General features: G+C 42.8%; 2 protein-coding genes across 2 annotated transcripts; one reads left to right on the top strand and one right to left on the bottom strand.

The window, feature by feature from the left end:
• Window positions 1-9,449: 9,449 nt before the first annotated feature.
• On the bottom strand, window positions 9,450-10,904 carry LOC116433078 (uncharacterized). Its single transcript, XM_031990790.2, has 4 exons — window positions 10,785-10,904; window positions 10,148-10,292; window positions 10,012-10,083; window positions 9,450-9,636 (listed from the first exon to the last, which is right to left on the bottom strand). Exons 1-4 carry the CDS (start codon window positions 10,835-10,837, stop codon window positions 9,505-9,507), a joined length of 402 nt encoding a protein of 133 aa, XP_031846650.1. The 5' UTR covers window positions 10,838-10,904; the 3' UTR covers window positions 9,450-9,504.
• A 17,545-nt stretch (window positions 10,905-28,449) lies between these two features.
• Window positions 28,450-127,010, top strand: LOC116432292 (uncharacterized). Its single transcript, XM_031988915.2, has 3 exons — window positions 28,450-29,842; window positions 110,669-110,900; window positions 120,860-127,010. The coding sequence occupies exons 1-3, from the start codon at window positions 29,714-29,716 to the stop codon at window positions 121,189-121,191; spliced, it is 693 nt and encodes a 230-aa protein (XP_031844775.1). The 5' UTR covers window positions 28,450-29,713; the 3' UTR covers window positions 121,192-127,010.
• Window positions 127,011-144,179: the final 17,169 nt, after the last annotated feature.

Raw genomic sequence — 144,179 nt, 5'->3', positions numbered from 1 at the left:
ATGATCTTAAACGTATAATGAAACTGGTGCACGCGAGTTATCCATTCCATATTAAATAAATTAGAGTTGCGATCGATACTGAAACCCCCGCGTTTTAATTTTATATTTCTAAAGTAGCGTTGCGATTAATTATACAGTTTTCGCGTTTCTTATTGAGACCTTTGCATATTTTATTAACGTGGCGAACAGTAATGCACCTCTCGCGTTTATTATTGAAATATTTGAACATTCTTTAAATTAGTGTTGCGAAAGAGATGGTCCACTCCCGCGATTTTTATAGCACGTGTAATAGAGAGTGGACAGTCCCATTTTTTAAACATCCCTCCTTATATTCATATCCCTGTAGTAGAATAAAATTTACTATCTAATAAGTGAGTTTCTGTTGCAGAGACGCTTGAGAGGAATATGAGATGCAATTGTATGGTGAAAATGGTATCTTTATTAATTTTAATTTACTTTATTTAATCCTTGGTGCTTCTGTTTCAGGGAATATTAAGGTTTTAGGATTCCGGCTAAATTTCTTAAATTATATTCAGCTACTAATCGAGCAAGACAGTTTCTGTTGCAGAGTGGACTGAGGGGATTAGAAGATTCTACTTCTATGGGGGTAGAGCATAGAAGCAACCATTTAACGTGCAATCTTGCTGCTCGAAGAATACGCTCGGTAAAAAGTTCCTTTCCTTTTTCCCTCCATTTACTTTAATATCAGTATAATTTTATTTTCAGCTTAATTTAATTGTACTTCTGATTTACATAACTTTAATCGTTTTGATGCAGACGGTAAAATGTGTTACTACACAAACGCTTCTGTATCTTGTAATTAACATCTACTTATTTATTTATTTTTAATTGTAATCTAATGTTAGTTTGTCATCGATGTATTATTCATTTTCTCTTAATACAATTTTTATTTTGTGTTACTGTGGTTAATTTACAATTCCCTTGTTGCCATTTTACAAATATTTCAGAATAGACTCAAGAAAGAAGACAGCCGCCGAGGGCTTAGTATAACATTAAGAACGATAGAATAAGTGCGTTAAACATAAGTCTTAGATTTAGAAAGGGAAGTCGGTGGAATTCAATGTCCACCCACCTCCCAGGGTCCCTCGCAGCAACCTCCACGTGGTAGACCTGGAAACTAGTAGCATCGCCGATAGAGTAGCTTCTATCGAGGGTGTTGCTAGGCCAATAGCTGCGAATTGTGTAAAATATGCCGAGTAGTTATTCTTTAGCTTCATTCTCACTCCGCTCGTTTCCATCTATCCGGTTCGCTTGACCATGTTTGCAAGTGCATCGGGCCGTGTGACGCCGGTCGGTCTGCAGTTCACGTACCTCGGTGTTCGGCCTCGCGAGTAAGATCAAGACGGCCACACCGTGGGCCGAGTGGTGCTCGCGCCGACGACCCACGGCACTGCTCTTCCTAGGATCCTACTTCTTCGTAATCCGCCCCTAGTCCTGTGGCCTAGCCACAGGGCCGGGCGTTGGGAAGTTAACGGGCGCCTAAGAAGAGCACGTCGTCGTCCGCTGATCCGAAAGAGGACGAGCATCGTAACTCGGGACTGTGGTCTGGCCGGTTGATCGCGGTTTGCTCGCGTCCCCCTCCTTTTTGAATCAGAGACTTCTTCTCTGATTTCTCCAATCGTCGAATCAAGGACTTCTTCCTTGATTCGCTCCCTTTGCTTCTTGGTCCGATAATTGCTCGGCATATCTGCGACCAGTGCGTAGTTTCATGCGGCGAAACTAAGTTAGAATTAAGATTGTATCCCCTAACTTTGCTTTGCTGAATCAGAGACTTCTTCTCTGATTCGAATGACCGAATCAAGGACTTCTTCCTTGATTCTCTCCCTACACTGCGATGATTGTACAATTAAAGCGAAGCGTTGCGACTGAACTGCGTTAGAATTAAGCGTGCGAAAGAAGACGTCGATCATCCGCCGTGGGATACTCCCTTATTTCAGACTCAAGAAAGAAGACAGCCGACGTGGGATTATTTTTAAGTGCGATACCGACGACTGCGTTTAACATAAGGTTTAGAATAAGGGGGGAGGTCGGTGGAATTATATTTTCCACCCACCTCCCAGGGTCCCTCGCAGCAACCTCCACGTGGTAGACCTGGAAACTAGTAGCATCGCCGAAGAGTAGCTTCTATCGAGGGTATTGCTAGGCCAATAGCTGCGAATTGTGTAAAATATGCCGAGTAGTTATTCTTTAGCTTCATTCTCACTCCGCTCGTTTCCATCTATCCGGTTCGCTTGACCATGTTTGCAAGTGCATCGGGCCGTGTGACGCCGGTCGGTCTGCAGTTCACGTACCTCGGTGTTCGGCCTCGCGAGTAAGATCAAGACGGCCACACCGTGGGCCGAGTGGTGCTCGCGCCGACGACCCACGGCACTGCTCTTCCTAGGATCCTACTTCTTCGTAATCCGCCCCTAGTCCTGTGGCCTAGCCACAGGGCCGGGCGTTGGGAAGTTAACGGGCGCCTAAGAAGAGCACGTCGTCGTCCGCTGATCCGAAAGAGGACGAGCATCGTAACTCGGGACTGTGGTCTGGCCGGTTGATCGCGGTTTGCTCGCGTCCCCCTCCTTTTTGAATCAGAGACTTCTTCTCTGATTTCTCCAATCGTCGAATCAAGGACTTCTTCCTTGATTCGCTCCCTTTGCTTCTTGGTCCGATAATTGCTCGGCATATCTGCGACCAGTGCGTAGTTTCATGCGGCGAAACTAAGTTAGAATTAAGATTGTATCCCCTAACTTTGCTTTGCTGAATCAGAGACTTCTTCTCTGATTCGAATGACCGAATCAAGGACTTCTTCCTTGACTCGCTCCCTACACTGCGATGATTGTACAATTAAAGCGAAGCGTTGCGACTGAACTGCGTTAGAATTAAGCGTGCGAAAGAAGACGTCGATCATCCACCGTGGGATACTCCCTTATTTCAGACTCAAGAAAGAAGACAGCCGACGTGGGATTATTTTTAAGTGCGATACCGACGACTGCGTTTAACATAAGGTTTAGAATAAGGGGGGAGGTCGGTGGAATTGTATTTTCCACCCACCTCCCAGGGTCCCTCGCAGCAACCTCCACGTGGTAGACCTGGAAACTAGTAGCATCGCCGAAGAGTAGCTTCTATCGAGGGTGTTGCTAGGCCAATAGCTGCGAATTGTGTAAAATATGCCGAGTAGTTATTCTTTAGCTTCATTCCCTGATTTCGCCTGTCTCCATCTTCTCCGGTTCACTTGGCCATGTTTGCAAGTGCATCGGGCCGTGTGACGCCAGTCAGTTCTGCAGTTCACGTATCTCGGTGCTTGGACTCGCGAGTAAGATCAAGACGGTCACACCGTGGGCCGGGTGGTGCTCGCGCCGACGACTCACGGCATTGCTCTTCCTAGGATCCTACTTCTTCGTAAACCGCCCCTAGTCCTGTGGCTCTGCCACAGGGCCGGGCGTTGGGAAGTTAACGGGCGCCGAAGAAGAGTACGTGTCCGTCCGCTGATCCGAAAGAAGAAGAGCACCGTAACTCGGGACTGTGGTTCTGACTGGTTGATCGCGGTTTGCTCGCGTCCCCCTCCTTTTTAAATCAGAGACCTCTTCTCTGATTTTCCCAGTTGTCGAATCGAGAACTTCTTCTCTGATTTTCCCAGTTGTGGAATCGAGAACTTCTTTCTTGATTCGCTCCTTTTGCTTCTTGGCCCGTTAATTGCTCGGCATACTGCGGTGCGTATGTAGATTTATAAGGCGTATCTATGTTAGAATTAAGATTGTATCTCCTCATTTTGCTCTTGTTGATTCAGAGACTTCTTTTCTGATTCGCCTCATGCTCGAATCAAGGACCTCTTCCTTGCTTCACTCCCATACACTGCGATGATTGTATAATATGAGTAATGCGTTGCGACTGAACTGCGTTAGAATTAAGCGTGCGAAAGAAGACGTCGATTATCCGCCGTGGGATGCTTCATCATTTCAGACTCAAGAAAGAAGACATCAATCGATAATTATGCTATATTAATCCCATATTATTAATGATGCTATACCAATCCAATATGTTAATTATTGCTATGTATTTTTTCGTTTCAGTACAGACTCAAGAAAAAGGACATCCGCCGTGGGATTATTTTAAGTGCGATAGCGATGAATGCGTTTAAAGTAAGGTTTAGAATTAGTGCGGGAGGTCGATGGAATTGAATTTCCATCCTCCTCCTAGGGTCTTCACTCGCAGCAACCTCCCCGCGGTGAGACCTGGGCAACTATCATTATCCTCATTACAATCTTTTCTGTAAAAGGATCATGGTAGGCTAATTGGCTGCGATAATTTTATGAGCTAAATGTAAAATATGCAATCATCAGCAGGAAAGTATTTAGATAATATTTATGTTTTTCGTGGATTATGGAGAGTTGTATAACTAGTGCAATTTTTAATATATTTACTATTCCGGTGCATAACTGAAATAAACGGAAATTTCGCTTCTAATTTATTTATTTGTATTTATTTGCAGTGAAGTAGGATCTTTAATCTACATGAAGTCTTTTAAGATATAAGATATCTACTCTATCTTATCTCTCGTTGATAAGCTAGTAATTCTGCCTATCAGCGGTGGAAAAATGCACGTTGCTTCTTTGCTGACATTTTCATCTTGCACAAATGTCAGATTTGAACAGTTCATCATAGATGGCGCTGCATGTATTTATATTGCTTTTACATTACATTTCATTCTTTCGATAAATTCAAATATTAATTAAAAACTCAGTAAATGTTTTTTATTAGTTCTTAATATAGATTCTGGGATATTCCACGGACAATCATTAACGACTGAAAACAATATTTATTCTGAACTTTCTCTGTTTACCGTACCTTTTATTATGCACAGATCCACCACTTATATACAAAATACATGGTATGCGTAATTCGATTCCGAGATGCACTCTCCAGTGCAATAATGACAGAGGGCATTAATTTAATTCATCTGTTAATTGTCCTGCGGTTTGACAATCCCGGAACGTATTCAATTAGAGTATACCCGCTCAACCTTTTCATTGCCGCACGAAACATTTTTATTCGCAGTTGTTGCACCGCTGCCATTGGACATTCTCCCGTCTGAATCTTTTCTCTAACTTTGCTTTCAAGCGACTACCTGTTCATTTATAATCCTGCATCGCTGTTGGTCCGGCACAAAGCAGAGAGCATTCGAAGTTTTCACTGTTAAGCGAGCAACTTTCACCCTCCCGCTGTTCAGAGAGCTACCTCCGGCCGCGACCATTGGTCCCGACTTTACCGAACTTGTGATTCAAGATGGTGCAATTGTTTCACAGATTTTTATTTTCCATTCTTTCTTCCCGACAAGTTCCAGAATTGTCCCTTGCAGGGCCACGAAAAGTAATTACGATTAGGAAATTGCTCGAGGAAAATGGAGCTCTGCCATCGTCGTCCGTGATAGATCGATGTTTGAGTTGAAAATAATTATACGCTGTCCCAACGACGAATAAATTCCCATCGTTCTCAAAACCATCGAATTAAGTTTTGTAACGTTGATCTATTAACTAGAGGGTGAAACTTGCAGTAAATAACCGACTTCTGTTCCTTTAAATCTAAATACATCAAAATAAAATTATTATCGATTGGACGTAGTTATATTATTTTTATATGTACAAAGCATAGCGTTTCCATAAAGTGTGCAAAAATATGCTATTTCTAATTTAATTTTCAAATATGACCACTGTTGCATCAGGGGAAGTTTTCTTCCACTAGTATCAATCCACTCCAGATAGGTTATTGACTTATTTAAATCCTCGAAAGAAGATGTTCCTTGAGAGAGATTAATATCGAAACGTCTGGGATTTTAATTAGTTGCAAGATTGACAGTTAATTACCATCGTGAAAAGGAAGATAGATGAACTATTGATTCCATTTATGCACAACTTCGACCATAATATTTCATCCCATATCGAGGATTGTATCGAACGAATGACAGCGAACCAATTCGAATTCAATTTCGGCTGTTTGGAATACCAGTTTCATAGTTGCTGCTGTTGTCCGTTATTCATGGCTAATAACATTATTGCGCTAATGGAAAATCGAAAATCGTTCTTACATCGTTTTCATCTACACAAGTCATTCCACTTGATTAATACGTGGATTCCATCAGCAATTTATCTTTATCAACGAATCTGTAGGCTCTCGGTTGAGACATCAGCGTTGCCAATACGCGTATTAATATCGCGCACGGGTCTGAGCTCCGATTACTTTCCGATAACTCTTCCGCGTGACTTCCATCATCCTTCCTTAATTTATGGACCCTATTTACCGCACTCACACCCTAGATTCTAGATACACCTCCATTCTGGTGCAGGTGGCTTCGGAAAAATCCTGACGGGACTTATTTCCATGATTATTTCGCAGCAGAGATTCTGTTTCCCTCGATCCATTTTCATCAGTTTTTCCGAGGAATTCCTTGCGCGTGCCTCTGCCGGTGACTTTGAAATAACGCCACGAAGCTGCACGTGTTTCGAGGAATAACGCCGGCAAGGATAGTCCAGGCAGCTAGACAAATGTACGGTTGGCCGGTGAAAAAAAGTCGAATTCGCAGGGCAAGTACGAGCACTGTTTATTCTAGCAATCGACTTTCCGTTAATAACCGATTAACGATTGCTCGGGGGAGCCTCCATAATTTCACGACCTCCGGAACCTAATATCCCGGTTAACGAACCAACGATGTATGCGCGTCGTAATCCCAGCGCATTGATTATCCGATCAGTGTAGAGTTATTTACGTAAACGTGGCTCGGCCGACTGTTACACCCTGGAGACCCAATCGGCCGACCATTGTTGCGATAAAGTTTATTCAATAAATCCTAATAAAAATTATTTGTTTCGATCGGGAACGCTCTACATACTCGCGAGTGTATACTATAATTGCATAAAATCCGTGTAGTCTAATTAGAAGCGATAGCACAATGGACCATTAAAGTGCGTAGTAAATCAGCGAGGGAATATTTAGCGGAACCGATATTTATGAAATTTATATGGGAGATAATTTTCGGAAAAATCTTTCACGATAAAGAGGTCTTTAAAATTGGCTGCTGGAAATACGATTTCGGAATATCTCGGACGCCGCAAGGCAACTTTTTCTTGAAATTTCGTTAACCCTTTATCTTATAATAACGCGTCAGAAGATTGTGAACGGAATATAACGAGCACAAATATTTCTTTTGAATACAAATGAAATTTCCTGTTGCAAAGTATTATATTATACTTTAAAGCAGACATCATCATAGAACGTACCTAGAATTTTCCTCCTTTTCAATAAATTATTAATGACAAACCAGTTGTACTGATCGTAGCTCAGACATAAATCATAAGACAATGGGTTAAGTAAACTTAAATCCGCGTCTGTACGTAGATCAAACACGTGTCAACACTGGAACTACCTAAATTTCATAACTTTTAATAATTCCGTTCAATCCTTTCACGAAGAACCATCCACAGGTCCCTCGTCAATAACCGCAAACGGAGAAACCAGAATTCTTCAATCTTCGACTGCGGTTTCTTTGTCGAAAAGCAAGGAGCCAACAAAATTTTCCAAAAACGAAATAAATGGCACTCGCGACGAGTCGGCGAATCGGCTGGATTTCCGGGAGAGAATTACAGGGGCCGCGCGAAAACGGGGAACTCATTAAACCGGGTCGAAGAAAGCACGACAAGACCGCGAGGAGCACAATGGCCGCCAAGGCTGTGGCAGGAGTTCGATATAGAGCCACTGCCGAGAATTCATCGCTTGGAAGTCAGGGGAACGATAACAAACCCTCTATTGAATGGCACGGCTTCTCGGCGACGAGCCTCTCGGTACACCATCGACGGAATGGAAGATATCCGAGAGTCCGTGAGCCTCACTTTGTATTCCGGTGTTACCTCGACGACCCGTGCCGAACGTAGAATCGTCTGCTAGGTGAGACGAGCGGAAACCGGTGACGTTTAATGCTTTTAAGAAGGGTAACCCGGTAGAAGAACCTTTGACGTTCGGGGCCCGATTAGATACTGGCTGGAAGATGGATCGGGTCATGTTGGTTCGGTGCCTTTGGAATTGATTTTTACATCGCAAATGCGGTCCGAATGGTGCCAGTTCGATATGCGTGCAAGTTGCTCGGACCATTTGCTTTAACCTCTTGCGTTGGAAAGACGTACGTCGAGATATTTTTGTTCCAAAATTGCCAACGGCGTCTTCTAAACGTCGACAGCCTTGTTGCATTGTGTATACCAGGTTGGTTTGAAAGGTATCACTCTACACGACATTATTAATGAACAAAACTTGTGTGCATATACGGGTGAAATAGGTAAAAGCAAAATTCTTCACGCAAGACATTGTTGAGTCTCACAATTCAATTCTAACGTAAGAGGTTAACCTCTTCAGACCTGATCTTTATACAGACTTATGTTCACTTATCTAACAACAATGGATCGCCATTCAATGCAGTATTAGTAATGACAATATTTCAAATAAAACAGTAGTACTACTATACAGCATATTTAGTTTTCTGATGGAAATAGGTTGGAAGCAAAAGTGTATGTATGGTTGCCTCTCACAGTTTTGATATAGAATTAGGTGATTTGTTCGCTATGAAATTTCTAAATGCGCAAAGAAGAAGACATAATTGATCACGGGACGTAGTTTAATGAAACTGACAAATTAACTTCTCGTTCTACTCAGTTAACAAGTGAAAAATGCGAATCTGCATAAACTTCCGTAGCCGAGTAATCTCGAAGGAGAGCGGATGCCCGGGTGTAAGGCTCTATAAGTTTATTATTAATTCACTGGGAAAGTTTACTATTACGTTACGCGATCTGGTGGCGTCGAACCTTTTCCGTCCGCGTGAAATATTAACGTCGCCGTAGCAGACGGTAATTAAATTCACTCAGCCGTGCAATTAATGCGAATTCGACCAATCTGTTTCCACCGATTCGATCCTTATTTGCGCCAGTCGCGAGCGATCGCGAGACGTTGCGACCGAATTCATCAATTGCCGATTAAACGACGAACAAATTGGAAAGCTACACGCAGACGGGAGCCTTTAGGGTGAATCCATAAAACTCTATAACTCGAACGATATCAGAATAGCATCCCGTACAGCACAATTAAAAAATTCTGCGTTATCCCCGTTTAACATTCACGATTTTCGCGTGAATTTCCAGCGACGTTGACTTTTGGACACCGTAGTCAACCACTTCCTCTGTTTATATTGTTATTTTTCATTGAATATTATTTTTCTATTTATTTTTTATAATAATATTATATATTCTTGAGTATATTATCTTTCTGTATTATCTGTTTCTGTTAATATCTATACTGTGGTTTATTCTATTCAAGGTTTCACTATGGATTCGAAATGAAAAGAAACATTCATCGGTCTTCATTCAACCTTTTATTTTACTGAATTTTAATGGACCGTATATATCGTTCGAACGTCCGAGTTTCGGTAACAACAGGAAACCCATCGAAGGAAAAAACAGGAACAGTTTAATCGACGATCGATGCAGCTAACTCTCTGCAAGGTATCGACTTCCCATCATGACAGCAAAGCGGTTCCGCGCTCCTCAGGCCGGTGAACTTCCAGGCAGTCGCGTCGCAGATCCTCGCGTAGACTTCAACCTGGAAGAAATCATGCATTTCACCGTCGTGAACCTCCTAATCTTGATTTTCCCATTACTGACCTAATCCAGATGAGTACCACTGATAACTCAAGAAACCAGATTACTCTGATCTACGATATCTGTGCGAATACAGAACGAAATGTTCAATCGCTGAACGTTTCCTTCCTAAACTAATGTAGTTAACTTCGCTGGCTCGAATTTATTCAACTGGTAAACATTTATTTTACATACACATAGGGATGCACTACTTTATCGTGGTTTATCGTGTATTATAGAGAGAGCGAAAAACTAAATTTCACTTTTTCTTAATAAATACGCAATCTAGTCTCGCAAATCGAAGAAATGAGATGGAGGATTGAGAAAGAGGACTCACCCACATATTTTCCACTTGCACGTTGAGTTTTTTGCAGATCAAATGCGGCGCCTTCTCCCGCACACTCTCCGCCTATACACAATTTCCATTTCCTCCGGTTTAATCGCTAGATACATGAGCCGGATCATTTACTTACCAAAGCGGCGCACAAGCGTAGACACTTCTCCTCCCCTTCGCTGTCACAGGTGACGTTCAACTCAAGCGACCGTTCGATGATCAACTTCGACATCTCCATTGGAAACACACCGCATTTACACGCCCCTCTCCCCGCCGTCTGTTGCCTGGAACAATTAATGAAATGGCTAATGATAAAGATAGAGTCGGTAGCACACCGCGAATCAATTGTACACGCAATTTCTATGGGCACTGTTCATTCGTATATTAATATAGATATATGTATGTAGATGCGTATGTAGATGTATATGCACAATCAATTTGGACGGGCTTTAACACTAGAATTGTCGAGGGAAATTAGAATACCTTTCGCACAAATAGATTTCTTGAAATTGCAAGCATCTTTTATTGCTGTATCAGTGAAAATACACGAATTTAGTGTATTTCAGTAATTGAGAAACAGACATTTTTTAATAGAAAATTTTGATCTGTATGGTGGTTCTGGTGTCAAAGTTGGATCTAATTGTACTGACTATTTATAGAGTAAAGAAAATAATAATAATTAGCAGCTCGATTGTTTGGCCAATAGGCAAGAAAAAAATAGTAATGACAGCTATAATGAAAATTTGATTGAACCTGCGAAAGACAATGACTCTTACATGGCAAATGGAAAAACGATGAGCAAGAGAGCGAAGCACAATAATCGATGCATGGCGAACGGACAAAATACCAATGCACAATTCAACTAGGAAACGACTTTCGACAGACGAACGATCAGGCGAGACTCTTCACTTATATAAGTGAAGTCCCCCTTCCTTTTTAACTGAATGGGAAAGATATCGTCTGACGCACCTGTAATTGTCGCGCATCGTCGTTCCGTATCAAATTTTCGATCGATAATTTGCGCCTGTGGAGGTGTCGTAACGCGAGAAAGGTATTCATCCGGTTTCGAACGAGCCTCTGTTTGCAACAGGAGCGTCTCGTTCTTAAAAAGAAATAAAAGGCAGTCGCGAATTACTTAATAGTCCAATGAAATTCATGCAACTGTAACTTCGCGGCGGTTTTGAATATTAATTCTTGAACTATGACCTTAATACAAAATAAGAATTATTTTTAAGTAGAAACTACTTTCTTCTTTCGAGAATTTTGGCACGTTAAGAAAGAAATTGCAATACTCTTAAATTCTTACGAACATTCCTCTACTTAACCCCTTTGTGGACGAATGTCGACATTTTGCTGAGATGAAATTGTTATATTTGGAATACTAAGTTGCAGACGAATGTTTTGATTACTTGAATAGCAAGAGATCAATGTATAGTTTCCTTTTCCCCATTGTTTAAGCATTCGATATACAATTCAGCTTCACACCTTGCAAGTTTTGTGCATTTTAAAGAGTGTCCGTCCGCAAAAGGTTAAAATTCTATGCGCCTGTATTTACCATAGATACATAAAATCCGCTGTCTATCAATTAACACAATATGAATGACGAGCGAACTTACGCAACAATTATTGTCCACTCAAATAACAAATCGTCGAGATCAAAATGGTTAATTTCACCGAAAACTAAGGCTCCGAGTGATCAATATCCCGGAAAATGACGACCCAATTAATCCAGGTCCTACCGTGTGTCAACTTCTAAATGAATTTCCGTCCATGATCACCGACGAGGATACACACGGGTGTCGCCGGCCAATTACCGATCGCGATATGCGTGTGTCCGCTCGCAGCAAGCCTCGGGTGTACACGAGCTGACGTGCAAACATCGTCTTAGAGCCCGTAAGCTGGGTTAATCCCGCGCGTGCCTTTCACGCCTCCTTAATGTCACTTCGATCCGTGGCCCGCGTCCGCTGGCCCATAAACGGACTCCTTCGACTCGGATCGATAGAGTATCGGAACGGGTGCATCGCATTCTCGAGGGCGGATTTTGCTCAACCAGGAACGTCCGAACAGCGTTTCAGTGTCGCTTACACAAGTTCAGTTTACTCGCTGGCCGGTGCATCAACCTACCGTCCGTTGCGAACGAGAAAAGCTCCGGGTCGTTGCAGGACAAAAGGAGTTTTCCGTCGTGCGTTTTGTTGATGACTTTATATGATTTTGTTCTGAGAAAAATCGAAGAGATGGAAGTGAATCGTTAAGTGTTTTATTTAGAGATTTGTAGTATTTTGCTCTGAGGGGAATTGAAAGAAGCAGGTGAATGTGGTGAAAAGATGGACTGGCACGAAACTTTAGAGCGTTTCGTGTAATATTACTTATTCTTTCGTGACAAAGATAAATGGCGTTGTAATTGGTTATCAATGATTCGGTTTAATAGTAGTAGGTTCATGGTTAAGTTATACTATTATTTAGTAATTTGTCTTTAATTTCTCTTTAATTACTATCTTAACTTTAGTTACTAAACATTGTGATTCGACGTCGGTCTTCTTCTCACGATTCTTTCTGAGAAACTTGATTCTAATGAAGAATAAATTTATTAAAATGAAGTAAAAGACCGTGGCAGGGATTTTCGAAAGCTTCGACGACAGCGAATAGTCGAAGATCGATCGAGCTTTACGTGTTAGAATAATAATGTAATAAGCTCGATGGAGTGGAAATCTTTAATAGGGCCATGCTACTTGGAAACAGTTGACAGAGTTCCTACCATCGGGGACATCGGCCGCCACGGAACTTTTCGGGAAGCGGATTATCGTGTTAACAGTTTCGAAAGTCTTAACGCTGTATTCTGGTCGTTGTACAATTACGCGCTTGACTTTGCAGTAAGGCGATTTTAAAATAACATACGAGGAGAGTATGCCGCGTAGTTTCTATAAAATTTCATTATTCCTGGTATCGTAGCACTTGTAACGGTATCATTTCCTTGAAATCATTCGTAACACATTTTCCGTGCCGATTTAGTGCAGTTAAATTGCAGGAGGAGGTAAAGCATTTTCACGCTATAATGGTTCTCGAATGGTAGAGATTCTCCAAGTATAGAGCTATTCGAGTTGTAAAGACTTTTGAGTTTTAAAGGTTTTCGAGTGGTACAGGATTTCGAGTTGTAGAAGATTATAGAGGCTCCCGAATTGCAGAGCTTTCCGCTTTACAGACCTTTCAAATTATAGAACTTTTCGACGTATATAGATCACCGAATTGCAGAGTTTTTCGAGTTACAGATCTTTCGAATTATAGAACTTTTCGACGTACATAGATCACCGAATTACAAAGACTTCCCAGTTACAGTGCCATCCTATTTACACAGATTTCCGAGTCATAGAGGTTCCCAAGTCACAGAGATCTCCAAATCACAGAGATTTCCAACTTACAGAGCTTCAACATACCGAAGCTTCACCGCATTACTTACATCACTCCTGCCTATAAGGAGATTCATGATCAAAGAGACCGTCGCTCGACAAGTCAATCGTCTTTCGCTAAGTCGACTCTCGTCGTATTAAAAATCAGGGTGCCGAATACGTTAGGCGATAATCATCAGGGCCTAAATCGAGCCGATGGGATGGTTTAAAGCCACGCGTTCCCTGTCGCGTCACGATACGCGGCGTTCGTGTAACGTGACGTGCAAACACCCCGTTAGCCGCCTTAAGCCGGCACGGGCTCCGCGTAAGCCTGGCCCATGGTTCCCCGACGCCGTCGCAGATCATACGTTACATGTTAGTTCGACCGGAAACCAGATTCGGTAGTACATCTACGGTTGGCAGCGCAATCGCGCGCTCCTCCCTCTATCCGCGCGGCGTATTTATGCACGTGTGTTTACCTATTAGCGACACGTTCGCCTCGGCAATCCAGGCATCGAGCGATTATTGGCAGGCAGCGATGATCACCGGAGCTCGCTCGATCTCCGTGAAATTGGAGGTTCGCGCGACTGCGAGCTCCCTTTGACATCTTTCGCGCGTTCAACATCGCCTGACATCGAACCTCGTTACATTTCCTCGCTCGAAAATCGAACGGTTAACATCACTCTCTTGTGCTGCTATTTACTTAGAATACTAACGCTTTGGATGTTACGAGAATTTTGAACTTTTTACATGACCGTAGTGAAGATAAACGGTATTAAAGATATTCATTAATAACTTGGCTACTGTTGACGCCTAAAAGCGCTTTAAACGTTTAGCTTCGGTGTACTGTTGGCGCCCATGGACGCTCGTAAAACGTTATTGACAATAATTGCAGCGAAGCTAATTTAGATCTGATGTAAATGCATTCTAATTCAACAATTGTATCTTCCGTTAGTCATATATTATATGTGATTATTTCAGCCAAAGGGTTAATGACTTGGTATCACAGTTCTCGTGTCGCAATATTATCTGGGTACTTAACTGCCTCCCTACTTAAATTTCGATACAGTAAACTTATAAATTTCAAGGTTTAATATTGAACTTTATATAACACATCGATACGTGAAATATCCGAGTAAAATCGTTTCAACAACCATCGTCTACATCTCAACAGAAAACGAATATTTCTAGCGAAAAACTTTCTCTAGCGAGAGGTTCAATATTTCTATTCAACTCCGATTATCCCATATACTATGATTATCTCCAAGCAACTTAGTCAAGTCAACCTATTAATTTCGCGAGAACGATCACAAGAAGGACTGATCAACCGCTAGCAAACGATTCTCACGTCTACCAGCCCCGGATTCTCAGGAACAAACGAAAATCGTTGACTTCACGATCGATGAAATATATTACGGCAATCCGTCATCGTCTTCGATTTATTTCCTTTTCGGAAACACTCTCGTAGTAGCTTTCCGCAGCATGGATCTGGACTTGAAGACCCCAGTGGTATATATCCACAAAAGGATTCTCAAGTTTATGGCTCCGTTGGGTTTACTGCCACGCTGCATCGTTACTTTCAAGCGCGCAGTCTCCTGGGAGATTGGGAATCTTTCGGTCGCGGTTAATTAGCGTTCGTGTACGGATAGCGAGCGTGGGAAACCGGCAAGACCGTGTCAGATCGAGCCCACCGGAACTGGACGGCCCGTGGATCAGCGGGCTGAACTTCTCGGCTGTGCTTATTAACTTATTGCATCTTCTAAGTTCCCGCTTAACTGATATTAATTACCCTGCTCCTCCGGTGCTGAAAGTTCGGCCGGCTTGTCGTCGGCCCTCGTCGCGACCCGCTTGAAAATTCCTCGCGCCTTTTATTCCGCACGCTCTTTTCTTCGAGCGCGCCTCTTTCGTTCGCGAGCATCGCTAAATTTTCTCTTGAATCGCCAACGGAAGAATACCGTTGAAAACTTTGCTTTCTTCACGTGGCGACGAGCGTGTTGTATTATCGTGGTACTCGAAAATAACGAGATTAAAATTTTGCACGTTGCAAAAACGATATTGAGAGACGGTGTGTGGTAAATAATAAAGTTTCGACCGTTTGTATTCGAGAGCCGTCTTTCATTCATTCCATGCAGGAGGATTATAAAATTTGACATTTGGTATTATATTCTGTGTAATGCTTTTATACGTAAAACATAGAAAGAAAATGGTTCTATCTCTTAGGAGGAAAGGAGATGAATGAATTTAATTTGATTCCACGAACCAATTGGCTGGCACTTTTAAGCAGAAAACCGCGATCGTGCCGCTTGTCGCTCAAACGGTTGATTTATGTAAGATATTGCTTTACGTTAGTCACAAATAATATTGTTAATATCTCATCAGAAAGTAACGAATATCTATACTGAAAAACATTGTCAACGGCGAAGGGTTGGAACTAACAAACGTTGACTACTTTCGATCAGAATCCAAAATGAATGTTTGAAATCGCATTTTCGCTCTTCTATGATAAAGAAACACTTTCAATTTCCATAGGTGTTAAACAATATCGTGTTGATATTACAACTAAACAATTAAACACAGAACCTCGTCGCCGTTTCTGAATCTTCGTAATCATTTCGAAGTTTGCGTTCAGCTAGCAGCACTCGAATTTCAACAGAAATAAAAAAGTGTAAACGGGATCGCGTTAATTACCCGTGACCCGACCGTTTGAAGCGTCCCGTGCCCCTGCGGAATTGCGCGTATAAACGGACCGCAGGCCGGGATAAAGAGAGATAGGATACCGTCGTGAAACCGCAAAACCAATAGTGGCTCGCAAGCATCTTTCAACGGAGGAAATATTTCCCACTAGACGCCGTATATACGGGATCGGGGATCCAGCAGGGTAAACATGATTCTCGTTCTCTGGCCAACATGTCCCTGGAGGTGGCACCGAAAATACGACGGATCGTTAATGTGCCGGACAAACCTGCTGAAACGATGCACGAGACCGATTGATCCTCCTTCTCGAACATGCATCCAATTTGCGAATTTTTCAGGCTGCGCGTGGAACTTTTGCCTGGCTATTTTCTTTGATATCTGGCTCTTTGCTTTCTGCTTAACTCTTCGTGAACGAGGATTCTTGTGAACATTAGAAATCTGTTTCGTACAAAGCTGAATTAAATATTGGGTCCTCGAATGCTTGGAAATAGGGAAATCATGATTTGACGATATTCTATTGTTAGTCCTTCGCGCTTGAGGAGCGACTCTCAATGACTATTTGATTTAACACAGCGAAATAGTGAAGTTTGATATTTGATATAGAACCTTGCACTAATTTAATACATCAATATATGAAATACTGAAATAACATAGCTATGCTCCTTAATTCGTGTGATTTCTCTTTAACTTGGTTCAAAACGATACCGTTTAAGAATCGTGAGATAATATTCAATATTTCTAGTGGCAAACTTCAGAGATGATTGCGGCAAGCTGTCGTGTTATAGAGTGGGACAAGTTTCTACAAGGAAACAATTTTTAACGTCGAGGTATATCGAAAGTATGTAAGAGTTCTTGAAAAAAGGAACACTTGATACTTCTTTCGAAAGTTTCGATGCTTCGATCATTCATTTCCGTGGCGTTTGTAGTACGAGCAACATAAAATTTCAAATGCCCGAAATCCAAAGGCGAAAGAAGATTTCAACGTTAATTTCGACAGCTCACCGACCAGAGATGAAACACAATTCGTTGTACGGTTCCGGCCGATGCAATTTTCATCCTCGGCGCGGCACACAGCTCCGTATGAACAAATACACGGTAAAATAAATCTCCATCCGATTTTCGCGGCGCGACTGGGCCCGCGGTTCCATTGATTCGATACTAAACTCGAGGGCATTGATAAAACTCGTCCGCCGATGATAGCCGAAATAACATCGGCGATCGTTGTTCGTCCGTCTGCGAACGAAAATCGGCATTGTAAACCTCGTACAATGCCCGGCCCCGAATGGAATGGAATCATCGTTATCGGATGAAACAAAAACAGAAAAAATAGCCGGAAAAAAGGATCCGCGTTTAATCCTGTACAATAAAAACCAGGAAATACACTCGTTTTATCTTGATGCTGCGAATACAACAGGATGGAGAAATGAAAATCTATTGAACAATCCTCTTTTTTTTTAACTCGAAAGTTTCGAGCGCAGTTGAATTCTGCGAGCGCAGCTCTTACGGATCAATGGGAAACTTTCGGGAACGATTTTCGGTAATCCTTTTGTTACCGTGTCCATCGCTCGGTGTAGTTCATTTGCGTCCGCCACTTGTATATCAGATAGCGATCGCGCTCGAGAATCTCGTGCCGAGGAATCTCGGGATACATGAGAAATCTTCGGGTCCGATCTCATTTTCCTCGGAAAGATGATCTCTTTTAACTAAACAATTCAATCCAACATTTCATAACTTTCGGAAATTTAAAGGAAGAAACTTAAGACCGGAGTCTATATAATTAAAGCTAAAGTACAGGGGAACGCAAAGTGTGTTTCTCTCATCAAAGCCGTTACGAACGCCACAATTAAAATAGATCGATCGGAAAATAAGTTAATTGTTAAAAGGAAATTCAAGAACTTCAGAATGTCGAGGGAGTGAAGTTTAAGGAAATAGAGTTAGTGAAATTAGTAACTTCAGTGTGTTACAACCGATCGCCGCCATGTTGACGGCCATGTTGTCAAAAGATTACAACAGTCGATCGTGCAAAATTTATAAAAGACGAACTCTGTATCTTGTTATAAAATATTTTCTAGAGTATTCCTGGGTGATTCGTATCGACCAAGTAAATAATTTAAATCATCGTCGAGCGAAAGTCTCTATTTTATGCACCGTCCAGCACTCTTTTTACTGCGAGCAAGCGGGCAGCGACAGTAAACTCATTGTTTCGTTGCAGATTTCAGCAATCCTCTAAAACTGTGGTTCCCAAATCGTATACCGGAAGATGTAATTAGTAGACTTCGGGTTCTTATGCAAATGAAAGTGTTTGAAACTATAATTAGCAACTGTATGAATTCGAAAATGTCATTAGAAACTAAAACAAAACTTTATTAGAACGTTTCCTGTAACGGATACCGCGAAATGCACCGCGCTCTGAATATGTTATATATTTTTCCGTACTGCGCGCAGTTCTAGCAATGCTGCACTTTGAAATATTCCGTAAATGCTTAAAAATCTGCAATCTAGTAATTATCCGTATCGCGAGAAATATTTGAAAATGCGAGAAATGACTTCGTTTATCGAATGAAGAAGTTCATACGGTTTCTCTGTGTTTTACAGCAGCCACATTTCTAGCTTTATGTAATGGCCATGCTGCCTAATACATATTAAAGCCAGATTTCAATAAGTTTCCGAATTTATGTACAAACTGCGCCAAAATATTTGCACTTCTTATAAAGTGTGCCGCGGGTAAAAAAGTTTGGGAACTGCTACTCTACAGAATGTAAATCGCACTTTTGCCGCGGAATAAATTTGACGTCGATCGACGGGGTTCGTCTGTATTCCCCTGTCGGCAACGTCGACGATATTAAATTTGATCGATTAAATAATTGATTGCCTGATTGGCTAATGTCGAATGTTAATACACAGTAATTTACAGTTGGCAAATTCGGTATCAACGTTGACCCGCGGCAAATAGATCTTCGGGGCTAACGATGAAAATGTATTTGCAAGTGTGAATATTAAATACATCAACACCGATGCAACGAATACTTCTTTTCAACACCGAAAATAGCTTGTCGGATATAGAAAGAGGGAAACAAACTTTGCTCCTAATCATATTCTATTACCGTTTTGATACTAAAACTATCGAGCATTTAATATGATTGATATGTAATCTCTATACAAATTTTATCAATAGATTATTTTCAGTTTCTTCAAACATTCGTTATAGTATTTAAGTAGAACTATTTATTTTCAAAATAATTTCTAATATTCAATGCTTTGAAGATAGCAATAATTGCGAAATAAATAAGCCAAAACCAGTCATTTTGTCTATTACGGTAGTTTCAGCGTTAAGTGGTACATAATTGAACGAAGTAACGTAAGGTGACGTTAATAAGAAATAAGTGAAATATAATGTTCATGAGATACATGAAAGCTCGTCGAATTATTTAGAATCTCTTTTAAAAAGACTACTCAATTTTTAAGCACATTTAAAAATCCTTCCAATCAACAGTAATATACATACATCGTCCGACTTCAAACGATCCAATTCTACATCCTCGACGCTGTTTTATTAACTATTTCATAATTAACCGAGGGAAGCTAAGAGGAAAGCTAACAATCTACTAAAAAGTGGAAGAAATTCAATATTAATTACAGACCTAAATAGACGTTAAAGGTTCAATAATCACGAGAGTAATATTTCCCTCCAACCGATATAAATAGAAGAATATTCATCGATTAATCGTGAACTAAATTTGTCTTAAACTATTCGTCACTCGCCCAGTTCGAGGCAACAAATTAAAACTACTGTATTAATCATTTATTTAAAAGAGGAAACAATGGAATATTTCAATAATATATATTACAATCACCGATATAGGATATAGGACGAGGGATAGAATGAAAGCATATTTCGTTTGTCCGAGTTAATTCGAACAACAAATACTCGCTCCGTTCCCCTTCCCGTTCGTTGCCGTAACGGCTGACCGGTTACCGACTCGTGCTACTGGTGAGTCTAGAGGCACGGCACGTTTCGCGACGTTTCCCAGCTCGGCTATTTTCGAGGGGAATAATTATCGTTCTTTCGCGTGTTCGCCGGGTTTTTACGTGCGCCCTGGGTGGCCTCCTCAGACGGAATTCTGGATAGAGCGTCCAGAAAATCGCTGTGATAACGACCGAAACGTTTCGCAGGAGATACGCTTCTCCGTCTTGTCTCTAATTAGGGCAAACTTGTTTTCTCTCTCTCTGTTCGATTCGAAGAGTGCGGCTCGCGTGGAATCTAGGCGGAATATAAAATCCTCGTGCCGCAGTCTGAGCAACGTCTCTCTCCGTGCAAGCTGGTAAGAAGCGAGTTACGTGTCTATGGAAATTTGCGATCGCATGGATATGTTGCGAGCGAATAATCGGTTTACGCTAATAACCACCGAATCGAAAGATCAATGTGGATATTTTGAATGTATTTATTAGATGGACTGCTGGTTGTTAACGATTCGCAATTATTGACGGTAAATGTAATTATTTTGAATATATTCCGTTCGGAGAAATACAACGTGACTGTAAATGTTGATTAAAGAACACCCAAAAATCGTGCCAACCTGTTCTTGGAAAGTAAATGAAATAAAAGCAATAAGTAAATGATTGGCAGACAATGGAAATATTTATAATAATTACGTGTCAAAAGACAATATCAATGTTTACATGTATGTTATAATAATGAATAATAAAATATAAAGTAATATAAAACAGAGTTTTATTCAATTCACCGGGCTTCACTGATAAATATTAATATTTACTGGTAAATGTAATTTTATGCGTTATTAATCGCACTGATCAACGGATGCGGTTGTTATTAATGTTGGCCGATAATTATTAATATTATCCGAATTGATTACATGAAATGTAATGTATACATACATATAATAATATGTTAGCAGAGAAAAGGAAATGAACGGAAAGAGAAAATGTTTCAATTAGCCACCAGCGAGACAGTAATCCCTCTATTACTCTAATGGTCGGCAATGTACTCGTAATCGCCACGTATACGAGTTCGTTATTCGTGAGCGCTATAAACATTAAACGTACGACGATATATATATATATATATACCTATAAATATACATACCCAGTTCTACTGTAACCAATGAAATCAGTGGTTTTGACAGGTTAAATTAAGAACAAAGGAGAACGCAGAATTTTAAATCGAATGTTAGAACCAATCATTTAACCTGTCGCGGTAGTACAGTCTTAATAATATGAATAACGATCAAATGACAGTTTCTCCGTGAAAGGATAAATTATTCCTTTACTCTGGTTCAAAGGAAGGCAAACCAGTGAGAGATTCCGAGCAGCTTTTACCGTTTTGAAGAAATGCTTTTTAATTTATCGGAAATACGCGGATTTATTAGCTCGAGGGAATGAAAACGTAACGAAGCAACCAGCCAAATGAGCAGATTTAGAAATTCTTTTAGAGACAGAATTTGTTGGAAATATTGCAAAAATAGTATGCGATTGAAGCACGCGAGATGATTTCTATCCCGTCAAAGGGCCAACGATTACGTCGATGCAACATTTCATCCGTAGTTTTCTTTCAGTTAAATCATACTGTTGAATCCTATTCTTCAACCCATTCGAGGGAAATAACAATTTATCAAATGAATTTATTAAATTTATTACACGAACGAATGAAAAATTAACATCTGCACTGGTCGCAGGCTAAGACCTAACAAGAGTACCACCAACCAAGATCTTCGGAATTACAAAAAATGAACAATCAAAATGAAGGTTTCGAGTTCCAGCTCTTGGTGTCTTCAAAAAAAACCCTGGTCCCGAGTGAATGAACCTTGTAATCGCGAAAAGGAAGTGATTACGAGAGCCTAGCGAAAGAACGTGACTACGACATGCCATGGTTATGGCAAAATCGATGATGAACCCTGCCAAAACTCGATACATTTTCGAACGACCCCGTTGCTCCCTTTTTCCAAGTGCCATCGATAATCAGGAGTGAGTGTCGCGGAAGCAGGGTCGACCGAACCGGAGGAAAAAGCGCGTTTCCGGCGTGGCAGTAACGATTCATCCAGCGCGTCGCATCGCCACGTTGGTTGGCCGAGCAGGCCGAATTAATCAGTTCTCCCGCGGCCTGGGCTTGCGGGTCACGTTTTATGAAATTCCAACGAATCGAGTGTAACCCGGGGATCTCCGCGTCGGCTGTAAATAAGCGACGGGCGGCCGGGTAATAAATTAGGGGATATAAATTCATATCGGCGCCACGTCGGCCCGCTTTCGTCGCTAAATAATCCAGATCGTAATCGTTCGCGGTGGCACGCCGCGCATTTAAATTCGCAATTAGAATGTTTGTTACCAGAGGAGCGGGACGGGGCTGGAATTTTTTCTAGGGTTGGGATCCGGTTTTTAAGAGCGAATTGCAACCCACGCGCGCGAGCGCCCCGTCCTCCTGTAAATCTCTTGGAAGCGCTTTCGAGGCCCGCTCTCTCTTTTTCGCCCTCCTTCTTCCGTTCCCGCGCCATCCACCCCTCCACTAGACTTTTTTCAACTGCTTTCATTCGTTTGTTCGTTTTAAACTGCCGTAATGGCGCCGAGCTCGCCCGCTTATATGCCCGTCCTGTCCGTAATCAAGCGTTTCAATGACACTAGTACACCCGAGCTACTGCAACCTACTTTTGACTGGACCGAGTGTGCCAATGCTGTTCTGATCGGGAGATTTTTCATTTCTCTTCTGTGATGCGTTTGTGTTAGGCGATTGTCGTTGTTTTTGTTGGATGAGCGTGTAATTCTTGTGTTTAAGGAGGGATTGAGAAATCTAGATTGTAGCGATAGGATTACCGGACCAGTCAAAAGCCCGGTCAAGCCAGTTCAGAATCATGGAGATGTTTCTATGAGAAATTGTAAAATTTCGAATTTCGGAAGTTCTGTTTTCCAATTCTGTGATATTTGCTTATTAATTCTGCAATTTATAATTTCGACTTTTGCAATCTCTAATTTACAATTCTGAAATGTCTATCTTCCAATTTTGAAATTTCTGCTCTCCAATTTTAGGGTATGTATTTTCTGATTTTGTCATTTCGCTCTTCTAATTTTGACATTGCCAATTTCTTATTTCAGAATTTCCAATTTTAAATCGCGCGGTAACTCTAACGTCGATACGTTGCTCTGTCAACGTGGAATTATCGCGGGGAAATCGAGTGGCAAATTTTATTGAAATTTGTATACCCCGTCCGCGCTGAGACAGCTGAAAATCGTCGAGATTACTCGACGCCGCGAATCACCGCACTCATCTGCATCTTCTGACACGTTCGACTCGAGAAGAAAAGCAGTTCGCGAAAGAATCCGCCGCCGTCGAACTCATTCGCCCAGTTTCCCCGAATGATCACTCTGAAGCTTTACTCGCAGCTGTCATAATCGATACCGGACTTAAACGGATATCCCGTTAAAGGGAACGCGGGCCTGGAAAAATCAGTCCGGTAGAACGCATATTTGTACGTCCCAGGTAGATCAGAATGTTGAATTTACCATTCAACTTCACGCTGTAACAGAAAAGTGCAAATTAATTCTCCATCTCAGCGGCCGCGAAGCGGAAAACTTGGAATCGTCCAGTATTAATGGAAGAACGAAGCACCGGAGAACCATTTAAATATTTGACCAATGAGAATTCCTTTAGTCGTACCCGAGGCCGGCGAGCCTCGTAATTGTCGCAGTTCTCTCTGATTTTTTCCATTTTTTCACCGGAAAAAGACACATTAACCGCCGCTCGTCAAATCTATCGAGCCAATTAGCGATTTTACAGCGGGCCGCACTGAAAGTATCCGTCGAGCCTCCACGCTCAGCGCAAAACGAATACCCTTTTTCATAGAACGAGCCATCCCTACTGTTTTTACATAATTACAGGCCTCGATAATTCGGCCGAATCGAGCCGATGGACCACCCCCGATACCACGACGCGCTCGCTTCTTTCGCACGGTGGGATAACGCGCAAGAAACTTGGATACGCTGTTTGCGGGGGCGCCGCGCGAATTCGCTGGAATTTATTGAACTACGGTCGCTTGCAATAATTATGCGGCCGCGTCCGATCGAAAAAGAGGAAAAAGCGTTATCGCCGGGGAAATTAAATTCCTCGGCACACGCAGATCTGGTCCGCGCCACGGTTATTCCGGAATTTTGAACAATACCACGGTTTTTCCTGTTCCGCGGTTTGATCGAATTAACTCCGAAATAACTATTCCCGGTGCTTGACTCAGGAGCGAATCAATCTCATGACGAAGGATCAGAACGTTATTAGACATTATTCACCTTAGGAGGTCGAACCTCGTTTTCGAGACACCAGAGTTTTATATTCGAGATTCAAAGTTAGCGACTTGTAATCGATTTATTCGAATAACAAAAGACCGATATTCAATTCCCTTTTTCTTTAATATTCAGTTCGACAGTTAATTTAGCTTCGTCTGCTCGAGGTATCGTTTGCGTAACAGTCGGATCGCCTACAATCAGGAACTTCCATTTATGCATTTATGACATACCCGAGTGCATCGGATATAAACTATAAAGTGTCCGTAAACATTTCGGAGCGCTTTACTTTCAACTCAGACGCATTCCCAACGGAAGAAGTCTTACTTCTCGCTTAACTCCTGTTTCACGAGACTACTTCAGGAAATTGTCATGTGGCAACAAAGATTTATTGCCTATTTATCGCTCTTTATCGAATCGCACAACCGCGTTGCACGGTTGGGGGTGTTTTGAACGGCAGAACGCGAATCCAGAATATTCGGAAATGCCCGTTGCAAACCTGCCCATTATTATTCCGACAAAGCGAATCTTCTCGCCGTGCAACATCGCGGCGCAAGAATTATTCTCAACCGCGCATCGACGACGGGCTATTCAAAAACGGAGGTTCGACGCGCGCCATTTCGAATCGTTTTAAAATTCATCGCCGGTCCCATTAAAAAGTTTCGAAGCCCGGACACCTTGAAAAGACCCGGCTGCTGCAGGAGCTCTCGGCGTAACCGCGCGAACGCTTCGCCGGGCGTATTGTGTACCGCGAGACAGCTGGATCCGGGAGCGCACTCTTCGAAATGAACCCGGTAAACGAGGCTTCCTTCAATTCACGCGAACCGATTAATCATCCGGCCAATTCTCTCCCCACGGAGTTCGCTCCGCGATGAAACGTCGTCGCGCGACGCGCGGTGCGTCAGCGAACATTAACCAGCCCGCAGCCAGAATCATCGGCCGGATCGAATGAACGAATTAAGTTCTCGTTGGGTCAATGCGTGACGCAGCCTCTCGTTTTCTTTGTCTACCCGGCTATTCAGCTCGTCGAGCGTATTACCTCGGAACCGACGTTCCTCGAGTTCTACGTTTCGTCTCATCACGATTTACCAGACACTGTTCAAGAAAATAGGTTTCTCGCTATGCGTTTTGTTCGTAGTTGTGATTGGTAGTGTGTAACTTTACCGATGAATAGCTAATTAATATCGATAACGAGAAGAGGGAAGACGAAGGCTGAGCAATTAGACCGTCATTCCTCCGAGAGCTCTTCTAACAAGCATCGCAGAGTACATTGCTTGCTACATTACGGCCGATTAGTTACTTATGTATAATTATTATATCGCCACAACACACAGAATTTCCTGAAGTCAATTGGCTTCTTGCCCGACCAGTGAAATGAGAACATGGAGATTTGTTAGAAATACTTTTATTTTAAATCTGATGTTGCTGATGGCTACTTGGTTGCTTGCTGTTAGACTTATTAGATTAAAATCCAGCACGCATCGATCGATTTAGACATCTACCAAGTAAGGGCAATAAAATTCAGTATGCGTGAAATTGGTGCGTTCCGTTATCCCCGTCTTAAATCCGGCTACTCCTTAAACCCACTGCGCCGCAATCCTCTGAGTTACATGAGTCTCGACGTAGGTCGATCGCGTTCCTCTCGCACAAATCTGCCGGGAAAAGGTCCCCAGACGTGAAACGGCGCGTAACCGTAGAACAATCTTGCCGGCGCCCGGGGACCCAGCGACAAAAACGGAAGTCAGGAAACGGAGCCGCGTAACCGCGGCGAAAACGCGTGGAACGGTCCCCGCGAACCATCCGGTATGTCGAAAACGTTCTAAATTCGTGTAACGACCGCGAAACTTCATTAATTAGCAGCCAGCAGAGAGCGGCCGCGGTCTCAGCTGAGAAGAGGAAGCTTAAAAGCGTAACGAAGTTCCGACAGGCAATTATATTTTCAGTTGGAAATTTTCCGCGGCGCCTCTATCGGCTAAGATATCACCTGGCAAGCCGCGCGCCGAACAATCCGTCCGCAACGAGACACTCCGGGGAGAATGCGAAATTAACTTCCGTTTTCGATTCGCGCTTTATTGGGCCGCGATAACCGTGAATTAATTAATTCGCGGACGCGCCAAGCACGAATGAACGAATGAACGATATTTTGCGCCGTGCCGCGCCGCATGGCGAGCCAATACCTGGCAGCCCGCAGGGCCCAGGAACGCGCGCGCCCTGCTCGATCGAAATTGAAAACTCATTCAGCGGGACAATCGTTTCCCCATATTCCCCGCGTTCCTCGATTCCTCCCAGTAATCCTCGATCCCGTTGCCTCGACCTATCCCTTTTCGCCTCTCCACCTTTTCTTCGGTTACCGAGGGCTTATCCGCGCGACAGACGAACGTACACTGTCGGGAAAAAGTATGTTGAAGTCGCGGTTCGAATGTAACGCTGTCTTCTGTTCTGAATTCTCAACACAGATCTGAATATAGCGGGAATCTGTGTGACAGTTTCTGTTAGAGAACATTCGTTTAACGCTCTAACAATAGAATTAATCAAATGGATTTAGATGATCGACTTGATGTAATAGTAACTAGCGGTAAGACTATCGACGATTTTATAGAATTGATATGATTACAAATTGTAATAGATTTGTTTCGGTTTTTTCGGATATTCGGTATAGTATCTAAGTGAAACCATTTACTTTTTAATTTCGAAAATTATTTAAGATATCGATGGTTGCGAGATAAAACACTGGAATCAGTCATTTTCACTGGTACGTGGTTCTGGTGATAGGTGAATAGGAGATTAATTTAAAATCAAAGTGGACTTCTTTTATTCTTAATTACATGTTTGTTAATCGTATTTGCCATGTGCTGAGATGATTTCGTTTAACGCTTTTGTCTTCCATGAAAAATATGTTGAGCTTTAATCGAGTGTCAATGTATTCGTTCGTGGTCCACTCTTCGTCGACCGAGATTTTCGTGACAACGATGTCCGTCGGTCCACGCTTGGACGGAAAATGGGATTTTCTCGGTACGAGTAATTTGTCCAGCCGGCGCTGCGCTGAAGGACAATGTTAACAGTTGTTAGAAAACGCCAGCGGTGTATGAACAGTTTTTTCGCGCGGCTGTACGCGCCGCGTCAGAGAAAACGAGCAAACTGAAGCCTTCGAGGCAACTTACGACTCCGCCTCGCGTAAAATCCGGCAAAAAACTGGGATGCGCTCTCCTGTCCGTCGCGAAAACCGACTTCCCGGAATTTTCACATTGGCTCGCGGGGCTCGCTTTCGCCTTGCTTCCCGAAAATATCGCGCGGAAAATTTAGGGACGGTGTCTGCGGATTGCTTCCTTGCAGCAATTAAACAAGAACCGCGTTTTCCATTCCGTTCGCCGATGTGACACGGGGATTCCGTATGGAATCAAAATCGCATCGATGCTCCGTCTTACGGTAGACTCGATTGAATCGTTTGAACAATCGGTAAGCTTCAGGTAATCGACAAACAATAAAGAACTCTCCGTCCGATACCATTGTTGCCTGGTCACGAATGAATTATGCCACAAATCGCTTCCAAGGAAGAAACAAAATTCCGTTGAAATACCAATTCCGCCGTTTCCTCGAGATAGTTCCATAATACAAGAACACAAAGATCCATAATTCAGCTATCATTCTGCCACATTACTCGGCAGATGCGATTGAACCGTGTACATACTTATCACCCGTCACGTCTCGATGCGCTATCGGTTCGAGGAAATATTTGGTTGTTTACAACGCACGTGTCCACACTGTGAATCACGGTCCGATATCGGTTTCATTCCGATCTTATTTACTAAAACGAAAAACAAGGAACGAATTTTCAGCGGATCGATAGCGTGTATCGGACCAGTCTCAAAATTCGGCCATCGCGTCCCCCTCGAGAAGTCGATTTCCCGTGCAGAGAAACGCGATCTGCCCCAGATTTCGTTACGGATCCGTGATCTCTTTCACGTGTTCGGGCCATTCTTAGTTCCCCTCTCCCCTCCCAATTGCGGGGGCGTCGCGGGAGGCGGACGGACCGACGGACGGACGTAGGCGAGGACCAGCGGAGCAGACTGGGAACGTCAGAGTACCCTACGACTGCGTCGCGTGCGCATCCCGCCTGCTCGATCGTGGTCTGCTCTGGATCGTCGCCGTTCGGCTCTCGTCTCCGGAGCGTGCGTCGAGAGTTCGCGATCGATCGATCGTTCGTGCGCGGATCGCCTGAGCCGTTGCCCCTCGAAACGGTGCTCGATCCGGTGTTCCCCGAAGCGGCGGATATCCTCTCGAAAAGGATCCACCGGCAAACACGGGGAACGAGATAAGGAGGGAGGAAGACGGTAAGAGAGTCGCAGGATCGAACGAGATCACCGCTCGAACGATACTTCAACGCGAGAGGAAACATCCGACGAGCGACCGTCGCTCGTTGTTTGGTGTTCGCGGTTACGCGTCTCCACGAGGTCCCGTAAAACGCTCACGGTCTGGCGAGCGACGCGTTTATCGAGAAACCGTGCAAACATCGATCGACGACTCGTTCGGGGAGACCTCTTTACGAAGCCGGCTCGCTGCCACGCTTGTTAGTCTCGGGGAAGAGGAGTGAACAAAGAAATTTGCTGGCCTTCTGCGAAGGAAAGGAGGAAACCCGCCGCTGGTCTTCCACGGAGAACAGGAAACCCGCTGGTTTCTCGCGGAGAAAAGGGGGAAGCTCGTTGTTTTCCACGGCGAAGAAAAAGAAAGCGCCGAGATTTTTGCGCCCGCGGTCCAGCGCAGCGCCGACTGGATCCAGCGTCGGAGCGATCGAGGAGAAGGAACGAGGCGGAAGAAGAGGGAGAGAAAGAGCGAGCGAGCGATGCGCTGAAGCATCGATCACGGACGAGCGCGCGGGGATGAGCGAGCCGTTCAATTAAAGCGTTCCAGAAGCGCGACAGAGAGCGAAGGAACTGGGGGAGCACGGCAGCCAGCCGCGTGACTCGCTTGGAAAATATTAGTCGAGGAGTACGCGGCTCGTGCGATGTTGCTGCCTCTTGTTAGCGTGTCCGCGGACCGACAGTCGCGCTGAGTCGATCCGATCCGTTTCGAATCGGTGCCACCACGGTGATCTAGTTCGAGGCCGCGCCGGTTCCAGCCGGAAACAGGGGTTCGCGTTGACAACTGGGGACCTGGTGTTGCCGTGCAGCCGGTTCGTTCGAAAAATTCGATCGAAAGTCCGCGGATCATGCTGAGAGGCTCCGGTTACGCGTGATCCCGATCGACGCGTGGTCGATGCGTGCCGTGAGAGACTGATCGATTCCTGGGGCTGACCGAGCGCGAGGTCTTTTCGTCTTTCTCCAAGGTTTTGTCAACTGATCGCGAACATAATGAAGTGGTGTTTAGTGTTGCTGATTCTGGCTGGTGTCTCGTGGGCCGACAACACCCTCAACACTTCGGAATACTCGATATTTACGTGCCCCAAGCTGAAATCTCAGGAGGAGATCGATCTCGACAAGGTGAGTGCTACCGAAACCTTTTCGCCCTTTCGCGCGCTGGACCGACGTTCCAGCTACGTTACGTAACCATGCTACGAAATTAACGATCCAACGCGACCAGCGATCGAGGATAGCTACCGAATAGAGCAGATGATTAATCTCGAACTTCTTCGGAAGATTAACGGCTCGTTCCTTCGAATTTACCGTGACATCGTTGTAACTTCTACGCGAGTATGTGTATTCGTTTCATCAATTCATAGATTTCACACGTTCGGATATTGTAGATATTGTGAATAGCGTAGTCTCTACCTGTTCGAATTAACGGGGAGACTGAAGTGTTTCGGCAAAGAATTTATCGAGCGATAGTATGGAAGAATGAAAATTCTATCAAACGTTTATTATTCCTTTATCCCCTTTGGTTGCTTAACCACGGAAATTTTTCGACGTATTTACGCGACAGCGTGCAGTTTCATACTAAATCGGTACGATCAGAATTCCTTTGATCGAAACATCCGTTGTTAGAACACTCTGTGTTCGAGGAAAAGAATGTTCGGAACCAGGATACACGGATATAAAAAGTTCAATTGTAATCCGTTACGCCTGTACAGATTTTGATAGCCAACGTTTCAACCCTTTGCACTTCATAAGTTTGTCACTAGAAATATTCAATGTTTTTTTTTATATATGAAATATACACAATGTTTAAAGCTATCTTAAGGAAAAGTCAATTTATGGATTAAAGAACAGTGCTATTTTTCAACATTTCCCATATGGACGTATTACACAAAGCTTATTGTTAAATATTAAATTTTACAATTGTTCTGTATCAAATCAAGTGGTGGTTAAAAGACACTTCTGGAGTGCAAAGACTTAATAAAGGTATCGATGAAAATCGTACGAATTAGTTCTTTGCTTCCTTCGAATATTCGTATATCGCGATTGAACTTTATTCGATAATTTAAAGACTAATACGATAATTATCTACGGTAATTAGCACAGTCGATAGGTATATTTAAATATTCATGCAAATTCGGATGAACGTGAATTCATTTGTGAAAGTTTAAACGAAAGAATGGTTTAGTAATTGGAAAGCATGATCACAGATGTTCGGTGCATTCGACTTGGTTTGCTTCAAATATCGAAATCGCGTTACCATTATCAAGCGATCATTTGCACAGCTTTTTCCATTGGGATTAAGAATTCGTTGGATAGGAAATTCTCCACCTCTTTTCCTCTTAGGCACGAACAGACACCATGTCCCAGGAACTTCTTAATTGCGTCATTAAATTCGTGTCACGTAGAGTAGAACGAACGATCAAGGCTTTTCCGCGATTACCGCGAGATAATTATTCGGAGTGTTTCTAAGAAATGGTTGTTTGTATCTTTAATGATAGGAATGGGGAATCTCGTTCGTCGAAAGAAGAGCAACGCGCGCCTCGACGAAAAATATATTTCTCAGGGTTTCCCTACCGTAGATCTGCGACATTGTATTTGCATAGCTTCCCTTTCGATTAACACTACGTACAACCAGATGGATCAAAATCTCTAATATCATGTTTCTTATTTTACAATTGTTCAACGAGATTCGATGCTTTTCCGACGAATTTTTAAACAAAATTGATATATCAGTGCGCATTCCGAAGTTTACCGCAATCTTAACGCATTGAACATGCGTTTCTTGCAAGCATGTAGTAACCCACAAAAATTGGAATAATGAATTATATAAAATTAATATCTGAAATTATATAAGAAATTAACTGTAAAGAAAATAAGGAAGTAATAAAATTGAAAGACGACACGTTGTCAAGAGAAATGAGAGATTACCATTGGTTAACAAAGTAGTAAGAAATGCATTCTTAATCTATATAACAGAATATTTATAAGAATTTCGGTAGCTCTATCAATAACTTTTACCCACGAATACAATTTCTATTAGGTTGATCCATAAGTTTCTCTCGAGCTCTGTCCGCGACGTTTACTTCGGCAGAACTTTGAAAAGGCGGCGTTACGTCGTTTCAGCGGGCAACTTAACAACGTAATGCAATATATAAATCATTACGCGTCTATTACGTGCTAACACTAGAACTACGTACCAGTAAGATTAATGAATTAAATAAATAGTATCATTGGAATACTACAATGAGTGTCCGAGGAAACTGAAAATAATCTATAGTTACAATTTTTATAGGGATTACATATTAATCGTATCAAAAGCTCGGTACTTCTAGTGTTAATAAAACGAAATCTAGGACACCGTAACGCATTGACAATCCAGTCCCCCGGTACGCGAACGCGCGTGTTTTAATAACGAATTTGTTATCGCTCATTCCATTTCGCTAAAAGCTGCATTTAATGCTGCAATGGAACCGAGGAACGCAGAAATTCACTGTGAGTAGCGCACGGACAATCCGCTCTTCGGGGATTGATTGACGAGGGAAGGATTTCAGGGCGCGCAGAAATGTTCAATTTTGCAACTTCCGAGAACGGCCATGAATTTCGGAACGCGCCGCTCCCACCGGAACATTCTTCCGTTGAACATTTCGTTTTCCCCACGGACAGATCGAAGGAGGTTTTAACGGACCGTTGTAACGGTGTACGCAAAATATTCCTGCCACTCCTTGCAATCCGTGCGCTTACACGATACCCCAGCCGCTGTCGAGTTCTTCCGGAAACCCTTTTCAAAGGTGGGATGAAATATCGACGTGAGGCCGTTCTCGTCTCCTTCGTTTTGTCACGGGGAAAAGGGAAAAGACGCGTGGAGCGGTCTTCGTCGTTTTTCAATGGAAAAAACCTACTGTTAGTATACATTATTAACGCGTCGAACGCCGGATGATTTCTCGGAGCGAATTACACAAAATCAAATTACTTAATAGCATTTGTGTTTCATTATTTGTGACTGAAAAGTTCTCAGATAATCGTTTAACGAAAATCAATGATTTACTCCTAGGTGACTCCTATGCTGTGTAATATGCTATTTTTCCAATATCAATTCTATGTTAGAATTCTTATGAACTATGAATTTAGTTCATTACTGTACCTAATTGTATATATTCCATATATTTCTAAAACATTCATAGGGAAATTTATCACACCGTTTATCCCATTATGGAATAATCGGTGCAACTGCCGGTCGTATATCTCCGCGATCGCTTTAAGAGTTTCGATTCCATGAAAAACACCATTCGTTATAGGATACACCAGTGTCGCTCGCGTAGCGCCAGACCGATCGCCCCCAATGAAAATGCAAAGATTCCCCTGGAAAAATGATTTATATCATCTCCCGCCGCGAAGTTTATCTTCAGAAGATACAAATCCTGCCCGCTACGCGCGTAGATTAATGCGATTCCGATAACCGAGGTTCCGTGCGAGTACGAAAGGCGCGACAGCTGCGCGTCCCTCTGTTTCCCACTCTTTTTTTTCTCCGTTTTTTTCCTGTCCTGATGGTTTTTCGCGTTTGTTCGGACGGCAGTTCGTAATAGAAAGAGATCGGCCCGATTCCCAGTGGGTCAGAATTAAAAATAAAAAAAAAACACGCACACACATATACACACACGAAAAATATAAAACGAAAAACGCAGGAAGCGGACAGGTTCCAACGCAACCAGCCTGATAAATGTAATATCGATAACAACAGGAACGTGTCCGGCCGACGCGTTTTCAGGGACGCGTTTCCAGTTTTTCGTTTCGCCGGCGATTAATTAAAAAATCATTTTACGGGAGACGAGAGAGGTATTCCTCTCTGTTAGGGGACGGGCGCAGCTTCAACTTCAACAGAGGGAAATCGGTCGCGCAGCGTGTATCGCGATTATGCCCGGGATGCAACGCTTCCGACGTCCGGTCGGATATCGATATTTTCGCGCGAGAAAGCATTCGGGTCGAAGCATCTATCGCGATAATGAAGCGCATACCCTGTAACTTATTGAACGCTCCTTTGATTAATCAATACCTTTGAATATTTTTTTCGGAATTCAAACCTTCGCGTCAAAGCCCCGCGAAACATGAATATTTGAAATTTTTGAATATCGAATGTTCGTCGGCTACGGATATTTCAATTGCTCGTACAGAATGGAAGGGAATGTATATCAATTCCATCTCGATTCTACTGGACTATTTCATTTAAATTCAGCCTCCAATCGACACTAATTAAATCTCCATAGAATAGCATAGAACATTACGCGCCTCTGAAATTAGAATGAATTTCCTTCGTTCGTTTAAATCGACGGCTGGCGGAAACTAATTGAAAATATAACGATATTACTTATACCGATCGTCGACTCCTGTCGTAATCTAATAATACAACGCGTATTCGTTATCGTTTCCCCCAAACGGACACCTCGCGACATCTTGATTCACACGTAGCTCTTGAATCTTGCACGCGCATGCATAAGAGACAGAGTCAGCCAATAAAATCTGATCGTTACTATTATGCCTTTGTATCACGGCTTACATGAAGACATAAAAAGCATCCACCTTGGTCGACTGCAGCCGTGACGGTGTCATCTTACTTTTCCTCGTTACCTATTCCGCGTTATCCGCGCGACACGCGGATCCGTGTGGCGAGCAAGGGCCGTAAAAGCATAAAAGAACAACGTTTTCCCGTGCACGCGCGTCGAAACGACGGAGGCGAGGCCGAAGTTCCGCAGAAAGAGCGCAGCTGCGTCGCGGCCACGTAACTCAGAAGTTAGAGTGACGTTGCCGGTGATCACGCGACCGAGAACGGTAACCGGGCGTGCTCGGCTCGCTCTCGCTCGTGGAAGTCGGAATAAATTGGAACGAATCAGCCGCGGCGCGGCGTCGAGACGACCTCCGATGGGGAAAAGCAAACATCCGGAACCCGGAAGTTCCACGGAAACGTAGCTTCCGATTCAGCTGGAAATGCGTTCGCCCTGGAAACGTTGGATTTCCGACTACCATACCCTTTCAGCCTTTAATTTCCAGCTCGAAATCGAGATGTGCAATGGTCTTTGCTCCAAGAAAAGGATCGTTCACTCTAATCCTTTCGCAGTGAGTCTCATATTTCCCTCGATTTCATACTTGGATCAACGATTTCAATGAATTAGGAGAAACTATGTTTGTTGGCGGAGTCCTTTCATTTCTTGAAATTCATATTTAAGAAATTTATTTGAAAACTATCGATGATAAGAAAGAACTCGAGCAGTCGAACTTATTATTCTATATCTTCTCGTAGTAATTATAAGATTCATTTATTCAAATCTCGATTCTTTTATGTTTAGCATAGTATTTATAAATTCTGCAGAAATAAGTTTGCCTTTTCAACAATGGCGAAAGAAGTAACTCGAAATCGGTCGTTCCGATCCATTCCAGCTGCAGTTGCACCGTCAAACATTTTTCTCCGTTTTACCGTGGAATCACCGGTTCCGATGAATTAGCAACGAAGCTACGTTGCTCGCAGGTGATGCGCCTCGCACGCTTTCCTCTCTCCAGCGGGCACAGCTAACAGTGGATACACCGACGATGGTAGAGGACACGCAAAACCAACACCGTCGCGTTCCACGTTAAAGCGACGTGAGCAGACGACGTCGTGTTTAGCGTCTAGGTTTCCTTGACGACGGAGACCGATTCGCTCCGCGTAGGAAAGCCTGGACAGGCCACCCGCTTAAAGTATCGTTAATTCAAAACAATTACGAGTTCCTGGCGCGCTCGCGGTCTCTCTCCGAGTCGTCGTTCTCGCTTCTGGTTATGTACGGACCGCATTAAGTGGCAGCTAGAATTTAAACGGCCCGGTCGAACGGCTCGTAATTCGCCTCCGCCCTCACCCCGTTATCGACGGAACCATTCTCCGTCTTTCCGAAGACTTTCCTCCCGTTCGCCGCGCGGCGATAAGCCACTGGAGAGAATAGAGGGCAACGGGAAATGCGATCGGAATCGTGGCAGATTGCGCGGAAAAATATTTATTGAGAATTCCCGGCCGTTTCTGTATACTGGGTGTCGTCGGATATAAGCTGTCTCGCTCTCGAGGGGGTCTACTGCGAACCTTCGACGATATTCCTAATTATAAGTAGAATCGGTAAGCAATGGACAGACGTCTAACCTAATTCTCATTTCATTATTCGTGTGTTCAGTGAATAGAAAGTGACTGTCACGAGAATTTTTAGTGTTTTATATAATGTTACCTTTGCTCTTTTGTAGCAACGATGAGTTGCAGTAGAATTAATTATTAATGATCTGGTGCCACACTTCTTACCTTACACTGTTATCTAGTTACGCTGATAAATTCTTTTATGTTATGTCGATCTTCTTATTTTGTAGAGAATGACATTTGGTATGTGAATATACAGTGTTCGTGGCTTTATTTGATTATTCATTCTTCTTTAGTTATGTCAGAATTATTCTATGCGGTTAAAATGTAATAGAATCACTGCAACTCGGTTCAATCGAAATTTTAATGAAATACTTCTGTCCCCGACTTCCTCGAAAGATTCTGTTCCGTATCGCCAATTGTTCTCTCCGTGCAGTTCCCGGCGCAGCAAATCTTTAGAAAATTTATGCATTGGATATAAAATGATGGAACGTCGGGACGAGCTGAATAACGAGGGATCCTCCGACGTGCAAGATTGAATGCAACTTCGTCATCGTGATGCATTACGACAGCCGTCTCGTTCGCAGTTGTAACCGCGGAGTGAAATTCCTAGACGCATTCTTTCCGTCATCCATGACTTTTACAACGGTCGTTCGCAATCTGCCGCGTTCCCCGACCGTTCTCGTAAATTCAGAACGGAGATCACTGTCGATGAAGCTTCGATTCGCGTCGGATGCTTCGTCAACTCTTTACCAGCCATTAATGCATTTCCCAAAAATTTATTTCAGAACCTCCGCTATCTTACTAATAGAAAAATACACGTTCTCCAATATTTAAGTAATTCATTAACTCTTCGAGAACAAATATCGTCATACTTCAAATACCAAATTTTGCTTTCAAACTAAGACATCCCAAGCAAGTAATTTAATTCAAGCACCAAAAAATCAAAGTCTAGTTTCTTGTTTTCCAACATTCAAGAGTTTAACACGTAAATTAGTTCCTTAGAGAAAAGGTTTTTAATACTTGCAAGAAATACTCGTCTACAAACGATTAACTATATTAAGTTCGCTAGTAAGCTTAAGTTATAAAAAATTCGCGAAGTAGTTAGTTACATTAGCTTGCGAACCAGCTATTTATCAAGGCTCGATAACGAATTTTCTTTACCTAAGATCGAGATATTCCACAGAAAAGTACAAATAGCATGCGATTAGCGAAGCCTTGGGAACGCGTTCACCGCGAGAAAACTCGGCGTTACGAGCAACGTGATACGAAATAGGGCAGTTACTTAAATCGTAGGCGCGCTGTCGTGACAGGAGATTGGCTGCAACCCTCCGGTGATATACTATCGCGCCACGCGAGTGCACCAGGCCCGAGTGCATCTGCAGGCGCAACCGGGTTACCGTTTAACCGTGTGTTTTCCCTTCTTGTCTCTGCGTCTGCTTTTTTCCCCTCTGTTTCCCGTCCAGAGGAACAGCCGCGGGATTCACGAGCCAGCGTTTTTCGAAAAATCCTCCATCAAAGCCTCCTCTCGCCCTCCATTCTTCCCTTTGTCGCTGTATTATATTCCCCGGCCCTTGCTGACAACGCGCGAACCCCGACCCGTTCCCGCGTCGCGTCAAGATGGCGAGTGCCGCGCCGGCTGTCCAGAAGCGACCCTCGAACTGCCAGAAGTCTGCCGACACTCGGTCGTTTGTTACTCGCGCTGAAATATTCGCAATATCCCGCGTTTCCTGCGGCGATGACATAACACTGAATCCGTGACTTTGATGCGAACTAGATCTTTAAGGAAGTGTCAATTGTTTCGGAACATGTAGACGACGCGTGATCTAGACAAATTGGATCGGCATTGATTTAACATTCTCTGCAACTTTCCTATTATACTATGAATATATGCTTATAATATTTTCTATTCTAGAAACACGAATTCTTAGTTTCCGAGTGAAATGAAATATAACTCAGGATTACCTCCCTTTCGAATGAAAGAATCGGGGACACCTCGTTGACTGGAGTCCCACGGGGAATCTCAGCTTTAGGTAAATGATCTGTAACGATTCGAAATGTCTAATCGTCCGGAAATTCTCAAGAAGCGCCTACGAGGGCGGACAGATGGTTCGCGAGGAACGAGAAAAATTTAGAGGGCGGCCTTCCGCGGTTCTACGCGACATGTAAAGGTAATGACGGCGGACGAGTTACGTGTAGCGTGTTGTTCGTAGATCGCGTCGACCGCAAACTTCCTTAAACGCCGGCAATTTTCCCGTTGGCATTGTCGGCCACGGCAAACTTTTCAATTTGTCGGCCTTATAACAACATCGATCGGTCGGGCACCGGCAATTGGGGTCCGGCATTGTGCATGTAAAGCGTCCCGCCGTCGTTTATCTAATGCTGTGTGTACGTCGGTGCGTTACATTGGCTTCAATCATAGCGACGAACTTGGGACTGTAATGGGAGTAGCATTGAGAGCCCGGCCCTGACGAGACGGCCATTTGGCCAACCTAATTTCGACGGTTTCAAGCGTGCGTTCAGTGATCTACTATCGCGTACGGGATCATGGGAATCGAACAGTGAAAAAAATCACAGTTTTCCCACGATTTGATAACAAAATACATGTTTCATTGAAATTTAAGTGACCTTTAACCCTGTTGCGCTTGTCGGTTTATCTATGCGTTGACTGTCACATGAATTTTGAACGTTTTACTAGTCAGTTAGCTAATGTAAATGATATTGGAAACAATTATTAATGACTTGGTACCATAGTTCCCGTGTTGTATTATAATGTGATTATGATTATTAATTTGTTATCTGATGTTAATTATTATTCACCTTTTAGCTATGGCGGGACTAGAATGTTCCACTGTACCATTACGTTAGATTAGACTATAATGTGCACAAGTATCGATGACAGAAAAAATTGTACCACTACAGTGGCGTACAGTAGCTAAAAGGTTAATCCTTTGTACTCGAGAAGCGATGTTAATCACCACTTGATCTGATACAGCGAAATTGTAGTCTTGCATATAATATTAAGCTTTGTATAATGCATCGATATGTGGAATATTTAAATAAAATATTTACAAAATACTTCTATTTCTGTTGGATCTATGAGATACTAGGAGGTTAAGATAACGATTACTCCGAAAAACCTGTTCAATGTCTATCTTGTTAGGAAATTCGTTTTAGTTCTGCAAGTAATTCAATAAGCGCTGCATTATCAGTCGACCTGTCAAAATGATCGCGCAGACTGACAATAACGAAGTTGCGATCAATTGGGAAAAGACAGAACGGACAGAATGATACTAAAAACGAGAAAATAATTCGATTAATAATGCCCGCAGAAGGTTGCAGGGTTAATTATACATTCCCGTGGTTCCGGCACGGTAATCGAGGGCCTAAGAATACTCCGGAGATTAAATCCCGGTTAAATTCAACGTGAAAGTAGTCGCAGGCGAGCAGACATGTTCCTAAAGACTTCGGCCGCGGTTAATTGCCGGAATCGCCATAACCGGGAACGCTGCAGAGTAGCCGAGAGTTGACTCTCAGCAACCCCTTATCGAGTTACTTAATTAGCGTGAACGATATTTCACCAACAAGCCCGCTTTGTTACGCGATCGCTAATGAATCAAAGCCGGGATCGGTCCATTAAATTACTTTCTGTCGCGGACCCCAATCAAGACACTATTATGTTTGGACGACGGGGTCGTTCTTCCCTGGAAAAACAAAGACACCGGCGTAGTTAGGGATCCGTGGACGTCTGCCAAACAGAATCAATTTTTTGATTCTTGGCCGCGAGAACCTGTCCCATTTAGAACCGTCCGGATTCTAAATTTCCCAAGGGCGAGCATTAACACTTTATCTACCGGACAACTATTAACTCTTTGAGGACGAATGTTGGCATTTCGGAGGTATAAGGTACAAAGTTACCAACGTATAATTGAATTAGTCAAATAACAGAAGATCGATACGTACTCCTCTTTTTCTCTATTCTTGAATTCGATGTAGAATTTAGGTTGAATAATAATCTGATCATGTCACTGAATATGATTTCTCGATAAAAAATTGCAACTGCCACCGCTACTGAAAGTTCAATTGATTCGTTCATTAGCAACCGTACACGGTTTGTTACGTTCTCATGAATATTTCGCAAAATTGCTCCATATTTTAATTACTTTTACGTCGACCTGTTTCGATAAACAATTTACGCGAAAACATGGCAACGCCGAAATCTGAGCGTAAACAGTTTGCTGAGACAGAGCTTAAGAAATCCTCGATCGACAAAATCACGCACGAAAGCTCGCGACTCGCGAAGCGTGGAACCAGGACGATCCAAGCGGCAAACTCCGCGTCAATGTTTTTCCCCCGTTTTCGGAGGTCCCGTCTTTGTTTAGAGTACTCCGCGTTGCAGTGCGCCGATTAGCATAAATTCCATTTAAGGTTCATGTACTGAATATATTGCGAGGCGAGCATGTTCCGTCGCGTGGAGTTATGGGCAAGCTGTTGCGGGATTGGTTCCGAACGTTGGCTGACTGCGTTCCTGCGAGCGTGTAAAAGGCAATCAGCCTGTCCTGGGAAATTTTCCGTGCCGAGTAGCAACGCTCGGTCTTCCCCTCTACGCGCCGGCGTTGTTGCATACCGGCATTTTCCTTTTATTCCGGCTATCAGACCAAAACGGCTTCGAAAACTTTTCAACGGCGCCGCGCCGCGCCGCGCCGAGCTGGTCGGCGGGAGTTTTAATTACGCTGATGATTTATGGGATCATTTGCGCTCGGCCGCGACGGATCTTCGTTAAAAAAGAGAAACGACACGCGGTCGCAGTTGGTCTCTCGTTGCGCGGAGAACTTTTTTCCGGCTCTTCTTCCGTGAATAAACGTATCGCCGCGTTGCTTTTGGCTCGCCGAGGAACAGGCAAGCCTGCAAACACACTCGGCGCGCTTGTAATTGTACCGTAATTAGCTAAGGCCCGGGGGGGAGACGGGGAAGGGATACTAATTAAAGTCATTATTTACATTAGCGAAATTGGGAAGAATGCTGTTTCCCGTAACAGTCTTCGTAACATTTCAATTTCCTTGAAGACCCGCCGCGCGGGTGGAGATATTTTGTAGAACAAACGCGGAACTTTGAGGTATTTTCGTTATTGCATGCGTTGCGACGGTGTCCCGTCTTTAGGCGCGCTAACCAACTGAAATTGAAATTCTGAGAATGTCGGCGATGGATCGTTGGGATAAATAACTTCTAATTTCTTATTCAGACTTCTTCAACGGTTAACTACCACGAAGACTCTACTACGCGATTTCACTCTATCTCTGGTTCCATACGGAGACTTAATTGAAACAATATTCCGAGTCTTATCCGAAATACTCCGCGGAGTGCGCACACAAATTAATCAAAATGCAAATTTTCATCATACGGGGAAAACACTGTCCACTCGAGCCCGGAAAGGCTAACAAAGCAGGGAATTCGCAACCCTTTGATTGCCCCAGGCATCCCGCAGAGTTAGCAAAACATTAGCTGAATGCAAATTGTTGTCAAAGGACTGATCCCGCGCGAACCCGTAGTACAATGTTGCTGCTGTCCGGTAGCACTGTAGCTCTGTGAACCTATCCCCGTCTTCTATATTGCAATCCGTATTCCTGGATTTTCGAAGCGTCAATCGAGTCGTTTTGAAGTGAACTGAATTTTCTGAATTTTTTAAAATTCTATCTAAAGCTCCGTATATTGACCGCGGTGTCGTTTAAATAGCCACATAAAACGATGACCCGTTTCAGCGAACCTATTTCATTGCTACTTTCGGTGTATACATTTGAAATATCTATTGGCAGATACATAAATATATGCACATCGACAAGCTTTATTCTCCTGTCACAGTTTTCCAATAAACTGATTTAAACGCACAGGCGTTTCTTCGTTTGTATCATTAGCGTAAGTCTCGCTAAACCCTGGCGGACACCGTTCGTTCGCGACTGCTTTATTTCTTGCTAGGGGTTTTGCACGTGTAACTCCCTGACAAGTCAAGTTAGCGTGTAGAAACCCGGTGAAGTCGACACAGGGCTTGCCCTTGGGACGGAGCAGGCGTGCACGCAGTCGATGCTTGGAAATCGAATCCGAAGTTGCCGGCTGCGAGGTAGATTCCGAACTCGGATCAATTGAATCAATCTACTGATTAGAGAAGTTACTGTAAGACCTCTAGGAAATTCAGTCGTTTGGAGAGATTTCGCCAAGAACACGGCGTTACATGCCGCTTTCATACGAGTATCGCCGCGTGAAAGCGGCTCGTTTCAGTCGAATTGAACTGGCTCTGAGAGTCGATCGGCGGGAGAACGCCGTGAGAGTATTCTCTGATCGTGGAGTCCTTTATTCAACTAATCTCATTGTTACTTAACCGTTATATCGTTAACTTGTCCTGCGTTACGTGTTGGACTCGCAGCGAAGATTTCAAATAGAAAATAGTAGCTGCAAATGTTACTCGGTTCTTTCGAACACAGATTTAGCATTGCTGTTCTATCATCAATTCTGGTAATTTAAGGTAAATCTAGATACATTCTGAGCATCGAATTCCCTTGTTCCAGTGACTTATGAAAACTTCAAACGAACGCAATTGTAAAAGAAAGTTGTAAGAATCTGTTTCTTTCTTGAACCTTGTAGAATCCTTTACATCCACCTTTTATCGTTTACGTTACGATTCACCTTAACACTGATCTACCAAACGGGTAAAAATCACCCATTTCTGATTTATCCATTTTGCAATGATTATAAAGACATTTCTCTAATGAATTATTAAAGAAGTTGATTTAGCGACACTCAGACTGAACTATAAATCAATTACAGTCTCAATAGACACTCTTAAAGTTTCCATAGAGGAATTTCAAAAATTCAATTTAACTGCTCGGTAGTTTGTGTTAGAATCGAAAATCAAAAATCCATAAGTTTTTGTTACTTTTGTCGTTTCCGCGATTGCGCTATGAAGGTTGATCGTCCACCGATTCGCGGTTATTTGTATTCGACTTAAATTGGCTATTTAACTGCTCGGTAGGTTCAGTGTTGAAATAATGCTCACAGACTACACAGCGATCATCATACGTGTATCCATCAGAACCGGCTCATCAGGATCCAGCGTAACCGCAGCCTAAAGCTGAGGAAAAGCTCTCAACCCCCTACCCCGGTGTTATGGGCAAGCTGTTGCAGTTCCTTGCCCCACGTTGCCGGGTCGCGGCAGCAGCCAGGCCGGTGTCGTCGTCGTCGCCCACGTTTTCACTCGGCAGGAAAGAATTCAATGTTTCCGCGCCGCTGCATGGAAACGGCCGCGCTTTCTTTGCAAGCACGATCGATCCGGATTACCCGGCAGATTTATTGGGGAGGGCCACGGACGAACCTTTGGTCTTCTTTCCGGACGCGTGTCCCGAACAGTCGAATAAAAAAGTCTCTCGGCCACGATGAATTGTCCATCGCGGGGGAAGAAAAGACCGATACCCCGGTATCGCTTTTCTATTGTCCTCCCTCCATCCCTCCCGGTAACCCTACCCGCCGAATATCTTCCCCTATCGAAGCTCCGCGCGCGTAAAGAGATTCTTAACCTCTCCCTAACCCCTGCACGATTCCAGGAAAAAGCTCCGCGTCGCGAACGAGACCCATCGCTGACACGCGTCGTTTGCCGCCGTTTATCACGCGGGCTCGCGATTTATAGTCGATAAATAAATATCCTTCCACGATCCTCCGTTATCTCGGTTGAGCTGGGATAAATCTGTGATCGAGTATGGCTCAACTTTCCCGTTTTCTTCGTTATTCGACTAATAATCCTTGAACTTTATCGCCGCGTAATATCTGTAGGAGCCTACGCAAAGTTATATTTACGGTTAAGACGGCGAAGTTTCGATTGTATTAATTTTATTTACCCCGGAGATCCTTTGCCGGGTAATTCCATCGGTGAACGGGTAAATCTGAAGGTAACGTCTTACGTACAGAGAGTACAAATCAATTTAAAACACGGTATGCGCTTTCTTCGGTCTCTTATCCGAGATTCATGGGGATAAAGATCGCGGAGTTCGCTTTACGACGCGTGCAGAGTAACTTTGTTTTACCGCCGAGCGATCTCGATTTAATACTCTTGCGCGGAACTTCGGTTTCAAAAATTGCACGCTCGAGCGGGACACCGATTTTATTCGGCCGTTTTCAGTTCAAGCGATACGTTCTCCGCATGTCCGTTGTGCCTGTCATCATCGAGCCGGGTACAATTACCGCGGGATCTGCTTTAAATTTCGCTTCGAAGCGGCGGGAATCCGGAAAGACGGTTTTCTTCAAGATATATGGCCGGCAGAGATTGCGAAAGATTTACGGCGCTGCAGGCGCCTTCATCGACGAGAGATTTCAGCTTTAAACGCTCCCTGTTATTCCTCGCACGCGCGCTCGGGTGGAATGATTCGTCCGCTTCTTGTGTTCTACGTTGGTTCCCTTTCTTGTTACCGTGCTCGGAACGACCAATGTGGTTCGCTGTTAACCATTTTCGACTGGCTTTCAATCGATTGCGACAACCACACGCGCCTCTTTAATTTTGCGATGCTCAATTGAGAAAAATCTTCGATATAATGTGAACTATATTCTGGTTTTCCGGTTGCAATGGTGTGACGGTAATCGCATAGAATAAAAAGAGAAATTTGCGTTTCTTTTAAACTCTAACCACTTGAAATGAAATTTAATAAACTAAGATCTGCGTACGTCTGTTTAATTCCCCAATTCTTATTTCAGAATAATTTGAGGTAATAAGTGTAATCTATTTTCGTAGCTGCAATACTATAACGATACAGAATAAAAGAGACACTAAGATATTTTCGACTGTAGCCGCTTGGACTGAAATTAAATCAAGAACCATACGCATCTGTTTAATTTTCTAGTACTCAGTTACGAACGGTCTCCGATGAAACATGAACCGCACTCTCTTCTCGCAGTCATAGTATAACAATACATTGCACGGACTGAAAGAGACGTCGAGAGGAAGATTTTGATCAAACGCACAGCCCGAGATCGCAATTCGATGCAAGAACCGTCATTCCAAGCCAAACGGTTAATTTATCACAAGTATCGTTGTCCTGATGCCAAAGATGTCGCGCGTCGATATTCTTCTATCGGCTGCCAACGCGCTCGTTGGCAACAGCGTGGCCAGGCCCCGTGTCGCATCGTTGTCCCGATAATTGACACCGATTCTATCGGTCCAGCCGCTATTCACTGAAAATCTGGGTGTGTCGGAGTCATCGATCTCTCCGCGAGTATTTGCGTAACGCGTGTCAAACGAATCAGCGGCCGTCCATCTATCGACAGAGTGGTCTGTAATTTAAACATTTTCGAATCCGTGTTCCCGGAAGTTTTTCCCCGCATTCCTCGAATGCGAGAACGTCGATTGGCGAACCGTCGGAACGGAAACGTTTCTATTCAACCGTGCCGATCGAGGAACGAAGCCGGCGGGAACATAAAAATTAAGAGAATAATTACGAATTGGATTTCGAGGGGGCGTAATGGACGGTTGCGCTGCGCGGCGACGATTTTAATTAAAACATAGAGCAGTCGTGAAACCGGCGGAGAGGATCGTGGCCCGCCGCAGGGCGGAATTTGAATATGGAAATTTTATATTGTCGCCCGTTCACATTCTCCTTCTTTTCTTTCTCTTCTTTGCATTCGCACGTAATAAGTTCCCGGCACGTACGCCTGGACACGCCACAATTCGAACGTAAATGTTGCGTACCGCCGGTTAGATAACATTCAGCTTCATATCTCCCGGCGATAAGGGCACCGCGTCTCACGAAGACGAATGGAAATGTTTCCCGAAATTACGCGGGTTTATCTCCCGGAGACAAATTTTCATTTGGCGATGTTTCAGCTCCAAGAAAATTACACTTTCCGCCGTGGAACCGTGCGCCATCATCCGGACACGCAACTAAATGAATCCTTTGCATTCGGAAGTTTTTCACTGGGAATATTCAATACTTTCCGATGAGGTATACGCGACGTGCTTTAAAGCTAATGAAAAAACATACGTAAAAGGCGATAGCCTGTAGCTTTCATCTCTGTAGGTTCTCACTAAAAATATTGGAGATTATTTCATGATATTTAGACGATACGTATTTTTAATCAAGGTAAAGAGTAATCGTACATAAATTAAGAAGCGTAGGTATTTCGTTTCGGTGGTTCACACATTGGAAAGTTAGATGAAGCTTGATATTATAAATTTTATAATTTTGTGATATCAAATCAAGTGGTAACCGAGTGTCGCCCCCGAACGCAGAGGGTTGATTGATCGATGATATAGACAGAACTGTTCTTTTCCAATAAACAACCAAATGTGAAACACGTAGAGCACGATCACACGTTATCCCCGCGAGATGAATAATGCTTGGAGTATTAGTATGCATTGCAGGTGAAATTGATTAGAGCGATGCGCGAGTGTTACAGGCGTTTACATAAATAACCTGTGTAAACAGATGCGCGTGAATGTGCGCGGCCTCATTGAAAAACTGTCTCGTCTCCTCGCGCCAGTTACAATTTGCGTTGTATTACGATCGAAAGCTGATTGGCTGGCACATAGTTATGGACGCGGCTGGTTAGCGATTGATAATGACAAACATCGGATTCTATTTATCCGAACGTTCGTACAGTCGCGAGACACTCACTCGGCCGGCCGTATCGGTTGTTTTCATCGGAGCGAATAAATTTCGCCGGATAAAACCCATAATTCGGTATCCTCATTAAATCCCGCGATTCAATTGCACACGATGTGTACACTTGCTGTTTCTTTCGATTTTTATTTTTGTTCCCTATCGGTCCCGAGCGTCGCGGAATTGCCGTGAAGCGAAGAGCACGGTGAACCGAGCGGCCGTGAGAGCACCGGAGAAAATAAAATTTCCAGGTCCCCGGAAAAAGTTTCGGATTGCCTCTTCGTTCGACGCGGAAACCCGTTTATACCGGAATCTCATTTCTCGGGAGTTCGTTCGAGTCGTCTCTCTCCCCCCTTTGTTTCTGTCTCTCTTTTTAACACGTTGACTGATACGAAAATCTTGAGCGTTTTATATATCGTTTACTTTGTCGAAGCTAAGACGAATAGAAGAAATTATTCACACTATTACACGATTATCTTATCAGACAATTGCAAAGATACATGATATTAGGAAGGACGATTAATAATTTAGCATCACGGTCCTTACGTTTCATTATTATTTACTTGCTTATGTTATTAAGATTTTTATCCGACGTCAGTGTTCTTTTAATCCGTTCCAATCGAATGTAGAAGTGCCAGTTATCGATGAGTGCCAGTTGACGCGTTGAAGAGGAAGAAGATAGAAGGAAACAGAGGGAAGGGGAGAAGAATTTATAAAATAAATCATCGAAGTTGCGGAAAACAATGTCACGATCGATGCGTATCGAGAAGGAATGAAACAAACGGAACAAGAGCACGGTAATTGTAGACGATACCGTTTGCTTCTCGATTCTTTCGCGAGGGGATTCCATAAAAACGAGGACGGCAAGTTCGTCGAGTCGCTATCCGTTGAAATAAGTATGACAAACTTCGCAGATGGATACTTGTTCGCGTAACTGAAGAAGATACGCCGGCGGAGACGCTGATAAAACGGGAACAGAAATTTCAAACTTCCCGGCAAACAACTCCCGTGACGTATTCTCTCGAAATAATACGAGATATCTACGTTTCCATTCGATTCGTAAAACTTACCTACCGTATTGTCGAGTTCCCCATTGTTTCCCCGTCGCGGGCGGAAAGAATCGAAACAAACAGAAGCGAATCTATAAACGACAAACCATTCGTTTTTTGCTTAACCCTTGCTCCGATCGAGACGAGTTAACTTTTATTGCGAGTATTTGTCAAAAGTACTGGTATCGCAGCAATATATCATCGTAGCTTTCCCCTTTCCTCCTTGCGCGATATTCTTAACCTACACTCTTCGGTTGCGAGTGCATTTCTTCTCGACAACTTCCAGTTTCCTGCTACTTGCCTTTCGAAATCGCCCCAATTTATCTTCAATCCGAAGCAGAGACGGCTGTCCAAACCTTATAATAAATGAAACGACGAAACAATTGGAAGAATAAACACGCTTTCAACTTATACCGTATTTCCTTCTTACTTCATCCTTGCCGACATTGCATTCACCGACAGCTAACTATACATCTAATGTCAACCTTCTAATATCCCGTTCATCAGAACCCGCAAAGAATATCCTCCCCATTCCTTCCCTCAGCACTGATCTAACTCACTAATCAATCCTTTTCACATTAAATCAATCGAAAACTCGCGACAAACTCGAAACACTCAAACGATTTACCATCAAACACACAGCTCCTACCGTGGCGTTTGTCTTTCGGGGCCGAACGTTTGAATAAAAAGGAGCACAGCCGGGTCGTGCGCGGAGTCGAAAATCGCATCGCCGGAATACAAGTAGAAAAAGTCGAAGGGAAGGTCGGGCGAAACGTAATGTGTGGTAATTCGAAACTTCCTTCTCGAATACAGGTTTCCCCGGGTGAAACTCATCGTATTCGTTGTTGTTACGCTCGAGTCCGCGCAGCATTCTCGACCGACCGACCCGAGAACTTTTTTCCCGGCACTCCATTTGCCATGAAACTAGCGTCCCGTGGATTTTGCCGGTCGTCAGGCAAGATTTCGGCCGTGCGGAGAGCGCGCGCCGCTTCCTATACCGCTCCGCCCTGCGCGGGGACGCGCGATCGCGATATCGCCGGATTATGATCGTGTGCGGCAAACACGATGCCCGCTGCGTACGTGCATCGGCGAGCCCAGCCGGGCGTCCCGTGATTCATTTGTATTCCGGTGCCCGTTTCACTGGGAAACGAAAAACCGGGCTGGAAAAGCGGGCCGCGGCAGAAATAACGCCGCCGGAGGAAAAAGCGAATCGAAAAGGCCGGAAAACCAGGTTTCCCTGCGCCATGAGACTTTCGGAATTTGGCTCCACACTGGTGATCCGAAGCTTTCCGAATCGCTTCGGATTTGCGAGAGGAGATTTGAATTGCTTCGAGTGCGATTTGATTCTGCGAGTATGCTGGAAGTCTGTAGTTTGAACTGTTGGAGGTTTGAATGATTCGAGGGGATTTGAAAGCCTTGAGTGATTCGAAAGGTTTTGAAAGTCTCGGAAAGTTTGATCGATTCGAAGCCTTTGAGTTGAAGGATTGATGTTGATAGACTGAAGATTGAAGACTTTTAAGACTATAGAAGAATTCAAGACTTCCAATGGAATGTTGTGGAATGGAATTATACTCGAAATAATTTGAATTTCCGCAGTATCGGAGAAATCCCAATCGTTTCGCAGCTGTATCGCGAATGTCGATGTAGCATTTTCTGGTTGATCGCCACTGTTTCTCTCAGATCTCCCGGGTTCCCTAAAAATTCTGTGGAAAACCGCCTGCCCTCCGCCACGGACACCGATTGTTCTTTCTCGAACATGCGAGGACGGTGACAATCCATCACGTTCGCGCAGTAAATATTTCACTGTACCGTCAGTCGAAAGTTTTTCCACGATACTGTCGCAACTTGTTCCCGCGTTAAGCTTCGAAATTCCCCGGAACGAACGCGATGTCCGCTACATTTTTCAAGCGTTCCGGTTCATCCGCGAGCAACGCGAGCATGATCGAAAAATTGCATCGAAACGATGCGGCTTGTTGAACTATCTTGACGAAGTCTGAGGGAGGGTACGCGTCTTCTCGAGCAACCTCGTTTCTTTTTGCCCAGTTTCATCGTTAATTAAAAACTGACCACGAACCACGCGTCGGAGGCACGGCTGGGAGATAAAAACAAAGGAGAGAAGACAGACTTTCCTGCATTTTTTCATATTTTTTAAATTGTCCAATTCATTCGCAAACGTGATGGAAAAATTGTTTCGAAACGAAGAAATAAAAGTTATTTATGGAAAACTCATTCGTGAATATCAGGATGTCGCCTTTTCAAGCGCAATAAAACGATTGAGAAGAATCCAAGAAAAGTTTCGTTGCTTCGACAGCCAAGCGTATTTTTGTATTTTTGCATATAAGTATCGACAACTGCTAATTTTGTAGCAGGTCGACGAAAGAGTCGGTTTGATGGGGCATACTTCAAAGTCCTGGTATATCATTTCTTTTCCTTTACCTTAAGTTTTACCCTCGTTACATATATAAGTCACCATTTTTCACCAAGGACTGCCTTCTTACTCACCATTAGAAAACCTACTTCCATCACATCCTAAACACGACTGTTCGCCAAACAATCTTGACAAGGTCCAAAGCAAGGAAGACGTCTTCTCGAGCTACCTCGCTTACTTTCGTTCGTTTTCGTCGATAGTTAAAAGCCGGCCAAGGCAGACACGTCAGGCGCGCGGCTCGAAAGGTAGAAACATAGGGGAAGGGACAGATTTTCCTGCCACGCGAGTAACTCTATACGAGTCGAAAGTTTCACCCGGTGAAAGCCCCTCGGCGAGCTATGAAACATTTTCCAGGCGAGCTGGGAAGCACCGGAGCTTTTAGCTTCGGGCTTCCCGTCGGTTTCGAGCTCAACTTTTCGCCACCGACGCAAATATCGGGAAGGGGATACGACAGCGAAGGGCTTCCAGTTTAGATATTACGCAAAAAAGATTGTCCCGTGTTTGGATACGTTATCGCCGTGGAAAAAGTTTCCTCGAGCCGCGAGTAACCTGAAATCCGGCGATTATTGCATTCCGCCCGTACCTCGGCGTTGCTCGAGTTTTAACGTACTCGATTTTCAAAGATTTATCAGACATTTCATCGCGCGACTGTTACCACTAGAACTATGGGATAATTAAAATGACTTCTAATTCTTCATCAAAATTGGCATTCCTTCGAATACAAGAATTTCAAAATTCTTGGAAGGAGCATCGTCAGAATATTTACAAAATAAACATTCGGAAGTTCTGACATTTTTAACGTCTGGCATTTCCATAACGTCAGCTTCGAGAGGGAAGAAGAGCTCGAATGTCTATCCCAGTGATTTCCACCGAAAAAAAGTCGCGTCCGTGCGTCCGGCGAGCTATCGAATAAATCGCAACGATGATTGCAACGGAAGCGATTCCGAGCAGGCCGTTGAATGGACGTTTAACATCGAAATGCGCGCACCGCGTGGGGAAACGTTCCGTTTAATTCGGCGTAGCAATTTTTCGACACGACAGTGCGTTTTCGCGCGTTCAGGTACGCGCGCGTCTCGTTTAACAGTCGAGAATTAATTCGTGACGCGCGAACGCTGCGCCGTGAATCGCAACGGTTCCCGGGGAGCGTTATACGGGACGGTCGGATGTGGCGTATTACGTGAAACATGACGTGGAAAAAAAACGAGGACCATTGTTGCCGTCTCTTCGACAGGATGCGCGTTTTTCAGGCAACAACGGAGGACTAATTAATCGTAAAGCGGCCGGTCGATCGACGGAAACTTCCTCGGAGCGAGGTGACTCGAACCACGTACCGTAAACACGCGAACTTAGCAATATTGCGCGCGCCGAATGTATTAACATTCATTAGTTGCCGGAGACAACCCGCCCGGAGCCGCCGATGTAAATTAATTATCGCTTGCCGGCAATGCCTAAGAGGCTGCGGCGTGCTGACAAGTGGAACCCGTCGCGTATTTGTCGACGACACTTGCAGCCGATTATTTAATGATATTTTAATAGCCGATGATCGATGCCTGAGGAATTCTTCATGCGTCGATCGTCGCAGGAGTCTCGAGTGTTTTGCGAATCACTGATTCCTTCGTTACGAAGAAAAATAAAAGGAATTACTAATTATTTGGTATCAATTATTCTTGTCACTATAATTTTCAATCGTTGACGTATTTCGAGTGTTATCATTCAATCGTTGCTTCGGCAATTAACATTTAAATGAAAATTACTAAATCTGGTACATCATCACATTGAGAAACCCATTAGTAAGCTTCCTGCGAACGCAGTGCAAATATCGCATCAGAAACACGCGAGAAAATAGAACAGAATTTTAAAACAGCGTGCGTTCGCGTAAACAGAAGCGTCAGAAAATTGAAAATACCGAGCCACGGCTCGCGGAGCCTTGTTCCTTGAATTCGCTTGCACAGTTCGCAGCTCAGTGTATCTTTCATAACATCGCGTTTTAATTGTCCTCGATTATCACTCGCCCGGCAGGCAGCGCGAAACGCGTCCACCGTTTGCACACAAAACCCGTACCCGTGAATTTCTGTATCGTAACGAGGGCACGCCGTTATAAATATTCACCCACGGAAAAATCTATTTACATAGTGGAAAGATAGAGAAGCACCCTCTTGGGAAACCCTCGTCGGGAAAACGATGGTCCTACCGCTTCTCCTTCGTCGCGGGGCGTCCTTAACGCTTGCTGCATAATTTATTTCTCAACTACGATAGATGCAACCAGTCCATAATTAATAATTCCTCGAAAAAAAGAGAAAAATTCGGGGCATATTCTATCTCCATGTTTACCCCAGAGTATAATAATTAATAACAAAAGATTAATGTTTCATTTGTACCCAAAATAATCGAGTCATATTTACGCCGGTTAACTTCAATTCCAATCACAGTGACCGACAAACATCATAATATTAACATATTGTCTGCCACGGTGGTCACCGCTGATCGCAGCCCACATTACTAGAAAATAATTATAAGAAGAAAACTAATATAAAATTCAAATGTTTGATAACACGAGTAACTAAACAACAATATAATTTAAGAATTATGATAACAAGCCATTAATAACTAATTCCATTGCCATTTACCTCTGTTATGAAATGATAAGTAATATTAAACGCTCTAAATTCTCGTGGCGGCCAACGTGATAATTTACGGGAAAATATAGCATCTCGGATTGTTTTGGATGACCAGAAAATTCCCTCATCCTTCTCTTTGTGAGACGAAAGTACCATATATTCCTTTAGAACAATCAACGCTGCTATAACTTATGCATTTGACCTTGATCGTATTACTGATTCGGAAACGCCAATAAAATTTTGCTTAGCTTATTTCCTGTCATATCGGCCGGTCGATAATACGACGATTCCGTCGACGCGCGACGTCCAATTAGGACGCAAGGGTGCCTCGCGGCATAATAAATGTTGGAGGAACAACAATCCCTGACGACCGTACGCGAAAGTTCCGCCCGTCCATTGTCTGAGGGGGCGACGTTATGAAGAAAGTTGCAGCGAATCGCCGGCCAATTCGCTGGCGATATTTTCGGTGGAACATAACCCTTCGCGCCGTTATGAAATTTCCCGGCTTTACGATCGTCTCAGCGCGAGCGTGGCTGTAGGAATCGCCGTAAATGCAAATCCTCTCCAGACTTCCCGGACACTTTATCCCGCGGAACGGTTCGTAGGATCCGTTCGGCCATCGGAGCCATCGCGGTTTTATTACCGATAATGTGTGTCGCCGAAGTTGAAATTACTCGAGCACGGGGAAACAAGTGGTCGATTGATATTCATGCGCCACGCCGCGGGATCTTCGAGCATCGATCACGCTGCGGCTAATGCCGGAGACATATTCCGATGACTTCCTTTTGATCTTCCCGTGGAATCACCTGTGGCGCGACAACTTTTCTCTGGGACCCTTCAGTCACCCTTCACAGTGACACCGTACCGCGGAATTCAAGGAGGAAGAAATTAAATTAGAGTTGGGAACGAGTCGGGAAAGTGATTACTAGACAGTGAGTCCTTATGTAAAATAAAGATTGCCTGAAGTTAGTGAAAGGAAGAAGGGTTAAGTAGAGATTAAATTTTAAAATGTCTTAAGGAGTGGAAAGAGTAGTATTTTGTAATTCTTTATGTTCTTTGTGCTCGTATTTGTTACAGATCCATGGAATGAGATTAATATTTTGCATAAGATTCATGAAGGATTAAAAGTTGGGAACAAATTCGTTAAACTGCAATATGTTTAGACGGATGAAGTAAATCTATGCGAGTGAATCTTCGTTATCGTCGCGCTGTTATTTTTCTTTCATTTTCCGCGAAGATTTCGATTGAAAAAGATTCCGACTTAATTAAATGTCTGAATTTTCAACGGATAGTGAGATGATATTCTAGAATATCAATCCTTTGACGCGAAACAATGGAACTTTTCAACGTGAAACGCGAGCAACGGTATTCCTTCGAAATCGAAACGCTCGACGATTAATTTCTCATACGTCCGGGAACGAACTTCGCCTGAATCCTCGAGCCCGCACCGATAATTATTCACGCTGATTAATTATTCCGTAATTATGCCGCGCGCGTGCTTCGACTTCGCCCGATAAAAGAAACGTTTGTCATTTCTTCTCTGGCGCGGCGGAATTAATAGGTCCACATCGTTTTGATCTCCTTGCTGCGCGATCGCATTTATTCCGCTTGAAGAGATCGATTGGTCGAACATCTGCGATTGCGTAACGTTTGAAACGAGAATCGGGGAAACTGTCGAATTCATTTCTATGTGTTCATTAATCGTTCGCAAACGACGCCTGTGAAACCTGAATTACATTATCGGCTGGATGTTCCATAATAATTGGAATTTCCAACCATTCGAAACGATCTAATATCGAAAAGGTACAGTAAACTCTGTAAGTTTACACGGGATCTCTAGCGGAGCATGTCACACCTGAGTGCAGCGCAAAATTCACTCGACGTAGCTGGAATCGTAGCAATGAAATTCCGTGTAAATCTTCTGTCGATAGAAAGATTTCTTCATGTTAGTATAAACTCTCAGCAACAGCAATCGCGAGACGAAAATTGAACGGTGATGGGTGCAATAAAAGTAAATGACTTGTTACATAACAGCGATCAAATTTATTATTCTGTTTATAGTTGTACTTGTTTTACCCAAGTTAATATAATTGAGGTATTATTTATTTATATAGTTTATTCGTACACCTTCTAGTTATCATAGTTTTCTCAATATAATCTGTTCAGATTTAGTCTACTCATCATCTCAGACGTCATTGACACATGAAAAGGTGGGTCCGTGCGAAATACGAAGCCTGAAGACTTAATTAATCCGGTGATTGCATAGAGAAGATCCTCTTTAAGGAAGCGAAACCCGGCTGTCAACGGACAACGCCCAATTACTCATCAGTCAAAGCGAACAACCGTAATTGGAGCAATCTTGGGGCCACTTCCGAACGCCGCATACTGCGGCCAGACGTCCGTTTTCTGGGCAAAACTCAATAACTTAACACTGGATTTACGGAACGAGTCAATTCGACTCATATTGAATTTTATAAACATTATTTGCTAAATGTTTGTGTCGATTTTGTTAATGCAGGTAAGCTAAGATTTCCGAAATCTAAACGAACGATTATCAAATTTCCTAAAAACAATAGAAGAAACTGTACAATAAGTGTCTGTAAATCTAGTGTTCAAAAGTATGAGTGATAGAAACAAATGCTTCAGACAAAAGTTGTAAGGCACAGAGTTAAGCATATGGTGGTTATATTTTTGTATACATTACGGGAATATTATGAAGTTTTCTAAAATAACAATGAAGATTTTGCGCTCCGATCCCAACGTTATATAAATTCAGAAACGGAATTTATTTGCAGAAAATTAGTATTTTTCAAATGAAAATCATTTCGTATAGCAGAGACTACTTAGCGACACATTAACCTTGAATTTTCTTTATCTGAATAATCCCATTTGTGCTTGCCCCGGAAATACTTCACGTAAGACGCGTGTTCCGTGTGTCCCGCGATCGTTAAACGTCGAAACGCGACGGGACGATGGGAACAGCGTCTGGCACAGGTGACGTCACGGCGAAAATGCATTTCCACCGGGTCCCGCGGCGACCCACTTCGCTCCGATACCGCCGCGCCGGCATAATATGTCAGCGTTACCATCGTCGTTCGATACGGTCCCCGTGCCATCCATTGCAAACGGGAAAACTCGTCTCTGTCAGCGTTTTAATCTCTTACGCGCCGCGGAAACCATTCCAATCAATTACCGCTAAACTCCCCGACTCTCGGAATCACTTCTTCCGGGGACGTTGCGTCTTTAGCTTCTCCTTAACCAACTCATTACTCCAGACCACGCTTGATCCGTGAACGCGCTCCGATTTATGTTATTACTATGGAATTAAATCGAAGAGCTTTCTCGCGAGTGGACGGGATAACGAACGATTGTTGAAATATTCTGATCCTTGCTGCTACTTCCGTAGCCATTACCGTTATTTTAACAGATAATCCTTTCCTCTTGTATCCGTACTATGGATTTATTCACTTTGACACTTTGTCACTGTGAGTGCACTTTTTAACCCTTGAAAGAGCAGAAGGATATGTTGAACCCATTTTGATAACATTGAAAACACAATATAATCTGTGAAAAATGTAAAACGGAGTAATGGATTAAATAAAATAATAACAAGGGAATCTGGAAACGTTTTCTTTTTCTAACCATTTGTTATACATGGATTCGATGAGTATTATCGATCATTTACGTTACTTCCCTTTATGAGCTTTTAAGCTCTTCCTTATCATCAAAATGACTCATTGATTTCTTCCTTTTGCAGTTATTAAAAAGCTAACGCATGTTTCTCCAAGAAATTATTAAACAAATTAATGTAGCAACACGCAAACTGAATTATAAATCAGTAAAAGTTTCAACAGATACTCTTAGAGATTCTATACCGAAATTAAAAAAACAGTTTAACTGCTCGGTAGTTTTAATGGTAGAATCGAGGATCAAAAATTCATAAGTCTTTGTTACTTTCGTAGTTTTTGCGATTACGCTATGAAGATTGATCATCATCGTCCATCGGTTCTCGGTTATTTGTATTGGACTCGGCTCGAGGGAAAAATCTCCATTGAGAAATTAAGAGTCTTACGGGGATGATCGAGAGGTTTGCGGGGCATTAGAATCGATTCAATTAGCTAATTAGATACGGGAGTCTGAAGCATGAATTAAATAATTCACGAGCTCCAGAAGGAAGTTGGTCCACGGCTAAGCTTCGCCGGTAACGCCGCGTCCGATGGAGTACGTGTCTGACCGCGTCCACCGCACCCTTTTGCTTCTTCGTGCTTTTACTCGCGAGTGGTTCATCTTGCGCGGAATTCCAGGGACACATAATTACCGGGACGACACGAAGATCGGGGGGTCACCAGCGGAGTATCTGGTTTCGCAATTTCTTAACACGCTCATTGGCATCGGCACGTTACTGTGACACAATGCAAACTCTACGAAAAGATAATGCAATTAATGCTGTGGACATTGCCATTTAAGGTTATAAAGTATGACGTTGTATTTGGAAAGTGGACACCTTTCTTCGGTTTCATTGTTACAATTGTTTAGTTTGAAGATTCGTTGGACTTAATAGAATATTAAATACTCTTAGTCTGAAACATTCTGAACAAAGGAGTCAAAAAGGGCATTTCTCTAGTTTAACCCTATCTGCATTTAACCCCTTTGCACTCCAAGACTTTCTTACTAAAATTACCTAACACACTTTCTGAAGAAATCTAGTCAACATTTCTTGAAACCAACATAATGAAAAATCGCACATGAACTAAATGAGGCTGTTTTATCCTAATGTTTCACATATTAACACGTTCACTGCCACGGTGGTCATCGATGACCGGAGCTTCCAAATCGCTTGAAAACAATGACAGTAAGAAAATTCATTAACATAAGTAACTAGATAATAGTGTAACATTAGTACTGTGATATCAGATTAGTAGTAATTATTTTTAGTATCATTTAACATTGTTACGATAGTGTAAGTATTAACATACAAAACGCTAAAAATTCTCGTGTTAATGCATCGTACGAAACTTAATGTTGAATATTATACTTCTTACTTTTCTGTACCGAATCGAGTGGCGGCTGACAGGCGTCTATAGAGTGCAACGGGTTAAAAATTGATATTCAACGATACTACAAGCATAACAATCAAATTGTATTCAGGAATCTGAAAGTTATAAAACAGCGAAATAAAGAGACGAGTCGAATGCGATGAAGTGTGGAAATGATTAATACATTAAATAGGGGAACGAGCAACGATAGGGGTTCAAGTTGATCACGAATGATGAGATAATCTTCCTTGGCAAGATGAAGAGCCGCGATCGTGCGATTAGTTCACATCGCCTCTGATAAACGTTAAACAAGGAAGCCTCGGTGTCGGGCGACCGTAATCGCGATTATTCGAGATCGCGTGTCGCAGGTTATCGCGTGCAGCTTAGCTCGGACTAGAGCACAGGAATTCCTCTGTCCATACAAGCGTGTGCAACTGGTTGCCGGTAAGGCATCCGCGATGCGCTTATGCGAATTGATGCACGCGAGTGTCCACACGTAACAAGGCTTCCTATCCGCGACGGAGAGGAACGTGAACATAGCAGTTGAAATACTTTCTAAGTTCTTTTAACCCTAATCGGACCACGATGTGACTTTGAGTCACATTTGAACTTTTTACTTAAACTTTTATTTATTCCTTTTTAATTATTCCTTTTATTCCTTTTATTCTCATAAGTGACTGAGAGTAACATCGTGATACGATTCGTTATAAAAACACACGGTAAGATTAGGGTTAAATATAATTCAAGCAGTTTTTGGAGCAATTCGTAAGTTCTTGTTCGGTTATGGTTCGTTAGATCGTACGCACGTTTACTTGGATAACTGTGGTAATTCTAGAGCTAATACATGCAAAACAGAGTTCCGACCAGAGATGGTAGGAACGGTTTTATTAGATCAAAATCAATCGGTGGCAGGCGTTTATATTCGTCCATCGTTTGCTTTGATGACTCTGAATAACTTTGTGCTGATCGCATGATCTTATAGCAACAGCGTCGGATCTTTCAAATGCCTCGAAATACGATCCAATCAGGTTTTTAAGAATGTGATATAAATTTGATTATAGGATTAACTCGATTCTGTTAATTCATTTGCCATTTCATTTCCGCAATTGCACCTCGCCCTTACCCAACACCGTACGATCGTCGGGTATGAATATTTATGTTCAATTCAGAGAAATTACTAACAACCCATGTATGTAGAGTATTGCAGCGCCGACTCGAGCGAAGCCAGGAACAGGTAACACCCGGAACACACAGAGTAGTAATAAATTTCTGTTAATAACTGAACTACATTTCCATAGTTCCGCTAACTCAGAGATCGAAGTTGCCGGGAACACTGTGAACACCGGAATGATACCAAAAACGAGACACACAAATATTATATGCTATTTATCACAGAAGACCTCCGAAATCAGCCGCTTATGATAACGTGTCAAGCGCAGAATATACTTAAAATCTTTCTCGTTTCCTCAATGAATTATAAATAACACTGATGATAGTTAACACATTGAATGCAGCACGATTTAAAATACAAAATATGCGAAATGAAAAAGAGTACTGAATCTCATCGTTATCATCGCAGGTTTGTTTTGATGAATGTCGCATTACTCAGCATCATTTACACTACAAAAATGTTTCCAAATAATCATCGTAATTGAGGAAGTTGCAGCAATTGAATTTGGCCATCACCGGTGACCCCCACGGCATTGAACACGTTAAGAAATGAATCACGGAACAAGGGGTAAACCATTTCAATCGATCTAATATCTGTAAAGCTCTAGCATCGAGGAAGAATCTAGTAGCATAAAATCCGCGATTTCTCAGGGAAGAACATTGCCCCAACTTCTCTCTCGTCGGCCATTTTTTACCTGTACGTAGTAGCCTCGTCGGGGCAATGTCTCGCGAGTGAATTGATCCCGTAGCGGACTCGAAACCATCTCCTTTGATTAGATCTGGTCCGAACCGCTCCTCGGCGTGTCGTTCACAGGCTAGATCCGAGCGGAGAGTATCCCAGCGTACACAATGCGATGACCGTACGCATCGGTGGCGGCGCGACCGATTGCATTTGCGGTGGGAAACGGGCCGTATGTAGGCCATGGGACACACTCAGTCCTTGTCCCTCTCTCGTTACGATACGAGAGAGCCCTTGCTTGTCGCTCCACGGTATATTAGGCTGGTCAAACTTGAACGTCCCAGCGCCGGGGTTGCGCCGGCCGCTTCTGCGTTTCGCTTTCCTCCCATCCGGTCGAATTTACGATTCAACTTCCGCGGTTTCGCGCCATTACAAGCTGCTTTCGCTGACGGGACCCGGAGATTCCAATGGCCGGGACACGATACCCAACGGATTTATAGCTGCACGGCCTTCGTATGATCTGCCCTCGTGAATTATTAAGTTGTCTGCGATACGTCTTCATTAGACGCACCTTTCGGTACAGTCAGTTACTGGGAACCTGGCACTCGTGACGTCGTAGAGGATACAGTCGCTCCGAGAAATCGAATTGCGAGGCTGGAAGCGGCTGTCCGCGCTGTTTGTCGCGCGATTTGATTGGTGTGCGTGAACGCCTCGGTCAATCATACATCAGAATTGAAAATTCGTGGGGGAAGGCGTGCGCCTTCGAATCTGAACACTTAGCCGATAGTTCCAGGTCGCTACAACTAGATATAGCTTCCATTCCTCCCTACGTTGTGCTTCTTGCATAGATCATTCACGGGTCGAAGCGGTTAACTCCAGTTCCTGAATGTTTTCAGGTTTCAGTGCTGGAATATTGATAGGAAGAATCACGATATCAAATAATTAATGAGTATTTTTTATTCCACCTTTGATATAAAAGAATTGGTAATATACAAAACTCGGAGGATTCTTGTGGTAGTGGACGCGTTAATCGTTGCCTCGTACATGTAACTTCATCAGATTTTCCTATTCCTCATTTTGCCGGGCTAATTACCGCGGCAAACGAATGTTTGATATATTATCCTGTGGTTCAACTTGGATATTAGCTTCTCTTCCCCATTTTTTTCGCTCATAAACTTGTTTGCCGTGCGTTGTGGCCTATTTTCCGGAAGAGCAGCGGACTAGAATACAAAAATCCGCTGAGATATGAAAGCGCGCCGGAAGATAGGGGCCGCGAACATCAAAAGAGGAGCGCGGCTGGCCTGCATTTTCGGAACACGGAATGCATTCGGTGTACGCGCGTTGAAACAAACGCAGGATTAAAAATATTCTTCGACTTTCCTCGTTAGCGTGAATCAGGCCGGCACCGTGGGATTAATTAGGGAGGACACGGCGGAAATGCGCGAAACACCGTGGCGAATTCGTTAAAAATTTTTAACTAGAAACGAAAATTCACTCGCCGCTGCAAATTCGCGTTTGCTATTAGCCTCCCCGCTTCGTTCCGCGCGGCCTCCCTGTCAGCGCGCGCTCGGAATATACATTAATAGGGTCGCAGACTAACGCGCGCCGATGCAATTGCCCTGGCACCCATGACCTGATTCTACGAATTAAGTAGCTTCCGATTATTAAAGCCGACGTTATGACAATTTATCGTGTTGCCGCTATTGGAAACGCATCTGCAGCTCGTTTCCAGTCTCCCGCGTCCCGATTCTCGGCGTATTTACAACTGCCACTTGTTTTCCTTTCAACTGAACTATTTCTTTCAAGGTTTCTTAAAATATGCAACTAGAGGCTGCATTACATGTCAGATGTTTAACACGTTCGATGCCACGATTGTCACCGGCAAGCCCGTTGCAAATAATAATTATGATTCAGTCAATTAAACGATGGTCATTTGCAAACATATTTATATTTCAGATCATGCTACCTCATGCTGTAATATTCTGAAAGGTAAACGTGTGATAATAATAAAACAATTGAGTGAAACAATTCGATACCATATTTGTTTCATTTTTCGTATTTTACGTAAAATCGTGTGGCACTTAAAGTGTTAAATACTAAAGAAGTATTAACGGTTAAAATTAAGCTAAAAGCACATCCGTTTCAACTAAAATACAATAAATAACTAGAATACTGTAACAATATAAAAGTAACGACTACTTAAGAATTCTTCGTTATTTAACGAAGAAAATAATGTGACAACTTTCTTCTATAAATCTGAAAATTTAATATCCTCGATATAACGGCACTTTCGTCCAAAGGGTTAAGCGCCGTCAAGCATTTCCGGTAATAATGAAAATCCTTCGTCCGCGCGAAGCCCCGCGAGTGTCATCGCTTCCTTAGCTTCGCGGGTAAACGAACACAGGCTGCGGATTACGGATTCGCGCGGTATTCATGAGCGAAAACTGTATATCTGTGTATCGGCGGATCGATGTATCGAGTTATTCATGGAATAGGGATTCTATTAAGTGTCGGCGGGTGTTCCGCGCACTCCGCGCGAAACAGGTACGATGAATTTTCCAGCTCCGACGATTTCAAAGGGCAAGCTGCGGTACAATAGTCGCTGAACAATCTGCAAAGAGCGCGAGGTATCGCCGACACCCGAATAGCGACGAACAAACGTGGCGCTCCCGTTTCCGCGGACAAACTCGTGGCCGACGTGGTTGAATTTATAATTTTAATAAACGCTCGCCGGAGTTCCGTTTGTTTCCAGCGCGAACTCCTCGAGAGTATCCTTGACAGCGTCATTCTTCCTCCTTCCCGGCAGCGTTGTAACCAGGATCCTTTGTTCCCTGTGAAAATCACGCGAGTCTCGAATGATTCTTCACACGTTCCGCGCCCAACCGATTTCTGGGTACTTTCCGTTCAAGCCACATGGGGCGTGAACATTGTTTTGCTCTTGACCTATATTTTACAGTTTTTACAGTGGTACGAAGACATTGTTTAAAGACATTAACACGTTCCGTGAACGAATGAAATTTCGGTTATACTTTACTTATAAACTGTATTGATTTCTTTAATAAAATATTAAGTTATTTTCCAGTGTTTGGTAATATTTATATATTTCCATATTGTTTCCTTATGTTCTTGCTGCTTTGTAACCTATACCGCTATTCTTGACCATGTGTCCCTTAAAAATATTTTCTCACAGAAATTGGCGTGTACCATATGTGGTACACGTGACACTGAACGTGTTAACAAGAAAGGGGTGTAGAGATTAAAATGCGTTTTATAATAAATCAATGAATTTAATTTTTAAGAAATTATTTTAACAAACACGTAGTACCTGCCATACAAAACAATTTTCATTTCAAAAATCAAAATTTGGCGTAAATAAGTTTCGTTTCTCTTTTTATATAACGTTGGAATCGAAACGCAAAATATCCATTGTCATTGAGAAAACCTCGTAATATCCTCATAATGTGAACAACAGATAACCACCGTATGTTTAGCTGTATACCTCACTTTCGTCTGAAACATTTATTTCTAACGCTCATACTTCTTATAATCGCAGGTGAAAACCTCTACGAGAAATACGTTTATGTTCACAACACATGTTTACTCGTCGTTTTTAATAAACATAAATATTTCTATAAAAATACATATTCTAACTGTGAAAAAAAAGGCGATTACTGTATCGGTTTTATACTGATAACTTCAAGACTAGTCCGCTGGTTCACATTTTACTGACATCGAAATATGTGGTTCCGAGGCAGTGCCACCGAGAACTATAGGGTTGAAAACAAATGTCGTTATTCCGTCGGAACGTGCCGCTAGCTTGAACAAGTTCCCAACGGAAATTTTCTGACCTTGTAATCTTGCTCGTCGGTATATAACTAAACCTCGACACTCTGTTTCTCCTACGGATCTCCGAGCTTAACCGTTTGGATGCTAAACAACTTTTGTGGAAATTTACCAAAAATGCGGAAGTGATTGGGTGTGTATACAAAAAAAATAATAAGAGTACTTATCTAATGAGATTACAAATATTATGTTGTTACAAAAAAATATCCAAAAATAACATTTATTCAAATAAATTTACTTTGATTTATTTCTTGAAAAACATAGTAAGAAAATTATAATTGATACTGATAAACAGAAGCGCTTCCGCGCTCTCCGCAATTTTGGCACAACACAAGAAGAGCGCTATAGCGCTCCTCAGCACTCAAACGGTTAAGACCGAGGACTTTCGATGTGCAAATCGCATCACTCGAGAGTTACATTTTTTCCATTAAATTCCCGAGCCGACGACGCTCGCGTTCTGCGGAAGACTGCGGATGGCACGACGAACCCGTCGAAAATGAAATCGCGTGGAAGGAAACACGGGCTCGAGGTTTCCCTGTTCTCTTTTTTCGCCGACGGGAATCGCGTTATTCGTTCGCGCCGCGGCGTTCCATTGAAAAAACGGTCGCGCGCTACGGAAACCGGATTTCCTTCTGGATCTTTTTGCCCCCTGAACAGGTTAAAAAGCAGGTGGCGCCGTTCTGCGGAGTCGAACGCCGGAGAAACAGAGGAAAGGGAGAATGGGACAAACGTTTCAGGTATTGTTCGGGGAAATAGGAAGGAAAGAGCTTGGAAAATGCGCGGGCATTGTTCCGAAGAACCGAGAGGAGACAATGAAAAAGCAAACAGCCGGGGGAGGACGGTGAGCACGCCGAACGCTCGGATACAACCTCTCGCGAGCGGTTGTTTCGATTAATTCCGGCGGGTCGGGCAGTCGTCTCTGCGCGGAAATGTAGTTGTCGTGTACCTTGTTTTCCACCGACTATGTTCGGTAGTTAAACTAGTACTTCGCACGCCGAATTAACTTTGTGCGAATTTTTAGGTTTGTGAAGTGGACTGTATTTACTTGTGAAAATCAGTGTAGTGACTCGAAATATGTTCGATGCTCTCTATTTGCTTGGTTGACTATTTGTTTCCAACTATGATTCTCGACTCGCTATTCTCGACTCCCTGGGCCTCCCAGAATCGTCTTCGACGACACCTCCGCAATGTCGTCTTCACGGGGGTGAAGACGTTCTGGTTGGCCCTTTTCGATCTGAAAATGGTTGTGGAAGGGAGACACAATCCCTTCCCTTCTAGTCTTCCTAGTTGCTAAAGTTAATAACTAATTCGTCCCGTTTGCAATCGCCGACCGTGGCAGGTAAAAAGCAAGAAACGCTTGGCCTTAGAAACACATGCTAACGGACGGGCAAGAGAGTTAAAAATACTGGTGACTGGACACCAGATGTAAACAATAGGCAAAGAAAATCTACAGCAATAATCGCGGGCCTTATGGGTTCAGGGATTTATGGCTGCCACGGTCCCTTCTCGTAATACCGTAAAGACGATTGCAAGTTGTGAACGGGACGAAGGCTCCTATTATTTCGAAAAAACTACCAAATGTACAATAAGCCGTAGCAAACATAAAGGGTGTATACAAACTAAAAGGTACGATGGTTCTAAGGGGTCGGAGGAAACGTTAAGGCTGTAAGTGGCCTTAACAGTAGTTTCCCCGTTAATGATGTGGGCGTCGATATTTCGAACTATGAACTGACGGCGAACTTGTAGAACCACACTCTCACCTACTTTTAGCGGTTTCAGGGAGGATAGAAGAGGCGAATAGGAACACAAAGTGAATCGGATCGGGATAAAGGTATTTTTCGCTTACTGTTTCTCGTTTTCGAAAGGGAAATGTGTAAATTCTTCTTTATTTTTATTGAGAATGTTCGAGTACCTTTATTTCCTGACTGTCAAAGAGAACGATTCGCCTGATCTGCACATGCGATAAAAATCGAGATTTTAAACAGTGTTTTTTCTTTCAAGACGGTCAACGCGTTGCGATTAACACGTGTATCGGTGATCATCGAACACCAACGATTCCAACCTGCATGAAGACAACTACAGTAAGAAGATATCGAGTAAAACTGTTTAGTAACGTAATAAACTAGACAATAATGTAATGTGATAGTTCTAATATCGATAACACTGGTCGGATTTCTGCCTCAAAAGATTCAATGGAAGTCATACCTCAAACTTTTAAGGCAATCAAGAATTTTTACTCTTATAAACTAGTATAATTAACAATTCCTTCTATTCATCTTTGCAAAGAAGGAATCAGTGCTATATGAACCGCTGAAGATTCTCGCGGCAGTGGACGCGGTGGGCCACAAGTCGACCCCGATTAATTCTGGGCAATCGAGCGGTCGCCGCTGTGGAAACACAGTTTCCTCGTTAACGATTCGGGTGTCAATATTTCGGCGCAGGAACCGGGCTCGCGGTGTGCGCGGAATTTCCGTGGAACCGTTCGAACCGGATCTGTGGGCGTTCCCGCGGAGAACGCTCGTTTATTGGTCTCTCTGGGAGCAATTACGCGGCAGTAATTTCCACGCAAACCGTCCCCCGTGACGAACCCGGTTGCCCTCAAACTTTTTAGCCTGCGCCCACGGCAGCGGGGACAATCGCGTTACACCGACCCGGCGACGACAAACGTCCCCTTTCGCGGGCTGACGGCTCGCACAAACGTCGCGACGGCTCACCATCTCCGCGCGCTTTATTCGAAACGTGAAAGGCAGCGCGCGGAGCTGGATCGCGAATCAAAAGCGTAGGTAAATGCGGCAACGTTGAACACGACGCACACCTACGGCTGTTTGTGCACCCGCGTCGTACAGAAAATCTCTAATAAATAATATAACGTGCGCGCCGTCGTTTTTGATACTTTAAATATCTATCAAGCAGTTGCCTCAAGCTTTTACTGTGCGTACACTTCAAGCAAAATTGTTTACGAATTGCAACTGTAAAGTGATGTGTTGGTATATGATGCTTCTCTGAAAGCGGAAATTAAGAATTGAAGATACTAGGTACTGTAAGAGACGACTCTTGATGGTAGCGCGGATAACTCTTCTGTTGGAGGCCGACGGGATACTCAGCGTTCGGAAAGTAAAACGCACGTGTAGATTCTTAGGTTATCGCCGTGCTCTTTTCAGAGTTAAATGCGAGGGATCAGCGCAAGGATGTTTAACACGTTCGCTACCAGCGTCGTATTTGTAACAGCCGTAATCCTATATTTTACATGATGAAAATGAAATTAATCCTATAAATATTGTTATTAGAAAAAATAAACTACGACACTATATGTAGGAACTCAATGACTCGTTTCAATTTCGTTTTTCTAATATTTTTTAGAAGATTTTCTGGATTGAAGAGAATATAATCGAGGAGACCATCACCGAAATAAGTTTTGGTAGCAAACGTGCTAAAAAGGGGAAGCTCTCCTCGATCGCGAGCACATTCGAAATCGATCATACGTCACGTCCGGTGCAAGATCAACGCGGTTGTTATCGTTAATAAGCTAAATAACTATGGCGCAAGTGTACTTTTATTCGGGACACCATACTGGTTCTTCCGACCTTTCCTTACAGTACTCTTATCTTCTATTATCTTGAAGGGGACATGTTATAGTTTATTGTCCATATACAACTTGATGGTTAAGATGAGGAATAATTGGTCAAGTTTCTTCTTTCCTCATCTCTTTCAATACTAACTTGCTATTCGATACGGTTACAAGTAAACCAAACTGCAAACAAAACACGTTGCAAGGGACCTCTCTTATCCTTGCGTCGTCGGCTAGACATGTGGTGGACGGACAAGACCGCTATGCGCCGCAGCGTGTAACTCTGGTAAAGGCTAAGGGATCAGGTCTCGGGTGTCCTGAATCCTGTCGAATCCATTAGAAAGTAGCGACTCTATGAAAACGAGGCGCTGGTCCCATCGAAGACTAGATAGTAAGGATCCTATATAGCAGACAGAACATCTGAACCGTTGACCAAGGCTGGTACCACTGGGACCGATGCCCAGCAGGCTACAGTTCGGTCCGGTCACTGGGTTTCGACTCATGGGAGCAGTGTTGTCTGCCGCCTGCTGGCTAGAGGCTCTTTTTCCGAGTAAGGACCTTCGCTTAAACTGGAAAATATCGTCGTATAACCTGAAAGGTCCGCTGATTTATGGCAGAGTTAACCCACATTGCGAGAGCGAACAATAATTCGATCCTATCATAAAACTCTTTATTATTCGGAACAAACCTTCTGCTGGCGTGTACGTACTAACACCAACGATTAACACGCAAATAATTAAACCGTACTTTTACAACGCCCAAACTGGAACGTTAAATGCTAATTTTAATCGCCCACCCTCCCCGATACGCGTCGATAACGACCAACGACGAATCGAGATTTACGTGACACGCGAAATCGCATTATAAATATTTACACAGACTATTTAATACCACGCATATGCGACTCGATTAATACTGTGTTGACGTCAACGAATTAGAATAAACGTCCATTCCCGTTTACGCGTCGAGCGGAATACGAGGAAAGGTCGCGAGATTCGGAGACGTTGAAACGGCGAGTTTCTCTCCGAGCAAAGAAGACGGAGTCGGTAAGTGAATCTTTTCCATTATGTTTCTTATTAGGCGAATGCATAACGAGTTTCAGAGACACCGTTCTCTGGAGTAAAGCGACTAGGAAGGAACTGCGAGGAAAGAAGGTTCATGGATAATTCTAGCGGGCGGGCGTGCGGCCCACGACAAGATTTGCATTGAAACTCAGCCCGCGAGCGGCCGGGCAAGTTTCCCGCGGACCAAGGCTGCGGCAACACGGTAGACGATCCCATTACTTCGCACCGGGGCGTCATTATATTTTGTATTTAGCCAAACTTAGATGCCAGTAAGTTCGCTCGAGTTACCATAACGATCCGAGAAGAAGTTCCGAACGGCGCGGCGCGACGGAAGTTTCGATTCGATAACCAACGAATTCGGGGACGCCGTCGCGTAAAACGATCTCCCTTTACTGGCAAGCTGTTCGTCATTTATCGCGGTCCCCGTACACGGATCGCGTGTCCCGATATTGTGCGAAGGTGACTCGAATATCGGGACAACTTGTATTACGGTAATTCCGGATGAGATAGCTTTGCGGGCATGGTCCGATTTTATTTAGATCGTCGATCTATATTTTCGATTGTTTTTAATAGGATGTTGAACTTTGCATAGAGATGTATTTTACTATTCTTCTTGTACGCATTTGCTTTGATATGTTCCTTTTTGTTAGGTGTCAATGATTATTCTGATAACATATTGTTAATATTATATTGTTAACGGATAGTTGTAATTAATATTCATATTATTAACAGACGCGAAAGTAATAGGATTTTTAGTTTTCGCCTCGAGTTACTAAATTCACCTCAAACGAAAATTCTAGCGAGAGTATTTCTGGTCTAAGTAGTCAACTCTCATATATTTTAATCTCACTTTCGATACCGACGTACTATTAACAGTCCGTACCACTGGAAATTTCGGTTATACCTTGCTTGTAAAGTGCACTGAATTTTTAAATGATAGATTAAGTTACATTCAAGCTTTAGCTGAGTTTTCATGCATTTTCATATTATTTCTTTACGTTTTTGTTGTTACCCGACGTGTACCATTATTCTTTGACAAAAAATGTTTCTTTACATAAATTCCGCGTGTACGATAAATTTATAACCAATCAAAACTATAGACACAACACCGCGACAAACATCTCCATTAGACATCGACGCATCACCCAACAAGCTTAACACGTTAAACGTCACGCCGGTCCCTAGGAACCGGCGTCAGACTTTCCGTTCAGGCAGGGACCGGCCGCGGACTTTAGGTTCGTATTACACGACCGCGCGTGTCGATCCTTACGCACTAATGTGAGACTATATATTTTGCTTAGGCGACATCGGTTTTTGTTCAGTCAAGGCTTGAAAAAAAAGAATATATTATTTAAAAAAGTTAATGTAGTTTATTAAAACAGGGTAAACAGAAGTGTGGTTTGCTTTTACATTCATTGCAGAAGGTGCTAACTTTTTGCGTTAAATTCTTTGCCATCTTTGAACCTAATATTCGGGAATTATTATTATAACATTGAGAAAACTCCGGTCCTCAAGCCGATATTTCGGCTCGTCCGTCAGCGGTGACGGCCGCATCTGGGCCTGAACGGATCGCCAAGCAAATTAAGCTGGGCACTTAACGTGTTAACTACTCCCCGAAATATTTCGATGAACACATCGCAGAAATCGATACTCCGAGCGACTTTACTTCTCACAAAAGTGTCGGACTCTTTTAGCGTCGGGTTCGAAGGATTTCAATATTCCATTCCTTCGGATTATTTCGGCGCCGTTCGAGCGGAGACTTTTCGAAACGACCGAGCTCGCCGTAACCGGGATCATTGAAACGAAACGGTCGACCGATCCGAAATTCATCGTCTCTCCCGAGCCGTTACCGTGAATCAGAAATTAGGATCGTTCGCGAAATCAAAGTGCCGTTGTACACGCGTCGCTCTGCGCGGATAAAAAAGGAAGACATCGGAGCAGTGCTCGTTTGAAACCGGCGAATCCGGGCTGGCCTGGAATAAAGAAACGGCGACGCGCACGTTGTCGATTCCCCCGCCGGCGGATTTCAGAATCCAATCTAAACGGGACTGACAGTCACCGACAGATCCTCTCTGCAATTTTTTGCGCCGTGGAAATGCGCGCGGTATGATCGAAAAAAGGAAAGACAGGGGGTAGAACGGGAAATAAAACGGCCACGGGAGGGAGGCAAAAGTTGCGCGGGATAGCCTGCCGCAATTTCAAAATATTTTACCGGCGCAGTCTATCGGAACGGATTTCCCGCGGATTAACGAGCATATGTTTTCGCGGAAGCTCGAAACGTGACGAGAAACGCTCCGGATCGATTCCTGCTGCCGGCTGGGAGCGCGGCAACGCTCGCAAACTGTTAGAGAAATTCCATCGCGTGACGAATTTGCTTTGAATTCGAAGCTAATATTTGCGGAAGCGGCTCTGTTGAAGTTCTTGGTTCTTAGCTTTTATAAACATGCAACTGCTATGGAATTCCTCAAGTTTGTGGAACGAATAAAAACTCGGGACAATTGAAGTTGTCATCGGAAGATTGTTAAATTCCATTAGCGCGGAATCCTCTAATGTGTAACGTTTTCATTAACGTGTCAACTATTAAGTTGGCATTTATCGAATTATCCTTGTGAAAATGAAACATTTTTCTCAGCGGAACAAAATGAAATATCAAATTTCTTTACAACTCTTGCTCTCTCAAGCTTCTCCAAATATTTTTTCGTTATTTTATTCGTGAATAAGAACTCTGGACAATTGAAGTTTTCATCGGAAGATTATTAAACTCCACTAGCGCGGAATCCTCTAATGTGTAACGTTTTCATTAACACATCAACTATCAAGTTGACATTTGTTGAATTATTCTTGTGAGATTGAAGCATTTTTCTTAGCGAAACAAAATGAAATGCTAAATTTTTTACGATTGTTTCCTCAAGCTTCTCTGAATATTTTTTCGATGTCTTATACACGACACCAACATGGTACCAACGTACGCCATATTAATATTCTATGAAAGCATTTCGCGTGCAATTTCCAATCAGGCAGCCTATGCAATGGCATGATCGCAACAAAACACAGTTTATTGAGACGGCTAGTCATGGACAATGGAGAAAGTGTCCACCCTCGAGCGAGAGGATTTACTGAATAACGCGCGAGGTTTTCATTCGTGCAAGCGGAATATCCCGTATTTGGTCAGACAATGTGTCTACAGCGTCCCCGGTGAACGCGGTTCCCTTAAATTGAATAGGTTTCTACGTAATACCCGGCGACCACGTTCTCCAACAGGCAAACGTTGCCGATATTCGCACGGCCGTTATTCGTGCTGCATGTTCTGCCAGGGTAAAAGGTGCGGAGTAATTTATACTTGGAAGTCGGTACAATTAGTAGAGACATAAATGTAATTAACACGTTGATTGCCATGGTGACTACCGATTACCGGAGCTTTCGAAGTGCTTAAAAGTCATTGAACTGAAAACAACATATATAAAATACTCCGTGACGGAAATAATTACGTAATAATATAATTGCTTTTACAATTTAATCTAGTTCATGTTTATTTTAACTTTGTATTTATCATTTCATTTATTTTAATTCTGTTTCACATAATTTTATTTATTTTCGTTCTATTTCTATAATTTCATGTACTTTCATTCTATTTGTATAATTTCATTTATTTTCATTTCTACTCCTATAGGTTTTCCATAATTCCTTATACCTGTCATTGCCACGGTAGAACAAAGCGATATTCTATAAAACGCTGAAAATTCTAAAGGCAGCCGACGCGTTAACCGAAGGTCAGAGCGCGCGGATGCTTGTTTCATTCCGGCGTCGTTTCCGAGTCTTCGATAATAAAACTTTTCACGCTTCCCTTCGCCGGAAACGCGCGAAATTATATTTCATCTCGGCGGGTCTCGCGTCGAATTTCACGGCGGAGCCACGGTCCTCGTTTGTCTTGGGGGTGGCGTGGCTGCACTTCGGTTCCATTAATCGTTGCTTAGCTTCGAGCCTGGCAATTCAATCAAGCGAGCCTTCGTTCCGGAACCGGCGGTGCTCGTTTTCGTCTTTCTTCCAGCACTTTCCTCGGCACTGCCGGCCAGTTAGTCTTGCCAGGTGAAATGAAACGCTGGAAATACGATCGTGCAATCCCGTCGAACTCTCGCCGGAACGGATCGAACTTTCGGATGGCCGCTTCAATTTCCCTTTGTTCCACTGCGCCGCGCCACTGCGGACGGTTGAACGCGTAACAGGTAATATTTATTTTTCATCGGATAATATTTACCCGACCCCCTCGCGGGCTCTATAAATTTTTCGCTGGAAATTTACTCGATTGAACTGGTACCACTCGTAATTCTATCAATTCATCCGGCAATACTGGTAGCACTGCAACCTCTTAGCTTGTTTGGTACCACATCGAGAGAAGAAATAATTTTCTTCGACCGCATCTAACGTTTCAGGACTTTGCACAATCTTTTACTTTCGTTGGTCAAATCTGCGAGATTATATGTAGTACTGCGACCGAATGCCTTATTCGCGATAGTAATACTCTATAATCCTGCGGAACACGTTGCTCACCTGCTCTAGAGCTTAACGCTAGAATTACCAGATGGGCCAAAGTGATCGATTCCTGGTTTCATCTTTTAGAATTATTGAAGAGATGACAGATGCTTTTCTGAGAAAGCTAATGATAATTACAATATATATACTCTTAGAGTTTTCATAGAGAAAATTATAAAACAATCTAATTACTCGGTAGTGCAAATGTTAACCTCTTGCCCCATGATCTCTTTCTCAACTTTGAACGATAAATAATTTATATCTATTCTCTGGAAACAGAGAAAAACTGTAGGTATATTCTATATTTATGTTCGCTCTTAAGTATAACAATTGATTACAGAAGAATAAAGTCTACTTTGAATTCGAATGAATTGAATAATGTTCATGTTTGTCAAATCATGTTGAAAATCTTCACCACAAGTCTGACACGTTGTCATAAGGCAACGGGTTGAGAATCTCGAGGCAGTATACATGTAACTATTTTACAACCAACGGGACGTTTGAAAACGATTTCCAGGAAGATCGGAAAGCTGTTATTAACTACATTGATTAAATATTAACCAGACTATTCATTAAAGAACACTTCACTGTTATAAACATTTAGACCCCGAAATAAGATCCGAACGTACAACGCGAAGCTTCTCCAGCATCCGGGAAATTCGAGAAGTAACGCAACCGTGTCGAGCGTGGTCGAAAAGAAATCGCAAAGCAACGGGCTAAATCGACATAAAATGTCGGCGAGCAGTCGTAAGCGGGTATGGCGGGAGCAGATGCCGAACGAAAGCAACCGAAACGAGCTTAATGGCCGGGAGAGGTCGATATGGTTTAAAAGAAACGTTTCGGTGACGTACATTGTTAACCCTGCGGCAACGACGAAATTCTCGAGCTTCGGTAATGGCCGCCGCAGCGAGAGAACGGCGGACGTTGTTTACAGGAAGCACCGTAACATGTCGGCACGGTTCGCTGCTCGCGGAGGGTTCTCTTACGGCGCGCTCACGCGTTTGCGGTAAATTTCGCGCGGTGAAAGGATCCTGGCACCGAGTGCGACCCGCTCGCGCCGGGCAAGACCCGCCGAAGATGTTGCACCGGCATTCTGCTTCGGTTTTTCCGGTCGTGGAAAATTCCGCAGACTTGAACGGCGACTATAATGTAGAGATTATTTTAAGGAAAATGTAAAGTGGTTCCGTGGCGAACGGGGTAATGGAATCATGGTGCTCAGAGCTTTAATAGTAACAAGAGTTTATTGGAGAAACTAGTTAAAAGTGAACACTGCAGCTATGAACGTATAAAAACTGCAACAACACGACACTCCCAGACTGCTAGACTCTCCTAGAACGCAACTCGCAGAATAAACTCTCTCAATTTTATTATCTACTTTTGTAGACCTCCGCCTCTTTTTCACTCTCGTCTTTTCTTTCTTTTTTTCCTTCCTTCTTTATCTTCTTTTTCTTTCCTTCTTTTCATCTTTCTTTTCTTTTTTCTGTCTCTCTCCCTATCTTTCTTTTTTTCTTTCCTTCTTTGCATCTTTCTTTTTTTTCTGTCTGTCTCCCTATCTTTCTTTTTTTCTTTCCTTCTTTGCATCTTTCTGTCCTTTTCCCCTCAGCCACCCAAAATCCCGCGGAAACTTAGCGATGCACACAGACCCGCGTATCCAGAACCGTCTACTCTTTCCCAAATGCTCTTCATTCAAGCCCAAGGTTTTACAAGCAGCAACATCCACTCGTTCCTTTATGCCCATGCTAAGAATGCGCTCTGGAAAAGCGACAATAATATCTTCGTTTAACGGCGTCCGAATCGATACTCGTTGCCACTGGTTAGAATGAAGCCGCGTAAATGACCATTCCTGCGGTCCCTGGAAAATATTCAGCGGCGCGAGTAGCGTAGATCGATATTCTCTGGGTTCGAAGATGGGCCAGCGGCACGGGTCAACGATTCCAAACGCGAGGCGCTAACGAATGCGGTGTTTCGCAGCCGGTTTCATCGTGTGAGTTCAATTCAGCCGTGTCCCGACCCAGGCGAGACAATAATTTCTTCGTTTGACAGCGGTTAGAGTCAATATTTACCGTCTTCGCGGCGAAACAAGTGGAGCGAGTCAATGTTATCGCGTCCCGCGGAATATGTTCAGCGGCGCGAGTCAATATTGTCGCACCCGGCACGCTCGCGAGTGATGTAAATCAATATACCCGCCGCCGGGAGACAGACAAGTGGCGCGGGTCAATAATTTCGAGCCTGTGGAACCAGTTTCCGAGACTGTCGTGTCAATAATCTGTCAACAAAGAAGGATCCCGCGTTTCTTTGTATCCGCGTTCGCTTCGAGGGATATCAATCGACACCGATCAAACAATATTCGATTATAAAATTGATTTTCGTCGACTTCGTTTCAAATCCCCCTCACATGTCTGCCACGATACAGCAGGAGGTTAACATTAAAACTACCCGTCGAGTCAAAATGACCCATTCCTGACTTCTTCACATTGCAATGATTAACCGTTTGGGTTCCTCGCGCCGCTCGCACTCTTCAGATTTCATGTCGAAAAAAACCCAGCGTATTCGAACGATACGGACAACTGACGGCGCACTCACAATCTGACGAAACGCGCTCAAATTTTCAGACGCATGTACGTCGCATCGTTACTTGTTTTGCATAAGTAGTCCAAGTAATATATTTTATATTTCATTGTTACCTATTATAAATTAATATATTGTAGTATCTAGAATTATTTAGCGTAGGTTAAAGTATTGTAGGATGAATGGTTTGTTGTGCGTGCGTAAGGGCGACCAGGTCGTATTGCGACGGACCGGCGACGGGATGTTTGGAAAATAGTGTGACTGCGTTTAAAAAATGTCGAGTAGCTGAAAGAATACGAGGAAGAGTGTCTGGAACTGAGCGACTGGACCGTGAGAAAAGCGTGTACGTGACTGCGTGAGTTTTGACTATGGACGAAAGATGCGAGTGAGAAGGGTGCTAGGGTAAGAAAGACAGAACGAATGGGAGTGTGTGTTAAAAGCAAGTGGGAATGCGTGCGTGGAGAACATTTTGGTGAGAGACAGCGGAGAGGAACATTTTGTGCGTGATAGCGGATAGAGAGTCGTGTGTTGGCCTTTGTGGCATTAAGTTGTATTTTTACGTGTTGTCCATATTGTTTCCTTATCTCATTAAATTCATACATTTATTCCTAATTCTCTTTTTACTGAAAATCCATCTTTTCAATGTCTAATAATAATAGTAGCCCCACTATAAACTTGGGGGTTGGCCGGGATCACTATAATATGTATATAATAGTATTAACATAGATTAAGTAATAAAAGGAGCGCTATCGCGCCGCTTGGATCTTTTCGCGACCCTGTTTTTTGAAAAACCTCTGGTAGTCAAACGGTTAAAAAGATAACACATGTTTCTCTGAGAAATTATTAAAGCAATTGATTTATCAATACGCAAAATGAATTATAAACCAATTAAAGTCTCGAGAGGCTTTTGAAGTTTCGATAGAGAAATTTCAAAATGTCAATTTAACCGTTCGGTAGTGTCAGTGTTAATGATCCGGACCACTCGAACAACAACGTTTCAAGTTTGCCGGGAGACGGACCGGCAGCGCGAGTCAATAATTTCGCGTGTCGAAACTAATAATCGCGAAATTCGGCGCAGCGAGCGGAAGGCTTCGCGCGGGGATGTTGCCAAAAATGAATTCCAAATCGAACGGTGCCTCCCGATGAACCCGACGACTCGAGTAATAATGTTTCAAGTTTGCTCCCGGCGTAATGCTGGCGTTCCGGATGCGCATCGTTAATTTTGTAAGTTCCCGCTATGCCCGAAAGTACTTAGCGCCCCTCCTTCCGCGCCGGGAGCACTCTTTCACCTAGGCAGCGTTTCGGAATGTCGTCCGGGAAGTTTCGCAATATCTGGCGCCGCTTAATTCTAGCCGTCGATTCGACGAGTATCTCGAGGGTTTCTCGTCGTTCGACTAAAGAAGATTAGACGTTTCCGGGCGGCTCTATCGGCCTGTTGCCCGAGAAAACGATCGAGTAAAAGCGCGTCCTTTGAAGCCCCTCGATCACAGAGCAATGCAAATTTTCCGTATCGAGGATACGAGTCTACCGCGGAACCGTTTCAATCGCGCGATCGTGACCGTTCGATCCCGCAGTATCTCCTCCGGAATAACGCCATCGAATTTTCTGTTCCGTTCCGCCGTAGATTCCAGTGGCCGACGTTTCGCGGGGCCCGCCGCGTATATTTCCCCTTTTGCAATTACTGCCTCGCGCAACGCTGTCGACCCGAAATCGCTCTGTTTCCGTTCCATTTTTGCAGCGTAACGGCCACGGCGGAATATTAGCCGTGAAATCGCGATTGTTTACGATTATAGAAGGCTGATCCGCTGGGAGCAATCCCTTGGACCGAATATTCCTTCGTTTCTCTGCTATCACAGCATTCCGTAGTTTAACGCGCCACTAGCCGAATAAAAAGGTTTCACGTTTCACTTCTCAAGCATTTGTACATTGTTTTTCGAGATTTTTACTGACAAAGTAAGTTCTTTATTGAAAATGGAAGAATCGTAGCTATTAGATCATTGTTTATTCGAATCGTCCTCTATCCTTCGAGCATACTTTAAGACAGTAATGTAGTATCTAGAATTCTTAGGTTAAGGTATTTTTAAGAAGAGTGAATGTAAGAATGAGTGTGAGTGAAGGACAGGTTGTAAACCGGTCGAGGGAAAGTGGCCTGCACAACGTCACGGTCCCAAGATTGCAGGGCCAGCTTCCTAGGGGTGCGTTCGAGTGTTTGTGATGACTGCGAGTGAGAAGAATGCTTGTGGAGGAGAGAATGGTTTTTGAGAGAGAATGCCAGTAAGAAAGTTGCAGGAGGAGAGTCGTGTATTGGCCTTCGTGGCATTGAGTTGTAACTTTCACGCGTTGACCGTGTTGTTTCCATATTTTATATTTTGAGCATAGTTTTAGCTTTATTTTATTAAATACATATATTTATTCCTAGCTCTCGATTTCTCAAAATCCACCCTTTCATTATTTATATTATAGTAACACTATAGTAGCTTTACAGAACGCGTGCTATAGTCAATCGGAGTTGAAATATATTTCAATCGTCCAAGAGCTAATGAGATTTTCACCCGATATATTACATCTTAAACCGTCCCATGTCATAACATTATTATTCGCAGTCGCGGTGAGCTCGATCGAATAAACACGCGTAATGAAAATTCAACACCTCGATGAACAATTGCCAGAGCGAATCTCGACGGCAGCATTATAAAGAGACGTCGAGGGTCGAAATTTCCTGGAGTTAATTGAAACCAAAGGGCCGGTCGAATATTAAAGAAGGGTGGAAGTTTGACGAGACCAGCGATAAGCCGGGCGCGGAGTTCATTGAAACGAAAGGGCGATGAAGTTTTACGCGTTTACGGCTTCCGTGCTCGGGCAGCGTTTCGAGAGGGTCGTACGACGCCTATGGGGGTTTTACGCTTGTCCGTTGGTGTCTGTGACCAGCTATAAGATTTCGCGAAGTTGTACGATCGCAATCCGTTCGCCTCCAGCCGGTTTCGTTCGAACGAGCTCTTCGCACTAGGCTGCGCACGCTGATTGGATTGTTGGGTTAAGCTTGCCCCCCTCTGTTCCTCTCTTTCGCTATCCTCTCTTTCCCGCCCGCCCTTCCACATCTCGCGATCGTTCTTGAAAACTTCGCGCACGACGCGTTCGCCGGGCACCAGGGATCTGGGATTAAATAAATGGAACTGCGGCCAATGTGTCGCTCCCACGCAGCGACCCATTCAAGATTTTGATTGTTTCTCCGAGCTCGAAAACGATTCGTGTATCGACAACGGCATTTACTTCGCAAGAACGCCGATTATCCGGAACGAAGCGGAGACGAATTCGCTCCGATAATCGACTTTCCGGGTAATTGGCCGAGGAGAAACGAATGCGCAAACGTACGGTGAAATAAACGTGTTTGGAAATATTCTAATCAAGAAGGGAGTAACTCGAATAATCAATGTAAGGTGTGACTGAGGAATTGTAACAACTTACGTGTTTTAATATTAGATTTACGGAACGAATCAATTTTACCTGTATTGAATTTTGTAAACATTATTTGGTAACTGTTTGGGGCAATTTTGATTGATTAAATTACGTTATACTGTAATGAATGTCTGAAGAAACCGAAAATAATCTATTGCTACAATTTTAATAGGGATTACATATCAATCGTATTACATCTTCGGTAGTTCTAGTGTTAAGATAACCGGTGTCAATGCATAATCGACGTTCCATTGAATCCGCGTTCCTCTAATTACTGATATCTCGGAGGTTATTGTTTCGTTTCCGTGGAATCGGCTTTCCCGGTCGCGTGATTGATTCGCAGAGCCGAAGCAGAGACGAGCAGCAGTGCCGCGGCGAAATTATACGAAAGTTTACAAGCACCGCTTCAAAGCGCCTTATGTAGACGAGATGTAAAGCACGAGGCAGCGCGCAGATCTTAATAAGCTCTTAACGAAGAACTTGGGTCACTGTGCGGGGCTGTATCAAGGGTTACGAGTAAAGGGGAGTTCGGCGAACGAGTTTCCGCCGCGCAATAAGGGAAAAATTCAATTTTCATCGTCTAAGGTACTTAATACCTTCATACTTGCCACTTCGGCAGTTGCACAACACGATTCGACATATATTACCATACGATGCAAACACCATCGATCGATAAATCTTATATCTAAACTGCGGCTTCCTTTACATTGAGAAATTTGATAACTCAAAACTGCAGAGAATGCACGAGAAAATATATAAAATATCCAAAGCCCAGTGTTTTCTTACTTTCTTCTAATATTCATTAAGAAACACGTTTCCCTATCGTAATTCTATTTTTCCAATGCCGTTCCGAAGAATTCGAAATCCCATAGAGACCCGCAGTCTACTAATGGCGTCGTTTCGATCGAGCTATCGTTTCTTCGTCGCTTTCTTCGAGCGAGACAATTTATCCAGTGCCTGCATCCGAAAATTCCAGGAGCCATTCAAGATAAGTAAAGAACGAAAGAAGGACACCGCGAAGATTGCGGCTCAAGGCAAATAAAGCTGCCGAGATGCCCGATTCGACGATCTGACGGGAAAGCCGCATCGTTTCGAGGAAAGTTTCTCCGTTGCCGTCCGGCGAACGCAGCGAACTTTCGCAATTAAGATTCTTTAATATTAACGACGGCATTTTATTTGCCACTGAGCACGGGGCCCGCGATCGTTCCGCGGTGTCGCGCCGCCGTGGCACGCTGTCTGGCGATATTACAGGGATAAACGCGAAGCGTAACGGCCGCCGCTTCGCGTGGTGTGAAATTCCACCGATATTGCCTCAATATGTTGCCGGCAGAGTGCGTTTTATGGACGCGCGACCGGGTCAACGCTTAAAAACACCGACCGGAAAATTGCTGCTCGTCCGGCTTCCCTGATTTCTTTCCACGTTCGCCCTTTTTCCCGCTGTACCGTATACAATCCACGCGTTTTTTAACAAACTGGAAACCTGTTTCGATACCCCCGCTTTTTCACCCTTTCGGGTTTCGTGACGGAAGCTCTTCGCTCCTCACGCGACCCGGCTCTCTCGGCGAAGTGCGCTCGCCCCTCGCAGTACACGTTTGACACACGTTCTGTCATCCGAAAATAAAGATACACCTCGGCTGGAAAATGTTTCGGCGGTCGTGGCACAGCCACTTCGGGGAACTGAATGGGATGAAATGTAACGCGAATTACTAGTGGCTCGCGACTTCTGCTTTTTCGTTGCTTCCCGACGACGAACGGGTAACCGAGCAACGCGGCAAACACCGTGAAAGTTAAGATGGCGTGAGCTATTTTCGAGCGCTGTTTCAGATTGACAAGCGCACTGCGGGGTTTTATTCGACATTCGAAAATGATCGATTTCGGGAGATATATGAAATACTCGAAACGTAGTGTCTTTCATAGTGTTCATCGGGGGAAATCATTTTCAATGTTATTCCGTTTTCTGAATTGTATTCGTGCAAACCATTATGATTTCCATTGATCTAGATTACAGTCTCGATATTATTAGATCAACTTTTTTTAAAAAGACACTCAAAAGAGCGTCTATAGCTTTTTGGTAAATGTAAAGAAAGAAATCAAGAATAGGTGATAGTTGCAGTTTTAACACTAGAAGTACCAAGCAGTCAAGTTAACTTTTCAAAATTTTTCTATAGAAACCTCAAGAATGCATCTATAAAGACTTCGATCACTCAAGACTTAGTTTGCGTGTTACTAAAACAATTTCTTTAGAAATGTCTTACACAAGGATCTATTGTTTTTCAATAATTGTAAAAGAAGAATTTAGGAATTGGTTACTTTGAGCCATCTGGTAGTTCCAGTTTTAAACTCCTCTTTTATCACTTCGTATACCAATGGAAAACTGATTAATCCTCGACAGACGTCCCGAATATCCCAGTGTCAATCAATTTTCCACGAAGGCAACCAAACAATCCTCCAGTATAGTTCTCTCTTCGTACATAAACGACTACGTTTCCAAGACATATATATATATATATATATGTACGTCTTTCAGAGTGAAACGGTTATTCTCATAGAAGACGAAGGTGGATGTCGCATCACGAAACGAGTATATTTCTGTCTCGTGTAATTTGTCTTATCGGCAGCACTCGTCTTGTCTGTAATTCACTCGCATATTACACGCCGAGAACTTTCCCCAGTTTTACTGTTTCCTATCGCTAGCGCTCATCTTTCATTCCGCGGGAGACGTAAGTCGGAGAGGATCGTCTCTCGGTTAGTCAGGCAACGAGGAATAGTTTTTCCGTCTGCCACGGTAAAATCCAAAGAACAAATATAATACGTTCCGCGTGTTTGTCGATGAGCCAAGCTCCGGGCGAACAGCGCCGAATTTCATTTTCTAAAATTGGGCTTGAGAAACAGGGCTTGAGAAGACGAACATTGAGGCGCGTTATTTGGTAGCTTTACATTGTTTCATGCAGAATCGATCGCCTGAGTAACTTTCTAAAATATAACCTGTAGCGTTCATAATGTTAACCCTTTGCATCCTGAATTTCTTTTGCATTTTTTCCTTGATAACTCTGTCTTATTACGAGATTTTATTTGAAATGCATTTGAAGAATACATAGTTTGCAGAGAGCAGTGTAAACGATTCTTCTTACTAATAGTATTAAAAATAACAATAATATAATCTATTTTAGATTTCGTCTCGACTTCCAAATTGCTTGAAAACAATTACAATTAGAAAATTGCTATTACATCAAAATATTCAGTAACATGAGACGCTAGATAATGTGTAGTGTAATCTGAGCACTATAATACCAAAACATTAATAATTATTTCTAATACTATTTTCCCGCATTATAAAATTATCACGTTAACACGTTCCATGCCACGGAAATTTCAGTTATATTTTACTTATGAACTGTATTGATTTTTTAAATAAAATTTTAAGTTATATTCAAGTTTTTGGTAATTCTTATATATTTTGATATTGTTGCTTTATAAGAAACTTTAAAAATCACTAAAAATAGTGGCACTGAACCTGTTAAAGAAACGCAAGAAGTTAAAGAAGCATTCTGGAAAAGGTCCAAAAAATTTGACGAATAACGATCTGTAGAGACTACATAATTGACGTTCGTCGTAACATCCGTCGTCTCGACGTTCCTCTGACCCCAGTCTACCAGCCAACGAGCATGTAACCGAGCCCGCCTCCGAATCCCAGGTTACCGCTGGAATTGTCTCGCGTTTCGGTGCCTTTCGCGCCGGATTTCCCGGCCGCGTTCGCAAAGATATAATTTATTCGCGGCAGCGGACGGCGATAACAATAACGGGGCAACGGGAACTGTGCGTCGCGAAATCTGCTCGGCTGTATCGTGCGCCGCGGTGTCTTTAATATCAAATCCCCTCGAAGAAGCAAGCGGAGATAGGAGAGAGACGGCGCGTTTGGAACGAAAATCGGGCGGGATCTCAACGTCGAGCGTGTATGCAAATCGAATCGCATAAGTTAGCATAAATAAAGGGCGGGTCTTGTGTACGCGGGCCCCGGAGTTCAGACAACTGATTCCGCGTTGAATAGGAGCAACTTTTCGCCAGGGGATGAGGCGGATATCACGCTACGAAGACCGTCGTATCGCGAGCAGCGATTGAAACGCGAAATAATAACCTTTCTGTCTCTCCGGTGTACGAGTTTTCTGTGAAGTTGTACAGTTTCTTATTTGATATTCGCGGCGAAGTTGCGAACTTAGGTCGGGAACATCGTTGTTGGACAACGGACTGTTAACCACTGTCTCTAACCGCGTGAACTTAATCTGAGCGTACTTCATTTGGCGTAATACGTTTTGTTTATGGGAATAACGTTAAGAGATTATTTGAAACTTTTGGATTGAGATTCGATCGCGTGTGAGAGACCGATAATTATATTCTTATGTTATACTTCAAAGTATACGAATATAGAACGATTGTATTAATAAATGACTATGCAAGTAACATCTTCCATTGGTAAGTGAACGTGGAAGCCTTGGAATAAGCGAGAGAGGATCGCGAAATTTCGAACGAAAATAGTTCCCGTGTGCAGTGAAGGGTTCTATTTCGAAAATCCGTTTTGCTCGAAGTCGATATCTCGGTCGGTTTCCAAGATACAGGATATTCAACCTCGACATTCGGTGTGCACACAGCGAAGAAAGGAATTCAAGAAGAATCGTGACCTACATAACTGTCTTCCAGAATCTGCGTACACATTTGTGGTAACAGTAAAAAAGGACACGGAGCGAGGGTTTCTTATGGGGTAGGTCAGGGATGAGCTTCAGCGAGAGGTCCGATCGATCGAGCCAGACAAACGATGGAAATTAGACGAAACTCTGTCTTACCTTCAATCGTCAATATCTCGGGAACAGATCACTTCATTGAGACGAATTAGGGCTCGTTTTATAGGAGAATCATTATACATTTATGACAATGTAAAGAACAAGATCGTATGATTCTTAATATCCGCGGCACAAAAGTTTGAAGATCAAGCCCTGAAACGTTGAAAAATTCAGCCCTTATTCACGTGGATTTCATTTTCATCGCACAGATACCATTCCATTCTAAGCGCGGATTTCCACATTCGAATACATAAATTCTTTCGGTTCGCAGCATCAGCAAGATATGCCCCTGCCATTTTCACCCGATTCAGCGGGAGTTACCTGGAACTCCGGTGCACTTTAACGCGCAGGGTTTCCCGGTGAATTCAGTGACGTTGCCCCGGAGGGTAGTGTAATCGAATTACCAGCAACTTTGTTAACCCTCTGAATTTGGTTTCGAGGAAAATAGTGTGTAATAGTAAACCCAGTTAAACAAGCCCACGGACCGGCGTACAGGAACGAGCTCAAAGTTGCTGGAAAATTAACGTTGTTTTCGCGGATCTTTGATCTAGCTCGAGCACTGCTTCTCATCCGATTCGCCGTGTCGCGTTAACAAATGAGACCATCGAGCTCATGGAACTTTTAAACGTAGACAGAGAGTTGTTTCTAATTCTAGCTCAATTATATAGAACTTCGGATAGCTGGAATACACGAAAATTAAAGAAAATAGAGAAGAATGAAAACGGTTATTAACTCGTTTAAAGCAGTATAATGTCCTCACGCGTGATCATTGGGCTTCCAAACCGAACGAGAAAGAAATGGAAAGGTTAATTCACCGGCGGATAATCGAGTAGTAGTTAACACGAATTATAAAACGGCGAAAGAGCTGTTCCCGCTGGAATCGCGTCGTTCCGCGTCTAAATTAATGCGGGACGGCCACGTTTGACTGTTGTTCTGCGGGAACCTTCGGCGGATTCATTAATTCGCGGACATTAAAATTCCCGCGAGCGGCCCGCTCGTGAAAGGGCCAATTGAAGCCGCCTAATCGCTCGGAAAATATCGGGAGCGCGGCCCCGGCCTCCAGATTTGATTAATCCGTCGGTTCGAACGCATCGTTTCGAGCAAACGCGTGCAATTACACGTGTCTCGTGAGCGATGTCGGTGGTCGGGCCAAACAAAACCCGCCGCGTTTCTGGCGGTCTGTCGACCGGCCAGCTCGTAGCGTATTCAATTGATACCAAGTCGAATTAGCCTGATTAATATCGCGTCAGGTGTTCCCAAGCGGTATTCCGGTCCAACTGAATCGAGACTTATCGTGAATATTTTTTTCAATTCAACCCTCGTCGGATTTTTCGCGAGATCATAATAATATTATTCCTATTAACGTTAACACTAAAACTACCGAGCGGTTAAACTGACTTTCTGAAATTTCTCTACGGAAATTTTAAAAGTGTATCTATCGAAAATTCTGTTAGATTTTGGCATAAATCGACTCACGATGTGTATTTTGAATCGTGATCTTTATGCACGTTCGACAAAAGCGTCCTAAGAAAGGGTCATAAAACGGTCAGTTTTGCGATCCGAGTCACTGCCGTTCTTTACCGTTAGTTTGCTGGTTTTTCCCCCAAAACGGTCAAGAACATATTTTTGCCCTTTCGCACAGGGCTCTTTGTAATCACGCTCTTCTAGTGTCAGTTCTGAACGAGTATTCCAAGCGAACGGTTACTAAATTTACACGAATACATATACTCTGTTTTCTATTTTTAATTAATAAATAAATTCTTTTGGAAGCCAGACCTGCTAATCGTTCAACAAATTCAATTGTTGTACAATTCAGTTTGCATATTGCTAAATCAAGTTCTTTAATAATTTCTCAGAGGAACATCTGTTATGTTTTTAGTAATTGCAAAAAGGAGACATCAGGCATAGGTCATTTTGACCCGTCCGGTAATGTCAGTGTTAGCCGATTCTACAGACGATTCTGACGGTGACATGTAATCGGAAAATAATAAAGAATACACGAAAGAAAAGGAAGATTACAAGCAATCAGGATACCAGAGAGAACGTAAATTAATACGATGCAAAGACATAAAATGCTATAAACTATTTCAAAATTTCAATTGGAACGATTCGTTACTTCCACCATGGGAATTCTGATTTCCGGCGTTTACAGTGTTTGCAAAGAGCACTTCCCGAATTCTGTTTGCAACGGCCAAAAGGATCGTTTGTTCCTCGAAGCCTCGCTGTATCGAGTACGCTTCAGTTTCGAGTATCGAATATTAATCGAATCTTCATGAATGTTTCGAATTACCGGTGAACGGCGGGACGGAGAACGCCGTGCCGGTTTCGGGGCTCCGTGGAATCCGACGCGGCGGGGAATTGCATTCGGGGGAATTGAATCGAATCGGAAAAGATGCTCGAATAAATAGACGGTTTTAGAAGCGCATTCCGAGAGCGTCCGCGATCGTAACGCCGCGCTCCGACGGACTTGTCGCAATGATTCGAGTTCGTTTCGCCTGTGGATTCAGCGCGGCCGTCCGCGACGATGTTTTCCATTAAAGGGGAATCGATCGGCAACAGCGGGAGGGGACCGACCGCGACGCAACAGATCGCTTATTTCCCCTCGCGCGGAGCGTTTCCGCTCGCGCCGTGGGAAAATGGATTCCGCGTGCCAGTTTCTTTCTTCGATTCCACTCTCCAGAACCGTCGTTTTCCCTTTGCGATGCTTTCTCGCTGCGCCCCCTCGTCCCAGCTACGTCTGTGCGCGCCGGTTTACGTCGAAAGCTCCGATCGAATCGCGAATATTCACACCGTCCTGAATTTTCATCGATTAGTTTACGGAAACTGGATTCCAATGAATATTCAACGACTTCGCTAAGAGTTCTCGAGATTTCCGCTCTTAACGTCCGTTCAGCTTGCGAAACGTTCTGTTGCCAGTGACGTTCGCTGCAACCGTTGTCCTAGATCGAGGGTCGGCAACCTGCGACTCGCGAGCCGCGCGCAGCTCTTTCATCTTCAATCTGTGGCTCTTTCGCGTGGCTGGCGTAATGAAATTTCATCTTAAATATATATATATGTAATTGCAATTTAATGTTTCTTTTATTTAAACGTTCATCTTTGCAGCTGTTTGCAGAATCCTTCGAATAAATTATAACGGCACCTTACTAAAAAAGGTACGAGCCCTGTAATTTCAGTTTAATATTTCTTTCGTTTGCAGTTCCATCTTTACAGCTGTTTGCAGAACCTTTCGAATAAATGAAAGTGACACCTTAGTAAAAAGAGTACGATCCCTGTTCTGAATGAATCTTTATTGTACTGAAGGGGGACTCCGGCTAATATTGAAATACGATTTCTTCATTTCTTAATTTTTTCCTTTTTTCAATCGGTAAACCAAGCTGTGCGTTATAAACGTTGAATCAAAGCAACAAGCGGGTCACGAGATTCTTATCGAGATCCATCGCACGGGATTCGCGTGTCGATGCTAAACGCTTCAGCTGTCACGATCTTTTATTTAATAAAAAGCTTATCGCGACCCCGTTGTCACGACTTTCGCAAAACGCGCGGGCTTGCTGCGCGATAGCTATTTGGTCGACGAAGCGAGAACCTCGAAACGTCGCTCGCAAAAAGGAACAAAAGAACGGTCTGCTCCGAATTCGGTGGGACACGCGCGCACCTGGTGTTCTGAATTTCAAGTTGGAATTCAAAGTTTTATCAATTGTTGACAGAACGAAGATGGTCCGGTACTTACAAACTGTAATGTACGAACATACTAAGGGTAATCCAATGAGAAAGGATTCGGAACTAGTTAGACGGAAATGTTCAACTCAACGTTCCGCGACTAGAATCCGGAATTCGAAGGATTATAGATCTGCTTATTTACGTAGTCGAACAAAAAGGGACCGTTGTAATGAAAGTAGAATAACCTGAAAGGAAGTCAAATAAAATAAAGTAACATAAAATGAAATGAAACGGTATCAAACAACATGGAACATAAAACACCGTGACGTCGCAAGACAACATAAATGAGAAATCAAGAGATATGGTCGGAGTTCGAGGAAGCGATGTAATCCTCACTTTCGGATTTATGGATAAAGATGAAAAGGATCGGGAAAGTACAATGCAACTGGCCTGTCTATCTTTCCCCGCGGGATTTCCTTTTTATATTTAAATCGATATGTCGGCTAGGTGAGCGCGATCTTTTTTGCCCGTGGCTAGGCGGGAAATTTACCGCCGCCGTCCGTCGCTCGTCTTTTTCCGTTGGTTTATCGACGGACGGCTTCGCTCTCCGAACCTTACCCTGCCGACCTATTCGTCGGAACGGCTCCGAACTCGAATCCTGTCCTTCCACTTCACGGACAGCGTGTTAAAGCAAACACTCCGGAGGAAATCCCGGTTGCAAGGGCGAATCTTCTGCCCGGCTCGAGGAGACGACGAGTTTTAAGGCTGTTTATAAACAGCAGCGAGCCCCGCGACTAAGTGCTCCGTCCGAGAATGACGGAAGTTCCTCGAACTCATCGCGTAGTCGCTCGGAAGCAACGAAAACCGTCTCCAGGAAAAAATCTAGGAGACACCGACGTTGAGGGACGATCTTATGAAAATGATTATTTCTACTCTTAACACGTTCACCACCAGCTTATTTCGGTGATTATTACAATCTCAGTGTACAATCAGTCTCCTCGATTGTAATATATATTTTTTGTTATTTATTGCTAGGTATACATAATTTATTATACATATTTTGGCTACTACTATTATTTATTTTACTTATCTTTATTTTGCAGTTATTTGACTAGTTGAGGTAGAAAAAGTGCCGGTACGGTTAGTATTGAGAACTAAATAACATTACGTCTCGATCAATCGACAGACCCTTAAAGGGTTAAGCGTTATTTATTTCTTTGAATTCAGCAGTAACGTTTAGGTAGTTGGGTAAACTGAAGAGCACTGGCAAATTGCTGCCGTTGCGTTCATTCAAATATTCCTATAAACAGCTGAAATTGGAACTACCGGAAATGAACACTGCGTCGGTGCTACGGTTAACAATTACATCTGGATTGCTTTGATTTATTATTATTTTATACATTATTATTACATACGTCACCGTAAACCAAACCACTGCGACAGCAATCATTAATTCTATCGCGGTGTGGCTTTAATTATGCATTTTGTTCATTGTATTACTGTGTATTATTGTGAAATTCATTTTATACGATAACAGACGAGGTCAACAGTTGTTATACTCCCGACTGAAATCACTATTGGACCTGGATTTGAGTAGTAAATAACGAATAAAGGTTTCTCGCAGAAATAAGTAACCGAAGAACGATTGATCATTTATAATCGTTATTGTTATTCAAACAAAATTGTATTTTAACGATACCCAAAATTGATTCAAATTGAATAGCGCCCGTTTTAACGGCGTAACGCTAGATTTTCGAAGCCTGTTAGAATTAATTAGTTGCTCCTCGAAGATCCGGCGGAGAACAGTGTCAATACTGGTCACTTACGATTACTGTCTCGAGTAGACAAGATTCTCTCGGTGTTCGCCGAACGACCAGCGAAATCCCCGGTGGTTAGCAGTCCCCGTTGTTATCTCGTTCGTGGTTCAACATGGAATATCGAGTTCCTTCGTTAGTTCGGATCGGAAACGGATATCCCGGGAACGGTCCTCGCGATTGAAAATTACCGCGTCTCTTCCTCGAATCTGCTCACTCTCGACGTGAATCTCGATCGGATATGATTTTTACGCTTCCGTTCTCTGATCACTTTCAAAACGAAATCCACGGTCGCTCAGCGATCCGTTCGCTTTCTTATTCCCGTTCGGTTCGCTGTCCCGCGCCGACAAATTCCATTTCCGAAATACGTATCCGTGGATTTCCGTTTGTTGGTTCAAATATACAGTCCGGTAGGAGACGCGTTGCGGAGCGTACCCAAATGTTTTCGTTCGAATGGAACGAAAATAGAAGAACAATATTCATAACGTTAGAAAAATTGTCCCCATAGCGTACAGGTGAACGAAATCTTTTCGATAGAGATTCGCAAGCTTTCTAGCAAGCTGAAACGCTGTTGCGGGATCTGGGGTATCATTAAACAGACAAATCGAAAATGCGTGAACATACGTCTCGTGGCGAGCTTCATCGTTCCCAACATTGGAACTACAATAATGATTTTGATAATGAAATTTCAAACAATTTTATTCCGGATGGGGCGGGTTTGAGTAAACCCGCTACCGCGATAGTCGTTTAAAATTTCTGCACATTTCTGCTTAAACCCGATTTTCGTTCATAGCGCTCCAAGACGTCAAATTATAGGCATATGTAGATATTTACATGCACAGATTCTCCAGAAGGTAAATAAGATATTAGTATTATCAGTTGTTTTCGCCGAACGCATATATGCGGCGGCAGTCCGAAAAGGGTTAAGACAAGCGCTATCGCGTTGCTTGGCTATTCTCGACACAGAACAAAAGGAGCGCTATAGCGCCGCTTGAATCTTTTCGCGTCCCATTCAGAAAGCGCTATTGCACTGTTCGGCTTTTTCCGACCGTGTTTTCTTAAAAACCTCTAGAACTCAAACGGTTAATCACCTTGGCCAATGAACGTCTCGCATATAAAACGAATCGCGATTATCGATGTTATTTAGTAGAAACTTTTCGAATGTCCAGCTTTTCCTGCAGTCGATACACGCGGCCGTGCGCGGCCCCGTTTACGCGGGCGACAGGAATTTCGGGAAATTATGTTCAAGCTGCGGCCGCAAAGCCGGCTACAGGAACTCCCGGTGATTTGATATAGAATTTTGTAGGGCGTAAATGCGGCGCGTTAGCAGGGCCGAGACAAATGGCGCTGGCCACGCCACGATTATATTTGTTCGACCGCGTACACGGCCAAACAGAAACCCATTGTTTTACGAGCCGCCTAATTATACATTGCGTAAACCGGCGTCCCTTGACCGCCGTCGGTCGTGTCGGTGACATAATCGAACAAGAAACGACCGTGTCCACGCGATATTTCGCCGATGCGGCGGCGCGCGATAGTAATCCCGTGTCACCTGCCATTAATAAACGCGCATGAAGAAATTTGTAGACTCGGGAAATCGCTGATTCGACCGCTGTTCAGAGGATAAACGAGTTTCACCGGATCGTTTGTAATCCTTCGTCATCCGCGGTCTTCAAAGAGCCCGAAACAGAACACGGCTACCGCTCGAGATTTAATTTCCCGAGGACGCTCGTTCGGCGCCCTATCACGGGGATTTCTGCGTTCGCGTCTACGATTCCCAAGTTAACAACGCGGAACGGCGAAGCAACGTTTAAACCGCGATGAAAGCGATCCAAAAAATGGATTTTGAAACGTAGCCGACGAAGCAGAGTCAATCCGTTTCATTAAAAGATTTGTAACGAACGTATATTGGATTACCATTCGTTGAAGAATTTTTATGGGATTGAATTTAAATAATGGAAGCTTAACTCTTTGTTCAAGGGAACTTTGTGAAGTATTCGAAACCTTCAACAGAGGAAGCTAAGTAATTGAACTCTTGAATGCTGGAAGGAAAGGGTACTTGCCGAGCTTTGGTTATTTGGACAATTAAATTACCGTTTGCAGTTTTATATTCGAGGTATAAAAGTTTGTAATTTTACATTCTAGATATGAAACTTCGATGTCGCCGTAATGTAACATCGTCAAAGGGTTAACGTACGCAACGTATCCGTAGAACTGTAAGTTTGAGTTATAATAGGAATGCAGATGTCAGGAAGAAAATACAATCTCACCTCGAGAGACGATCAGCAGACAAGTGTGGAGGTAGTAAAGAATCTGCGCGCTCTTAATCGATGAAATTAATTTGATGATGGCTATAAACGGGCTTGAATATCGTTTCGACACGCTTCAGAAAATTACGCATTCCCCTAACCGCAGAATGTGCACGGTACACGGTGCACCGTAAATTCTCCCCTTGCTGCGTGCAACCTCCGCTGCACCTTAGATTAAACGCTCGAATAACTTCGGAATTATATTTACCCGCGCGGCGGCCGATATTGGCGGCGTCGATTCGTCGATCCGATACCCGCAGACCGTTCAAATGATTCCGTTCGACCGATCTTTCCGTCTAACTAATTTCGAATCCTTTCTTGTTCGATTACGTTTGTTGCATTCGGACGCTAGCCTTCGTAAATATTCGACCACCTTTGCTTTGCCGAAGGTGCCTACGTTTAATTTCTTTGAAGCAAAACTTTACAGTGTAACTGTATCAAAGCTGCCATCGTTATCGTTGAAATGAAAGAAAAAAGTGATTTTGTTCCGTTTGTATCTGGATATATCGAATGTTAGATGAGATATCTGTCAAGAAGCAACTATCGCTTTTTTAACCCATTCCGTGCCAGTTTTTTGTGAGACACGTGTCAAAAAATAGTGGTACACGTCGCGAAACAGCGAAAATGTAAAGAAATGATATCGAAATATCTGAAAAGTCAGCGAAAGCTTGAATGTAACTTAATTTATCAGTTAAAAAATCGATGCACTTTATAAGCAATATATAATTGAAATTTCCGGTGGCACAGAATGTGTTAATAATACGTTTAAGGACATTTATCGTACAGTTTAATCTAATAATCTTAGAAAAATCGATATTCGTTCATCTAGATTTTATAAGTTAGAGGTTTAAAGATAGACAATTAAAATACACATTTGCGTTATTGCACAATCAGAATCGACGCGAACGTTTACTAAATCATGTTTATAATCTTCAATACGTGTACAATTGACGCGTTCCATAAACCAAGTGTTAAAGATCGGACGCGTCGAGCTTAGTACCATCCAGGGTGATTATTTGTTACATAATTGACGACCCAAGAAATTGAATGAGGAGCTCTCGTCCTAAGTGGCGCGGGCACTTCCAGATTCCCGATACCCGTCCCGAAGAATCTTCCCGGAACTAATCATTAAAACTTCCTTCGACCTCAAACATCGCCCGACCCTGGCCGAGAGATATAGAAACCCGAAGAAAGTTCCAAGGTTCACGCGGACGGGGGAACGCTTAAAAGTCACCGAAGTTCCGCGCGATTCTTATCGTACCCAATCTTTCTCACGGTGAATAGAAATATTAGTTTAATAACCGTTCGAGTCTCGGAGTTCTTGGCAAGGTTCCGTTGAAAACATTCGAAAGACGCAATAGTGCTTGGCTTATCTTACGCGGGCAATAGATACATTTATTTTATTCGATAAATGTGATAGAAGATAATGACAACTAGAAATGAAATGTGTTACTTATTATAAATATACTTAGTATAATATATTCAATATTACAAATGTATTACCTTCGATTGCGGAAACAATGAACAAAGGAAAGATTTTTGAGTTAACTGATAATGTATAACGAATCTAGAATTAGATTATACCAATGCGTTGCTAAATAGTCTTTTCAAAAATTATTTCTCATTTCAAAAATTAAGATTTTGTGCAAATCAATTCCGTCTCTCTATTTATATAAAGTCGGAATCGAAACACAAAATATCCATTGTCATTGAAGAAACTTCATAATATCCCCGTAATGTACACAAAATTATAACCACCATATGCTTAGCTCTGTACCTTACACCTTTTATCTAAAGCATTTATTCCTATCACTTATATTTTTCAAGTTACTGAGTTTTGCCCAGAAACGCCGTTTGGCCGCTCTGTGGACAAAATCCTAAAATTGGACTATTTAGATAACGAAAATTTAAGGTTACTAATGCGTTACTAAATAGTCTCTGCTATACGAAATGATTTTCATTTGAAAAATACAAATTTTGTGCAAATACATTTCGTTTCTGAATTTATATAACGATGGAATCGGAACGCAAGGTATCCACCGTCATTGAGAAAACTCCATAACATTTCCATAATATAAACAAAAATATAACCACCTTTAATTCACCTCTCTACCTCACAACTTTTGTCTGAAGCATTTTTTTGTATCGCTCAGACTTTTGAAGTTATTGAGTTTTGTCCAGAAAACGGACGTTTGGCCGCACTGTGCGACGCGTCGCGACGACTCCGTGATTCCGACGGCTCCGTTTGTCGTCTACAGCTCGTCAAATCGTCCCCGTCGCCTGCTGGCAGCGCGGGCCGTGGTTCGGGAGGGGTAAATTGTAAATTTTCCCACGAAACCTCTGTCCAAAGCAGCCGCGGGCTCTAAAGCCATTCGCCGACACGAAGTTTTCCCGCTAACGTCACGAAACTCGACCGAGTTTCCTCCGGAAAAGCGGCTCGACTCGCTGGTAGTCTGCGCGTTTAATCAAGATTACGACTTCTCCAGGCTGGATCGAAATTCGTCGTGATTAATTCCCGCCTACCAGCCATTTCGCGTCTAAGCGCGCGTTTACCGCGGCGCTTCCGCGATTTTTGACAATCTTCCGGTAATTCGCGGAACTACCGCAAGCCGGCGTTCTCCACCGCAATATTTCGAAAGCGTATTACATTCTCGTGGGTCGTTTCGCGTTCGTTAACCTCTTGCCGTGTGATCTTCTCTGCGACCGAATCCGACTAACTTTAATTTCCATTGATAATATGGAAAAGATGCGAAAAAATGCTTTGTTCGTTGTAAGTACACGTTAACTTCGAAGATGGAACATTGAAAATAATAAAGTAGTGTTTCTCTTCGGTTCGTGTGCAATGCGGAACATTGATTTCCGTTAAATCAATCTGAAAATCTTCGCCACAAGTGCCTAAAATGAAATTTTTCAGGAGAAACCGCGCAGTCGGTTCATCCGAAATAATTTACACAGCTCGTTCCTATTCTGTTATTACTATTCACGACGACCTACCAAAAGAGATTCCATTAAAATGCTACATTTCTAAATTTACATACAACCTTTTAAATTTCTCTAGCTGCAGTATTTCCGACAGTCTCCGATTACCCAGGGATTCCTTTGTTATCCCTCGTCATCTTACGAGAAACCTCCGAGACCCGTCCGATTCCAGCTTCAACCCGTTCCACGATGGATCCGCGATAATTTCGATCCTTCAAACGCACGGTATAACGGCCTCAGACGCGCTATCAGCGATACAAACGTTGTTTGAGAAGCATTTGTGAAATGCTCGCCAACGATCCCTCGCGTTTCTGAAAAGAAAAAAAGAAATGGGAAAAAATGTTTCGGCAGATGGGCCGAGAAGCATCACGGAAACGTCTCACTTGCAACGACGACGCGCCGGTTTGCAGGGGAAAAAGTTCGCGAACGATTGCTCGCGCGAGTTCTGTCCCTCCTTCATTTCGAATTTAATGACCAGGGTCGTCGGGTTTCGGGAACGGGAACGGGAACGCGATAAACTCGGGCTCCGCGGGAATGAAATACGAGCGCGTATCATCCCCGAGAGCCGTTACCATCGAGCGGGAGCGGGGACGGCTCCGCGTACGCCGAGATTCCATCGACTTCGAGTCGTTCCGGGACCGACAGCCGGCAATTTTTCCACGTAACCGTGCATTTGCATCTTTACGACTCTCCCGATGTGTTCCTCCCCCTGTCTTTTTTCGGCCGTCCGCTTACGACGTGCGTCATGAATCCGATGACAAATCGCGCGCCACTCCATTCTCCCCGGTGAATTACCTTTCCCGCGGTATTCCGTTCCGCGGTCCAAGTATTTCTTAATCAAAATTGGCGAGTGTGGTTCGCCAAATGTGCCAGAGATGGCTGCTATGTAAAATAACTTCGTAAATCACTCGAGTGTCGAGCGAGATCTTTTCGTGATGCTTTTACGGTGTGAGAAACGAGGAGAAAAGATTCATCTTTTTCGCGAAGTTCCTTTTAGTTCGGATTCTGAAATGCTTCTCGCTGCTTTCTTGCCTCTGATGGCTTATCAGTTGACACATTCCCTGACACCGGGAAAATTCGGTTATATCTTGAATATAAAGTGCATTGATTTGTTAACTATCGATTAAGTTACATTCAAGCTTTTGCTGACTTTTCAGATAGCTAGATATCATTTCTGTAGTATCTAGAATTTTTAGCGTAGGTTAAAGTATTTTTAAGAAGAGTGAATGCAAGAATGAGTGTGAGTGAAGGACAAGCCGTAAAACGGTCGAGGGAAAGTGGCCTGCACCACGTCGCGGACCCAAAATTGCTGGGCCAGCTTTCCAGGGGTGCATCCGAGTGTTTGTGATGAGTGCGAGTAAAAAGAATGCTTATGGGGGAGAGAATGATTTTTGGGAGAGAATGCCTGTGAGAGAGTTGCGTTGACTAGAGAAGAGAGAAGACCTGTACACTGCAAGCTATATCGTTTCTATTTATTTATATTTTATTCAATTATCTATTCCTGTGTTTTTTAAAAATAAAACATATTTAAAAAACCATTAATACCACATTTCTTTACATTTTTGTTATTTCACGATGTGTGCCGCTATACATTGATACGTGCCTCGCAAAAAATCGGCACGGAACGTGTTAAAAAAGCGATAGTTGTTTCTTGAGAGATATCTTATCTAACATTCAATACATCCACATACAAACTTCATACTATCTTGTCTACGAAGATAATCACTCTTTCGCATGAAACTAGTGAACGTATAGGTGCGATAAAATATGTTTCATACTGCTGATTCTATTAGCAAATATAAACGATCGTTCTTTTGAAAATGGAGATTAAATAATTATTTCTTCATGATAACTTCAAATATTTTGCGACCACCTGTAGAACAGATGCGGTGCAAGTATAATTCATTTAAAATGGACTTAGTGAAGGAATGAAAACGGTGGTTGGAAGTATTTCTAGAAAAACCGTAAGAAATACACGAGACATCTTGCCGGTATTTCAAAGGAACGAGCAGGAACAAAACTTTATCCGGCAAATAATCATTTCCACAAGAGTGTCTTGTAACGGGCACAATTGCGCCTCGAAACCTCGGGATCGGGGAAAGCTCTCGACTCCCGATAGCTCGGGGTAAATAAATCTTCTCTCCCGGAGAGCACAATATTGCCCCTTTAATCGGTTGCGAGGTCGCAAACAGACGTTCTCGACTGGGAACACCGTGTAACCAGAAAGCTTCCCAAACTCTGTTTCCTGTACACGTTAACGCACACATTGCTACGAGTATTGTAATCAGTTGATACAATATCTACTTATCCCTTCGTGTAAAAAACAAATGATATTAAAAATAATTATTAACCTTTCTCCCTCCAAAATTTATCGCTAGAAATATTTAACATTTTCTGATGAGATATAGGCGACCTTTGTTCAACATAATTTAACGATCATTCGCGCACAAATTAAGGAACAAAACTATTTCATTATATTCCATATATCGATGCATTATACAAAGTTTAATAGCAAATATTAGTTTACGTCAGTATCAAATAGTGACTGACAGTGGATGCTAAGGGTTCACGAATCGTCAGTAGTTTATATATTACACCGTTGCCCAGTTGCTTATACTATAAAACTAAGTAATTTCCACTGGACGCGAATATTGTTATTGCAATCATTTTCGAACAATGCGAAAGCGCTGGTCATTGTTGACTACCACGGCAGTGAACACGTCGAAAGCCGTTCCTATTCTTCTCTCGGTCCATCGTTGCTCCATTTCTTTTTTCTTAGACCGCACATAAACTACTTACTTTCGTTTCACTGAAGTTTAACCGTCGACGGACGCGCGAACGCGTCACGACGTTTCCACCTAGACGGCACATAATTTTTGAAAAAAGAAGGAAAATACGTCACGAGGAGCCCTCGCAGCACGTGTGCGCCGCGTATAAATTATTAACGGCGACTGCAGAGACCTCGGACAATAAACGAAAATTTATTTGCTCGGCGTTCCGAGGAGCAACAGCGGTCGCGGAACCGCTTGTTTATTCGCCTTCCATTTTCCGTGGGCCGCTATAGACAAAAGGAATATTTATTACTTCCCCTTTTAACTGTAATTGCGCGGCATTGTTCGAACGATCTCGATCGAAGCGAAACTTTGTTTCACTGCAGCGCTGCTTCTGCACCGTGGCTGCGATATATGCGAGACAGTTTCACGGTTCTCTTTTTCTAGCACATTGCGTACCGGCTGCTTTTCAGAAAATTCAATTGTTCGGATGGAAATTTTCAATGAGATCAATTTATATTGCTATACATATAAAAACTTAGATATCATATTGTTATGTAATGTATTTTAAATAGATAATCAATTTGAATCAAATTTCATATTTTTCTAACTACTATGGTAATTAGCGAAATTGCATAGCTAAGTGTCTTTATATAAAAACGAGATTTCTCGTTGCCAGTACGCAATGTGTTAACAGTAGAACTACTGGATGAGTCGATCTAATACGTCGAAATAATACAGACACCTATCTAAGTAATTACTAACCACTTGCACTCGAATGTTTATCCCTTATATACTAAATATTCATTGCAATGTTTTACGCATTGCTACATTACACGATGCTTGGTAATAACCCTAATCGTACCACTTTTCAATTTAAATTAATTTGATTTAAATGTTATCGTTTTTTTTATAGGACCCAAATTTTAAAATCTTAAACAAACGTTTGGAAATGCAATATGAAATAATCAAAGAATTTCAGTAAAAAGTTCAAATGTGACTCAAAGTCACATCGTGTTCCGATAAGGGTTAAACATTAAACTTAATAATTTTGTATGCATCAAATCAAGTGGTCATTGGTGTGCGAGATGCTAATTGCTTCCACCTCGATTCCCACGGAGTCTTGAACGAGTCAATAGCCGAACGCTATTTCTCGCGATACAACTGGAGTCGCTTGGTATTGCTCCTCTCATAAGCCGAAACTTCGCGAATTAATTTAACTAACATTCATTATTTCCAGCTTTCTTAGGACCTGTCTGTTGATATTGTACTGATACTCGAAACCGTCCCGTGCAACGAGTACCAGTCCGTTGGAAAAGAAAATATAATCAAACTTCTCGCATTCAGCGAATATAGCTGATTACTCGACGACAGTAGATAACTTCCGTGATTAGATTGCAACTTACCGCCATTGAAACTTCTATTTTACTGACTTATTCGAACTTTTATCGTCACCGTCAGAATAATAACACAATAAAACATGTTCGTTCGCGTACTTATGTTACTTCACGACGAGATTGCGGTCAGTGCCAACGATACAAGCCGAGGTTGTAAATATCGATTTCGAATAGGATCGCACCATGAGTTTCATACGGATTAGTTAGATTTGGTGATTTACATTTGTCCATTCTGTACATTTTTCTATATTAGATGAATAATTAACACCAGCCGTAGGGGGAACCGCTCAACTGACTGGATTTAAAATTCTATTTTCTTTTCTTCATTTAATTTTATATCAATTCCTATATCGTCTGATTAATTGGTCTTTCAATTTTCATCCTGCCTTTTGTTTCTGTTTCAACTAAAGAAAATTGATCATCTAATTTGTTTATCTCTATTTTGTAGCCAGTTATTTGACTATACAGTTACGGTAGGAAAAATTCTGATATGGTTAGTGTTAAGCAAACGAATGTTTCTGTCGGCGCGAAATGTTTCAGCTGAGGGTATCCAGCACTCAAAGGGTTACAATCCGAGTGTTCACACTATGAATCTCCGTTGACGCGGACGGAGACGGGTAATTGATCGTCGAAGCACAGTAAAATCGTTAGAACGACGAAAATATCAATCCAACGTTAAGGATACAGCCACGACGCGAATCTTGCACGTGCATTCGACGTTATTACATTTCTTCGGTACCACGGTGTGCGCGCTGCAACGTGCTCAAGAGCTTCCGAGCGTGCCACGTTGCGAAATAAAAGTTACTACATCAGCTTCGGAACGCATTTATTCGTCGGTGAATCGTGGTTCCCGTGTAATATTATCCGCGCGACATGTTTTCGCGAATATTCGCATGGAAACCCCGCGAATCGGCCGCTTTTTCAGCTTCCGGGAATCCACCGGAAGCATCAACGATACCGTGGAAACCGCGATTAATCGACTCGTGTCGTTTTCGATCACGAAATGCCTGCACCATTTGATTCAGTGATTCTGAAACGACGTATCGCGAAATAAATGTAAATGTGCAAGAAATGCAAAGCGAAATCCGTAAGAGAATTCGATATTTTTAATAATCATTTACTTGTTTGTATTTTCTTCAAAAATTCGCCGTAAGTAATCGAATCTGGGAATTATTGGTACAGAGCGTCGGCAAGTAGTATAACTCATGCATTCACTCGTATCTGTCCACACGCTGTTCGTACCACCCGTATTCTTTCTAACAATTTCGATTTAACCCTGTGGCTACTACGGGTGACTACAGTTACCTGCCACAAAACGACACCTATACACAACGAGTGACTACAGTCATCAGCCACAAAAATGGAGCCAAAAGTTAAGACAATATAAATAACAGAAATACATTCATGGAAAAATTATAAACACATTGCATAAGGATTTATTTCGTTATCGACAAAAACGTCATCTCCATATAAGCACTCATCACCAAGTCTTCCCACCTTCCTTTCTTTCTTTTTGCCTCGTTCGTTCAAAAACATCGCAGCATTGCAAAGCAGCCCCTCTCCTCGAATACACAACACACACACACACACGCGTACATCCTTATAATACGCACGTTGCATATTTTCTTACAATTGTTATGAACACTAATCATTTTGCTTCTGAAAGCAATGTCGCAACGGCGTTTTTGAGACAAAAGGGTCCGGAATGCAGAAGACTGCGTGCGCTTCATGCTCCCACTTTTGGCAAAGGGTTAACGAATGGAGAGAACAACGAATCTTTGGTAGTACTTGATACCGTATTTTCTTGACTAGCAGCGTGGAAACCACAATTAAGTCAGTATGGAAGCTTAATGTTCCCACATTTGGCGCGGCGCTCCGTTCTACACTAGGGATTCCGCGAGGAGACCCGCCGTAGCGAAAGGGTTAATAAATGGAAAGAATAACGAATCTTTGGTAGTACTTGATACCGTGTTTTCTTAACTAACAGCGTGGAAACCACAATTAAATCAGTATGGAAGTGTCGATGAAGTTTCATTCGTCGCGGTTCACGGCCTAGTTGTGTATTCGGCGTCGAATCAGGGACGTCCTCGCAAAAAGGAAGCGCCGCGAAATCGTTAATTCTTTGGTTCGTTTCATTCTGAATCCGACCTCCGTAAAATCACCGCGGCCCTTCTATACGATTTCCATACGAATCGCGCAACTTCCGAACCGTTCGTCGGAACCGACGGAAACTTTTAATTTTCGAGAATATCCGACGCTATCCCGGTTCGTGTTGTAGAATCTCGATTTTTATTATGGTACGGTCCGATTTCGATGTAATACTCGCGCGATTTCTAGAATGTCCCCGCTCGTTTCGTGGTAACTCGAGATGATCGTTGAGGAACTGGGAAAACGCGTTCAAGTACAATCGTTTGCTGTTTGATCGGTCAACTCGTCGTTTCCACACGATCTTTTCGTTACGATGCGTGTTCAGTGACACTAGAACTACCGAGTAATTACTGCGACTACACATTTTGAATATTCGAATCTCTAAATCTTAAAGCTTTACAATTTCAAATTATAAATTTTCATTCTCTTGTTTTCAAATTTCAAATCACAAATTAGAGTTTTCTAGTCTTCAAATTTCAAATTACAAATTTACATAAGTTTTCTAGTCGTCAAATTTCAAATAAGAAATTTGAGCTTTCCAATCTTCAAATTTCAAATTGAACATTTTAGTTTCAAATTTACAATGTTTCTAAATGTTCGAACAACTCATCCCATACTTCCGGTGTTAAATATTCTTCCGTTTTATCTGGCGCAGTACACTTGGAAGACACCAACCGCCGCCGATTAGTCCGTACGGTTTTCCGTGGTCGAATAACCACTCGGTTAACGTGTTAAAGGCGTTCCAGATTGCGGCTAACGATTTTCCTCTTCCCCGGGAAGCCGAATCGGCGCGGGCTCTATTTATTATCTCGTTAATTCTGGCACGCTGGTTCTCAGCGGGCCTTCGTCTATCCGGTGGACATTGATTTACGCCTGTTCTCGGGGCGCAATAAAGGCGCATCACCGCGCAAGATCCGGCCGGAATCAGTGAATTTTTCAAAGAAGCATAGTCGCGAGTCAGCTCATAAAAGGACGTTGTTCGGGCGACGGGTGCGCGGGTAAATGAGGCAATATCGGTGACAAATGGTGCTCGGTTGCATCGTCGATGGAGGGCTACGCAAACGAGGCCCGGTATTCGTCGTTCGCGTAAAGAGAGGCTCATCGTCCATTCGGCTCGGAACACGATATTAGCCTCGCCTCACCTCGCCTCGTCATGCTTCGGCTCCGCGACGAGAGAATTCGCTCGGCGTGCTCCCGCAATGCCGCCATTATTCAAATTTCAGTTCGAAAAGAGCGGCGAGGCTCCGCGAGCCGTTCGCGCGAATATTTCTAAATAATTTTATTTCTTATTCGGCCCGTTCTCTCCGCGCTCTTCCCCGGCCCAGTTTCCACGGCATAAAAGAGCCCGACAGTTTCTGAAACGCCAGCGCCAGAGAATATGCAGCTTCTTGCGGCGCAACAGTATTCAACGCGAGCGGGAATTTATAGTCTGCCGGAGCAATGTGCTCGCAATAATGCTTTGCTTGTTCGCGGCGGTTTCCCTCCCCCTTTGTCTTTTTCAAGACAGCGGGAGCCGTACCGGCGAACGAAATTTCATTCCGTTCGCGGTATAATTGTTTTCGGGGCGTGGCGGATCCGTGTCCCCCTGTTTTTTTTTCACGGTTCACGTTTAACCGGTTCGCTGCGTTTGTCGAGTTCACAAGACACCATCCATTTGAAAATCTAAAGTAATACTAATTTCTTAGGCGGTTAATAAAGGTTCGAACGAGAAATTTAATACTTTTTTCCTTCACTTTGATCTGTTATTGTAACTGTTTGAGTGCCAACCGGCGCGGTCACGGTTCTCCATTACACTGCCTAAAAGTGCCAGCCTATCAGTTAGTAGAATCAAATTAAATGTGTTTATCTATCTTCCTTCTAATCACTTATTTTCATTTCTGTTATTTCCAGCTTGGAAATGAAAAAACGGAACGTTCGCACGGAATAGAATTTGTTTTCCTGTAAAACTAAAAAAATATCGTTCAGTTTCTGAATCGAAACGAAAGAAGCGCGATCGCGCTTGTCGCTGTTTGACCGGATTTTCGCAAAAACCCGTGACACTCAAACGGTTAAGATATAGTCAATTGCGTTCGAAACGTATGCTCTTTGTTGGATGATTTTGCTTCGAATTCTCCGCGCAAGATTTCTCGAAACTCTTACAGTTAACTGGTTTACGAGGCTGATAATGATATCAAACAACCTCGTCATCGTCGTTATTTTGAGTTCCGTGTCAACTGTGTAACCAACGGCTGTTCAACGTCCGCGCATTCCGGATCCTCCAATTCGAACATCGATTACCGATATCGGTGCGAGTAGCGATATTATCCCTTTGACTGCGGAAGCTGTGTGCACACGCTTTTACACGTCCGTTAATGTATTACGTATTATTACATGGTAATTTCGGGATCGAGTGGTTCGATCTCATTTCAATTGTCAAATATCTGTATCTTCGTTTACGTTTAGTAGCATACTGAATCTTCTGCAGAGGCTTATTTAACTTCCTACCTTATATGCATTTGCTTCCGTAATTGAATTTCTTTTCCAGGTGTCGATGATATTTCTGATGTAATACTGTGGGATGAGTGGTTCTTCGTGCGTGCATGCGAAAACTCGAATGCCTGGAGAAGCGCGAAAGAAAAGTGTTTGAGACCGAGCGTCTAGGACCGTGAAAACGAAGAGTGTACATGACCGCGTGAATTTTGACTATGGACGAAAGGTTAGGGTGTGAGTGAGAAGGGTGCAAAGGGAAGAAAGGAATAAGGTGTGCTTTAACATTAAACCTACCAAGCAGGTAAATTGACTTTTTGAAATTCCCCTATGGCAACTTTAAGAGTGCATTTATCGAGACTTTAATTGATTTATAATTCGTTTGCATATTGCAAAAATCAATTTCTTCAATAATTTCTCAGAGAAATATCTATTATCTTTTTAATAATTGCAAAAACGACAAATTAGGAATGGGTCATTTTGACCCGTCTGGTAGATTTAGTGTTAAAAACAAGTGGGAATGCGTGGGCGACAGACTTTGGGTGCGCTTTTCGAGCGAGCGGTTGGGTGCGTGTTTGGTGGAGAAAATCAACAGCGAACGTTTAGATATCAGTCGAAATATATTATATTTAATATTATAACCAGCGAAAGTGTTAACCCTAATCGTACCACGTGTTTTTATAACGAATCATACCACGATATGACTCTCAGTCATTTATGAGAATAAAAAGAATGATTAATATGTTATCGTTTCGTTTATAGGGCCCAAATTTTAAAGCCCAAAAATGCTTTTGGAAATGAAATATGAAGTAATCAATTTCAGAAAAAAGTTCAAATGTGACTCAAAATCACATCGTGGTTATTAGGGTTAACAGAGAATCAACCTCCCCGTTCCTCAGAGAATCCAACAAATTGAAGACTAGTCCAGGATTAAAAATCCTACAATATTACTTTGAAAAAATAGTAGCTTTAATGCGTCCACAGCCTAGAATATCACATTCATGTGGCTTTCAAGTGTAAGAAAATATGCAACGTGCGTATTATAAGGATGTGTAGTGTGTGTGTGCGCGCATTGGTGTCGCGTGCGTGTTGCGTTGTGTATTTAAAGAGGAAGACTGCTCTGCGATGCTGCGTTGTTTTCGAACGAACGACGAAAATGAAAGAACGAAAGGTGCAAGGGCAGTTGGTGATGAGCGTTTGTATCGAGACGAACTCTGTGTTGACGACGGAATAAATTATTATTGACCAAATAAATCCTTATACAAGTGAGAGCCGTATCCAATAGGAATTTGTTCCCAACGTTTAGCCATTATTGCAGCGGCTTCATCAAGGGTTAAAGACACACTGATACTGGCGTGTGTCTAGGAAGACTGTCTTTTTATAGATACCTGTTTCATGTTCCGGATCAGTAAAGTAGGAAATTATACCTCACGAGTCCCAATATTTGTAAGATACGTTCCCGAACGCGCTTCGATTGTAGGATTCTTTCGGAATGGGGAGATTGGTTCACTAATAACACTTCCGCTGTGATATGTGGGAATTATCCCGTACGAGTCCTTAATGTTGTAGGATATTCCCTTACAAGTCGCAAGGTCTATACAGATTACTAAAGGCTCGCTCGCCGATTACGCAAAGTCTCGCCCCAAAAGTCTCGCATTGGCGTCTCGCTCAAAAGTCTCGCTCGCACATTACGCACCACAATGTCTCTCGCACACGCATTCCCACTCGCTTTCAATGCACACCCTATTCGCTCTGTCTTTCTTACACTTGCACCCTTCTCACTCGCATCTTTCGTCCATAGTCAAAATTCACGCAGTCACGTACACGCTTTTTTCACAGGCCAGTCGCTCGGTTCCAGACACTCTTCCTTGCATTCTTTCAGCCACTCAAGATTTTCCAAACGCAATCACACTATTTCCCAAACATAGCGACGCCGGTCTGTCGCAATATGATCCGGTCGCCCGCACGCACGCACAACGAACCATTCATTCCACAGTACTTACCAGTAGTTTGTAATTATTCACGTTGAATTATTACTAATGCTAAGCTAGCAAAATCAAAAATGCCCAACGTTCATATATCTTTAGTCTAAACAAAGGCGATAAAAAGGCAACCATATGTATCTGGATTTTGTTATACGAAGTCAAGAGACTTTTCTCCAAGCGAGGCCATAAACAGTTTTGCGAAGGAAAGCGGACTCCAACTTACTTTTGGGTGTTCCGAGTCATTCGCATCCGAGAACTGAAAGAGCTATACATATATCCCAAAGCCGTTATCCTACTGTTTCATTATTTCATCACTAATTTCCAATAGTTCAGCCGACCACATATTGCGGAAAACACAAAGTAACGCTAAGGAAAATGAAAGGTAAAGGGATGCCAGTTTATTAAAAAAACAAAAGATGCCAGTTTAATAATAAAAACAAAATACAGACGTACAATCTGTGACGAGCTGGAAATACTAATCTTAACGATACGTTGTTTGAACAGAATCTGGTCCGTAACGACCTTCATAGTAACATCATCAAATTCAATACACTGTCTTCATAAAACGTAAGTAAAATTCGAAAAAACACATGCTACGCATTCAATTTTAGATATGTTCGTGATATATTCTACTCGCTACGCTATATTCCCATTGAAGGCTTTATGGTACGTACGTGACAGGTACATGTAGATTTTTTGAGCGTTCAGGCGTTTGTACTTTTTCTTTGGCCTCCTTCTTCTCTATCCTATTCAATTCCTTTCACTTTCAACTATTATGACATCGCTTCAATAACTTAACCCCTTATACTACTTTGACGAGTCTAACTCGAGATCACAGTTCAAGCAGATGACTATCACAAGTAAAAATTGAAGTAAAACGTGCTAAATTTATGGTCCGGATTTTGTCTGGTTAAATGGCAGTTTAAAGATGTCAACGTTTCTAGGCTCAAAGACACCCGCAGCAGCCACCAATACGCGTGAAGCAATAGGAAAACCGCGAATGGAAGACCGCGCCGGTAGTTACATCGTAATATCCAGTTACAAACGACTGGTAGGCTGCGGGGGGCTACGCAATTACCCTTGAAAAATGTGTACGGCCGCAGAACAAACACGGTATTGCGAAACATCCGCGAACAACGGAGAGCTCGTCGCCGCGCCCTTCATAAAACTGCGTCACGTAATTACGCGCGACTATGAACTCCGGTAAAAGTCCGTTTCCCGGCGCAATTCCGACGGAATGAATGCACTGGGCGTATCGGTGGCGGGCGCCGCTTTCATAAATTCCACCTATACTCGTTTTCTGAGTGTCGCGCCTCGGTCATTTTCACGCTCCAATCTTCCCCAGCCAGCATTTGTTATTTTAATTGCGCAGGCCGCACCGCGAGGCGCGCCGGTTCGCGCAACGTTTTCGGCTGGATTCGAATAAGTTGCCGAATTGGATCGCGTTGCCCCGTGTTATCGCTTGAATAAGGGAAATTGGCCGGTCGGATTAAAATGGCGGCTCACCGATTCGCAGCTAGCGCCAGCGAACTGGAGATCTTTATCGCTTCCATTCTCCCGACGCGACGCGATCTTCGACCGGACTCGCGCCGCTACCGAATGAAATTCTCGGATTATTAAAAGGGAACGAGTGACAGTCGCGACTGTATCATCTGCTTCGAATGGCACAATACTCCGCTTACTCTAATCCCGGCTCTGTACAGCGTGCGCTCGTTAGAACCGGGCTCTGATCGATAAAACGGTCGAACCTCGTCCATTCGCTGGCCTGGAAATCACTGCGAATGAGATTTCGCGAGGCGCGGACCGTGTTCCAGAGACTTTTAATTACTACCCGTGGATCTGGTTTTTGTCCGTTTCACTTGCTGATTATGCAGGTCGTCGTTGACGCTTTTCGACGCTGGATCCTTTATCCAAACACTAGCTATCGTTTCCGAACAGTGCTCGAGCTCTTGTCGGTGCGTATTTTGGAACGAATGAAACTGTTCAAACGGAGATTTCCATTTTACTCCGTGGCGGTAGTTCCAGCTGTCCGCCAACAGATGGCCAACGCGCTCTAGACCTTTCTCACTGCTAGCCAGTTTCGCATCAATTTCTATATAAGATTCGTTAAATGTTCCCCTCCCATCCCGGTAGCGAAGGCATGAATCAACCAGATTGCCTGACGACAGACGAGTCAAATCCTCTGGCGGACTTCGAACAAAACGCCGCTCCGCTTCTTTCTCCTCGACCACAAATAATCGTTCTTAGTTTTACGGATCTTCTTAATTATTAGTACCAAAAAAAAACTTGTGGCGGAGCAGGCTATATAAAATGCTGCTTCATCACGCCGTCAAAATTCTAAACGTCTCGTTGTCAATTGTCTCTAGGTGATATATGAAACTTGACTTCAATCTTGACTTCGATCACATCATGTGCCATGCATTGGCAAGAATTTCGAATTACTGGAGCTTGGTGAGGTGGTAATTCGTGAGTAGGCTCGCCGTCGGACATTATTTCCACATCTGCAGATGCAATTGGCGGCGGCTCCACGTCCATCATTTCTAATTCTTCAATCATTTCTACATCCGTGGATGTGTACAAATCACAATCCACATCCATTCTTTCGATGTCCATGTTACGTGTATTCAGACTTGTCATATTCTGACTCTGGAACCCAAGCCAAGCCTTCTCTGCACTGTTCTCTACACTTCTCCCAATGCGCTGCTTTTCTGCCTTCTTAATAAAGTACTCTCTTATAGAGGAGATGAATAGTAGTAGCAAATTCTGTAACCAGCCCTGTACTCTGTAGTAGTTCTCTACCTCTTAGTGTACTATATTAGAAGTGAAATAATACGCGCAGCTAAACCAATCTTAACTTTGTTCAGACGGCCTAATGAAACCTGTCATACGGCCGCGTAATCCCAAAGCGCTGCTTTTCTGCCTTCTTAATAAAGTACTCTCTTATAGAGGAGATGAAATAGCGCAACTTAGCCAGCGTTGGTGGCCGCGCTGCCGACCGTCCACTGCAGCCGATAACGTAGTAGAGATAGCTGAGCCGTTGTAGGGATCGGCAATCTTGTCGAGAAACCTGTCATACACCGCGCAGTCCCAAAGCGCTGCTTTCTGTCTTCTTAATAAAGTACTCTCTTATACAGGAGATGAATAGTACGAGCAAATTCTGTAACCAGCCCTGTACTCTGTAGTTCTCTACCTCTTAGTGTACTATATTAGAAGTGAAATAATACGCGCAGCTAAACCAATCTTAACTTTGTTCAGACGGCCTAATGAAACCTGTCATACGGCCGCGCAGTCCCAAAGCGCTGCTTTTCTGCCTTCTTAATACAGTACTCTCCTATATAGGAAATGAAGTAGTCAGCGCAACTTAGGGCAGCGTTAGTGGCCGCGCTGCAGACCGTCTACTGCAGCCGATGACGTAGTAGAGACAGCTGAGCCGTGGTAGGGATCGGCAATCTTGTCGAGAAACCTGTCATACGGACGTGCCGTCCCAGAGCGCTGCTTTTCTCTCTTCTTAATACAGTACTCTCCTATATAGGAAATGAAGCAGCGCAACTTAGCCAGCGTTGGCGGCCGCGCTGCCGACCGTCCACTGTAGCCGATGACGTAGTAGATGCTGCTGAGCCGTGGTAGGGATTGGCAATCTTATCGAGAAACCTGTCATACGGACGTGCCGTCCCAGCGCGCTGCTTTTCTCTCTTCTTAATACAGTACTCTCCTACGTAGGAAATGAAATAGTCAGCGCAACTTCGCCATCGTTGGCGGCCGCGCTGCCGACCGTCCACTGCAGCCGATGATGTAGTATGTATGACGTAGCAGATGCGTTACGTATATAGAGTGCTAATGAGAATGACAAAACAACGATATTATCGACTGTGCGCAATCAACGAATAGAAGGAGAGAAGCAAATGAATATCTGTTGGAGAGAGCGCTTCCGGAGTGTTCTCACACTTTACTGCCCAGGTGGCGGTGTCTCTGCTGCCGAGGCTTGGGACCGGTCAGGGGCCACGAGCCCCCTTTTGTTTTTTCTCTTTCTCTCAGCTCCTGACCGTCGAAGTGACTAGACGTTTATCAATATCGAAAGACAAAGCAGAGAACGGCAATCATAAAGAAAACAGATTACATGAAACAGATGCGTTTCTCAGAATTAGGACCTTTACTTATGTAAATAGTCTATATAATGTTAAATATATAGTCTTAATACGTTAATAACTTAAGTGTTTTACTGCCCAACCTCAGCTATCCTCTTACAGTATCTTAACTAATCTACGTTCGTATTCCTTTCAGAGTTTGGCGCGAATCGGGTATTTCTCGTATGAAAGTTTTTTACTTATAATACGAAGATTTTTAAGTTTCTTGAAATCTTTCTTTACGCATATTGAAGCTTAATGTGTATTAATAACAAACTTATAAAAAGAAATTTTTATTCTGAGTTCCAACTATTGGTTGTTCGCTGTCAACTTCGAACAGATCCGATTCATCGCGATCTAACATATAGTCAGTTAACAGTTTCCGATAAACGTTCCCCAGCCGTTCTTATGGAACTTCGATTTTCTCTGGACTAATGTATTTTGAAATCGTCCACGATATATTTGCTCGGTTAGAGCCGATAAACCCCGAGAAATCGGTGATTTAATTTGAATCGACGTGATTTTGATTATGTGATCTTAAATATATGTAGAAATGTAACCAATACACGGTACAACCGGTGAATATCGATCGCCGGTTGCGACATTACAATTGAAAACAGCTCAGGAACGGCCTGAGAGGAACCGCGGAATTACTCGGTCGACCGCGGCAGTAGATCTACCAATAATCCCTGAAAGTCACTTCCGTGGAATTAAATTCGATCCCAATAATTATGCAAACTACCTCTACGAATCTGATTCCCGGCTTAATATTCGATTTAAAAACGCATAAAAATTCCCGCGGCATACATTTTCCGACCCAGAAAAATTGATATTTAAATTGGAACAACGAGAAGTCGTGGTAGAGAGATCAAGATATGAATGTTCCATGACGAATTTTTAATTGCATAAGATGTAGCTTCTGGCTATATGTTTTTCAAACTGAAGCTTCATGTTCATTTCACTGTATAGAAAATCAATTCCCTAACGAAAGGCTGAGGAGAAATAGATTTCTTCGTACGACAGAAGTTGGATTGTAAGGTGACACACGTGTCATAGTCACAAAAGTAAGTCTCAAAGTAAATCATGATCCTTACAATGTTTATAATATCTCGATAAGAGTTGTATAATATACTTATTATAATTAGTAAAATATTTTATAGTAAGTGTTCAAATACTTTCGCGAGTCACTGTATATTAAAGTATAAAACTAAAGCAAAATGAACAAGAATGACGTGTTTATTCGTTAAAATGAATAGACCATTCAACAAATAACTATTCCAATAGGTTTCAGGATGACGAGTATACTCGTCAAACACGATAAACCGGTTTAAAGCGAATTTAACTACGTCTTATCGTAATGAAACTTTCTCACTTTTCACGCGGAACTTTGTGCATACATTTCATAATTGCCTTTCAATTTTTCATGCACTTTTATCTGTGGTAGTTATAACCATTAACGATTGAACAAACAACGTGTTCAGTATAATCCACGTTTCAATCTCCATCTCAGCGAAATAATTTACTGGCCGTGTTCGGACGCGCGTTTGCCAGCATCGCGTTGCGATCCTGTTGTCGAAATCCCTATCCGTGGAACGGTTAAAGCGATTTCGAACGCGTCATAACGCGTCGACCGAGCGTGAGCGTAATAAATCCATGGAGGCTGGTCCTATTGATTTCAGATAATGGGCAAGTGGTACGTGGTGGAAGTGTTGCAGCACAAAGTCGATCCGCAGAAGCCCGTGAGCGATCTGTACTTCGTCGATACCTGCCCGTTCGTCGAACTGAGGCCGCTGGAGCCTTCCTCGTTGAGGCTTTTGTGGACCGAGGAAGCCGGAAACCTCGAATACACCTTCCGGATACCGGACATATCCAGGACCCCGGGCGTTTGGATCTCCAGCTCCCCGCAGAACGGTAAGAGATAGTGATGGGTTTGATCATCTATATCAGAGGTGGTCAAACCATGGCGCATACATAAAACGTAGCACATTCAATGATTACAAGTGGCGTATTGCATCCTTACGCCAACTTATTCTTTTTAACACATTGCGTACCAGCTACTTTTCAGAAAACTGAATTGTGCGGATGGAAATTTTCAGTGAGATCAACTTATATCGTTGTACATACAAAAACTCAGATATCATATTGTTATGTAATGTATTTTAAATAGATAATCAATTTGAATCAAATTTCATATTTTTCTAAGTACTGTAGTAATTAGCAAAATTGCATAGCTAAGTGTCTTTATATAAAAACGAGATTTCTCGTTACCAGTGCGCAGTGTGTTAAGTGCTTCAATAAATGTGTGCCTTTTGAACTCATGTAAATTAATTTAATTGCGAGATTGAGTTAGTCCTTTTCCTCCTCTAAACGAAGCAGATCCTGCTCCTATCACTATGTTCCTATCACAACCGTGAACGTAAGAAGATCGAAGAGGTGCTTGAGTTGTATGACGTATCTGAACTGGTCCGTGAACAAAATTGGCGTATGGTATGCGAAGGTTGGCCAGCTCTGATCTATATGTAGGCATAGATTTTATAAGCGATGTTGCTCGCAAATAGGTTTATTTGAGCACTCAGGTTTCTTAACCCCTTGATGTACTACTTACTTCTACCACTAAGCTCGTGTAATATTTCACTATCGACAATTTGGAAGAAATGCAACAAAATTTTCCATTCTACTTCAAGTGGAAATTTCATTTGAAAATAATACACTGATAATAGCGAAATAGTTGTTTGCTTTGATTCGTGGGTAATGAATTATTGGCCGTTGATTAAATTAGTTTAGAAATCTTCATCGCGAGTCTCACTCATCATTGTACAGCAAGGGGTTAACACATTCAGTGACACGTGTACCGCATATGGTACTCGCCAAATTTTGTAAGAAAATATTTTTCATGGATACAGATAGCGGTATACGTTACAAAACAATGAAAACACAAAAAAACAATATCAAAATACATACAAATTACCAGAAACTTGAATATAACTTAGTATTTTATTTACGAAATCAATAGAGTTCATACGCAAAATATAACCGAAGTTTCCGTGGCACGTGTTAACTACTAATCGTAATACATTTTAATTCTTTAACTCTTTTTACTCTTCGTTACTCTTTAACTCGATAAATATTCCATCTTTCTAACTCGCTGTACTATGCCGCCGAACTTACGATCTGTATTGCTCATATCAGTCGCATCTATGCATACACTCCCGCATATACAGGCACACATACGCAGTTATTATATTTGCCGCTGTTTCTTCCTAGCTCTGTCGCTCTTATTCATTCCTAGAGTCAATTGCACGATTATATTCACCTATTGGGCCGATGATCCGTTTCAAAAATCTATCGGTAGCTCTACTGTTTCCTCTGCGTCAGTTCTCAGCTGCCTTCACGCCGTTCGTCACACTAATACTGTTGAGCCGTCACGGCTTAATAGAGTCGACACATGCAGAGACTTAAGCTCTTTACAGCACGGGGCAAAAAACGGCTCTTATTGTTTAATATTTTAACGGCACATCGCGGCAATGCTCATTGGCCTTTTAAAATCAAATTCCAAAACTTTCCTTTCACCCGCATGTGGCAGCCAGCGACGGGTTGTAAATGCATATTTCTGAAGGGCGACCAAATGGTATCTTAAGGACACTCGGTATCTGGGGTTTGCCTGGAAGAAATTTGTATCCAAGCTAAAAACATAGTCTCTGCATGTCTTAGGTAGCACCCCACCCTCATTAGACTAGGCGCGCCAAGGGCGCAGCGACGGTGGAGACAATTCGTTTCTTAAATTTCGGAGCTGACGATCTGACTCGCAGATCGCCAGCGAGACAGACAACTCAAAACTTTCGAACGATACACATCATACAAGCGCGTCTAACGAAGAAGCAAGCGGTCTCATTTAATCAGCTCCAAGTAAGGACGCTGCTGTGAACACCCAACAAATACAAAAACTAAAACGGATTCACTTATCCTACATATAGTTCTCACGAGCTTCAACGCGTTAAACGCGCAGATCGTTTTGCTTCACTTTCCATTTAATCGAAAATAACAGAAACAGGCTGGTCTTTCATTACAGTGTTTCAATAAAGACGTTTTACATAATGCTTCTCGCGTTTCTATCTTCGTTTACAATGCTTCAACTCTTTGACACCCGTGCGTGTAACAGAAATATCTTCTACACCGTAATTTATCTCGATGGAACATAAATCTCAATACCTATTGATTCTGTCACCTGGTACACGCGATATTTTGATGATACATGTAAACGAATGTAAACTGTTTCATTGCAATAGATGTATTTTTATTACTTTATTCTCTGTACTCAATATGTTTTTTATTTTATTTACGTGCGACACCAACGTGCCCCCGGGTGGCATAATAATGTGGCACTATTCGCGATATTTTTCAGTACATTGTAATACAAACGCCACATCGAACGGTGAAACAATAAGATTTTTTGTTCAACCTAATATTTACGTCCATATCACGGTACGGTTCGGTGAATCTAGGTTAATCGGATCGACGCAAGCAAAAATCTGGACACGGAGTGTGAAGACTGGGGAGGGAAAGGGAACAAAAGAACACGTATATTTGCAATATAGTATTACATATGCCTACTCTGCGCAAGATTAGAGTATTTTCAAGTTTTAGCAAAAAACCATTAAATGTTTCATCGCGTATGTAATTTAATCAAATTATTGCACCTTTCACTAAGCGGGATTAATCACCGTGGTTAACACTTTGACTGTCACGTAAACACTCATTAAAACTCCCATGTACTCGAAACAGTTTTCTTCATTAACCAGAAACGCTGAAGTCAAGATTCTTGTTAATAATTGCTCCACTATCTTCCTTATATCTCATATATCCAACAAAATTCAGTTTGTTCGATACGTCACTAAGAAAATTAATGTCCAAGTTTCTGTGGAAAATAATGTGACCCGAATTCGGCAGTTAACGTGTTAAACATTAACTGTCGGTCACCGTTGACCGACTCTTCTGACTTGCTTGACAAAAAGTACAATATGCAAGATGACTACTGTCGACTAAAAATATTGAATAACACAAATAAGTTAACAATAGTGTAACGTAAGAATTCTGATGCCAAATAATTAACCCTTTACGGTCGAAGACTCTTTGAAATATACAAAACCTTCATCAGATGAAACTAAATTATACAGAAATGCTGATCCCTCGCTGTTTGAGTAATTAAATCATTTATTTGCGACTTAGTCTTCGAAGCATGAAAATTTCATCTCGCCGGCATGTCGACATTCGTCCGCAAAAGGTTAATAATCATTTATAAAACGTTCAAGATTCTCGTGGCGCTGAACGTGTTAATGAATGATCGAATTACCGAAAAATCAGAAGATCCGATCGTTTTAGGCTACCGCGGAGACTGTATTTGTCAGTCGCCTAGCATCGCCGGAAGGTGGTTTCGGTTTAACCGGGTAACGATCGACGAGCCGCGCGAACGATAGTACAATGGGAACTAGACAGAATGGAACTGAAGTTAAGAGGTCGCGATTAAAAGCGATACAGACGAGGAAGGGTACACAACTGATACGAAACTTGCGGCGCGAAGCCTGACATAACAAAGTTTAGGGGGTTAGACGGAAGTTGGTTCCGAGTAAGTCTCGGATTAGTCGTAACTCGTCCGAGTTAGGTTCGAACAAGATCCTGATTAGTCGGAAGTTGTCCTCGGGCGAACCTTGAACCACCGCATACCATTTGACCGTTTATAAAACAGCCGCCTTCCCAAAAAACATTCGAAACGTATCGCGTTACCATGTTTAACTTCACACTCGTTTGATGCTTCCCTTCTTTATCGTCATGTTATTTTTCGCGAAAGCATTCAAATCATTCGACCTCGAAAAGTTAGCGATTTTCGGTTTAGTTTAATTATATGCCAGAATAGTGAATATACTATAAGCTACATAAGCTAAACTCTCTCCATCATCCACGAAGAAAGTAAATATTGTCTAAATACATTTACCTGCAGATGATTCTATATTTCACATTTAAATTACAAAATTATCGCAGCCAATTAGCATAACATAATCCTTCACAGAGAATATTTTGCTCGGGATAATGTTAGTTGCCTAGGTCTCACCGCGTGGAGGTTGCTGCGAGTGGAGACCTCGGGAGGTGGATAGAAACTGAATTCCACCGACCTCCCTTTCTATTTCTAAGTCTTATTATTTACCGCATTTATTACTATCGCACTTAATAATACTCCCACGGCGGTTGTTTTCTTTCTTAAGTCTGTACTGACATGAAAAAAACATAGCAGTAATTAGTAGTATGGGATTAATATAGCATAATTAGTAAATTAAATGATGTATCCCACGGCGGACGATCGACGTCTTCTTTCGCGCGGTTAATTCTAACTTAGTTTAACGAATAACTTAAACTATATAATCATCGCAGTGGTAAAGGGGACGGATCAAAAAAGAAGTCCTTGATTTGAGTGTGAGACGAATCAGAAAAAGAGTCTCTGATTCAACAAGAGCAAAATGAGGGGATACAAGCTTAATTCTAACTTAGTTTAGCCTTATAAAAATATACACTGGCCGCAGTATGCCAAGAAGCAAAGGGAAGATGTCCTTGATTCGGTAATGTGAGAAATCAGAAATAAGAGAACTAAAACCTGTTGTTTTTACGGATGCGATAGTTCTAGTATTAACACGTTCGCTACCAGCGTTTGTTTCAGTGGCAATATTCTCAATTATATTTTATTAGATTCAATGAATCTAAACAAACTGTTGAAACAAATGAAGCTAAAACGAGTCATTGAATCCCTAAATGCAATTTCGTAGCTTGGAACTTTAACTAACTATATCTATAGGATTAATTTAAATAAAGGATAGATTTGGCAATGTAGGAAGTCGTCAGCAAGGAAAATTTGTAAATCGTCATCGAGAGAGAGGCCCCTCTATTTTCTCGCATACGACAGTCTGCTGGGTCGAACGATCAAACAAAGATTAGTTACACGAAAACATCTAATTCGCTTTTTTCTCACTACACTTTCCTTCTCCCTTTTAAGCTTCTATTCGTCTTCGCTGTGTAATAAACAGACGGTAAACATTACGAGAATATAGTTTATACGGCACAGTTAAGTTCGGCCACAGACTGTGTCGACCCTTTATATCCTGAAGGCGCTATAAAGTACCACTGGCATTAAAACACCGTTACGAACCAAGTATACTAAGATTTCTAATTAGAATTTAAAGTACCCGAATTCAAAGTACACGTGTCGACACACGTGCTATTCGAACAGTTCCGAAGTGTCTCGAGTAAAGACAGCAGTAAAAAGGAAGAATTAAAGTATAACAAATTACGGTAAGATTACAAAGTGCAAGTTCTATTCAACTTGATTCTACGTACTAGAACTATACATTTTTATATAGAACATTAAATTTTCTACAATGCATCGATAGGTGAACTATGCAAATAAAATAGCTCCGTTCCTTCATTTACGTATGTTTTCTAATTAGACCGTTTCAGAGAACCCCTCCTATATCTCGTCAGAAAATGTTGACCGTTCCCAGTGAAAAACGTTCGAGAATGAAGCACTTGAAACAACAGAATGATTAAAAGTCCAAGCAAACGAGCGACAAGAAAACTTAATCCCACCGGTGATCATTCTTCCCGGAGAGTCTCGCAACATTCGAGAAGCCGCCGGAGTTCCCGGTGGCTGGGAATAGAAGGAGCCGGAGGTTGAATTAGTAGACTCCGTCGAACGATGATCGTCGTCTGGGAGTCGTTTCCGTGGAGGTTGCCGTAAACGACCGCGTTATAAACGGTTAATTAACCGACCAGCCCGAACAAAGTGGGAACAAGTCCCGGGTAATTAAAGTCGTAAGATGGCCCCGAGAACGATCTTAATGAATTCTAGGTATCCGGCGTGATTATCGGTTAACTGTCAGTCCGACGTCGAACTCGTCCCATCCAATTACGGAGCCGGAGCTAGCAGGAAACGGGAACGAGAACGGAAACGGAAAGCTGGGAAAATCCACGGGGAACCGACAACGCGGCCGACGAGGCGGAAAATAATTTTTCAAAAGCTCTGCGCCCGTTCCCGCTTTTTTAATCCCGCGACCCCATTCTTCTGGCCGGATGCCGCGAATGCCCCGCACAATGCGTCACAGATCGAGATCCCTCGAAGCTCCTTTCAAGCTCGTTCCTTTTTCTGTTCGGCCCGAGCCGAACGCGAACGAATTCGTGCCCTCGAATCACGTTCGTTCGCGCGCTCCTCGAAGTAGCTGAGACCGCGGAGACGAGTTGTCTGACGAGTTCGAGGCAGAAGGTGCGACGGAGTCCCGTTTAACTCTCTGTAAGCCTATGTAACTTTGAAGTCACATATCAGTATGTTGGCATCTTGTTGATTTATTTCGTTGTGCACTCGAAGTGGTGAATAGAATTGAGTAATCAGTTAACTTAAACTTTTATACTGTCAGGCGTGAAAGTTTAACGCCGTTGTAATTTGAAAGATAGAAAATATATTCGTTTGATGAAAGTATTGAAACTATTGAATACATTGTTAATTCGTATTTATATATGGATTTTTATTAATTTTTTACTGCATAGGTTTTGTTATAATCATGGAAAAAAATTCGGCTCATAGAGGGTTAACATTAGGTTTACTGACATTTCTTATATACCTATTTCTACCGATGCGGACAAATTTCACCTATCAACAAAATCACACATTTTCTTTAGGAAACAACTTATCATAACTATACACAATGATCTTATTAACGCGTTCGTTACCAGCGTCAGATATTTGTGACAGGCGCAATCTTATATTTTACATAAAGCAAATGAAATTAATCTTATGGATATTGTTATTTAAGGTTATAAGCTACGGCATTATATTTAGGAACTCAATAACTTGTTCCAGTTTAATTTTTCTAATATTTTGTTTAGAAGATTTATTGGACTGAAGAAAATATTATAATCCAGGAGACCGCCACCAAAATAAGCGCTGGTAGCGAACCTGTTAATGAAACTATGAGATATATGGATAAAAGCTGGTACAAGTGACAGGAAAAGAATGTAAACGGTTTCTGTAATTCCCTCGCGAAGTTCGAAATAGGTCAAAATGACCCGCCCGGTTGAAGCTAATTTAAAACTTGATTTACGGAACCCGTCAATTTGATGGATATTCAAATTTTTAAACATTATTTAGTAATAATTTAAATCAATTTTCATTCGTGTAATTATGCGAATACGCGTTGCAATACTCTAATTTTGAAGCTACAATTTTCGCGATTTATGTAAACGAACACGCAGTTTTCTAGGAACAATAGAACAAAATGTAGAATAAACGTCCGAAAATCTACTGTTAAACCTAGTGTTAATCACGAGCCCCGCGTTCTCTGAAATGGCGAGTATTACCGAGAAAAAGGAAAGGAAGCGTGCACGGAAACGGTAAACGAGGTATACGGCGATAACGATCCAATTAGCATCATGTCGATCAATATCTGTCGATATTTTACTTCTGTAAGGATGGTCGAAAACAATGTATGTATTTTTTTAGAAATACACATACATCGCGCGTTATGGATCCGCTGTTGAAACATAACTGAAGTAATTCGTGTCGCCGTATCTCGAACCGCGCGGCGAAACTTCCTGTGAGTTATCTTCCAATGATGGATAGGTACTTACAATCTCGGTTTCTAGCCATTGTTGCCATCGATTGAACCGCGCAACGAAGAAGTCCCTATCGATTCCTTATCTCGTTGGTATCTCGCTTCGTCGCAGTCCGTTTCGTTCGTTTTTCGTTACGCGATTCAACCAATAACAAACTTCGAGCATCGTGAGTGGAGAATTTCTCTTGTGCCTACGTGCCTTTAGCTTGAACGTATCTGAACAGCCGCGACAGACCAACCGTGCCTCCGAAAGTAAAACTCCAGTGTTGTTGCCCGAAAACGGCCGTGTTCTGCGCAAAACTCAATAACTTGAAAATTATGGGTAATACAAAGAAGTGCTTCAGACAAGTAAGACATAGAGCTAAACATATAGTGATTATATTTTTGTTGGATTACGGGGATTTTATGAAGTTTGTTCAACGACGATGGATATTTTGCGATACAAACGTTATATAAATAGAGAAGCGGAATGTATTTAGACAAAATTTGGATTTTCCATATGACAATCATCTTGTACAGCAAACTATCTTAGCAACACATTGGTAATTTCGTTATACGAGTAGTCGAATTTTCTGGTTTTACCCACAGGCGGCCACACTGTGGGCACTCAACACCGTCCACATTGCGAAGAACCGCGATAGAAAAATCTGCGAAACCCGTGGCTGCCGTGCCGACAAAGGCGAATCCGTTCGCTACTCGATCTTCAACGCTATTACGCAACCAACTAACGCACCGCGATCGATTCTTTTAATAGCCTCGTTATTTGTTCCCCGCGAGCACGTGCCGTTTCAATTGGAGCGCGGCAACAAAGCAGAGCGAAAAGACAAATTACAGGCCGAACATCATCCGGAACGGATAAAAAAGAAGGAAGTGAACGGAACACAGTCGGCAAACCGTGCGCCGATCGCGTTGTACCTCGGGAACGCGAAAACACTGCCCTTTGATCAGTATTTCGCGCGTTCGCGTGAAGCGAGCACGATTAATTTCATGCGATTAAACGTCAATATCGGCCAGCCAGCGGCCATTTACACAGCGGAACGATTTAATGGGCGCCGCTGTAATATTGCATCGGCACGGTATCATCGCCGTTATTGCAATCGGCACGCACCGACCATGTCACATTCATTCCGCGAACATGCAGCGGCGGCCTCGCGATCACGGCACGCGTCTTTCCCCCGTTGCGCGTGCTGACGGTTTCACGACCGAAGAGACGGCGCTGGGCCGCTGCGCGGCTGACGTATATCCATAATTCCGTCTCCGTGTATTCCTAATCACCGGCGTAAGTACATCGTCAACGACATAATGGCGCGTAATGCGACAGGATTTCCAGCGGGAGACACGCCGCCGTTCCCAGCCTCCCCGTACACAATAATCAGACCCCCGATTCGCTGATTTCCGCCGATGATTCCTCTGAATCGCGATTCCAAATTGTCTTTGTTAGGACAGCTTACCGGCGGAACAGCCGTGGGCAGATTGAAATTCCCCGGGGGAGTTCGCCTTTCGCGATACCTCTATCGCAACGGACTCGTGACGAAAATTTTGAGTGTAATTCCACCGTGACAAACGTCGTTCGATTCTTTTGTGTTCCAACGAAATACTTTTCACTTATCGTTTGCTGATCTTCGTAGCAAACGTGCACGCGAAACGAGAGATTCTTTCTTAGTTTTCTTCTCTGCGATAGTTTTAACGATTGAAACTACGAGAAGAATCGTGGTAAGTTAACACATTGACCGCCGGCCCCGCGATAATGCGGGATTTTTAGTCTATTTTAATTGCTAATCCTACGTTAATGTAACATTTTAGATATGTATAATATAAGTCCAAAGTAAAATTACTAAATCGAATTCCTTATTCCTTTTCGTAAGTTCGAAATTTCGGTTTGATTGCTGTTTAAAAATGTATCAATATAATCACCGACGCTGACGTTTCTAATAGCTGAGGTTTAGCCGGCGTACAATGCGTTAACATTGCATCACAGTTGAAACATGAAAGTTTCTTTCGGAGAAGTCGGTAAACGTTACGTGCCCTAGTACACTAGACTTCCGTGTAATGCAGTTATTAGGAGTAAAAATACTGAAACGTCGATAATGAAAATTCAACCAGAATTCCTAAATCTTTGTTTCGCAAATAAGTCTCCTCTGCAACCATGGATCTTTGTTTTTTGAATAAGTCTCCTCTGCAACCAGATCCATTCAAGCGTTAAATCAATGGTATCGTTGACAGGAACACTGGCGAGCGCGTGGGACAAGCAGTACCACCAATTCAGCGGGAGCGTGAACGTGATGAAAGCCGTGGCTTCGGACATGGTGCTGACTTTCTGCTCGGGCCAGCCGGACAATCAGCTCTATTCGTTGCTGCTCGCGCGGGAGCGTGTTCTGCAACGCAGCGACATACGTGGCGTCCACAACCTCCTCGGCCGCCGTGGCTTGAACGTCGTCAGCGTCCGGATGACCTGCTGGCAGAATGGTGCACGGAGATGGTCGTCTTTCGACCTGACCGGTTGGGTGGCTTTGATAGGTGTCTTGTCCACGAGCGTTCGGTTCGGCACGTGGTAGTCGAAATCTTAAACGGTTCTCGAGGCTTCGAGGATGTCCAAGCGGGTCTTTCGCGGGCGAGAGCTGCGTCCGGGGTCTACGAGCCATGAAGAAGGCCGAAGTTCATCGTCGAGCGAGACGTTTCGAACGGATCGAATCGAGTAGGGTTCACGCGGTAGTCAATGTTTCTCACATATTTCTTCATCGATACTTTCACTCTTAACCAGGTAACCGTGCTCGGCGAGTATACCCGTCATGTAATAGTAATTCGTTCAACAATTATCTATTTGTACCAATAAACATGTAATTCTTGTTTATTTCGCTTCAGTTTTCTATCTTAATCTATATCAAATACACACGTGTGACGCGTATACTCGTCGCTGTTCGATTCCATTGCACAAGTGAAATTCCACGGTTAACTGGTTACGGAGCGAAGCGTACGCGGCTCTCTCGGCTCGTAGAAAAATCGGTTTGGGCATGCTTCCGTCAAAGGAGGATCGTTAGCTGGGTAAATCTGCTTTCCCGATAGAACAATGATCGTTGGGCGGAATTGTCGTTTCTTTCTGGAATAAAAGTCGGTTGAAAGACCGACGTTGTAACGTTAACGCGAGTCTCGATGTTCAAGAAGAGAAGAGAGAAAGAACGAGAAAGAGCGGCGACTTCCGCTACAGGAAAAATGCTACAGGAAGCATCTCTTACGAAAGGAAGAACTCGTTTAACGACGCGGCCGGTGCCAGGACTCCCGGGTCCTCTTTTGATCGCGGAAGAAAGCTCTTAATTGCCGACGCAGCTAACGATCCCACGTCTGGTGTCCGATCCACGAGTCCCCGGCGCAATCGTAATAGGAATCTCGGTTCGGTTGTCCGACGAACGGACGGGGAAGCGCCATGCCAGCGACGAGTCCGCTGGCTCCCTCGTCGTTCGAAGCCACGGGGAAAGGGAACACGAAGATCCGAGCGCGGACTGCTCGCCGCGGATTCCTGTTTCGCGGAATAATGCCGTTCTACCGGGACCGATTCCGTTGGACAATGTATGCTGTTTCGTTTCGTTTCGTCTCGTTTCGTTTCGTCGGGAGTCACGTAGATCTCCCGCTGTCCCAGTTCTTTCTATTGCCGTTATCGCGATACTTTTTTCCCTCTTCGTCGGAACGGTCCCTCGAGTTTCCTCGAGTTCACTCGACTGAACACAGACGGACTCGGAGCTCGACTAACCGCGTATATATGTAAGCACGTGTGTATGTAATAGTCGCGTGTCGTCTCTTTCGGTCGTCCATTCTCGAACAATTTAAACACGTTCCGAACGCGATTCGATGATTTTAACCCGTTCACCGAATAGACATCGATGACACCTCGGTTTCTTGCTGGTTCGGCACTAGAACTACTGGACCAGTCGGAATGATCTATTTAATCATTCTCGTTTGGCAATTATTAAATCCGCGCAGGTGTTTTTGCGAGGAATTAGGAAATAAATTCGTGTTTGAGATACAAGGGATTTTTGTAAGTGTTCAGAAATGAGTCATTCTAGTTGCTGAGTAGTAGTTCTAGTGTTAACTTTCACGAACAATCGCGACACGTTTGTTCGCGTCAAGCCGCGTCGCGCCAATTTTCACCAGATTTCGCGAGTTTTCTTTTCACCGTTGAACGCCGACGCTTCTCTTTCGTTCAACGATCCTGCGGTCGGAGAACGAGAACACTACCGTCGTGGAACGACACACATATCAGCACGACGATTACCGCTGCCCGTGGAAAGGGGAAAGTTCAGAGGAGAGGAGCGGAAAACACGAGAGAACGCGTGCGGCGTCGGTTGAACGTCGCAGCGGCTCTGAAAGAAGTTGATCTACATCGTTCTTCCAGCGAACGATGATCCTCGTTCGGAAGCAACGAGCCTCCTGCGAACGTTAGTCGCGTTAGATAGAAGTGTATGTTGTATGTATCTCGGTTCATGGATTTAACACTGGAACTACCGAGCAGTCGCGTCGAACTCTTTCGATTTTTTTACTGAAACTCGGAGACCGAGTTTAGGGTAAGTCGGGGAGAAATGGCCTAGTTTTCTTGAAAGATATAATAACACTGATATTATGTAAATATCATTGATACCGAATGAAAAGAGATACATTTATAAAAGCAAATACACATTAGAAGAATAGTGCAACAGACCTCTGTGGAAGATTCAACGTGTCACTGGAAATAATTGAAAATATAGATATTTGACGATTTAAAGAACATCAAGCCATCCTCGAATTACTCTATCGTGATCACAATTGATTTCTGACTCAGTTTGCGTATTGTCGAATCTATTTCTTTACGGATTTCTCAGAGAAGTAACTGTTCTATCTTCAGTAATTACAGTTTGATATTTGACTCATCTCGTAGTTCTAGTGTTAACACTTTATCTACCGCTCGTGACCAAGACGACCATTTACTAACGACTCCTACGGTTTTCGCCATTACGTAGGAATGTGTGTTTCTACTTGTAAAGCTCTCTGTAGCTTTAGAATTGAAGTACGAGTGAATCTCATTGTGCCGTTCCGATTTATTTTGTTCTAACGAAGCGCAGTTTTAATAGGTTACCCATTGTTAAGCATTCGCGATCGAGAAGATTAATATTCCGGTAGATAAAGTGTTAAGAAGACAATAGCGGCGTCGAGACGATTCATCTATGGAGATCGATAAGTAGCAGATTATAAAGATTCGTCTTACCAGACTAGTCGAAGAACGCGCGGGGAACGTTTCTCAAAGAGATACGAGGCGATTCGTTCGATGTAGCGTTCCCTCCGCGCGCGAATTCGAAAGCTAGAAGAAGACAGGATTGATCGCGAGACGATCGATCCTCGAAATTCAACGTAACAGGGAACGAACGCACTCTAATGTTCGTGTTCTGTCGTCTCGAATCGATGAAACTGGAAGAAAAGTGTTTGTATCGAGCGATAATCCCGTCGTGATCTATCCTGTACGTCTTTCTTCTGTCTCCAGCTCGTTTAGGGTAAGAAAGTTTCGAATTTCACTAACACGGATGGATCGCAGCAACGAATTCGCTGATTCGATCAATGTTCGCTGTGAATCGGGAAGGAATACACGCGGACGTACGTTCAAATAGTGAAATAAGATATTTATCCGGTAAATAACTTTGTCATCCCTTTGTTGTATATTTTCTTCGATAACAGCACTCGTTAGATCTGTTTTATCGTTCATAATTCACTAGAATGAAAGAAGAGTTCAATGCTCATCTGTTTACATACAAAATAATTCTAAATTTTATTGACTAAAATATGTAAATAGAAGAAGACTCAATGACTAAAAATGGAAGGTATATTCTAAACCTAGTGTTTAATCTTTGTATAATTTACAGTGTAAAGTATAAGCTTCAAATTAGAATTCAACATATTGATCAATCAATAATAGTAACATTCAGTTTCAACTGAATATCATGCATTTCCATTTGTTAATTTCCATTCAAAATTTCTATCGAACGCTGAAACACGCGGCTGCTTCCGATTTGCTGTTATCGACGCAAAGATGTTGATCAAAATCGGTGCGTCGCTGCGATCTCTGCGCGTAAATTACAATTATAGCAGGAACTCTGAATTGAATGCTTGACGGGTTAAGGGGGAAAGAACAGGCGTTGTACGATTGTAAGATAATTCAACTTACTGTTAGATGTTATTCGCGTCGCTCGGTGGAGCTGAGAGCTCTCCCCGAGTCTGCGCAACGTTTAGGCCAAATGTGCACGAGCGGTTTGCAGCGGAACGTTACAGCCGTGATTCTTTTGAACAAATGGAGACACAAATTTCCTTTAGACTCAAACATCAAATATCTTTTAGTTGTGTATCTCTTCGAACTCCATGGGTACACGCATGCGTCTAGCGGAAACTATCAGTGTAAATTACAAACGCACACACGTGTTTTTCGATTTGTTTCATCTCACACATGCTGTAGTGATAATTATAAGTGTATAAAATGAACGAAAATTTCTTAATACCATTTAATTTGAAACTAAGAAATTACAATTACAACTTACTCATGTATGTTGTATATCGATTAACATATTTGATCGATCTATATACACGTTAACACTAACTGTACCGGGAACAAATGACCAGGTTTAAAATTCTCCGTTTTCTTTTGTTCATTTAATTTTATGTCAATTCCTATATTGTCCGATTAATTGGTCTTTCAATTTTCATCCTTCCTTTTGTTTCTGTTTCCACTAAAAAGAATTTATCTGATTTGTTTATCTCTATTCCGTAGCCAATTGTTTGACTAGTTAGGAAAAGTGTCAGTATGGTTAATGTTAAACAAACTAATATTCTCTCCACGCGAAACGTTTCGACCGAGAGTATTCAGCACTCAAAAGGTTACAATCCGCATTTTCAGACTATGAGACTCCGTTCGGTCTTGCTCTATCTTTGTTCGTCAAAGACAAAAGATAAGGAAAGAATTTTGGGTGGACCAACAGTGTGTTTTTGGCATTATCCTTTTTGCAAGATAGAAGGATTTTGTTTCTCCGTTACTCTAGAAGAATCGCCGCTGCGAGACTTAGTCGCTGACCGCCCCTGTGCATTTGGCGTTAATCGAATCGAGTAGCCGTGTCGTTGATTCAAATCGCACTCGCTTTCTAAATGGGACTTCACGCCGCTGAACGTATTCCTTGTACGAACATACACGAAATTCGATCGTCAAACCTTTTCATCATGCTTGCCCCGTTTTTACCCGACACAATTCTATTTCGCTACGTGTTAACGCACCACCTGTGGGCGCGACGAGAGACGACTGCCCATTAGAGAAATTAGACGATGCAGTTCGGATTGCCGGTGCAAGGAAGCTGGCGTTCTCCGATCGTCGATCGTTTAACCCCTTGCATTCCATAGTTTCTCACTATAAATACTCATCGTTTTCTAATGGAATATCGACATTTTTTACAAGTAAAGACAAATCGCATATAAATTAAGGAACGGGGCTATGTTATTCCGATGTTTCCTGTATCAATATATTATAGGATATTTGACGTTCAGTCTCAGACTTTAGAGTTTCGCAAAGGGTTAAATCTTGGTTGACGCTGGAGCAACCTGTTTGTAACTGGAATTTCTCTGAAAGCTTTTGACCAGCGTGAATTCACGTTTAGAATTACTTCTGTCGGGTTCAACAGGAAGAGATCGATCCGTCTCGAGGAGATAAATTCGAGCATTGATCTAAGAAAAAGACGACTAGAGATCCGAGAAAATCGGCACGCCGTCGTTTGTGAAGTTTTCAGAAACTCCGATCTTCTGGAAGTGAAATTCACCGAGTAGCGAAGGTGAAGGATCGAGATCTGGAGCTGCACGGCCCACAGGTGGTATGGTAAAATTTTTTATCGCGCGTTGCGTATCTCGTCGATATCTACGAAGGCGTTCGAACGTGCCGTGAGTCATTCGACGCATCGAAAACCCGCGGCTTCTTGTGCCGATGCGATTATCCGACGGAAACGAGCGGGGAAAATGTTAGGATTCGTTTGAAAGATTCGATGAAAGAGAGAGCCCGTGTCCTGTATATATATCCTCGGATCGAACTGCCTGTGCGCGATCACGGCATCGACGAGTGTTTTTGGGGATGACGATACACATATGGGAAACTCGTTAAATTATTGTACACTCGACGGCAATCGCGAGAGGGTACGCCATGTTATGTTTAAAATGCTCTAGAGTCTTTATTTATTGTATAGATTGCTCGATATATATATATATATATATAAATATAAATTTAAATATAAATATAAATATAATGATCTAGTACCTAATGATACGATGTAATCGTATGCTTATTATGTGTATAAATATGAAACAATAAAGAACGACTTGGACGGTTTCCAGGGATCTTCCTACTAACATCATCGATCCTAGTACTTTAGATTCTTTCTCGATTAAAAGGTGAATAGACGGGAATCCAAAACGTGTACAAAAAATGGATGGAAAGCTAACAGAAAGAAACATAACCGCTGCTCGGGTTTTTTTAGTCGTCGCGCGAACGATCGCATAAAGCAGCCAGCCAACGAAAAAGAAAAGAGCAACGGAATCGTATTAGCATGTGAACCATGAATACTAAAAAGCTCTCGGAGAATAAAGGGGTGGGAAGCTGGCAGCGTTACGAGGCACGGTGAGCCTATTCCTCCGACGAAACAGGTAACCGCAGGTGCCGGTAAGCTAACGTTCGAATTAGATAATTGGCAGGGAGGGTACAAACTATCCAGGAAGACCGATAATTAAGGTCAATTTCGCAATCAACCCTGGGTACACCTCCGCCACGCAAACGCCCACAAACATTTGTCCGCTTTACTTCCGAACTCCGTCATCTTGATCGAGTTTTCAATCATCGATCGACTGAATCTGTGAAACTCTGAACCTCAGCAGGACTGTCAATTAATTAATCCTCCAGCCTGCAGCGTATAATCTATAAGATTCTTCCTAGCGGTAACTCTCTTTGATTACACCGAAAATCGCCATCCACACAATTCAGTTTTCTGGAAATTGGCTAACACGTGATGTTAGAACAAGCGCAATCTTTCTCCATTGGACTATACAGGAGAAACAATCTACGATCACATATGACGCATCAACGAATATACTCTCAAGAAGCTCTCAAGAAGACCGTCGGGAAAAATTGAGCACGCAGCTTAGCATTTTCAGGCTCATTCCGAGTCTACAATTATCCTTTATCAAATCGTCGCGAGCTAAAACGGGCCGTCGAAAAATCACGAGCACTTCCACCACACGGAATCCAAAGAAAACAGCAGGGGGATCTCATCGAAAATACAATTCCCCGGTGGATTCCGCGAAAGAGAAAATAGATTAGAAAGCGCGCCGCTTCACTCCGTGGCCCCGAAGGAAGCCCCGTTTCGCTCGCGCAGTCTCCCATCCCTGATCGCCGTCCCTTTCATTTCCATCTCGAGCGCGCCCCGCCCGGTTCCGGCAGTTCCTTCGGATATCTGGCCGTCTCATCCGGCAGTCGTCTTCGGGTATTCTTCTGCTGGTTCGCCGTCTCCCCTTCCCGACGCGATTTTCCTTAACAATTTCTCCTCCCCGGCGTGGCATAAGCCGCCGCGGCGGTCAAAGGGATCAGGCACAAAGGACCGTCGCGCATCGCGGCGGCGACGGAGCGCGGTCGAAAAGTTTCCAGCTGAATTTCGCGTCGACGGACCGGAAACGCCATCCGCAGCATCCCGACGCGACACCAAACGCCGGCCGACGTAATCCGTTTAAGAGAAAGCTGGTGAAGTTGCGGCTAACGTCCGGCGTGACCCGCGTCGGTCATCCGTCCCGTTATTTCATCCCGGAGAAATTTTGCGTCGCGCTAATGAAAAAACTGCTCGATACCGGGGAAAATTTTCTACTGAATAGCGTCGTTGACTAGGAAATTCTAGAAGTGGAGTGTATTTTTATAGGGATTACGATTTTGCACACTTTGGTCAAGAATAAATGTAAGACTGGCTGACGTAGGAAGAATGGATGGTGTATATTGATTATTCAGATGCGAAAGCTTGGAGTGTTTCGTCGAGACTAACTTTTGATAGACGACGGAAGATGAGATTGGTAGCGGAAATATGAAATTTCGCTGTAGGTGCGTTGCAAACTGAATTTCTTTGTTGAATCGAGAATTACGTATCGTGTTAATATTAGGACTACCGAGTTCTTAAACTTCTGAACATTTCTTTAGAAGAACTACAAGCGTGGATTTATTAAGACTTTGTCCGACATTTAAACTTTCAGCTTATATGCTACATAATCAGTTTCTTTAATCATTTCTCAAATAGCATCTACACCTTAACAGTAAAAGAAGAAATTAGGAATGGATCGTACCGATCCATCTGGTAGCTCTAATGTTAATATTCATTAACACTAAACCTACCGAGCAGTTAAACTTTTTCAAATTCCTCTGTAGCAACTTCAAGAGTTCATCTATCCAGACTTTGATTTCTAATTCAGTTCGCGTATTGCTAGATCTATTTCTTCTATAATTTCTCAAAGAAATATCTGTTATCTATATAATAATTAAAAAAAAAGGAAATCAGAAATAAATCATTTTGACCCGTAGATTCAATGTTAAGCAAGCTTTACAATCTTCCATGCTAGAAAATACTTCGGAAAGTCTACGTAACTTGCTAAATGCCTAAAACAACTCCAACAAACATTCCACGCTCCATTCAAGCATGACTCAAGAACGTCTACGTGCAGCGGCGTCCGACTTCCTGCCCGGAATCGGTCGATTCATCGTCGCTGGCCATTAACTAATTTATTAATTCGTTTATTTGTTCCGGCCGACCGAGCGGAAAGGTCGCGTTGCGAAAAGCTGGACGCGTGTAATCCCGCGAACACCCACGGTACAATTAAACCGGTAATTCCCATTGATGGGGTTAATCGGCGTGTTGTTTCGGAAAGTCGATCGGCCGGCGACGCGTCCGGGGCCGTTTGTCATTGTCGGATGACGAGGGGCTCGGATCGCCCGTAACCCAGTGAATATCAAGTGCTTTCGCAGTAACACGGCCCGATAATACTCGGCCGGGTAATATTTCTTCCGGCGACGTTCGTTTCGTCGTCGCTGTCCCGCCTCGCGGAACGTACGACGCTGGATTATAAACGTTGCCCCGATTAATAGCTCCGTTAATCGTTCCGTCGAACAATGCGATTGGCTGCGCATTTGCGGCTCCGAGCGGCGCAATGAATCTTTTCGAATGGGACTCGGATAATGCGTCTGTTCATTACCGGCCTGTTCCACTTATCGCGATCGGACTTGTACGCGAACGACCTTTAAGCTCTTCGAAGCTGAATGACGACTTTAGTGTCTGGCTGGTTGTATACCACACGAGTGAAAGTGATATGAGTTTAATGGAATATAAAAGGATGCAGATTAGTAGTCTTATCGTATCATCTCAGCAAGTAGTAAATGGATATAAGGAAACCTGCGACTGGGAATAAAGAAATTACTTCGATTTCAAGTTACTTTTATATTCTATTTATACGAAGAACATTAGTATAAATGTTTCACGTTCACTTGAGTTTTCAATAATAAAAACAGTTCAGAGGCGAATCATATTTAATGCTTGATTAATATAAAGCGGTTCAGAGGCTAAACAGGGTCTCGCTGTGTTTGGAAAAATAATGAAGATAAGTTCGACAAACTTCCAGAAGGAGAGTGAATGTTTTTGAGGGCAGGAATGCATTCCTACGCGTCGATCGCTCGCGCGTCTCCTATTCGAGAACGTTGTGTGAGCTCCTGAGTTCGTGGAGAGGATCAGAAGTAGGCAACGAGCAGGGAATTACTAACAGTGAAAAGAACGGGTACACATGACGCGAGAGAGGGTAGAATGGGAGAAGAAGCGTCGTCGCAGAGTTTGCCGTTGAAACAGCGCGCCACGGCTTTACGGTGCACACGTTCGAGGAATAAGAATTAGTTTCAATTACCGGCGGCATTCTGCACGCGTCCACTTACATAAACTTTGTCTCCGTAAACTATCCGGGTCGTCGAGCTCGTTGCGCGTGAAGTTACGTTGTTTCCGGGCGAGTTTGATGGCGAACGAATCGGCCCGAGTGGCGTCAGTAGCAGAGGCGTACTTTAGTCAGACACCGGCGACCGATATCACGCGGATAGCAGAATTGCGATGCAGAAGAATGCGATTCGAACGAAAAAATTCAGTTATAATGTACACGATGACGATGATCACCGATACTGATCAGCGATTTTCAATTGCTTGAAAACAATTACAACGTGTACGATGATCGAAGTCGATTAAAAGTGTCGTAAGTAACTAGACAACGATGTATCATACGAATCGTGATATCAAATAATTAATAACTGTTCCTATTTTTCACGGTAATTAACACTAAAATTACTAGACGGATCAGAATGACCCATTCCTCATTTCTTCATTTCACAATTGTTAAAGAGATAACAGATGTTTCTCTGTAAAATGATTAGACATTGAGAAATACGGAAACTAAATTATAAATCAAAGTCTCGCTGGATGCATTCCTGGAGTTTCTATACGGGAATTTCGAAAAGTCTATTTAGCGCCGTAGTTTTAGTATTAACAATTCCTCGAATTTATCTGGATAATTAATGATCACTTCTATTCGGGTACAAAAGAAACGATACACAATACCGTCAAGATTCTCGCGCTAGTCAAATCAATTTCCACCGGGGAACCTCACGAGACGCAAGCTTCAAGATGAATCTCCCGCATAATCTTGAGAGGTAACTTTGATACTCTTTGACGGGATCAATTTTTCGAGCTCTCCCTCTGTCCCTTCACAGTTTCATCGCATCAAGTGCACAATAATGCATAATGCACGGCCCCCGGATAGGCGGCGTTAACGAGGAATTTAAAGTTACCGATCGAATTTAAACTTTGCACGACCGTAACTTCAAGCACGAAAATTTTATGCTTGAGTGCGCACTCGACACACGTCGCCCTGTACTCACCAGGAGCTGCTTTGCATACACGCTGCGCGCCATTACGAGTTTTGCAGACGAAATTTTATTCTTCGCGCGTGTCGGTCCAAACGGCCGCCGCCTCAAGTCGGCACCATAAAGCGCGTCTCGTCAACCGGAAACTTGTTAAAACGCGTACGCGCGAATCACTTGGCAACGAGCCGTTTCCACGACCGTGGAAATCCGCGGAACACTCGACCGTAGTCGAATTTCCGTGGCTTCCGGGATTCAGAAACTCGCGGACGCCAGCCACCGTCGCGACGCTGTTGCGCAGTTTCCCCTTCAATTAGCTTGTTCGGTTAGTGTCACTGAATACGGAGCCACTCCGAAAATATTAGGTTTCGTCATTAGACCGAGAACAATCGGCGAGAGGTCGAGCGCGTTTCAAAGGAAGTTCACGGCAACCGGAAACCTCGCGACACGCGATGCGAGCCGTAACAATGACGCCGAGGACGAAAACGCGGAGGCAAATGAGGATACAGCAGTCGGCAAGGTATAACGAGGCCGTAAATGAAACTTTTGTATTCAACACAATAGACCTGCACTACGACGCGCAACTGGAGAATCGCTAAACTGTAATCGACGAATTGCCGATCTTGGAACTCCTATCTTCGTAATGAAAGATCGTACGACGTTATGTCTACGATTATTATAGAGTGTGAAGCTTCTACTTGTCTACTTTCGTCTTTCATAAACTATCTTTTGTTACAATGTTTCTGCTTGTGTGTAACTATATCTTCTGTTAGGATATTGCTGCTTGTGTGTAAAAATAAATGTTCCGTTGTATAACAGGTGGGATGGTAAACGTATCTTTTCGTTTCCAACATTTCACTCTTGGCACCCAACGTGCTAAGACAGAACCCGGAATATTACCTATTATGTCAGGATTTTTTAAAATATTCAAAACCTTCAACAGAGGAAGCTCAATTATACATCAAACTGTAAAATACTAAAGAAAGAGGAAACTGTTTATTGTTCTTCTTTATTGTATAATTCAATTATACCAAAATCCCGATATTCATCTTCAGAGCGTTAACACGTTAACTGACATATCGGTCACCTATGACCGACGCTTCTGATCGAATTCTGATGCCAAAATGATTAATAATTGTTCCTGTTTACCTTTCCTACAAAGGAACAAGTTATGGATAAAACGTTCAAGATTTTCGTGCCGTTTAACGTGTCAACGATAACCATACGAGCAATTTCCCTAGTGTAACTAGTCAAATAACTGGCTACAAAGTAGAAAAAAACAAATTAGATGATAAATTTTTCTTAGTGGAAACAGAAACAAAAAAAAGGATAAACATTGGAAAACCAATTAACCGGACAACATAGGAATTGATATAAAATTAAATGAACAAAAGAAAACGGAGAATTTTAAATTAACCAGTACGGTGAGTATTAAGCTAAACTATCATACACGCGATTAGCGTCACCGAACGTACGATTTTATCAATTCACTTGTCCCTTCACGCGAAATGTTTGCTTTAACGCCTGATCAAATTTATGATCGAGCTATATCTTAGCGACGGCTACACCAGCACGCAAACGGGTGGTTCGCGGCGGACAGTCTCGCGTGCACATCTCGATAAAGCTGCGGAAACTGTTGTTGACCTTGCGAATAGATTTGCACGGCCGCTATTACGCCCCTTGACCTTTCCGCGCTCGCCGGGAAATTTCGCGATGCGGGAGAACCACGCGGGAATTGTTTCCGCGCGACGAGTATACTTTGAATAATTTCAGTTCCATGTTCCCGCCACCCTCTCCGCTTTTGTTACGTACTAACTCGCATACGTACCGGCCGATTTAGCGTTTGGAACGGGAATGCTCGCCTGAGCGTAGTTAACCTGTTGACCGGTTGATCTTTCCGCAACGGAAACTCGCGTGAACTTGGTCAAAGGTGAATAATAATTAAGAACTTTCATCTGCATAATCATTTGAAATTTAATCATTTTAAAGACAAGGATCTTATGACTTCTTTCATAACTGCTCTTGATAGAACTATTTCGTCGCGAATGATTTATTAGAACAGGAAACAAATATAATGTGTTTTCTGTGTATGTCTTTAGTCGAGAGGTTAACGATTGAAAATGGAAAAGTAATATTTAATTTAGATTCGAAGAGATTGAACGACATTTAGATTTGTCAGGTTCAGATTAAAAGCTTCATAAGGCAAACGATTAATAATGTAAATGTCAAGTAAGATACTGATGCACACGATTCGCGAATCAACTTAAAATATTCAACATTTTCTGATAAGATACCTAACATAACGATAGCTCACACATAAATCAACGAACAGAACCATTTTATTTCGATATTCCGTACAACGATATATTATACAAAGTTTAATATTAAATTTTATATATTATAATTTTCCTATATCGAGTCAACTGGCGACTGAGAGTTATCTCCCGAGCGCAAGAGGTTAAATATTGGTTATCGTTTTTGTTTTGGGTCACGATTAAGCCCAATCGATACTTGGGCCGTTTGACTGCAGAGATCGACACCTCTGTGGAAGCACTTGTTCGTCGAAGGGTCTGAATTCCGTTGCTCGGTATCCCGAGTTCGATTAAATCACTCTCGAGGCTAGTGAACGGTATAACGTGACACGTAAACGGAGCAGTTTCGAGTTGAGGCACGTCATTGTTCAAATTACTTCCAAGCAAATGAGTAACGCAGTTGTACTCCGATAATAATGACAATCAAATGCATATTACCAGCGAAAAGTTCAGAACTGCTCGTTGATTTACTGCTCAGCGATAAAACTGTATCGCGTGACGATTTTTCAATTATCCCACAGTTTACACTCTTAGAAATAGCTACCACAACCTTTCAACTCTTAATACTAAACCTACCAAACAGGTTGAAATTACCCATTCCTAATTTCTTCTCTTTACAATCATTAAAAAGAAAACACAAGTTTCTCTGAGAAATGATTAGAGATTGATTTAGCAATACGCGCACTGGATTGTAAATCAATTAAAGTCTCAATAGACGCGCTCTTGGAATTTCTACAGAGGAATTTCAGAAAGTCAGTTTAACTGCTCGGTAGTTTTAGTATTAACTGCTTAAACTTAATTCAATTCTCTCTATCTTAATCAAAATATTGTAGTTCACGATTAAATTCCAGTTCTATATAATCTCACGTATTATCGATAATACTGCATCTGAGATTTTATTTAGAAATACGCTTTCGAGTACGTCATATGTAGCATACATATAAAAACCAAGAAATTTCGACTCGTTGTAAGCTTTAGTCGACAAGAAGACAAGTTTAACCTTCTTAGTCGTACTGTACAATATGTGGCAGAGACACTTCATGTATCTAGATACCCCGTCTGAATTTTGCTCGCATTTTAACCTCCAAAAGGTCGGAGGAGAAACTCCCCTACAAATATTATTCTGGGATTATCCCAGATCTTCCCTGTCAGTAAACAATGTCTTGAATGCTGTAATAAAACTACTACAGTCTTATTCTCGCTGAATCGCAATACTCCTATTCTAACCTAGGCATGTCTTCTATGTTCTCGTCGACTTTGAATTTAAATAGAGCACATGAACCACGGAAAAAATAAACAGGTGGCTTCCCTAGTCCAGCAGTAACGAAATATTATTAGAATCGCTTTGTTCAAGACACTTTGCTTAGCCTCGAGGCTTAGTCACTTTAAAGTTAATTAATTCTTGGTGTTGTTCCTCCTTCATTGTTCAGAACAGAGGTTGTTTCATCGAAAAAACGTGAGGTAGGTATCACAATTGTCTCTGTAGATGGACTGTAAGTATTAAGTCATCTCATAAGTAATATCGTGTTTTTCATGCTAACTTCCAGTGTAAAAGATGAATACTTATGTTTTTCTTAATCTTTCATGTATACGTCACTGTGTACGACCTTTCTTCTTTTTTCAATTAATTTTTTAATGCCATCTTTGAAATGGTATTAATACTAGGTTTACGGATATTAATTGTATAGTTGAGTTTTTCGTTCCCAGAAATGTTAATGTTCATTTAGAGCTTGTAAATTGGAGGTTTAAAAATATGATACATATTCGTGATCATTTGCTAAATAATATTCGTAACATTCAATATGCGTCGAATTAACGTGTCGCGTGATCCCAGTGTTAAGAAATATCTTACAAAGTGAGATAAGAAATAACGTTACTTTTGAGATGACCTAATACATCAGGGTTAAAAAGAAACCAGAGATCACACGGTAAAGGAGAAATTGCGAAACGGGTGCTGTGGTAGTAAATATTATCGCGGAATAACGGCGATACGATCGCCGAGCGAAAACTGACGCATTGAAATTGGATTTACGATGTATTCTCGAAAATATCGGAAATGACTGGTGAACGGCGCAGACGCGATTATCGGGAACGCTTTTAAATCGGGGGCATAATGGCTCGCTGTTTGCTCTGTAACGAATGGACGGGCAGGAACGCGAATAATGTTTCTCCGCGACAAAGTGGATGGAATTACTCGTAATTCGGTAATGAGCGCTACGAAACAGCAAGAATCACCATAACCCACATCACGTGCTCACGGTCGTATGCGTAATGTAACGCGCATAATGTACGCATTACGACAACAGTATGCATCGATGAGTGCACTAGAGCGTGTGCGGAATCCGTTTGTATCGGCGACCGTGGCGCGTGCACGGGGGCAAACACTATTGCCTGTTCCCCGGCGCGATAAGATACATTGAATCGCACCGGGTACAAATTCACAGCACAAATCAAGCACCCGGAATCACCAAGTATATTAAAACACCGGTTAACACGTTCACGTCGGCGCTGTAATTTACGTTTCCGCCCGTCTGCCGGCGAAATTCTTAAAACCTTTGAAATCATCGACATTGTCGATAAGCAAATTAATTCTCACCCGTAGGTTGCTACGTTGCCACAACATAGGGAGTTGTTTAGGTTTGTGTTTCAGTCACATGATGGCGAGTTGGAAAAACGTGGTAGAGATTTTTATTTAATGTCGACGGTAGTTAAGATAATTCTGCTGTTCTTGGTTAATGGGATTCAGATAAACTCGGGAAAGGGTGAATTTGATAGTAGAGAGAGATCAACATTTGGAGCTTAATGATTCACGCTGGGGGTTGGAGTGACTAAAAATCTAGACATCGGACTGCCGGCTTTACAGAGTGGTTAGGTTTACAAGTAGATGCAGTCATAATGCTAACGGAGCATTTCTGTATGCATAATGTTGTTTTTAGATAGCAGTGATGATGAGTATATCATCAGATGGAGGCAGGCATGTCCAGGTAGAATCTTATGATGGCAAACTAGTAACGAAAATAATAATAATAACAATGATGATAATAACAATAATAACAACAATAATAATAACAATAATAACAATAATGATAATAACAACAACAACAGCATCAGAAACAACAACAACAACAATAATAATAATAATAATAACAACAACAACAACAACAACAACAATAACAATAATAGTCATTATGAATGTACAGGGTGCTTAGTGAAGTAGGATTTAACATACACAGCAATTTTTTCTAACTACCAAGCCATTCTAACGACCTATATATTTGAAACAAAATAGTACACCAAGTGTAATAGGCGCCTGTGTTACTGACATTTTCTAAAAACAATTAAACTTGACGTAGACCTATGTTACCGACCTCTAACGAGTTAATATTGTAGAGCAACTAAGTTATCTAATCCATATCGCGAATAGTATAGTTCAAGCCAAAGATAAAACGGTGTCGTTGCACCCGTTGAATCTCCAAATGGCCGCGATTCGAAGAATGCGCGCGTTATGAGAGTATGAATGCTCGCAACGATAAGATTACACGGTTCAAATTCTACGGAAGTCGTTAGCAAAGAGTCATTAGTCGCCAGCCATAGAGAAGTTGGTGGGACGTCGCGTGTCGTCGGTACCACCCCCCTCGTTCCCCTAATAAACGCGGTTTAATTTTATTTTAATCGTATTAATCGATCGCAATCATGTTACTGGATCAATATCGCGCTTCCAGGCGCATGGTCCGCGAGCATGGCATTCGATCAGCCGCGTACAAGGGCTGAATGAGCAGCAGTCTTATCGGAGGCCGGTAACGTGCACGCAGATAAGGCCCGGCGATCTGTTCATTGCCATTGTCGGTCCTCGTGTTCACGTGGAATCGCGTGCCTGTAAACTGTTTACGGTCTTCTACATCGGCTGTCGATCCCGTGCAGCTGCGATCAGGGGCGGCCCGTGTATAGGCGCTGCGGAACCGCAGTGTCTACATCTTTTCTCAACGTGTACGGTGATTCCGGGGCAGATGGTAGTATTTTCTTTGAAACGCATTCAAATAAAAACTAAAAGAATTGAAATACTAAACGTTGATTTCTAAGTAACGACCTTCTTGCGTAATCATCGACAATTAAAATTACTAACGATTGTAATTGTGATTGTATCAATTGTTTTCGCAAGGTAATTGAAGTGCCCATTTGGTCCGGAGTTATTCATTTCTTATCTATTATAATATTAATCCTTTGCACTTGAAAGTTTCCTCGTTAGATATACTCATTGTTTGCTAATGAAATATTATCAATACTTTTTACAACCAAAAGAAATATAAATAACACATGAATGAATAGAAAAACTGTTCCGTTTCAACATTTTTCTGTATCAAACCAAATGACGATTGTGATTTACCTCTCGAATACAAAGGATCCATTTCATCGACAAGAAACAATACTTCTCTCGTTTAATTTCATTAGAATGTTTATCATAATTTTGATATTTCACCAAAACACCTATACACTGTATTTATAGTGTGTATATTTCGAAAGCTACAGCACCCATGGCTTGAAGCCAAGAGCCGCCACTGTCTGCGATGATGACACCCGCCACGCCAACGGCCGATCGTTCATCCGTGGAAAATTCGTGGAGGCGCGATGCTCGGTTGCTCGCGACCGATTCCCTCGCGCTCCGACGCCGCTCGAGCCTTTCAGCCTTGATTGTAGGCGGACAAACAGCTTGAAACGACCAGCCCGTTGAAACACCATCGGTGTCTTCTCTCTTTCGCTCTCCCTTCAATTCAACGCCCTCCTGCGGTGGCGATCGCCGCGATACACCGCTGTGCATCAAAATTGCAATACAGGGGAAAATCTTTTGTCGCGTGTATGCCTGATGAAACACGATAACCGTGATTGCAGGGATCCTATATTGGGTCAGTCGTTTAACCCTGATACGCTATTCGGGCCAATTTTTATTTAGAAATATGCTGTACGTATTGTAGTATTGGGGACAGGTGTTTTACTTTAGTTAAATGTTCTGCTCGTTCGGTGAAATTCATTTTATATTAGATCCACAAACATCTATTGTACAATTTATCCCATTGTCCTCGGCAGAATCGATGTTCGTTCATTCGTAACTTGGAAACTGGGGGTTTAGAAATAAACAATTATTAATTGTATCAATGAAAATGGATGTACACGTTTATCGAATACTGTTTGTAAAATCCAATGCAAATGAAATCAACGCGTGATTCTATCGTTGAAGACTGCTCAAAGATTCATGATAATAGGTACTTCATCTTCGTTATTACGTCCTTTCTTTGCGCCGTCGTTTCTACGCACAGAGGTATAATGAGTATAACAAGGTTAGTTAATGGGCGGAATCCGTTTTGCATGCACAATTAGCGTATCGGGAATGCACACGGACGCAGAGCGAGATGGAAAAATATCGATGTTGTCTCGAGGCGAGGATTCATCTGTTCGCAGCCTCCGCGAGGGGTGTTTATAAAAGTCGAAGTCCGAGGTTCCCTTTTAATCAGACGTAATTATATCGTGCAAACAAGGTTACGTTGATCAGAGAGTAAACGATTTCCGAGGAAACTCATCCTGGATATTAATGAACATACAGAGGAGTACGCTCTCGCCATTGGCTATTAACGAGATAACGCGGTGAAAAAGCGTTAACGGGCTGCGGGTCGATCGATCGCGGCAAGCAAGCCGTGCTACAGAAAAAGCTATCGAAGAAGGATCGGCTTTCAGTGGAAGGGACAAGCCAGGTGAGCCGACCACCCAATATCGAGCCGCGGGCTGTTTTGTTCGCCGTGGGCGGCCCAACTTCCTGCTCAGAGTAATGGATATTTAAGTCGCGGATGAAAACGGTAGCTAACCGCGTAATGACGGCAAAAGATCCATCCAACAGCATCAGTGGCCTCGTGAAACGCGGGGCCACGTCTTTTTGCGAATGCCTTTCGGCTCGGCATCACTTTCGGTTGCAAGACCGGCCCAATGGATCATTCAACCTTCTTGCCGGAAGTTTTCAGAGGATCGCGACGAGAGGCGAATATTCATTTGCTTGGATCCCCGTGATCCTTTGTTCCAGGATTGAATACTCGTTACTTATACATCGTCGACGTTTCGTTGTATCGATTATATAATTATCGGACGCATGAAATTGACTTATTTTAAGTTTCAACTGTTACGAGTATTGAAAAGATGCTTTTCTGTACATTTCGACGGAGATTATTAACCCCTTGACCTACAATTATCAGACTCGTGATGAAAATTTTAAATTGAATTTGATAAATCTAAGTGTTATTTATTTTCTTTAAATATAGATTAAATATTACTTGTCTGTTATCAATCGTTGATCTTAGGAGCAAACATATACACAGAGCACGCATCAAAATTCTTTCCTTTTCTAATAAATTATTAATAATAAAGTAGTTATATCGATCATAGTTAAGAAATAAATCATAGGACATAGGGTTAATTAAATCGATTTAGATATACGTGTTGAAATCGAAAAATGTGTTCTTAGAATTTTTATAAGAAGACGCAGTACAGGCAATTTTACTGTTCGGTAGTTCCAGTATTAAGAATAAATGACATTCAGCGCGTCGAGCCTAGAGACAATTCTTAGGAAGCTGAAGCGTTCAATGTTCCATGGGAAAAATCGCTTCGAGCACGATTCTCGCGAGACACCGGGCGTAACAGCGAATTCAGACCCACCCCGACAGTATGCAACCCGCGTGCACCGGTGACGCACATGATCGTAACGACACGAGTGTACATTGACGTCGCCACCGTGGTTCGACAGGAAGAGAAAAAAGTAGGAGACACAGCCGCATGTGTAACCCGGTGGAACGTGGTTCGCAAGAGGACACAGTGGAGAGTTTTGATTTTGTTTGCACGTCAATCCGCGCCAGCCTTGATTACTGCACCGCGAGCTCGAAATATCGGAACGCGAGAAACTTGACCGCGCGCCAATTTCCCACGTAATTCCTTCTTTTCCCGCCATCTCTGCGAACCTTTGATTTTTCCTCTGTCTAGCCTCCGCTTCCGTATTTGTCATTCCCCGCGTATTTCGCCTTGTTTCAGGACTCTCGTTAATAGCTACGTGCCGATAACCTGTACGTGCCGGATAATGAATTCTGCTTGAGACTTTTTAGTCCCTATGACGGGGAATTTTTTCTGGAGAGGTTTATTACACTCGATGGAAAACGAGTCTACTGCCAAGATCGAAAAGCGATGACATGTATCGTTTGTTAGTAATTAATTCTCATCGGTGTATTAATCCCTTAACGTACGAATTAAAAATCGGTGAGCCTGTCGTTTCTTCGCTGATTTGTTTACTCTTTATTTCCTTTATGTACAAAGGAACATTAAGAAATCTTGTAAAAGGTAGAGCTGATACACGTAACAAAGGTAATAGGTGCAAAACTGGCTACTGTATATATTCGGTTGTATTTATATGTGAAAGCAAAGTTTAAGCCAGCGCGTATTAACTCAGTTGCTGGGAAAAATTCAATTTCTCGCAGTAGAGCTATCCCAGTTGAGCGCATTAAGGGATTAACAGTGTGAAACTCAATATTTTGTTTTGAAATTATGTTTTGTTTCTATGCAACAGAGAAATTACGTTTCCTACATATTCCTAGGTACTTGTGAATCAGAGTAACCCGAGTGAGAAGGATTGCACGAGTTTCACGCAATAGACGGACTAAGCTCTTTGAAGAAAATTAAGCGTGGCCTTGGTCAACGCAAAGAAATACGAGGAACCGTCTCCGACGTGAAAAGAAGGGGCTTGTCACTGACATAATAGATTGAGTCACCAATTACCATCAATTAACCCAGTGTCGCTGATTGGCTCGAATCCTTCCAGCGACGCACGTTTCGTTTTGCGAATTGAAACGGCTGAATTAGGCACGGCAACGGTTCTTCAGGTGATTACGGAGTATCTTGTTACCGCTCTCGTTACGCGGGAAAAGAGTACCGCTGTTGGACGAGACCAAACGCGAGGATGGTAATAGGCTTTAAAGAACTGTGTCCTCAATTACGGCGACGCGGTTGAACTTGAGAAGAGAGGTAGAAAGGAGAGCGCTTCCGACGGATAAACCCTTTGCACTCGAAAGATCTTCGCCAGAAATATTCAACATTTTCCGATGAGATGTAGACGACATTCTGTGAAACTAGCTAATGAGAAAACGTACGAAAATGAAGAAACGAAGCTATTTTATTTGAATATTGCACGTATTGATGCATTATACAAAGCTTAAGATTGTACATGTGACTTTATTATTTTGCTACATCTTATCAAGTGGTGACTGAGAGTCGCAATCTCGAGTGCAAAAGGTTAATACCTCTCGTGATGTGGTCTAACGTAACCATAGAAGTCTTTCTTCGATCCCCGTTTTTACTAAAACTTCGAAGAAAAATCGATTCTTTGCAGTATTCTGTGACGTCCGTGATATTCCAGTGATCTTAAAAGAAATCGGAACCTTTCGAAGAACTTCCAAATATCTAACTTCTTCGGTACGTTTGCGCAAATTGCAGCTGGAGGAAGATGGAAAGAAGGCGTGAGACGAGAATTCGATGCAAAAAGTTGTACCTTCGAGATGCTGCGAGGTAAAAAGGTAATACTCGTGACTCGGAGCGAAGTTCGGTAAAAGCGCAGCTCAAACCGAGGACTTCTAAACATCGGACGATAAAATGTTCTCATATCCTGAGGGCCGTTAGTTAAGTTGGTTCGATCGAATTTACCCCCGGGATCGAGCGAACTTCGTAAACAGCAGCAACTAAACGAGCCAATATCGAACGCGAAATAAAATATCGTCCGGCGTCGGTAATTCTCCTCCGGCCATTAAACTATTACCGGTGCTTCGAAATTTTCCCTCGAAGCTCGGCTCTGTTTGCCGTTCCGATGCAATTATCGTCCCGGTTATTTCGTTAATGAATTCGCGATGGCCGATTATAACGAAACGGAAAAACGTTTAATCGGACCGTCGCAATTTCGTTAATCCAGCAACTGCAGATTATTTCATTTCATTGGGTGAACGATTGAGCGATCGTGCATCGATAAACTATGCGATTTAGTTACCTTTCCGGTTGTGGGACCACCGAATGAGTCAAAGCGATGCATTCTTTATTTCTGTTTTTGTAATTATCGAATGAATAGCAGACGCTATTCTGAAACGCTACTAATGAAACCGATTTATTAATACTCTAATTGAATTATAAATTCCAAGCTCAATAGATGTACTTTTAAAGTTTTTGTAAAAAGGATTAACCTTCCGTACTGCAGGAAATATTAATTACATCATGAATTCTGTTAAATGGAACTAATCCTGAAATCAATGGATAGAACTATTTTACTTTAATTTCTCATGCGTAATTACATTAGATAGAATATAATATTGAATACTGAATTTTATAATTTGACTGTATCAAAGGGAATGGTAACTGCGAGTCATTTCTCTGCAAAGAATTCAATTTGCCTGGTCGGTAGTTCTAGAGTCGAACGAAATTTTTCGAAAATCTGTCGCCAGATGCGCAATGCCGAACCGAGGTGGATGAAACAAAGGATGAAAATCACTCTGAGGAGGAAGCAAAATTATTTATCTGGACGCGGTTGGGCGGTAGACGTTGATAAATAGGACCCTGCGCAAAACGCTCGAGAGAAATACCCGGACGACGGAAGGACGATTAAGTGAAATTCGCGAGACGGCTCACGAAAAAAATTGTCGCTCTCAACAACAACGAGAAGAAAGATAGAAGCAGTCCACACGAAGGATACATCCCTGTTCCTGCTCTTTTTTCCCTGGCGAGAACGAAGCTACTTAATCCACTGGTTGCCCCCGTCTCTCGGAATGTACGCTTCCCTAGCATTTATGTTTCGAGATGGAAGTACTTAATCTCTAGCGTCGCTGAATATCGCGACGCACACATATACCTTGGTAAAGTGTAATTATACACGGCGTCAATGCCATCTCTGCGAGACAGCGAAGTCCGAACTGCGATGAAATTTATTCGTGCCAGGTTGCATTTTCGCGTGAAGCGATTAAAACATTCTGTAGCGTCGCTGCGGATACGCGACTGAAATAAGTAGAAAAAATATGTACGAGAAACAAACACGATAAGTATGATTATTAGGACTATTAATATGATTTCTTCTATCACAATTATTGAAAAGAAATATAAGTCAATCGAAATTTGAAAAAATAAATGGCTATAGTTTTTGTAAAGAAGCTTGGAGAAGTCAAATGTACTGCTCGGTAATTCTAATATCGAGTAAGTACAAGAACAC

The sequence above is a fragment of the Nomia melanderi genome, chromosome 3, assembly GCF_051020985.1.
Source record: "Nomia melanderi isolate GNS246 chromosome 3, iyNomMela1, whole genome shotgun sequence".
In the NCBI taxonomy this organism is placed as follows: Eukaryota; Metazoa; Arthropoda; class Insecta; order Hymenoptera; family Halictidae; genus Nomia; species Nomia melanderi.
Note: the sequence above shows the minus strand (reverse complement) of the source record. Positions and strands in the feature narration are given on the sequence as shown.

Excerpts from the sequence above, each read along its gene's own strand:
- LOC116432292 (XM_031988915.2), top strand. The coding sequence starts at position 29,714 with ATGAAGTGGTGTTTAGTGTTGCTGATTCTGGCTGGTGTCTCGTGGGCC. Across the intron at positions 29,843-110,668 it reads AGGAGATCGATCTCGACAAG|ATAATGGGCAAGTGGTACGT; the intron begins GTGAGTGCTACC and ends TATTGATTTCAG. Across the intron at positions 110,901-120,859 it reads CTCCAGCTCCCCGCAGAACG|GAACACTGGCGAGCGCGTGG; the intron begins GTAAGAGATAGT and ends TATCGTTGACAG.
- LOC116433078 (XM_031990790.2), bottom strand. The coding sequence starts at position 10,837 with ATGCATCGATTATTGTGCTTCGCTCTCTTGCTCATCGTTTTTCCATTT. Across the intron at positions 10,084-10,147 it reads TACGCTTGTGCGCCGCTTTG|GCGGAGAGTGTGCGGGAGAA; the intron begins GTAAGTAAATGA and ends AATTGTGTATAG. Across the intron at positions 9,637-10,011 it reads TGCAAGTGGAAAATATGTGG|GTTGAAGTCTACGCGAGGAT; the intron begins GTGAGTCCTCTT and ends GATTTCTTCCAG.